The 110087-nt window shown below is 53.4% G+C and overlaps 1 protein-coding gene across 4 annotated transcripts; it reads left to right on the plus strand.

Annotated features, from left to right (window-relative positions):
- Positions 1 to 5800: 5800 nt before the first annotated feature.
- Positions 5801 to 104882, plus strand: ARHGAP26 (Rho GTPase activating protein 26). Of its 4 annotated transcripts, XM_052689557.1 has the most exons (23): positions 5802 to 6069; positions 21024 to 21119; positions 22024 to 22085; positions 22391 to 22462; positions 23760 to 23861; positions 26135 to 26245; positions 27247 to 27351; positions 27608 to 27737; positions 28057 to 28157; positions 29634 to 29728; positions 36681 to 36759; positions 52648 to 52684; positions 58272 to 58337; positions 59024 to 59098; positions 63569 to 63656; positions 64798 to 64856; positions 65759 to 65864; positions 77064 to 77223; positions 80608 to 80746; positions 83275 to 83428; positions 100173 to 100283; positions 101859 to 101950; positions 103739 to 104882. In XM_052689557.1, the coding sequence occupies exons 1-23, from the start codon at positions 5916 to 5918 to the stop codon at positions 103825 to 103827; spliced, it is 2283 nt and encodes a 760-aa protein (XP_052545517.1). In that variant the 5' UTR covers positions 5802 to 5915; the 3' UTR covers positions 103828 to 104882. The 4 variants fall into 4 exon arrangements, with proteins under 4 accessions (XP_052545518.1, XP_052545520.1, XP_052545517.1 ...); XM_052689558.1 differs by lacking the exon at positions 100173 to 100283 and having other exon boundaries at positions 5801 to 6069; XM_052689560.1 differs by lacking the exons at positions 100173 to 100283; positions 101859 to 101950; positions 103739 to 104882 and adding an exon at positions 83966 to 85505 and having other exon boundaries at positions 5801 to 6069.
- The last annotated feature ends 5205 nt before the right edge of the window (positions 104883 to 110087 follow it).

Consider the following 110087-nt stretch of genomic DNA (forward strand, 5'->3'; position numbering starts at 1 on the left):
GCACACAGAAGCACATAGGGACGTATGGGGGTTTTGTTGATTTTCCCCTTTCTCGTGACCAATCTGACGCAATTTGGTGCTCACTGCAGTCACCCCAGCCCACCGCTCACCAGGTGCACGTGGAGCTGTCCTGGGCTGCCGGCAGAGTGCTCTCACAAGGCCCAGATGCAGCCCCCCCTCCATCAGGACATGACATCCCTTATGCTGAAGCTTTGCTGCCTTCTGGAGGAGCACAGGGCTGGCATACTGCCCTGCAGAGCAGCTCCTTCTTCAGCTCATTAGCTTCAGAAAACAAAATGCAAACCCATTTCCTGGCTCTCCTTCTGTTTTTTGGTAACCTGCCCCCACTGTAGCTTCTCTTTTCCTCTCAGTTTGGACTCCTCTCAGCTTCTCCCACCACCCCAGGCCCCACAGAGGGCTGTGCAGGGAGGGGTCTGAGCCAGGAACTGCCCCCATTGCCCAGCAGCCCATGGAGTGAACAGCTTTGTCTGGGCTTCTGGGCACAGCCTTTGTGTTCAGTGGGGATTTCCACTGCACTTTGGAGATTCGTTCATTGCTTCTGAAGATATTTTTATCCAGGAAAGGAGATACAGCCTCGCTGTTGTGAAAATTGAAATGATTTCCACTCGGGCCAGCAGTGGTAGAGATGGAGCTGATGGACACAGAGAAGGATGGAGAACTGACACCGGGGCAGCAGAACAGGGTGTGAGGTCCCTAAGTTCCAAGGGAAAGGAAAGCCTTGGTCCTGCTGTCAGGAGCAGAGGCAGAACTGGCTGCACTGAGCTCAGGGCTGAGCAGAGCCGGGAGGAAATTCCTATTTACAAGGAGAGCAGTGCTCCCATCCACCCTGCAGGTCACAGCGGGCGCCCGTGCAGCACACATCTCTGGGAAACCAGCTTTTGGTTCCGGAGCTGCTGGTTCTGATTCCTGGAAACGTGGCTGCAGATCAATTTCGCAGTGCTTTCTGACTTCTTTTTCCAACGGTTCTACAGATTTTGGGAAATTTCCCTCCTCAGAGCTGCCTCGCAGTAACAGAACTCCGCTCCAGCATTTGGGGTTCAGTGGGGTTCTGCAGCCCAGGAGGCACCTGCAGGACCCCCCTGGCTCCCATGCTGGTTGCTCACTGGGTGCCTGCACTGCCACTGCACGTGCTGAGAAAGCGAGCCCGCAGCTCCTCCTGGACTGGGGCTTGAGCCTGCTCCTCTGAACCCAGTTTGCACCCAGCTCTGTTACAGCCAGACCCATTCTCTGCTTCATGCAGCCCTGCAAAGATGAGAGCCAGCACAGGGCAGTGGGGAAAAAGCTGAGTGTGGGATGTGGGAAGGGCTGGAGGGGCTGCGGGCACCAGGTGCTGCCCATCAGGGTCCCACCCTGCAGCAGGGAGCAGCTGCAGAGCTGGGGCCCATGAAGGGAGTTCTGGGACCGCAGCTGAGCTCAGCTCTGCTCTGGGGCTGTGCTGAGCACCCTGTGTGTGCTGGGGCCTTCCTGCTTGCTGTGCAGACCGGGGCTGTAGCTGATGCAGAGGAAGCAAGTGGCAGCCACTTGGCCTGTCCTTCGATGAGATTTCTTCTTTCCTGAAGAAACAAGAGTAAGAATAAGCAGACTGTTTGGCCTCTCCTGACAATGGAACTTTGTCATATCTATAATTAACTCTGTTATTTAAATACTTCTTCTGTGAACATCTTTGAAGATTTCCTCGCCCTTGGTTTGCTCGTTGCTTTGCCATTCCTGCTTCCTGTGCTGCAGTAATTTAGGGGGCCATGACTAATTGCACTTTTCCATTTAATTGAGAACTTATTTCTGATTTGGCCTCTGTGTGTGTAGCTGTAGCTTGTGCAGCCTGGTTGGTGCCTTTCTGCAGCCCCAAACGCACCTGATGGCTCTAAGAGCTCCCTGGAGAACTCAGAGAAGATGTTTGGCCCACATCGTTGCTTTTCCTCAGGAGGCTCTCAGGGGGATGAAGCCCCCCCACCCGCTCTGGGTGGGATGCAGCCTGGAGCAGCAGTGAGGGAGCGCACAGCCCTGCCTTGGCCTGGGAGCTGCTGCATGCACGGATCTCTGTGTGTAAGCTGGGATGTCTCTTTCTGTGCAGTGCTCCCACTGAGCGCCTCTGGGCACTCAGCTCCCTGACCCTGTAGCTCCTTACCCTCATCTCTGTGATTTGGAACAAAGCCATCCCCAGGCGCCTCGAGCACACAGCCCCTGTCCCCGTGACGTGTAGAGCAGTCCCCATCGTGCTGCAGACAGCAGATAATAATGCATGGCTTTGTTTGTCCCTACGTGCCTGCACAGCGGCACTAACGCTGCAGTGTGAATGGTGCTGCACAGAGGGGCTGCAGAGGGGTCACCACGGCCCCAGTCACAGTGCTCTGCTGTTGGGCAGCGACCTCTGAGTGTCACAGATTGAGCACTGATCCTCAGAGTAATGCTTCTGTTAGAGGCCGGATGATAAAGGGACTGAACTTGCCCTGAAATTAGGGAAGTAGAAGGTAATCGACACTGTGCTGATGTTTGCTCCAGTTCTCTGCCATGGGAAGTGCTCCCTGCGTGAGGTTACTGCTGCTGTGTGTGGGGCTGTCCTGGTTAGCAGAGCTGTGGGGTCAGGGGTGCAAAAGGCACTCAGTGCTTACCCAGAGGGCTTTCTTCTGCCTCGATCAAGGAACCAAGGCAAGTAACGTGGGATGGCTGCAGGCACAGGGACAGCAGTGCTGGGAACAGGTTCTGCTCTGTGCTGGGACATCTGCCATGGAGCTGGGCTGGGGCAGGTGGGTGCGGGGGGCCCTCTGCCACCAGCAGGGCTCAGGCTGACTCACAGCACCTCCCACTGGTGCTGCTGCTCAGAATAAACCAGTGGCCAGACCTATGTCCGTGGGAGCCAGGAAGACTTGGTAATACAAGCAGAAATGAACGAAAATTAAAAGGATGTATTTTCTTTGAATTGATTGGAGGTGAGCTGGGCTAAGCTGGGAGCCTGAGTTGTCAGCCACACAGAGATCTGCTGGGTGCTCTGAGGAAGGGGAACTCCTGGTGCTGCTCTGGAGTTGTGCTCACAGCAGGTGTGACTCAAGGATTTGCTCCCTCCAAGGCTGCCAGTACAGAAGGTCCATTCATGCCCTTTGGTTCGCAATAAGGAATTCACACAGATCCTTTGTGATGGTTAATATATTATCTGGACGTTGTGTGTGTGCCATATACAGTGCTTCATCTGTGCCTTGTGCAATAAACAAATCCATAGCAGCAAGAAAGATAAAGCAGTCATGTAATTATGGCTTGTGATACCAAGTCAAGTAATAAATGGACCTTGAGCATTGCTGCTTGAGGGCAAATCTGGGAATCCTCTCCTGCAGCACCTGGGCTCTGATGTTCCAAATACCCACTGCAGCTTTACAGAAACATCTCTGTGTGCCCAGCCCATCCACCCAGTCTGGCTGAGTTTGTGGCCCCAGAACTGGTGCTGGTGTGAGGAGGGCTGGGTGCAGCAGTGGGGCTGACAGTATTGCAGCCTACGTGGAGGTAATGACTGTGGCCCGCAGCCTTGCATCCACACTGCTTGTTATTTGATATCAGAGCAAGCCTAACTCAGTAGAAAACACTCATTTTTATTATTTTTAATGCTGGATTAGCTTTCTGCTGACGTCGCTCCCTGGGTCAATTTGCTGCAGGACTGGAGAGCCAGGGAATGTGGCAGCGTGTGGCAGAGCACAGCGCTGTGGGACTGATGTGCACCAACAGCAAGAGGGTGCTGCAGGTGACGGATGGCCGGGAGCAGCCAGGGATGTCTGTGGGTCTCAGAGGCAGCATGGCCAGTCCTATTCAGTGCCCAACCGACTGACCTGCTTCAATGGAAGATGGCCAAGCTGCTTAGAAAAAATAAAAGTTGAAGCAAGCAAATATCAGGAGGGACGTGAGCCTTTACCCGCAGGCAGGAGGATGTGGAAGTTTTATTGTTTTTCCTTTGGTGGTGTTCTTTTACACTTTGGATGCACAATCCCAGCAAAACTTGGCTGGGATACATCCATGGCTGCTTCCCACTGCCTGCTGCCCTGCTCTGCTCCTGCGTGCAGAGCTCAAATACACTGATGAATGCAGTGTAAGCAGGAAAAAGGGGAGCACAGCACGACTGGATGCATTCATTGCTGCCCGCGTGGGGCCTTGTTTGAGTCCTGTGGTGTGTGTGATATTTCATGTGACAGAGCTTTGCAACGCTTCAACTCTGTCCTGTCCACAAAATGACAGTCTGAGCATCATTGCTTTCTATAGATCTGGAATGGTGGCAAAAGAAATTTAGCTTCCAGCCCCAGATATTCTGATCCTCTAAGGCGGTGTCCTACAAACTCAGGTACGGGCTCTTCTGTATTAGCTGCAAGTGCTGGAACACTTTCTTCATAGGAATGATAGGGATGTGGAAGGATAAAACCAAAATATGCGCTGCTGAGGTTTGTACAGTGTAGAAAAAAAAGGAGCATAATCCAAATAACAACATCGAGTGCTTTTACAGGGCTCTGTGCATATGGCATAAATGACAGCTAATTAAACTTTATATCCTGCCTGCAAGATAAGCATTAATTACTATTACATCCCTTCTGTAATTAGGGGACCGCATGCAAAAAGCTGCGCCTGCAAACTGCGCTGGGAGGCGGTGACTCAGCCCCGCTCAGGCTGCGCTGCGACGGCTGAGAAGGTCGCGCATCCGACCTGCCGGAGCGGGCGCTGAGGTGGGCGGCTGTGCCACGGCCCAGCGAACACGGCTGGATTCACTTCCAGCACCGCCCGCCCCGCGGCTTTGTGCAGAAGCGCCCGCTTTCCCGTCTGCAAAAAGCACGACGCTGGCTCCGGCTCGGCGGTGCGTTTCACGGCTGATTGGACAGGAATGCCGCCCGGCCGCCGCGCTCCGTCCGGGCTGGGTCTGCCTGCAGAGCGGGGTTCTGCCCGCTGTGCTGAGCGCTGGGAGCGGGGCGCGGCGACCAAGAGATCTCTGCCCCGAAAGCGGCTCCCGCTGGCTGCACGCGGGTGGGCTGGGCCAGCCGTCCCGGAGCGCGCCTGCCCACCCTGCCGCGGGGCTGGGGACGCGCTGCAGGCGTTCGCTCGGCTGTTTGCCACCAGAACGCGCGTTCTCACACCCACGGGGCCCGCACAGCGTGCGTCCCTGTATCACTACTGAGGGTCTGCTCCTGCCCGACTTTTGGCTGCCAACGCAAAACCTGAGAGCAGCGGGAGCCGCCCCGTGCCCGAGGTTCATCCCAGGAGCTCGCGGTGGGGGACTGTCCACGCGCCCGCCGCGTTCATCCAGCAGGCCGGTCGTCGCACGACGCGCTGTAAGGACGGGGTAGCGGGGCCTGGCGGCGCGTCCCGCCGGGCAGTACCAGCGCCGCGCCTCAGGTGCCGCCTCGCGGGCTCATTAACGGGCGCAATTAACGCGGGCAGCAGCACAGCCCACAGCGCAAACGGAACGAGACACGTGGACCGCGCGGCGCGCGCAGCTCCGCGAGACCACCCGTACCGCGCTCACACCGCCCCCCATTGGCTGTGCGGACGGAGGGGGTGGGGCCACGGCCGCGAGGGGCGCGGCGAGACGCGGGCGGCGTGGCGCCGCGCTGCGGGGTCGCTCATTGGCTGCGAGCGCGGCGGGGGCGGGGCCAGGCGGGGGCGCGGCGCGGCGGCGCGGGCCGGCAGCGAGCGGGGGAGGCGGCGCCGCGCCCGGCGCGAGCCCTGCCCGGGCGGCGGCCCCAGAGCGGCGGCAGCGGCGCCCCCGGCGCTCCCGCACGGCTCGGCCCGGCCCGGCCCGCTCTGGGGCGCGCCCCGCGGCGGCGGCGGCGGCTCCCTGAGAGGCGGGAGAGCGCTTCTCGTCCAAAAAAAAGGAAACAATATATATTTTAATTTTTTTGTTAATTCTTCGCGGTGCGGCGGCGGGCGGCATGGGGCTGCCGGCGCTGGAATTCAGCGAGTGCTGCCTGGACAGCCCGCAGTTCCGGGAGCGGCTCCGCTCGCACGAGGCCGAGCTGGAGAAGACCAACAAGTTCATCAAGGAGCTCATCAAGGACGGGAAGTCGCTCATCGTCGCCCTCAAGAGTAAGTGCGGGGCGGGGGGCGGCCGGGCCGGGCCTTTCCCGCCTCCCCCGCGCCGCCCAGGTTCCCGCAGCCCACCTGGCCCGGCCCCGCGCTCACCGCTGCGGCACGGGGCGGCCCCGGCACCCGCAGCGTTCCCAGTGACGCCGCGATGCCCGCGCTAGGATGCAGGGGGCTCTGCGGGTGCCCCGGGGGGATCCCGCGTAGGGTCGCTGGGGTCACCGGGGCGTCCCCCGGCAGCGGGTCGGGTGGGACGGGACCAGGCGCCCGCTGGGGCACGCGTTGTTCTGCGGGGCTGGGGCGCGGTGGTGGCCGTGCCTGCAGCGTTCGTGTCGTTCCTGAACAAATTGGGGTACTCTTGGCTGGAAACGCGTTTAAGGGATAAATGCGTGGGTCCCCATCAGGCTGTCTGATGTGCTGCAGGTGTGGATCTGGGGATCTGCCACAAGCTGCGGTGCGGAGCAGGTGGGCCAGGTGGGCTGTGTTGTTTCGTGGTTGTCTGAGGTGGGAGGGGATCCCGCTGTGCACGGGGTGCGCTGGGTAGGGCTGTGTGGCACGCGGCTGCAGCGGCGCTGCCCACCTGGCTGCCAAGTGCTGCTCCCGCCTCCGTCACCGCGTCCGTCCATCTGTCCCTGCCGTGTGTGGGTTACAGGCTGTGCACCCGGGGCCCCCAGCTCAGGGCGGCGGCGCGGAACCGAAATTGCTTGAAGTCTTGGCGACGTACACTCGTGTTTTCCTTCCTCTTGCGTTTTCTGCCGAACATTTCACATCCTCTTTGTTTTGAGATGGGCGCTGGGTGCGAGGGGTGCGGCGCTGCGGGGTGCAGCCGTGCTCCAGCTGTTGGTTCAGCATCGGCCCCGCTGCTGTGTGCTGGTGTCAGACCTTTCCCGTGGGTTTTGTGGAGCTGCTCTCTCTGGTTGCTGTGCGTGTGCCCTGCGTGAGGGTAAAGGCGGTGCTGATGTGTAGGTTTTGTGGCTTCACTACAATAAACGACAATCCAGAAGGCTGAAATAAGGTTGGCTTGTAGGACTGCTCTTTCAAAATGCCCTGTGATGTCCGAGCAGCTCTGGGTGTGTGAGGCTGTGAGTGCAGATAAATACCGCTCTTCTCAGTGCAGATCTGCCCCGCTCCCATTGTCTCCCTTCTGTGTGCCCCAGCATGGAGGTGACCTGGTTTTCAGTGCAGTGCGTCCCTCGTCCTCCCTCGTGCACCAGCCATCAATTATTCAGAAAGTTTTGCAAACGCAGAGACCTGAAGTGGGACGTGAATAATGCACTCAGAGCATCGTGCGCTGAACTTGTTCTGCTGTTCTCCATCACGGGCGCTGTGGTGCCCACGCTGCTGACACTTTGTGCCCCCTGCGGTGTCCCCTGCAGGGGCCGTGTCCCACGGTGACGAGGGCTGTCACCTCCCTGCACTCTGGGGCAGTGGGTGAGGGTGGCAGCCCTGTGCCTGGCCGCCTCATTCTGGATGCTCCTCTTTCTCCCAGGCAGTAATTTGAAGGCACCCGACTGGTCCTGCTGTGCCGCCTGCACGTCCCTGTGTGCCTTGGGATTTCTGGTGGCCTTGCAGATCCGGATGCTTGGTGGTGGGATGGAGGTTGGAGGTGTCAGCTCTGTCCTCGCCTAGTGATGGCTGTGACAGGGGGAGCAGGGCTGCCACTGCTGCAGGGCTCTGTGCACCCAGGCTCCAGCCAGAGCTGCGTGTGGCTCCGTGGTGCCCTGTCTTGTGCTGCTCCCTGCTTCTGCTCAGCAGCATTTAGCAAATGGGAGCTTGGTGCAAAGCGCCCCATGCTCTTCCCTGAGTGTGTGCACCAGGGGCCCTGCTGTGCACAGGGACTTTTCCACAGCTGCCACACAGCTTAACAAAACAAGGTAGTTGTGATTTCCCCTCTCATCTTCATCATCATGGGAGAGCTTTGCCCATCTGTTGTGTGCAGTGTGTGCAGAGGTGTGTGGCTGTGGTTTGTCTCTCAGCAGCCTCCATCGGGTGCTCAGTGTGTGTTCTGCTGCATGGCTGCTGTGCTGTGCCCAGGGTTGTGCCTATGGCTGCAGCTCCGCCTGGAAGCAAAAGTGAAACTTTCTGCCATTGTTCAACCCAAACAATTAATTTCATTTGGTACAAGCAGGGCTTATTCTGGGAATAAGGAAATGTGTCAGACTCCATGAACCCAGTTCCAAATTGTGCTGCTGGAGGTGTATGCCTGGTTGAAGACTTTGCACCCTGGGTGTTGCCTGAGCAAAAGGCCTTGTGCTGAACGTGGGGGGAAGAAACCCAAACGGCTGCTCTGATGGCTTTCATCCCTTTTGCCCTACTCCTCTGTGGAGGAAGCTGTACCAACCCAAGCCCTGCATACGGGCTGGAGGGAGGAGAGGCTGAGATGCAGGGCTTCAACCCTGACCTTTCCAGCATGGTGGCAGCCGTAATGACTGGAGATGCATTCATTACCAGGAGACAGCTTCACCTCTTGCAGACTCAATTTTGAAGGAAAAAGAGCACCGTGCTTTCTGGATACTGAAAATGAACCCTGTGGGCTTGGTGCTGGGGTTGGGTTGGGTCAGCTCTGGCTGTGCCCTGATGGGGGGTCCTGGCTCTGTCCTGCCCAGTGTTCGTGGTGGGACTGGGGCTTAGCATGAGAGCTCCATGCTGCATGGCTGCTTTTATCCTCCGTGCCCGTCTGATGCTCCAGCTCCATTATTCACTCAATTCCTATTTTAGCGCTGTAATTGCAGCAGGTGGTGGTATCTCGTGCTTCTGAAATCTGACTGCCTTCTCTGGATCTTTCTCTGGCAGTGCCATAGATTCCTGCTCTGCTGGGGTTTCTGCTGCCTGCAGCCCGTGTGATGTCCCATGTGTTTGCCCTAAGTGATGCTGTTCAGAGCAGCAGGGCATCCTTAGCAGGCACCCAGGGTTATGTTCTCTGTATTAATAAGACATCCACACATTGAGAGTGCATCTGTTCCAGCTCCCCAACCTTCAGCAGCCCCGTGGTGAGCCCTGTCCCATCTCACTGCATGGAATTCCAATGTCAGAGCACCCAGCTGTGTCCGTGGGGGTATCCTGCACTGATCTGAGCTGTGAAACGTGGGACTTTGTTCGTTCTTTTTTCCAGATGAATTGCTTCTGATTTTTCTGCTTCATTCCTGTAGCAAAGGTGCAGCTTTGCAGCCGGCCCCAGCCTCAGGGCTCAGCCATGTCAGGGTGGATTTTCCACCTCCCTGTCCTCTCTGAGGGCTGTGAGGAGCACTTGGTGTGGCAGCAGCCTGTGGTTGGCAGCTCGGGGCCGGAGCTCCTTTGCCTCTTTTGCATGACCTGCGTGGCTCGTGTAGCCACATACTTAGCAGCTTGTCTTGAATTTTATTCAAATGAGATGTAGGACAGCTAATAATACTTTGCTTCACTTTCAGTACAACTTGAAGGCTCCTCCTCTGCCTCCCTGCTGGAGGTGAGCAGTAGGATCGTGCCCTGCTCTGGAGGTGCTTGCTGCTGCTGAGGTCTCTGCTGTGAGTTTTGGAGGAATTGCTGTGCAGCTGCTGTCAGCTCTGCAGGGCTGGGCACCAACCCGTGTGTCACAGCCTCTTTCTAAAAAGCATTTGGGCAGCAGAAAGTCTGCAGCTGCTGTCTGATGCTGAGAAGGAGCGGTTGGATACAGCCTTCCTGCTGCCAGGTGCTGCATTCACTCATTCACACGTTGTGGTTCAGGGGCAGTGTCCTCTGCTTGGGCACCATTGGCCCCTCCTGGCACAGGGCTTGTTGGTCTGCCCTGTAGGCACCCCACGTCTTCCCTGTGCCCCATCCTGCCGTAGGTACCAGAGGTGCTGCTGCTGCACTGGGGCTTTGCACCAGAGGAAGAGGCTGCTGAGCATTAGGGTCTGGACAGGCAGCAGAGTTTGAATTTGTGAATTCATTACTTAAATTGCTCTGGGATGCAGCTCCCTGACAGAGCTTTTGCTCGTGTAGAGCTCTGAACCTGGATTCGTGCGTTGCGATGCACGGTGTGGTGATGTGAGGGGTTGAGCTGCTGTCCTTGCTCAGGAAAGTGCTTGTTGTATTTTGGGGGGGAAATGCAAGCTGCATGTGGCTGGATCCAAGAGGAGGGAGGGTATGGGGTGTGATGTCGTGTCCTTCCTGTAGCACCAGGTCCTGCTCGTGCTCCTGGCATGGTGTGCAGCCGTGCCCAGTGGCAGTTCTGCAGGGCTGTGGGTGCCCTGCTGCAGCTGATCTCCGCTCCTGCAGCGCAGGGCACTGCATTCCCTGTGTGCTGGGGGCAGTGGGCTGGGCTGGGGGTGTCAGCCCGTACCAACGCTGAATTGCGTGCAAGGAAATGCTGTTTCCATGGCGGTGCTGGGGCTTTGGCACGCAGCCCTGTGCTCTCCTGCCCCACGGCTCCTCCCTGTGCCACATCGCCCGGTGTGGTGAGATAAGGCCGGCACAGTGCCAGTGCCTGCTGCCTGCCTGGAGCAGTCCATCACCTGGTGTCATCAGGTCTTGTCTCCTGGCTGGGGGCGTCCTGCCAGGCTGCAGCACATGGGTGAGCAGAGCTGTGCTTTTTGGGGTCCTCCCTGTGAAGGTGGAGAGGTGACCGTGTGCTCCTCTGCTCCTTCATGGGCAGCCCAAAATCCTGGTGTGCCCCTCAGACCCAAGCTGGGCTCAGTGCAGAGCTGCTGCCTTGCCAGCCCCGTGCTTGGTTCACACCATGCCCCATTGCTGCCTATCCTGAGCCAACAGGAACGCTCAGAGCAGCCCGCCTGTTCAAGGTACAGCAGAGGTGATGTGCCAGGTCCTGAGCTGTGCTTCTGGTTCTGAGCCCTTTGGGCAGCCCTCCTGCTTCCCTTTGGCATTGCCAGCAGCTCGCCCCGCAGGAGGCTGTGCTGTGCCAGGTATTCATCGCTGCTTATGTTTCTACTTTTTTTTTTTCCTTGATGTGTTGGTTTGAAGCACAACCAAACGAGCTGGTTTCATGTGCAGCGTGATGAATAGATTTAGCGTGACCCATTGTGGGTGGGGAGTGGAGAGAAAGCGGGGGGAGTTTGTTCTGAGCTCCGCACAGTTTGTTCGCCTCACTGCTGCTCTGCGTGAATCATCATCTCCCCTTTCCTCCGAGCATGTGAGGAGCTGTCAGCGCAGCCACTGTGCCTGTTTTTCCCCGTTTTCCTGGCACATTCCCTCCATGCTGTGAAGGCATTTCCACCTGTTTGCGTTAATTGCTCTGTGCCGGAGCTCCGTGGCTCTCTGTGGTGCCTGCAGCAGGCACGTGCTCCTCGGGTCTGTGCAGCCCAAATGGTCCCAGGGTGTGTGGAGGAGCAGAGCTCTGCGTTTCCCTGCAGGCTGGGTGATGCCCATGCCCACGTGGCTGCAGGTCACAGTGCCACATGCGTGGGCTCTGCAGGGCAGGGAATCCAATGCTGGGATGCTCGGTGAGGCGCTGACTGCGGTGCAGTGCAGGGAGGGGATGCTGTCTGTGTTAATGCCAAGCTTGCTCCTCACCGGGGTTTATGCGAAGCACACGAGCCCCCGAACCATATGGTTCCTGCAGCACACGTGCTGCGGCCGGCGGTGCTCAGGAAGGGGCCGCAGATGCCGCTTCCTCTGTGCTCGCAGCATTTGGGCACACGGCGTTTGTCGCAGGCTGGCAGGCGGCAGCGCTCCGTCAGCTCACGTGCACACCCTTTGCTGTGGTCTCTTTGCTGATTTTAATCTCCTTGCTGTTTCTTTTTCCCGGTTGTTGGAAAGGAGGCGTTTTCTTGAGGCGGTGGTGGCCCCAGCCGTGGTTTGGTGGCCGTGCTGTTCCTGTCTGCTGGGGACCTGCCAGCGGTGGGGACACGATGAGCTGCCCTGATGGCTCCGTGTTTGTCCTAAAGACAAAAATGCTGCCTTTGTTCCGGGCTGCAGCAGTGAGGAATCTCTTCTGAAAAGATACACACTGTTTATCTACAGGCAGGCAATAAATAGCTCATAAAACTGCTGGAAAATACAAACTTTTTTCCAGGGGTGGGAGCTCTGGTGCTGCAGGCACGGCTCCCCGTGGTCACTGCAGGGGAGCCGCGGGCTCTGCTGTCATCAGTGGGCACAGTGACGCAGCTTATGGTGTGGGGCTGCCGTGCTGCGCGTGGCCTTGTTCCCTGCTGGTGGCTGTGGGACCTCGTGGGGAAGCGTAAGGGAGTCCGTGCAAAGTGTGCCACTGTGGAGTGACCTGGGTGTGCCTGTTCAGGAGTACTTGAAAAAATAATGGTTTCCCTTTGCTGCTTTGCTGTAGTTGAACCGCCGGTCCGTGCAGAATGGTGCCCTGGTTGGATGCTGGTTGCTTAGCGATGTTTTACAGAAAATAACACATTGCAAAACAGAGCTGCTCCCTGGGATTGCCCTGCTCTTCCTCTGCAGCCGGCAGCAGCGTCGGCCCGTGTGCCCGGCGGGGCTGGGCAGAGCGTGGCTCTTTCTGTTTCTTGCAGAATCTGGGGGCTGGAGGGCCCTGCCCTGGTGCTGGTGGCCGCGTGTCACTGGGTTCCCCGTCACCTCTGCACCGTGATGGCATCAGGGTGCTGTGGGACCCGGGCTTATGCCGTGTCCTGGAGCTCTATCCTGGGCTGCCCATCATGCCTGTGCCTCTGCTGGTACTTTGTGTATTTTTTTAGGTTTTTTTTTCTTCTGTAGAAGCAGGAACAATTGACTCATTCGTCAGGGACGTTTCCGTGAGCGCACGGTGGGATTTTTTCCTGCTCTTTGGTGAAGAAGCACCGGAGGCGAAAGGATTTCCGTGAGCTTCCTGGGAGGAAGGGGAGGCTGCTGTGGGGCTGCTGACCCCGCGCTGTGCTGGGATGCAGCCCTTGCCTCAGCAGTGGCTGCCTGGCTTTCGCCCCTCTCTGAGCTGGGATTTGGAGCAGCTCTGCTGTTCCAACCCCCTGCCCAAAGGCACCCCGATGCTTTGGCACCTGCCTCCTGAGGAGTCAAGCAGGCTCCCTGCCAGGCCGGCTATTAACAAATTAGATTTAATAACAAACTAATCCAAATACGTGGCTAGTGCCTCTGGTAATCTGCTCCCACACATGGTGTCTGGTCGGGGGCTGTGACAGGGATGGTCCCCGAGTGCTGAGGTGCTGCCAGCACTGTGCTCAGGCTGCCCCGCTGCCCGTCTGTGCTCCTAATGGTTATTAACATGGTCAGGAGCAAATTTCTTTTGGATTAGTGTCCTGTAAATTGATTAACTGTCTCAGGCAGAGCATTTTATTTTAATGAAATGTGATTCCAGGCTCCAGCCAATGAATTATTACATCGGTGAGGGTCAAGTAACCTGCACTGGGTTCTATGAGTTATTCTTCCAGGTTTTACGAAGAGAGAAACAGAGGGGGTTCAGGGGAGGAATGAACAGCAGCTCGGCTGCTGCGGTGCTCATGGCACAGCATGGGGATATGATGGGGAGGGCTTGGAGCATGGTGTCGTGCAGGCAGGGGATGCAACTCTTGGAATCCTCACTGCCCGGCACGAGCCTGGAATGTCTGTCATAGCTTCAGGCTTGCAAATAGCAAACAGGAATGACATGATAGCTGTTTCCCTATTTGTCCGCGCCGCTCTCCGTGCAGCAGCGCTGCTCTCGGATGCCTTTTCCCAGCCCTGTTGGTGCTCTGGACCTGTTAGCAACATGCCCTGGCATTTCTGGCAGCGTTCAGGGCAGTGGTTTTCCATTTCATTGCCACTTCCCTGAATTCTCCAGGCACTTGAGCTGTCACCAGGTTTGCTGTCTTGCCGTATTCCTCCTGTTCAGGGAGTGTATCCAACATTTCCAGTTACTTTTGTTCCAATCCCTCACCTGCTCCCACCTGTCTCCATGCCCATGCTCAGGGCCTGGGCTCAGCCCAGCAGCACGCCAGCTGCCAGACGCCAGCAGTTACTTACTGGTGAGATTACAGGTTAGGAAGGGGCTGGGGGAGGGGCTGCCATAAAACAACACCAGGATGTGAACAAAAATAAACACGGGGAGAAGTGCCAGACGTGGAAGCTGGACAGGGAAGTGGAGAGATTTGGTTGTTTTTTTTTTCCCCCACTGTGTTCACCAGGCGGGCAGAAGGAGCTGGGGGTACCCTGCAGACCCCCATGTTTCAGATGGCATTGGGATCCCTGTCTGGGTGTGCATGGTGGGAGCAGCAGGATGCTGCCACGAAGCACTGCCCTGGGGGGCCACCCACAGCATGGGCAGCTTGGACACTGCAGGGCAGGCCTAGAAATGCTGCTTTGCTTCCTGTCCTGGGGCTGTTTGGCCCAACGGTGTCCACTGCAGTGTTGGCCTCACGCCCCTTCTCTTTCTGGGTGCTGCAGCATGCTGGGCCCTTCTGTGGGAAGCAGGATGTGCTTGTGCAGCCCTTGGTGCTTCACCCCATGAATAAGCCGTTCAGCACAGGGGCAGTGCTGAGCCGTGCCATTGCCCGCCCTCAGCTGTCGGTTTGGTGCCGTTTGCTTTTGGAAGCTCTGCTGGCTGCTTGTTGAGGATTTCTAATGGAGGGTTAAATGGAGGATTAATCCCCTGCATGCCTGCAGTCCGTGCCCTGATGCGCCGGTGTCCCCGTGGGGCTGGTGTGCAGCCCACAGCTCCTCGGCTGTGTGCGGCGGGATCTGTTCATGGAGGTGCTGCTGTGGGTTTGCTGTGATAGGAATTGCACGGGTAAATGGTGAGAAAAGCTGAGCAGGAAGGATGTGAGCTACATGAGAGCCGTGCCTGGAAGCTGGCGAGCTTGGCAGTGCGGGGATCAGCGAGTGGCTGGGGCCGGTTGGAATTCAGGAACAAGGCAAACACACGGGGCAGAAGGAAGAGGGCTCTGATTAATGATCGGCTTCCTCAGATCGGACGGAAATGGAAGAGCAGCAGGTCCAACGTGAATGAAAGGAAGCGGTGCCTCACGTTGTGTGTGAGCCGAGCTGCAGGGTGCTCCTGAGGCCGAGCTCTGCACGGCGCCCAGTGCAGGCTCAGTGCCAGCTTTGGGCTTCATCTGTGGCTGCACGGAGCGGTGCAGCGCTGCCCTGCGCGGCGGTCATGCTGTGCTGTCCCTGCGTGCCGTGTGATTTGCAGTTCTCCCTGCTGTTAATGTAGGTCAGTGAGGGTGGATGTAGGTGACATCTCCCGGGGCTGCTAAACCCAGCTGTAGCCCCTGCTGTCCCACTGTGGGGGCTGGGGCCCGATATTTGCTGGGTTTGTGTGCACAAAGTAGGGCACGTAGTTGGTAACTCAGTGGCTCTGATGTCCCGTGTGGCTGTTCTCTCCCTGGATCTGTTCTAAATGAGTTTTGTACAGCTGCATTCCGGTGCCCGGCCTCACCTTGTCCTCCACAGTCAGGGGCTGTCAGTGCTGTGGCTGTGCTCACCTGCTGTCCCCAGCACCCCAAAGGCAGGCTCCTCCATCTTCCTGGAAACCAGCAGCATTCCCAGGAGACCTGCTGTCCTCCTGCCTTCATTTCTCTTGGATCTTCAGTGCCTTTCATGGGGCGTCTTGGAGAGCACGGCACAAACATCCTGGGCTGGCAGTGCTCCCAAAACCAGCGGTGACATCGGCGATGTGGGGTGAGGGATGGCACGGGCAGGGTGCTGTGCTGCTGGGCACTGGGAGCAGTTGTAGCTGTGCAGCCGGGCAGGCCTGCCAAAGACTGACTTTGTTTTTTGTGAAGCGCAGAACTTTTATCTCTTAAAATACCATGAAAATAATTCATGTCTTCAGTGTGTTACTCAAATCTGATCTGCTATTTGAGCCCAGTCAATAGTCCCATTCATCCCACAATGGATTCTCTGTCCCCCTGGCAAACATTTTGCCGTATGAATCCACTCTGAGTGTGTGAAGCGAGGCATACGATGATGCATGGGCTGCAGAGCAGCACAGTGTGCTCGGCTGCTCGGAGCAGAGGACCCAGCAGAGGCAATGGGTGTGAATTAAAGCCTGGTCTCTGTGCTGTCTGTGCGTGCAGCCATTGTCGTTCCAGTTTATCCCATTGCCTGGCGTCAGGTCTTCCTTAGGAGGATGTGCTGTCTATTTTTAAAGGAAGCAGAGTACAGAAAGCCGTCGCTGAGAGGATGCTCGCTGAGCTTTGAACGCAGTGCAGCCTCTCCTGGCCGGGCTTAAGGGGTTTGGCTGCATTGCTGAGGGTGGGCAGCACGGCTGTACCTGCAGGGCTCTGTGCACCGTCCCTTCCCTAGCACACTGACCCCTCTTCTCTCTGTGGTTTTTATTTTGAGTTGAGCGGTGAACCAAAGGCAGGACCTGCCAGCAGCTGTAGCCCCACACTAAATCACTGATTAACCGCAGCCGCCCGGCGGATGGGTTGTTTATTAAATGAGTCATGGCTAATTGTGATGACAGCTGTGTGGGGTCCCGGCCTGGCGTGGGCTCTGGGGCTGTGAGCTCTCATGGGATCAGGGCTGTGGCTGTCCTGCCCTGAGCACAGAGCTGTGAGCCCCAGCCCTGCCAGGAGGGGCTCCTGCGTTGGGGTTCTGGCCCTGCATGGATGCAGCGTGGATCAGGACCAGCTCTGAAGTGAGCTTATTTGCAGTGGGTGTGTTTGGGTCTCTGTGCCAGGACGACTGCTGCTGAGATGTTCCAAGAAGTCCCTCGTGGGCTCTCCTGATGCTGCTCTGCTCATGCAGTCCTGGGCCAGGCCCTGGGTGGAGGGAAGGGCTGCGGGTGCTGGGAGCTGCAGGGCAGCCTCATGCTGCTCCAATGGCCCCCAGAGCCCCACGGGGCAGCACTGCTGGTGGGGTTGGCTGGAACGGCTCCCCGGCCTCTTCCTCCTGCAGAGCTGCAGGGCAGCACTGAAGCACCTGAGCCTGTGGCTGTTGGAAGGGCTGTCTGTGCAGGACTTGTGCCCCAGTGATTGTTCATGGTAACTGGCTGATAGTTTGGGAAGCAGATGCTTTTTTTTTTTTTTTTTTTTGAGAAGCTGGAAGAAACATGTCAGCGAGGGAGCAGCTGATGGTTTCCAGCCTTTGTAGTTGTCAGTGAGCGCTGTGAGACCAGCCATCGACAGGCTGAGTGTGGGTGTTGCTTATTAGGAAAAATTTCAGGTTGGATATTAGGAACAAATTATTATCCAGAGGGCAGTCAGCACTGGCACAGCTACCAGGAAGTGGGAGGCACTGCCCCAAAGTGCTCCAGAGCTGTGGGGATGTGGCACTGGGGACACGGTCTGTGGGCATGGCGCTGGGGTTGGACTTAGGGATCCGAGAGGTCTTTTCCAACCTCCGTGGTTCTGTGGTTGGTGTAGCCAGATGAGGGATACTTGTGTGGGGGTGAGCAGTGTTCCTTGTGGAGATGTAGCAGGGTGAGGGCAGTTGGTGTGGAATTAGCCCCTGCACTGCCAGGAGCCTCCTGTGCTGAGGCTGCTTGGCCCCATCCAGCTGAGCTGCCTGCTCCCTGTGGCGGGGAAGGAAGGGGCAGGCGGTGCGGTTCCTGTTGTTAAGTGAGCATTAAATATAGATTATTAAGCAATTTTCTTCAGAGGAAGTGTAGCAACGCCGCTGCAAGCATGCACAGTGTTTGGGCAGGGTGAGCACTGAGCCTGCTGTGCTGCGTGCAGCCGGCCCCAAACAGACCCGTGCTTCTGCTCTGTGCAGCAATGCGGTGTTTCCTGGTAGGAACCTGGTGCTGCCCTGCAGGAGCTCTGCCTGCTGCCTCCGTGTGCCACAGGGTCAGGATGGGACTTTCCTTGTGCTGGGGGTGGAGTTGTGAAATCAGTTTCTACGTTCTATAAATTCCCTTCTGCAGTATTTCCACATGTCTTGGGGAGGGGCTTTGTGTTTGGGAAACAGGCACTCCAGTCCCCAGGTGGTAACAGAAGCCGCTTTGCAGAAGGATGATGTGGACGATTCTTCAGGATGGTGGGGGTGAGGAGGTGGCACCGGGGAGCAGAGATGAGTGGGGGGCAGCGCGGGGGACGCCCAGGCTGGAGGGCTGCTGCCTGCTGTGCTTTTGGCCTCTGCGAGCTTTGGAAGGAGCTCTGCAGGCAGAGATGAGCTGAGCTGTTCACGGCCTGCCCTTGGCAGCTGTGCCTCTGAGGATGCTGGCAGCCTTGCTGGCGGGACCTGGGCAAGCAGGGCTTGGTGCCGCTCACAGGGCTGCGGGGAATGATGGACGTGGCTGGGGATCCCCGCTGAGGTCCTGGCTGGGGCCACGTGCTGCAGCCCTCCCAGCCTGCCCACGGCCCTGTCTTCTGCACTGCATCAGCAGGGTCACCACCATCTCCTTCCTTGCCGCCCGTCCCCAGCTGCCTGCAGCTTTCTCCCATTCTGGCACCCTGTGAGAGCTGTAACCCTCCTCCAGGAAGGGCAGAGTTCTCAGGGAGTGGAGCGCTACTGTAGCTGTTCCCGTAAATGTTTTAGCTGGTAACCCTATATTGCAGTAACAAGCCAATACATCACTTTTTAAAGGGCATTTTATTTGGATTGCTTGTTGCCATAGTTACGCAGCTGGACCTCCAGCACACAGTGCCTGTGCCTGCTTCCTGTCAAGTTGGCTTTGCTAAGGAATTGCCGTGCTGCCATCAGCACAGCCTGTCCTGAACACCCGGGATGGAGATGGAGAAGGGAGAGGAACCCGCAGCAGATGAGGGAGAATGTGGGGCAGGAGCTGCCCTTCCCCAGAGCACGGAGAGGACAGACAGATGGAGAACTTTGGTGACTTGGGCCTGCTGTCATTTTAGCACGGTGCGTAGCTGACTGCAGTGACCCATATTGGCAGCCCAGGTGTGTGCCTGGCTGAGGCAGGACAGAGGGGTTGGGATGAACTCCAGGAGACTCAGCAACGTGCCGTGCATTTGCTGTTCACAACTCCTCTTCTTCTCAGGTGAATGTTGCACTTGCTTTCTGATTGCTTGTGTTGTGCCATAAAGAAGCCTTAAAGGAGAGGGGAGTCCTGCTGCAGCGCTGGATTTTATTGCTTTGGTCTGCCTGCTGGCATACAAAAAGCACTGTGTGGAACCATGGCAGATTTTTGATGTGAGGAGGTGCTGGGTGCCTGCCTCGCTCCTGGGGTCTTTGAAGAAGCTGTGTTTTGGCAGCTGAGGTTTACTTAGAAGTGCTGATGTGAGGAGCAGAGAGTACAGCTGAGCTCTGTGCCCCACACTGCAGGGGGTGTTTGTGGGTGCAAGAAAGGTTCAAGTGCTGAGCAGCAATGGGGTCGTGTGCCAGCATCTTTTGTGGGGAGCCTGCTGGCAGAATTTGGGTTTGGTGAAGCTGTGGCTGGGCTGCCAGGGGCATCCCTGCGGGTGCTGGGCCTCCCTGCTGCTCTCTGAGCTGGTGGGGAATGGCCATGGCAGGACCAGCCCCTGGAGGTGCCCGCACCCCTGGCCAGCTGCACTGCTCGCTCTGTGGGGTTTTTCTGCCTTTGTGGTGGTGGTTTTACCTCATTTTTTGGTCAGCTGACAAAGCCAGACAGAGAAGTTGGAGGCAGAACGTGTGCAGGCTAGGTTTGACTCATGTGCGTGGGGAGCTGCGGGATTTTGCTCACGCATGAGGGAGGGCAGAAGTTTCTCTCCAGTTTTTGCAGGATTTGGTTTGCTCTCATGCCTGGGGAGAAAACAGGCCTGAGTCAACCCTTCCCTCCCAGCACGCTGCTGCCGTGCTCGTGCTCCTTACACAGGAGGAGTTCTCCCCAAATTACGATGGGCAGTGGGATGTGAGATGTGCCAGTGGGATCTGGGTCCCTGGGTGCTGCCCAGCTCCATTTCTGACCAAGCTCAATGCTGTTTTTAGCAGCTGCTGTTGTGTCACTCAGTGGGCGGCTGGGAGTGACTTTCCTTTATCACTGCAGCACTGGGGGTTATCTCCTCTCTTGGCCTCTCCCATGCCTATTTATAAGTGCTGTAGACCAGTGCAAAAACATCTTGGGTTTGGGTTGCCCCTGCCTGGCCTGCGGTGGGGAGACAGCGGCCTTGGTCGGGGTGTCTGCAGCCCAAGTGTGGCCAGGGTCAGCATGGAGCCAGCAGAGAGGAAATGGCTCCTTGAGTCATTAGCGTCATCTCCTCGTTAACATCCCCCTCCTTACCATACCAGAGGAGCAGGAGGCTGTTCTGCGCCAGGCTGAAGCCTCTGAGCTTCCGTGGGGCAAAGCTGGGTGCTGTGCTGGGGGTGCTGCTGCACATCCTGGGCTGTGCAGGTGCTGCCCTCTGACACTGTGGTGTCAGCATCAATCTGGAGGGCTGGGGGCAAACCTAGCACCCCCGGTCACTCCTGCAGCACCCCCAAGCACTGCACACTGCTGTCCATTCCTCATTCCTCTGTGGTCCTGCTGCATTAGGAGCACGTTGTGCTGGGTGCAGCATTGCTCCTGGGCTGAGTTGCAGGCAGGATTAGCCCTGGGGATAGAAGCAGGTGCTGGGAGAGCAGCTTTAGTGCTTGAAGAAAGCTTTCAGCTCCTTCCTTCCACCACAAAAGCAGAATGCTTGAATTCTTCCACAGCTCTCGCTTGGTGTTCAGTGCCTGGGAGGAGCAGTCTGTGTGAACACACGTTTTCGTTCTCTGCACGGAAAGCGAAAAGCTCCCTGGATGTTGAGAACACTGAATGAAACGCATGGGGAATTTGGGGAATTTAGCATGGTTGGGGTCCCTGTGCTGCTTCAGAACAAGTTCCTGTCAGGCCTGAAGCTTTGTGGTTCCTGGGGATGTGTGTGCAGGGTCATGGGGCCAGTTCGAAAAGCCAAGCCTGGATCCGCTCAGGTCATCTCGAGTAATAACTTAATAGGATTCGGCTCTTGGAGAGAGTCTGTGACTTGTAAAGCAGTCGTTCTCTGCAGCAGTGCCTGTAAACAGAGCTGTGCTGCAGCAGGGCTCGCTCTCTGGGGCACTGTGGAGCTGTGGGCCCTCACCTCTGGTGCCTGCCCTGCATGGAGGGCCCTTGGTGTAACATTCCCAGGGGGGCTGGTGGGACCCTGTGCTGGGTTGTGCTGCTCCCCGCCCCCATGCTGACGTCTGCATTTCTCCTCTCACAGATCTGTCGTCGGCCAAGCGCAAGTTTGCAGATTCCCTCAATGAATTCAAGTTCCGCTGCATCGGCGATGCTGAAACAGACGATGAGATCTGCATAGGTGAGAGCTGACGGTGGGTTGGCGGGGGCTCTGATGATGCTGCCAACCCCAAGCAGAGCAGTGCATGCGTAGGGACGAACACGGACATGGGGGGACCCAGAGGTTCACCATTCCCTGCTCTCTGGAAGCAGTGCATTTCTCCTTGTTCATCAACTTCAGAGCCTTCGCTAGGAGAGAAGTTGTAGCTTCTCGCCTGAAGTCTGCCTCTACCAGAGAAAGAAAGGAGGAAGATTCCTTCCTAGATATGGAAGGCCATATCTAGAAACCATCTAGATTATTATATGCCCTTTGACATGTGAGGGCAAGGATCTGGAGATGTAGTCATGGCTAGAGGTACCGCCAGTGGCTGTGGTCTGCAGGAGGGGAGCACAGCTTGGCCACATGCCTGCAGGACGTCCAGGCAGCCACTGCAGGGCTGTGGGTGAGCGCTCAGAGGGCGATGCTGTGAGGGTCTGGCAGGACTGCGCCCAGCATCTCCCAGTGCTAGGGGACAGCTTCACCTGCTTTATTCAGTGTTACCCTGTTTCTGCCTGGGCTGGACTTTCAGAGTTCATTGTACATGTATGTAGTCTGGAGCCAACAGAGCACATGAGATTTAGTCCTGATTTTCTTGCTGATTTGTGCTGGTCTCTTGGCCAAAATAGCTTTCTTATGCAAGTGAGGCTCTGTCTCAAGTGCACGCACCGTGCCTGCTGTGTTTGAGTGTTATTTCCCTGGACATTTGGGACAGGCCCCTTGCTCCTTGATGCCCATAGCAGCCAGCCTGCCATAGGAGCTGCTGGGCAGCAGGAGCCAGCCTGAGCAGCAATGAGTGCTAGAAATGTGATGCCATGGCTACTTGCACGTCCAGAATTAAAAAAGAAAATGCTGTTAAATTCTGAAACTGTCCACGTGTCCCTTACAGCCAAGTCTCTGCAGGAGTTTGCCACAGTGCTGCGGAACCTGGAGGATGAGCGGATGCGGATGGTATGGACTTGGGAGTGGGGAGACTGGGGATGGAGAGCGGGTCTGATAGCAGCACTTCAGCTGCCTTCAGGCCGCTGATCTGATGTGCAGCTGGAGGAAGGTGAAGTGTGTGTGTTCCAGTGGGTGGTGATGGCAGTTTGTAGGGGGGGATCCTTGGTACAGCAGCCCCAGTGCTGGTGTGTCTGCAGGGACTGAGCGGAGAGAGGTGGTCAGCAGCACAGCTCTCAGCTCTGAGTGGGACACAAAGTGCCCACGTGCACAGTGCTGCCCAGCTGGGGACCACAGGGTGACTCTGTGTCCAACAGATTGAGAACGCCAGCGAGGTGCTGATCACACCGCTGGAGAAGTTCCGCAAGGAGCAGATTGGTGCTGCTAAGGTAGGTGGCTTTGGCCTCGCATCGCTGTTGGGTCTGTGAGCCTCTGCGTGGCTCGAGGCAGTGCTCAGAGCTGCCTGGTGCTGTCTGGGATCTGATGTGCCGCAGGGATGGGCTCTGCTGGCCCTGGATGTGGGAGGGAGACAAGGACGATCCGGCTTACGTGAAGTGCCTTGGTGTTTCCTGGTTCACCCTCAAGCATGTAATGCGCCAACACGAGCTGTTGACCAACAGTTAGATTTTTTCTTCCTCCAAACCAGAATTAACATTTTGCAAGGTGAATCCTCAGTCTCTGAACTCTCAGTCAGCTGAAACCTTTCAGTTCTGCGCTCACCCGGCCCCAGTGCATTGGAGATCTGGGCATCGTCTGGCAGGGCGAACCCAGGAACACACCCATGTGTCCCAGGCTGCTGTGGGACAGCCTGTCCCTGCCTGCCTTTCTTTCCTGCCTTTGTTCTGGAATTCGAAGCACTGCCCGTGGCTCTGCTGTTGTTATAACAGCCTGCTGCTGACAGCAGGGGGCACGTGCCAGCCAGCGGGGCTGTTTGCATTGCAGTGGTGTGTCCTGTCCCAAGGTTGCTCTGGTTTGACTTGTGCAGCCAGAAAAGAAAAACCTCCAGGGGAATCCTACAGAAGAAGCACTGGCTATTGATGTGCTGGGTTCTGTCGGTACGCGGGGCCTTGCTGCCTTTGAGGCACTGGTTGGATGTCCCCTGGCCGGGCAACCTGGGAGTGCAGCTCTGCACGATGCTGCTTTTAGTCCAGGAGTCAGCCCAGCTGTTCCCTCTGTGCCCTGGTGCTGGTGTGTTTGGGGCTGCAGTGTTCTGCATGGCTGTCTGTGAGCGCTGACAGCTCTGCATGTTGCAGAGGGCTGCTGTCCTGCCCCACACAGGGCTGTGGGCTGGGTGCTGCTGCCCATCCCTCTGCAGCACCTCGTGGCTGCCAGTCCAGCATCCATCAGTGCCTTGGAGCTGTGCACAGCTGGGTAATGAGAAGCAGATGAGGGAGCTGCTCCCTGCTGCTGCCTCCCTTCCCTGTCCAACTTGGGCTCTTCAAAGCGTGTCTGTTCTGGGTGTGGCTTTAGGGCTGCTATCAGTTTTTGGAACAAACTTTAAACAAAGCCAGCTGCGTGGCCTTGCACGGGCATCTCTGAGCAGAGGGTTAAGGGCAGGAAGCTGAATGCTGGGCTGGGGGCTGTGCTCCCGTGTGGGTCCCATGGGCAGTGTCCTCAGCATGCTGCTGGGTCTCCTCGGCTGTTGTGGTGCTGCTGGATCCAGGCTCACACTGTTCTGTTCTGCAGGATGCCAAGAAGAAATATGACAAGGAGACTGAGAAGTACTGTGGTGTCCTAGAGAAGCACTTAAACTTGTCTTCCAAGAAGAAGGAATCCCAGCTCCAGGAGGTGAGAGCAACCTCGAATTTTCAGTGTCTAGCAGTAACTGCATTGAAGTTTTTGAGTATTTTCTGCATCTTCTAGTGTTGGTTTTCTTGGCTATAAGCTACTTTTTTTCCTGTGCTGACTGTGAGTGGCAGGTTTTTCCCTCTTCCTTTAATCAAAGGGGACAGAGCTGTTTTGGTGAGTAAGTCAGAGCGATCCCAAAATGGATAGCAATCAAAAAGGATAGAGAGCTTGTAATTAAAGAGTGTAGCAGTAGGGGAACTGGTTCTGCTGCAGGCTTCCCATGTGCCATAACAAATCATGTACGTTTTTATTCTCCTTCTCTAGAAGTGGCTGCACTGGCTTTGAGCTTCGTGGGAAGAGTGATCAGGCTTAGTGCTTCTAAACTGCTTTAGGAGCCTGTTACTTGGGACGTAGTTTGCTGCTGTGCCAAATGCTCTTACTGGATGAGAACCCTGCTTTTGCAATCACTGCTCCCATGTCTGGAATTCCTGAGCTGCCCAGGGCTGGGGCAGGCGCTGCGCTGCAGGGCAGAGTGCTGGCATGTCACCGGGGGCTCGGTGGGCACAGTGATGATCTCTGCACTGCGGCAGCTCAGCTGTTTGTGGCCCAACTGGATGTGGACCCCATCTGTCTCAAGAGAGCAGAGTGGCACGGCTGTGGCACGGAGTCATCTTCCACTAAACCAGGGCTGGAGAGGGGTCTGCATCTGGGCTGACGTGCCTGGCTGTCCTGGCAGGGATGTTCTGGGTCTGTGAGCACTTTGCTTTGTGGCAGCATCCCTACATCCCAGCAGGTGCAGAGCTCCGCTCTTGTGGCTCTTCAGTAACCTTTTAAACCCATATTCTGGTGCATGTTTAAAATTCTATGGCGAGATACTGGAGTGGAAGGATTTCTTTGTGGAGAAGGAGCTACTTGTGGCTGCAGCAGCGTTTTACGGAGCTGTGATGTCATGTCCTGCCCAGGGTATGGGAGCAATACAGGAGCCAGGGCAGCTAAGTGTGGGGTGTTGGTGTGCTGTACCACGCGGATGCTGTGTGTGGTGCTGTGCCATGCAGAATGCTGGCTGCGTGTGCTGTGCTGGTGTATTTAGCAGCACTGGATGCTGGTGCCATCTGCTGGCATCTTCCACCTCGCACTTCGACTTTTGCTACAAAAGCTGGAACCAGCTGCTGCTGCTCCTGGGTTCAGGAGTTGGGATCTTTCTTGCCTGAGACATTACAAAAAGCAGTTATGGCAGATGTCCTCAGGAAGGATGCTGATGAAATGGTAATGATTTAGGAAAACCAACGCCAGCTGATTATTAGCAGCCTGAACCCGTCTTAGACACCCTGAGAGCCGGAGAGGAGAGTTTGTGTCAGGGCAGTTTGGTGTTTTATGTTTCCTAATCTCTTCCTGCTGTCCACATCTGGAAGGTGGTGGTGGCCGCATGCGTGACTGCTGCAGCAAAGCAAGAGGAGAAGGAAACCATGGGAATTCTCTGCTGCTCTGGCTGCTGACCAATTAAATAACACCCTGAGTCTAATCTGTTGTTTAACTCCTGGCAAAGTTCTTTTGTTGCATCACATTTAGTGCTCAGTTTGCTGAAAACTCAGCCTCTTCACCACAGACACCCAGCACAAGTGCTGCAGGCAGGTCTTGGGGAAAATGTTCCACTCTATGGCCGTGTCCTATGGAAAATCAGGAGTGAGCTGGGGAAGGAGAGGGGGATGCCTGTGTTCCTTACCCTGCTATCAGTGCAGCGGCTCTGCTCCAGCACACAGTGAGGCCCTTCTGTTGGGGAATATCCCAAATTCTGCTCCCTTCTGCTTTCTCTCCCAAGCAGAGGGCATGTGCCGTCCTCTGGCCCGGCACAGGAGCAGCCCTCACTGGTGGCATGGTGGGATGTTGTGTCACTGCCTGGAGCCCACGGTGCTGCTGGCAGCCTCTCGATGCACTGCTTTCCAGAAAGTGCAGAATTGCCTTTCGTTGTCAAGTATGCAGCAACTTCTCCTTTCTCCCACTTTTAATTCGTGCTCTTCTACCCAGCTGTCAGGGAGGTGTGAACGTGAGTCATCGAAAACGCTTTTTTTCAGCTAAAGAAGGAGCCTGTTCATGTGAATCAGGTTTCTATTTAATCGCTGTGCCATCTGGCCAGCCCCAGACTGATGTCTGAAGCTGAGTTAGCATCCCACGTGGACGCACCCCCATCAGCCCCTGCTGTCCTGTGCCATGGGGCTGGCTGCTCCCAGCCACGCTGACCTCCTGTTTCCTCTTTCATCTCCTGGTGCCTGCAGGCAGACAGCCAGGTGGACCTGGTTCGGCAGCATTTCTACGAGGTCTCCCTGGAGTATGTCTTCAAGGTGCAAGAGGTCCAGGAGAGGAAGATGTTTGAGTTTGTGGAGCCTGTAAGTGAACCCAACCCTTTTCATCCCACAAAACTGCTTGAGGGATGTGTTACTGTGTGAGGGCTGACAGGGAGCCAGGCTGGGGCATGGGGTGTCCCTGCATCCCTGTTACTGTAGAGCAGGTTTGGGGGCAGGGGCAGGACGTGCTTAGGAAAAGCCCTTGGTGTGGGGCTCAGCCCCAGACACACAAAGCGTTTCTTTGTATGTATTGTGGGCATTTCTATTGTGATGGACTGGGCCGTGGGGCCTGCTGACAGCTGCAAAGGGAATGGGCTCAAGTGGGAGCAAAAAAATAGAAGCTGGAGAGACTGTAACTTTCAGGGGAAAAGAGTGCAGGAATGACAGAACAAGAAAAGAATTAAGCTTTGTAGGACCTGCCTTTTGCTCACTGCTAAGTCCTCTACTGCTCCTCCAGGAATCATAGAACGTCTTGGGTTGCAAGGGACCCCAAGGATTGTCGAGTTCCAACCCTCCTGCCACAGGCAGGGCTGCCAGCCACTAGATAAGCACTGGATCAGGCTGCCCAGGCCCCATCTGACCTGGCTTTTCTCACCTTCGGGGTTGGGGCATCCACAGCCTCTCTGGACCGCCTGTGCCAGCACCTCACCACTCCCTCTGTAAAGAACTTCCCCCTGACATCTAATCTAAACATCCCTTCCTTTAGTTTAAAGCCATTCTCCCTTAACTTATTATTATCTACCCGTGAAAAATACATGGTAAGAGTCAAAACCACCTCTGCTGTTTGCAAGCAATCATTCCTTCTGAATGAAGAATAGCTCCAAGTCCAGAGAAGCATGACCAGGCTGTGACTGCCTGGCTTGGTGCCACATCTCAGCTCCCAGTGCAGCATCAGAGTGATGTGGTGCAGAGGGGCACAGTGGACAGAGGGGGGTGGAATTTGGGTATCAGTTGGGTCATTGGGGTTGATTGAAGCAGGAGGACAAAGTGGGCTGGAAGAGAGGGCTGCACTGACAGTCTTGATTCGTTTTGTCCCAACGCAGCTGCTGGCCTTTCTGCAAGGGCTTTTCACCTTCTACCACCACGGCTATGAGCTTGCAAAGGACTTCAGTGACTTCAAGACAGAGCTGACCATCAGCATCCAGAATGTAAGTGTTTGTGTTGCTGTGCCTGTCTGGCAAAGAAAACTCGCACACGCTTTGGTAGGTTTAAATTGAGATGGTTTCTCTCTTTTTGTGTGTGTGTGTGTGTGTGTGCCCTCAAGCGAAGGGCTTGACAGTGTAATGGAAGCAAATTCTTTGTTATAAATAACGCTGTGCCACGCACACAGTCTGAGTGGCAGTTCTGCACAGTGTCTCAGCCTTCGCATGGGTGCTGCAGGGTTGTTCCTGTTTTGATTTGCAGACGAGGAATCGCTTTGAAGGAACGAGGTCAGAGGTTGAATCGCTGATGAAGAAGATGAAGGAGAATCCTCACGAGCACAAAAACATCAGTCCTTATACCATGGAGGGGTATCTCTACGTCCAGGAGAAACGTAGGTGCTGAGGGCAATGTGGGGTGTGGGCGTTGGGGGACACTGCTGGGACACAGAGGCAAATTTGTCAGAATGCAGAATGTGGGAGGGCACTGGCCCTGCGGTGGGCTGTTGTGGCATCAGTCAGTGCTTGGGGAGTCTGCTTCCTCTTTTGCCTGAATGAGAAGAGCTAGCAGTGCTTGTGCCACCTGTAAAGTACAACAAGAATCGTGGATAGAGAAACGTGTCGTGTTAAACGATGGTTAAACTTACAGCTTAATAATGGGTGTGCATTGAAGCTCTACTGGTTCTGGGGGTAAAAACTGCGTTTGCTTTGCAGGTCACTTTGGGACCTCCTGGGTGAAGCATTACTGCACGTACCAGCGGGAATCCAAGCGGATAACCATGGTGCCATTTGACCAGAAATCTGGAGGAAAAGGGGTGAGTGTCTGTGCAGGGCCCTGGGCAGAGCTACAGGCTGCTCGGGCTGAGCCAACCTCAGCAGTGGAACGCTGACACCAGCAGGTGGCTCACCTTCACTTCAGCTGAGTGAGTGCCACGCGATGAATGAGCTCTGCACCTTGCTCAAAAAAACCATCTCCAGCAGATGTCTGGGAGCTGTCAGCTGCCCTGGCAGCACTGCTGGTTTCCCGATTGTTTGGAGCCCCTCAGACACAGCTCTGTTTCATGCTCCACTCTCTGTTCTGGTGTCTGCATGCAGCTATCTGTAAGGACAAGTTTACAGCAGCTGCCTGCAGTTACAGACCGGCCTTTCTCCTCTTGTCTTAGATCTGTCCTTTATTTATTTCTATTTGTGAAAGGAGAAAGCTTTACAAACTGAAGCCTGTGCAGCTGCACGCTGGTCCTGCTCAGGTTGTTCTGACCACATGGGATGTGCAGCGTGCTGAGCATCTTGTCTGTGTGCTGGGTGCCCTGCAGTCTGTTAGTGCCAACCGGTGCACCGTTGGTGCAGCGTAAAGAGATGGGGTCACCCAAGGCTCTGCCTGCTCTTGGCCTCTCGAGCACTCCTGGGGCTGCAGCTGGCATCAGATGGTGGTTCCAGGGCAGGGCAGTTCCTGAATACAGAGTGCTGAGCCAGGCTGATGAGCTGCAGGGTGCAGGCGGCCCCCCAGGAGCAGCCCTGCAGAAACCGTTCAGATCTGTCTTCCTGGGTCCCTGCTGTGGCCCTAAATAGGTTTCCTGGAAAATGATGATGTCAGGGAACAGGGTGGTCAGCCAAGGTGTCAGCTGGAACAGCACAGAGTGCACAGAAAAGTGGCTGTCTCCAGGAACTCGCTCAGAATTTGCCTTGTATTGAGTCATCAAGGGATTTTAAAAATTGCAGGAGAATTTTGTGTGCTGGCAGAGTCTGGGCAGGGGTTTCCTCCAGCAGAGGACGGCAGTGTGTGCAGATCCTGCCTGACCACTGCTCGGCGTGGGGAAATCCAGTACTTGGATGCAGATGCCTGGATGGGAGAATGCTTTTGTCATTGCTTTGTCAAATAATAAACATAATCATATCTTAAGGCATACTTGCTCCTGTTAAGAGTTTCTGTGTGAAGAATGCTGCCAAATATGCAGCCAGTGCCAGAGTGAAAACTGACAGCCAAGGTTATGATGCATTGTTCAGCAATGGAAAATAAAACTTTGCCCAATAATTGTGGTGCAGCACTCCCTGCCTGCCTGAAACATGGGTTGTACGATACTCAGTGCATAAATGTAGTCTGCATTCAGAAAGGATGGTTTCTTGGTTTTGGCCTAAGCATTTTGGATATATGTTAACGCATTTCTAGCAGGTGGTGAGTGGCTGATGTTGCTAAACAGCCCCTCTGGTTTGAACGCGCTGGTTGGAGCCTGGGGGCAGGCATGTATGGAGGGGTTGTTCTCCTCCTTATCTGTGATTTTGTCTCTTCTCAGGGAGAGGATGAAGCCGTTATCCTGAAATCTTGCACACGACGGAAAACCGACTCCATTGAGAAGAGGTTCTGCTTTGATGTGGAAGCCGTGGATCGGTGAGTGCAGGGCAGGAGGCTTTCCTGGCTGCTGCCCGGGTGGATTTGGGGTTTGCCTTCTGCTCCAGTCATGCCATCTGTGGCTGGGAAGCATTAGTCCATGGGAACACGCTTCCCCTGCTGTTCCTGGCCAGGTGATTGCAGGATGTTGAGTCAGTGCTTCGTTTTACAAGGTACCGAGTTTACTTTAGGCTCTCAGAACTGAATGGTGTTGTAGCATTTTTGCAGACTCTGGGCATGTGAGCTAAATGGTCACGAGTGTGGCAAAGTCGCTGCGTGTGTTTTGGGAGGAATGGGATGCCTCTTTCCTGCGTGGGTTCTGTGCTGAAAGAACTTCAGCTCTTGTGATGCTCTGCTGTAGACGTCGATGATGGAAATCCAGCTTGCGTCTTTGGGCACTCTAAATTCACATCTTTTTTCCTGAAGTTATAAAATGCTTCCTGGCCTGATTTTCCTTTGAGCAACTGAACCAGACATACATCTGCATTCAGTCTGTAGCACTAGGAATGAGAGCCTTGTCACTGCGTTGAACTAGTATCACACGTGTGCTGAATACACACAGGAGAGCCAGGCTGAGCTGCTGTTCTGAGCAGCCTTTGTTGGTCACTGCCTCGTGTTTTCCTCTCTGCAGGAAGTTACGTGCTTTACAAAAAGCCCTTTGCTGGCTGTAGTGTAAATACAAGGAGGTCCATAAGAACTCAAGTTCAGCAGAACTCAAGGTGCTGGTGGTGCTGGCTGCGTTTCCCGGGCATCTGTCAATTCGTCCATGCCTGCCCAGCCCTTCTTGGTGGGGATGCTGAGAGCAGATGGGATTGGGATGGTCTTGTAGCTGCTGCTCGCTCTCTGTGGCTCTGCTTTCCTCCAGAAAGCTGCAGGATTTCTGCTGACGTTGGCATTTTTCCCCTCTGCTCTAAGGGGAAGTGTTGGTTTTTTTTTTTTAAATGTGAAAATCAAAATAAACCCGGGAGGAGGAGAAGCCAGCCGCCACAATAGCTTTCTTCTGTCGTGCTTTCAGAGCCAGCCGAACCTCCCCTTGATGTCTGCAGCCTGCTGGGCACAGGATCAAGAGCTGCTCCAGAAATATGCTGCTAAATGTAAATAATGGCAGGGGAGTGGCAACGCGGGGAAACCTGAGAAATTGCTCCTTTCACGTCCGCGTTCCCCATTCCCTGCCTGAAAGGGCTGTGAGAGCAGGAAGCGCGAACCGACGGGCTGCTTTTCCCCAGCACACAGGCAGCTCTGCGTATTTTTGGTACCAGAATTTGTCCTGAGAGCTCCTGAGTAACAGCACCTTCTGAAACGGGTGAGCTGAGGGGAAGAGGAGGCAGAACTCTCTGCAGTGTCCACCCCATCTCTGACCCACTCTGGAGCCGTGCCTGCGGGCCTGAAGTGTGGCTGTGGGCTTTGCTGGAGATCCCCCACTCCTGGCTGGTGCTCCCCGTTGGCCTCCCATGGGAAGCAGCACGTCGAGGAATGGCTTTCATGCCAGCCCAGGGCTGTGGGGGCTCGGCAGCATGTGGGTGCTGCCCCACAGCTGAGCTGTGTGGTGTGGGTGCTGGTAGGGACGGATGGGTGCTAGGCATGTGGTCTGTGCTGGTTTGGGTCGCCAGGAGGGGGATTGGATAAGGCTGCACCCCGCTCCTCGCACAGACCCGGCGATGGCATGGCTCTCACTGAGGGTGCTGCAGCACATCCGTGCCCGTTTTGCAGCATGGTTTGTGCTGTGGGCTCTTTGTCGCGGTCTGGTTGTGTTTTAGTTTTGGCCTGTGGACCTTTTGTTTTGTGGTTGGTTTTTTTTAATTGTCTCTGCTAATAAAGAAGTTGGAAACTTGACGTCTTGTTCTTCAGCCCCACGCAGGAAGTCTGGATGTCATTAAGGCAAACAGATCCCCGGGATGCTCCTCTGTGTCACATATGTGCTGTGTTTTGACTGTGAGCAGTTTTCCCTCTTTCTTTTCTGTATGCAACTTCAAACTTGCACACCATGGGGACCACGTGAGTCCGTGCCCTGCCCAGACTCTCCATGGGGCTTGTTTAATTGATGCTAAGCCGGCTGGGCACAGAGCAGCTTATCCCTGCTTCATTGTGTCTGGATGAGCCGTGGCTCTCTGCTGCCGCGGGGCAGTGCTGTGGGTCAGGGTGACTCTGCTGCGTGCTGCTGGGGGCTGTGCTGCACCTGTCTGTGGGGCCGAGGCCAGCGTGCCAAACCCAGCACGCAGCCATGCACGCCTGTAAGGCCGGAGCGCGTTGCGCGTTTCACTTAAGTATTTTTATCTCCCGTTGCCATGAATTTTGGGTGGCTTTTCAAACTGTTGATCCCAGTTTGGGAAGGTGCTTTAGGGCTCTGGGGTGAAAGCAGGCTGTGGCTCAGCAGAGCCCTGCAGCCTGGAGGTGGCAGCCTTGGCTTTGCTTCCTTTGGTTGCACTCAGAGGCACAGACCTGGGCTCTTGGTGTGCTGGGGGGGGCATGCGGCGGGGCTGGGGGCTTGGGCTGCTTTGAATAATGTCCAGAGAAGCTGTTTGAATTGAAAGCTGATTGGAGAGGATGTGATTTTCTCCTCCAAGGATGATTTGGCGCCCCTGAACTGAACGCCTTGAGCCTGGTCTGTTATTACAGCATTGCTTCCTCTTCCTATTGTCTGACAGGAAATCCAAAATTCCCAATATTGAAGGCAGAATCACAGAACTGTAGGGGTTGGAAGGGACCTCCAGAGATCATCGAGTCCAACCCCCTGCCAAAGCAGGTTCCCTACATCAAGTCACAACGTGTGATAGAGGCATTTTCTGGGAAGACTAAGAGCTCCCCAGCCCTGCCTTTGCCAATAGTTCTGGGGCGGTTAGGAGTGTTGTAGCTTGTAGCTGAGAAGACACTAAATATTATATATATATATTTACTATATATTTATATACTTTGTTATACCAAAACAGACCTCAGAATGGGGTTCCAGCATCTGGCTGAAATATTCCCTCATGTGATGGACAGTGTGGTTTGCTGGTAATGCCCTTTTTTCAAACTAAACTAATTTGGAGTCTCTGTGCATTAAGTCAGTTTTATAAACAAGGTAAGCAGGGATGACAGCCAATGTCTTACCAAATGAGCCTCAGGAAGGGGAGGATCTCGTTTGGCTGATGACAGAGGCTTTGAAATTTAGGACAGTCCAGGTGGTTTCTCTGGGCCAGAAGCTAAGTGCCCCTAATGGTGATTGGCACTTATGGGAATCGGAGGTATTGGGTGTGTGGGGTTTGGGTCCCTTGGTGAGTGATGGGAGCAGGAACTCTGCTGGTCCCGCTGTGCCCCGGAGCAGCTGGCATTGCTGCACGCCCTTCGCTCACCGGCTGCTTTTGGTGCCATGCAGCCATGTGTGTTCCATGCCTGGTGTCACATTTCCAGTGGCCTTTCAAAGTGGTTCACAGGGAGCTGCTGGAGCTGCTCAGCCCGGTCTGTGCTGCGACTGATGGCAGAGCGCATCTGCAGCGTCGGAGGGGAAGCTTGCCTTGTAATGAGCAGTGGGACCTGAGCTGGGAGTCCCCTAATTCCCTGCCCTCCTCATCCCCTTCCACACCTCCTGTGCTTCTCTGCTCGTAGCGGGGCTGGAAGCTTCCTGGCCCTCCAGTCCTGTTATTAATCCATCTTTAGGCTTTCTCATTCGGCAGTTTAGATTGTCTCGATGTGATAAGCAGTTGCAGGAGTTGAAAGTTCTTATCTATTTCTATTGCTTTCATTATTTGTTTGTTTTTCTGGAAGGAGCAGCAGCTAGGGGACTTTCTCATTTTCTCTGCACGCTTAGTCATAGCTCCTTAAACCCAGGCTGTTTTTCACAAAAGCAGAGATATTGAGAAAATTCAAATTTCCTGTGTGGTCTCACATGGAAAAAATAGGTTTTAGATTGTAGCATATCAAAAATTTACTTTCTTGCAAAGTGTTTATCATGTTCCACTCTGGTCTCACGCTCCTGCATCTTTTCAGTCCAGAAACTTTCCTTCCAATCACAACATTTCCCCATTACGTCGCAGAAGAAGGCAAAAGGCTCTTGGTGCTGGGAGGTAAATGCCTGCTGCAGCCCCCAGCACTGGGTTGGAGGTTTGTTATCTTTGAGCCACAGAAGTCAGTGTTGATGTTTTCACTCTTGCTTCTGGCGTGAGCAATGGCACTGGGGCACAGGGGAGTCCTCTGCTGCGTGCAGCACATCAGGGACACAGATGTTTGTGTGTTAGGTGAGGGAACAGAGATGGGCATGTCGTGTTTATCTTCTGGGAGAGGAAGCCAGAGGAGGCCCTTCCCTGTCTCAGGCTCTACGCTGGGTAGCTGAGATACCCACAATCTGGCACACACACTTCTGGCAGTGGTTGATCTTTGAGGAAAGCCCTGACCGTGGGGCTGGCTGTAGGTGTGGGGCTGGCTGTAGGTGTGGGGCTGGCTGTAGGTGTGGGGCTGGCTGTAGGTGTGGGGCTGGCTGTAGGTGTGGGGCTGGCTGTAGGTGTGGGGCTGGCTGTAGGTGTGGGGCTGGCTGTAGGTGTGGGGCTGGCTGTAGATGTGGGGCTGGCTGTAGGTGTGGGGCTGAGGACAGCCTTGTGCTGCTGGGATGGGTGGGATGCTGGCCTGGCCATCCCAACCTGAGTGCGTGGCACCCCGTGGGCATGGTCCCAATGAATAATGGATGAGCCATAATGTGTGGGGTGCATTTGGAATGCGTCACAGCCAGGAAGATGGTTGTGCTCGGGAAAGTGGTGCAATGGATGCTCTGGCAAATGAGCACTGTGGGAGGAAATGCAGAGCTGTTTGCAATGTAAATGGATTTTTAATTCGGGTTTGCAGCCCCTCCCTGCACGCTGGTAAGTTTGGCTTTGAAGTGAAGCCCAAAGAGTTGTTATCGCTCAAAGGCAGAACAAACATTTTCGCATTATCACTTCTGTCCTGTGCGTGGGGGAACCTGGCACTGGAGATGCCTGCACTGTCTTTCTGGGACCTTGTCAGTTCTCTTAGGGGCCAGCATCAATTTTACTCGAGTGAACAGTTTCAATGTGTTTGTGTTGATGTTTCACAGGAGACAGAAATCTCTATTTCCTTTGCCCTCCCTGGCTTGCTGGAGCTCCCCCGCCAGTCGGCCTGAGCTTGAGCTGAGCTGCCCACCGCCTGCCTGTGCCGAGGAGGAGGCAGCTGCCCCCAGCCCGTCTCCAGCCCCTTGGCCCCTCAGCCCTTCTCCTGCTGCCCCTGTCTCCCCCAGACCACGTTGTCTGCACAGCACTGAGCTTTGTTCCCTGTGCTGACAGCATTCGGTGCTGGCTGTTGAGCGTTTTCTCTCTCAAATGGGGTGATGGTTAAGTGGTTTCCTCTTCCCTTCAAAATGAGTAAACTTCCAAACCACTAAGCTGGTGAGTATGGAATGACTCACCAATAGGATTAGCGGAGATCAAATACATTATGTCTGATTTACTTGGACCTGGATTTGTTGCAAGCCTGAGCATGCTGCTGCTGCGAACCTGCGCTGGGCTGCCTTGCGCGTGCTGCGAGTGAGCCCTGGGGTTGGCTGGCGAGGGGTTATTTCTTTGTTCCTTGCCCTTAAGTACCACAGAGCGATGGGAACGGGCCAAAACCACCACACTGAGCATCCCTGTTCGCGCTGTCATCTCTGACAGAGGATCAGCTCCTACCAAGAACTGAACAGCTTTTGTGCAGTGATCCTCTCCCGCTGGATCGCTTTTGGAAAGTGCAAGTCAGAAGTGAGCCCTGTTCCCAGGCCGTGTGGAGTTCTGCATTTAGTGGTCCCAAAGCATGCAACTGCCATGGCTTTCTGCCTCACCCCTGCGTGTTTCCTGCTGCAGTGCTGGGGCAGCTGTGTTTTGCTGGGTTGGGAGCTGCAGCATTACGTTCTCTCTGCTGCAATACCTTCTGAGAATGAACCCTAAAATCCCCCAGGCATTGCTGCAGACAGCTCTGACAGCCACTCCTGCTCATGCTGGATACATGCCTGTGTCTTCCCTGTTGCCAGGGCTTCTGCCCGCTCTCCTCCTGCAGAAATAGCAGCTGCACTGTGCTAATGCATCTGAAAATAGCCTGGAATGGAACAGACCGGGCCAACCGAACAGAACAGAAAAACTCATTGGATTTGCCACCTCAGCTGTGTCACTGAGCCCCTGCGGATCCCGGGGTGCTGAGGGGCAACCTGTGTTCCATGGTGTGCTGCTGGAGCTGGAGGGTGCTCTGCTGTGCTCAGTCAGTCACGACTTTGGTGACAGAACAAGATAATTGAGCGTTAGCTCCTGGTGTGGGAAGGGCAGAGCAAGGTCGCTTGGAAGTGGTGGAGGTGGTGCTGGCCCTGAGGCGAACGCCTGGCTGGTTTTGTTCCCTGACCCCCCCTGCTTTGCGTGCCAGCACTTGGGCCTGTTCTTTTCCCTTCTCATTAAAATAAATAAGCAGCCACAGAGTTGGTTTTAGCGTGTAGCTCGGGGGCTGCTGTGTGGGTAAGGGCAGGGGTCAGGGGCACGGCACGGTCACATTGATGTGTGTGATTTGTTTTTGGGGACAAAAGTGTTGAAATTCCTGATGCAGCAGAAGGTCCCCCTGTGAGCTGGTGCTTGGGGCGGTAGGACATGAAGTGCGGGGACACAGGGGCGTCCTGCTTGCTCAGGTGCCTTCCGTGTCCATTTCGTGGATGTGCTTTTAGCCCAAAGGCAGGTGAGCTGTCTGGGGTGCAGCGTCACGGGGTGCATGTCATACTGTAAAACCACTGCAGATGTGTGTTGATTATTGGAGATGCCTTCTGCTCCTTTTTGGTCCCGGCTGGGACCTGCAGGGACTTCCCAGAGCGGTTAGGCTGGCATCAGCCGCACCGTGCTGGGGCTTGGCGAGGAAGAAGGTCGTCATCTTTCTTTCTCTGTTTTACACAAGAACTTAATCTGTGTCTTGTTTTCTGACCTGCAGCTTATTTATGGTATTCCCTTTCTCCCTGCAGGCCCGGCGTGATCACCATGCAGGCGCTTTCGGAGGAGGACCGAAGGCTTTGGATGGAGGCAATGGACGGCCGGGAGCCGGTGAGCAGAAACATTGGTGCAGAAGTATTGGAGGAGAGCATGGAGAGCTGTCTGTAGCCTGGGGCAGCTCGCTGGCCACAAAACAGGCAGCCACGCAGCGCCTGCCAGCCAGTGCAGGAGCTGCATCGTGGGCAGAGCCCCTGCCGAGAGAATAGCTTAATCCTTTGGTTAAATATTTGAGGTTATACTGTATCTCCTGTGCTCCAATTGCTCGAAGGTGTGGTGGAAGGGAGGTGGGTAGGCTTGGCCAGCACAAACACGCTGCTGTGCTGTGCTGAAAGGAAAACACGGCAAAAAGAGCAGTAGAAAAAAGTACGCTGTAGATTTCTAGGGCTTTCCGAGTCCTGCGACTCGTCTGGCAACCGTTTCTGGGTCTTACAGAGAACTGCAGATCTTGTGTGAGTGGAGGAGTGGAGCCCATTCCCAGTACTCAGTGGTATTCTTCTCGATGCTGTGCTTGCTTCTGCTGTGCCAAAGCTGCACAAGCTGCCTTACTGCTGGGAGGGAATACGGAAGCTTTTCGGAAAACTGAATTTTTTTATTCTGAGCACATATGCAGACCGTAGTGCTGAGTTTTCTGAGCTTTGCCCTGCTCTGACTGGGCTGCTGCGGATGAGTGCTGCATGGGCTCTGTGTGTCGGTGGGATGGAGTGGTCCCATCCAGCAGTGGCAGTGCCACCATTGTAGAGGAGCCCACGGGTGCCAGGTGCAGCACAGTGTGGGCCTCTGCCTCGGCGTTGTTGGGAGCATGTAGGATGTGAAAATAAACTTTGCAGGCAGCTGGAGCCACGGCAGGACCGTCCGCGTGTGTTTGTGGAGTAAATGTCTGCTACTGGGCTGGAGCTGGGATCTGGCAGCCAGAGTTGGATCCACGTGGGGATCAGGGTGGCCCGGTCCAGCACAGCCCTGTGGCCTCAGGCTGGTGCTGGTTTGAGCAGAGCCCTCCCCCTGCAATCCGCAGAAAGGTCCTTGTTTGTCAGAAAGCATTCTTTAAGGCCACGTGGATACGCACGGGGCTGAGCGGTGAGCGCTGGAAGGCACGTGCTGGGTGTAGTCGAGCAGCTTGCTTTTGAAAGACTTGCAGTGATTCATACACCTGGATGGCTGTGTGTGTCTGAGGCACTGTGCTGTATCTCAGATGAAGCATTTCATTCGGGATTTCAGCTGGGATTCAGCCTGGGAATCAGGGATTCACTTGGCAATTCAGGTGTGATGGGACTTTGGGAGATTTCTGGTCCAGACTTCTGCTCCAAGCAGGTTATTGAAGCCAGGCGAGGAGGCAGACTTACTGCCCTATGGGGCACCAGCTCTGCTGCTTGGCCACCTTCAGTAGGAGAGTTTCTCCTATACCCATTCTGAGCATCTCCAGTTCCAGCGTGCACCTCTTGTCTGCCATCCTGCCATGCTCAGCTCTGAGCCTGGCTCTGCCTTGTGATGCCTTGTTGGTGTGAGGGTTGCTCCCAGGTCCCTGCTATGCTGAACAAGCCCCTCTCCGAGCCAAGTGAAGCCCACATCCCAACAGGGCATGTGCTGTGCTGTGTAGCTTGGACCTACCACTGATGGTGATCACACCTTTCTGCCACTCCCTTGAGTCATGTTATGCTTCTGGGATAGAAATGCACATTCACACCTGCAAACACACCATTTCCAAGAAGAGGAATTGTGAGAGATGCAAGCACAGAGGGCGGAAAAGAGACTGAGTATGCTTTGCCTGCTCAGGACAACCCCTGCTGACATTTTCTATCACCAGCCCTGTTTGGCCTGCTCCTTTGGCTCTTGAGCTGAGAGGCTCTGTCCTGGGGCAGCTGTGGTTGGAGGGTCCTCCTGTGTGAGGTTCACCAACCTCGCCAGCTCCAGCATGCAGGCTGTCTTGTTCCTTCTGAAATGAACTTCTGTCTTGGGGCTGTGTGACACCCAGATGCAGGATAGCATTTTCTGTTTCTTCGCTAATGAAAAGTGTTCTTGCTCATGATTTGAATCAAGGCTTGCTCTCCTTCAGCCACCTCCTTCCCTCTGCCTCACCTCCAGTGAGATGTAAGTGATGGGACGTGAAACCCAGGCACCTGCAACTGGAGCTGCAGGAATACAATCATCCAGTTGCATTTTTGACTTGCTGATGTTATCAGGATTTGGCGCAATAGTCAGCTGGTGTTGTAGGATAGGGTTGCAGAGGTATAGCCAAAGATTTTGAGTGTTTGTGAAGCCCTACACATGTGAAAGGGTCTGTGAAGTAACAGATGCAGGACTGCCTGGATTGGCCTGTTCCAGGGTCTGATCACATCAACTCATTCAAAAAACCCACAGGTCTTCATGCTGCCGCCTGTGGATTTCTGTTCTCCTCCGTCGTGCCCATCAGCTTTGGGTGGCTGGCTCATCCAGCACGTCAAGGATTGTTGCTACTCATTGATGCAATACCTGCTGGCACTGAAGTGCTATGGGTGCTCAAACCTGGCCTTCCAGGTGCGCTGTGGGAGCCATGGGAATGGAGCCTGGGTGGCAGTGGGTCCAAGAAGCATTTTTCTGTGTGTGCTGACAGGCAGGGTAGCTCCTTGTCCTCGGTTATCCTCCTCGATCTGTCAAGTGGATTTCTGGTCTGTTTTGTTTGAATTCTGAATTCTTGCCTTGCAGTGTAAGGGTGTGGGGTGTTACCTACACTGCAGAGATTTCCTTGAGGGAGAGACAAGGATTTGATGTTTGGAATCTTAGAAGCATCCATTCTCTGCTTTGACTGCAATTTTATAACAAAAAAAATACCCTTGTGGAAAGAATGTCTCATTTCCCTTTGGTTTGAATATTGAGTGTGGGAAAGATGGACGTGGTGGGGATGGTAATTCCGTGTGCAAATTCAGGCTAAGGAGAGATTAAAGTGCAGCGGAGTTTGTTTCTTAGTTATAATTAAAAAACTAAAACCAAATGTTGGATTGCATCGCAGGAATATCTAAACATAGAATGTGGGCTGCATTAGCTGAGACGTTTGTCGCAACTTGAAAAGATTTATTGTATCTCTCACAGTCAAAGCCGTCTCCAGATAGCAATTATCAGTCTGTTAACTCTTAGCGCTTGCTATTAATTTGGGCAAAACCCCTGTGCTGATTTTGGGTTTTCTTCTGTGTTGCGGAGGCTGGAAGTAGGGCAAAATGCTAACTGTTACAGAGCAATTGCATTCGTCTTTGTTAAGATACTCAGGGTGAGTTTCCTGTGTTTTTTTCCCTCTGGTGATGCAGTTTGTAGTGAGTATGGCGGAGGCTGGAGCGATTCTGAAAGCTGACTGGGGGCTGAGTCAGAAATAAAGCTGTGCTGGCTCATAGTGGTGGCTGTGGTAGGCTGTAGGATTAAGAGAGACGCAAATTAGGCTGTTTGCTTTCTGTCAAAGAACTGAACAAGATAAGCATTTTAGTAAGGTTATGGCTTCGCTTGCCAAGTGCAGCAGCGTGCCAGCCAAAAGAGATGACGATGTCAGCGGTTCCTGCTGTTACCTTGCAAGCAGGTCGGTAATCTTAGAAATCATTCTCACGTCAGTGCTGATGGAATTGGGATAGTGGGTTTGGAAGCTTTTGGGTCGCAAAAACATTTCTTCGGGCAAACAAACTTAGCAGAAGATTAAAGGTATAAAGCGTGTTGAATGGTGTCCCAACTGAGCTGTGCAAATACCTTGTCCGTAGCCTTAATTTGTGATGGAGAAGTTAGTGTTAAATGGCAAATGCAACGTCCCGTGATCCTGTCAGAAGGAATAAGAGCTGAGCGGCGCTGTTCTGGCACTTGCATCGTGCTGCCCTTTGCTCAATTTGTTTTGTTTTGCTTTTCTTTTTTGTTCTTTGAGGCAGTGCAAGTCTATAAAAATACAGCAGGCATTTCGTATAGGAGTTGGCTTTGTTTGCACTGTAAAGCTGAGGGCATCACTGGGGACGAACAGTCGGTTCCCACTTGGGCCTGCTGCTGTCATGAGGAGGTGAGGAGTGCAATGGAGGCACACCAGCGCTTTTTCCTTTTCTTCTCTGTTCCCCTTTCCTTCTCTTTGGTTCTTTGTAGGTTTACAAAGATGGGAACAAAGGACAAATCCCTGGCGGGCTTTGGGAGGCTGAAAGCTGGTTGCTGAGGTTGGTGGGTTTTGTTCCGGATGACCCAGCAGCTGGATCCATTGCCCTGGAAGGGCCCTGCTCCTCTTGGCCCCGCTCCATCCCCCAGAAATAAATACGGTTTCTGCTCCCATTCTGGAATGCTATTGCAGAGCATCACCTCTGTGAGGACCTGAAACCTCCTCTTGGCTCCCCACATACCCAGGTTCAGCAGCACCTGCAGCTCCGTGTGAGGACACTGGGCTGCAGGGCCATCAAGCTGTGTGAAGCTGTCAGGTTTTGGGGGACAGTCAGGTGACAGCTGCGGCGTTGAGTTTTCTGCCTGCTGCTGGGACACCACGCTCGTGTTCCCAAGCAGGAGCTGCGCCCGGCTGGAGCTGCAGCGCTGTTTGTCAGCACTGGGAACCTGTGATGTTCAGAAGTGGTTACTTCTGGGTTAATGAAAGACTAGGTGGCAAAAGCCACAAAATGCTCTTAATAGAGACACTTAAAGGCCTTCCCTGGGTAATGAAGGTCATCGCTGTAGGTCATCATTTGGAGTTTGTGCCATGCCAGCAGCTTGTTAGCCCCATGAAATAAGATGCTTGTGAAGCCTGCATGTCTGAGCTGAGTGCCCACACAAGCACACGGAGCCTCGTCTCCTGGCGCCGGACGCTGCCAGGCATCGCAGGGTGCTGCGGGCTCGTGCTCCGCGCAGGGCAAGCAGACACGGCTGTGGTCACGAAGAACCCATTTCCCTTCCTGCAGCAGCCTACAGGCGCTCCACCTCCTGGTGGCGACGCTGGCGCACAAGGCTGGTGGCTGCGCACCTCGCCCCGCGCTCGGGCTCAGGCTCACCAGGCTCTCCCCACTCCTTGTGTCCCTCAGGGCCGTGGTTGTGGGGACTGCACAAAATGGAGCAGGGTGGCTGTTGGGACGCCGTGCGGCTGCGCTCCACTAGATGGCAAGCTGAGACCAGCCCGCTCGTTGCACTTGTGCCCTGGTGCTCTGAGGGCGGTGCTGCCCTGCGCCTGCTGCCCTGGCCTTACAGCAGGGCACTGCGGGCTGGGGGCAGTGATCACTTCCTAGTTTTTCCTCCAATGCTTGGTGCAAGCTAAAGCTAAAACCGCTTCCTTCCTTTGTTGTCCTTCCTCTGTTGCTGTCCCTGAAACAAGCAGTAATTTTGGGAGCAGGCAGTGTTTAAGTGCAGTAAGCCAAGTGTGGGTGGGTGAAGACCTCCAGAGGCTGCAGAACTTCTTGTTGCTTGCTCCCCAGGCAATGGGGTCCTTCCCCTCTGGCCCTACATGGCCCTACAGAGCCCTCCAGCACCTGCAGGCCTGGCGTTGCCACGGTGACCATGGCCACCATCTCAGTCTGTAGGGATGTGGTCCTGTGCTGTGTGCAGGCTGAGGCCATGCTGGGACCCTGCTCAGGTCAGCCCGGGGGGCAGTGTTTGGTTTGGTTGAGTGGAAGCAACTGCAGTGAAGTGACCGGTACTGGGTAGTGAGGCAGCTGTGTTCCACCCTGCTGGGGTTGTCCATGGCTCGTGGTGTCTGCAGAGGCTGAAGGAGGTAGGCTGTGGGCTCCAGAAGCTCCTACCCCACTGCAGCCCCTTGGCCGTGCTCCCCACCTTGCAGCAGCTCGGTGCACAGGGGCTCATTTGCCAGTGCTGCTCTGGAGACATAATCTAGTGTTTTCATAGCAAAACCCAGTGCCCAGCCTCCTGTTCCTGCCCAGCACACAGCACCTCTCCTCCCGCCTCCACCTCACGTATTGCTTCTGGAAATTCTTTCTGGAATTGTTTTTCATTTTCTTTGTCTAATTATACGAAATGGTAAGAGATTAATTTCCCAGTGGAAATGATGTCTTTTGAACTCGATCCAGCGCTTTCAGTCTTGGCATTCCTGTCGTTTTGGTTCATTCCAAAAATAAATTAACTTGAAGGACTTCTGTTGCAGCCTGGGGGACGGTGTGGTGGGGAGGGCACGGGTTGCCACCTCCCTCGTGTTCCATTATAACCAACCGGAAGCTGCAAATCTGCTTTATCACTTTAATTCATTTCATCTCCAGCCCCTCGGAGGTCGCTTGCCTCTTCTGTATTGGTTTTTGTGCTGGGCTCATTAGCTCTGTGTCTGAGCGTTTCCACAAAGCTTGTAAAACCTCCTGCTCCCTGCGCCGAGGATGCGGTGTTTGCAGCGGCTGCAGCTGGCGGGCAGGGCTTGGGCTGATAAACATCAGCAGTGCTTTCATCCGAGTGCGATGGCCTTACGTTGCCCCAAACAGTCACTGAGGGAAGTGCATTTTTGGAGGTGGTACGAAAATCTTCATGCTGAGCATCTCTGAGTGCAGGGGGTGGTCCTGAGCTGTTTGCTGCCTGCACACGGGCGAGGCGTCGGGAGCCATCACTGCGTGTGCCCTCCTGTGCTCCCAAGCATTTGTTCTGTGTTGGTCTGTTCGGCTTTTTCTGTGCCACTCTGACACAAATGTGTGACTGTGGGCCTTCCAGAGAAATATTGTGTATGTTTTATCATGAGTTTTTTTCATGGCCTTCATCCTGTCTGGGTTTGTTTGCTTATGGCAAATTCTTTCTTTCTGTTCCACTTTCCATGACCTGGTTCGTTGCAGTCGCTCCATCTCTCCGTTCTGCGCTGAGCAGAACATCCTTCCCCTCTCTGCCCCCTCTCCATCTCTAAGTTTCTATTGTTTGCTTTTTCTCTTTGCCTCTAATCAGCTCCTGACCCAGACAACCTAGTGAACTTTCCCTGAACCAAGGCTGCTGTCTCACCCATGTGCTCTCCCTGCCTGGGAGCTCCTGCAGTGCCTCTGACAGCAGCAACTCAGCTGGGTGAGGTGGGCAGAGCCTGGCCCAGCACAGCGTCTGCCTGGTTTCTCTGCCTCCCACCATTTGAGATTTTTGGCAAGAAAGCTTACTTGTTTTTCATCCTTTGTCCTTTTTGGGGACACGATGGTAGAAGAGAATCAGCCTGAACTTTCAAGCTCAGTGATTATGTCAGGTTCCACGTTAGTTTTTGTATCACTTGTGCTTTTATCACAGCCCCCTTGTCTTCCCTTTTCTTTTTTGTAACTGTTTTAAACCTATGAGTGATAACTTTAGATTGGGATTATAAGCTTTTGTTTTGTCTCTAAAGCATTTGAGCCGGTGAGGTTGTAAGGCTTGACTTCCTGCTTTCAGGTGCAGCTCCAGCCAGTGCTGCTTTGCTGTTTGATATCTTACTGGATCAGGATCGCTGCTGCCTTGAGAAGTCACGATTCTGTTCCTCCTTTAAAAAGCTGATTGGATCATAAATAGAGAAGAAAAAAAAAACCCCGAGAAAAACATTCTGGATCATCTTGAAAAGAGATAAGAGCCCTCAGGACTGCTTGATAAACCAAAAGCACTATTCCACCCATCCACGTTCGGAAAGTTTGTGACTTCTTCCTGCACTGCTGCTGGGAAATCCAGGAGCTCTGCAGTGGCTTCGGTTTCTGTTTTTCATGTCCTGTGGGTGAATGGCTCATTGTTTCTTTAACGCATTCTTTGTGGTAGCCAGCTTTGGCATGACAGTTTTCTTTGTGGTCTGTGCTGCGCTCCGTTGGCCACAAATGTTGGATTTTGCTCAGAGTGGCAGAGCTGTCCTGACATGAGTGGGTTCCAGCGCCCCTCAGGAGCTGGGAAAGATGCTGGCTGTACCAGGGGAGCGTTGGCCACTGCTGCTGTGCTGCTGCCTTGTCTTGCTGCTGACAGCAGTGAGGGCTGGGATCAGAGCATCTCGTGGCCGCAGGGCGCCGTGCAGCATCCACCTCTTGTGTTGCACCCACACACTGCTGCAGCACAGCGCCGTTTTCTTTCATTTTGATTCAGGCCAGGAGGTGAGCGTGGTGCTGAGAGGTGCTTGGAGTTTGCTGAGTCCCTGGGGAAGGAGGGCTGATGGAACCTGGACTGCTGCTTGCTGGCGACACGTGCAGCGTGTGTGTGAGCAGCACAGATCCACGGACCTGCAGCGACTTGTTCTGAGTCTGCGTCGGGCGGGGGAAGCAGCTGAAGAAATGGTTGCAGGGTGGCTGCATTGAGTGATTTTGTTCCTGCTTTGATTTGAACCCAGCTGCCCACCCTTAGGCTGTGTCTGTCTGCTTGCTGGCAGCCTCTGCGGAGAGGCACGAAGCGCCATGAATGGAACAGCAAAGAGAGCGCGAGCTGCTTGTCTTTCTCATGTCACCTCTGTTGTGGAATATTTGAGCAGAAGGTTCAAGAGGCATCTAGAAAGTGAGGGAGTAACTTCATATCAGTAGAATTCTCCGCTGGTTTTAATGGTTATTAAGAGTATTTTTGCTAGCCTAAATGAAAAAGTAAAGTAGTCGGTTTGTTGTGCAATCAGTTGTAAAACTTACCACTTTCTTTATTGCCTGTCTTTATTGGTCCTTGCACTTTTTAATAGTGATCTACTGTCACGCCACAGTCCCACCACAGTCTCTGATCTAGGCTTCCTCCTACTCCTGTTTGCTGTCTCAAAGCCTGCCCTTCAAAACTTAAACAGTTTGATGATCCTATTTCTGCTTTGCTGGCCTCTGTCCCGTGCTGCTTTGGGTTTGCTGTCCTGGGCAGGCCTGCAGGGAAAGCAGCAGCTGTATGGGACGCAGGGTGCAGAGCCTTTTGGCTGCCATGTGCTGCAGGTGCAGCTTGTGAGTGCTGTGTGTGCACGGCGCTGTGTAAATGTTGGGGTGAGCGGTTTCCTCACAGAGCTTATCTGTGGAATTTCAGGTCAAAACCAGAAAGGCCTGAACGTCGTGCTGTACTTTTGGAGAGGGGCATGCAGGCAATGTGAAATCTCCATCGGGCTGCCTGCCAGTTCCAGGGGCACAGTGAGCCCAGTGCTGCACACCAGGACCCCAGCGTGAAGCCACTGCACTCCCAGCTCCCTCCGTCTCCTCCCATTCCTGCTGGCTTTCTGCAGAGCAGGGGTGCAGCCAGTGCACACCTGGCCTGACGGGCAGCCCGCAGCACGAGCAGCTGTGCAGCCTGGGGCTAGAAGTGCTCACCACAAAGGTGTTGCAGCCTTGGCACCAACCCCCACCCAGCATTGTTTGGAACAACTGGGCAGTGAAGAACCTCTTTTCACCCAGCAGGAATGCAAGGCATGGCTGTGTTACAGTTATTTTAAAAGCAAAGGTGACACTGTTATTTAAAGGCAGGTTGGTTTTGTGTTCACGCTCCTTGCTGGTGGTGGATGTTGGGTGGAGGAAGGGTGTGTGTGAGATAGGCAGCTACGAGGCTGGCTGGGCTCCAGCAGGGCTGCTGGAGGTGTGCGTACTGTTGCTCAAGGATCCTAGAAAAGTTATGGGCAGCTGTTAAACTGGGAGAAGTTTTCACTTTTAGTCAGACTCCTGAGCGGCCCGAATAGATCTGCTCCACTGCACTCACTTAGAAATGCTGCTCTGTGAGCCTATAAGCGCCTCAGTTATTCCAAAAATGTATTTTTCTAAACCAGTTGACCTTTAGTTACATTGTTCTGGAGACTGCTGTGTATCTAACATGCTTTGTGCCCCGTTGCTTCCACCTACCCTCTTTCTGTTTGTTAATTTCCATGCTGTCTGCAGCTCGGTTTCCATTTGCCATTTAGATGGGGTGAGCTGACAGTGTGACCCCAGGAGGTTCTTCCTATGGCTGCCCAGGTGATTTTTTTCCTTAGGTGACAAAGGCAGTGGTTATATAAGTGAGCTGAGCTAAGCAGTGCAGCTGGCTGGCGGGCAGCCCACCCCGCTTCAGCCTCGGAGGCTCTTGGGAATGCCTGCACTTGCAATAAAACGTGGGCTTGTTTTTAATTAGAACCATCATTTAGTTCAGCACGGAGACACAGAAGAGCAGGACCCATTTAGAGGATTCAGACCCCGAGATGCCTCTCTTTAATAGACCTTTTCTTGCTTTTAATCAAACACAGGCGTCCGTGCGAGTTCTGGGCTGAAATCTGTGCTGGAAGAAGGGAGATGGAGCGAGGCGGGGCAGTAGCTGTGCCTGCAGCACGTCAGTGCAGTGCTGAACAGTGGGCTGGGAGGGAAGGAAGGAAGGAAGGAGCTGCCAGGGACCCTGGGCCACCCTCTTCCAAGCGAACAGCCCTCATCTGAATGACATAAAGCAGCACTTCACAGCAGGTTTCTGCTGCCCTGCCAAGTCTTTCGCTTTGGAGGCGAGGCTTTTTCCTCCCTTCCCCCTGCAGGGAGGCCTGCAGTGATGTGGGCTGGGAGAGATCTTACTCCTATCTGTGCTGTTCTGGCTCACAGAGCAAGGAAGGTTATTTCTAGCCACAACACAGTGTAGTCTAGCTCTGAAAATCCTGCTTGTAGTACGAAAACCTGGCTCTCGGACAAAAATAGAACAGGGTTGATAAGGCAGAGCCAGAAACAAGGGCTGATTTCATCAAGGTTGCCAGGTGTCCTGCTTTTAACAAGGAAATATGCTGCTTTGTACATGAGCCTTCTTGCTCTGTGCTTTGCTGGCATCCTCCTGCTGGGCTGCGTCCCAACCGAGCAGCTCCTCTGCAGCAGAGCCAAGGCTGCTCGGGCGTCAGGTGCTGAGGATCCTGCCTGGCATGGCACGGGCATGTGCTGATCCTTCTTTTTTTCCTCTGTTTTCCTCCCATTTCCCCCCTTCCCTGCAGCAGTAGAGGTCAGGGTGACAAGGTGCCTTCCCCTCCCCAGGCATGCCCAAACTGTCTCACGAGGGAGCCCAGGTGCCCGGACCCAGCTCTGGGCAGTGCTGTGCTCTCTGAAGGGGACGCAGCGATGGCGCTGAGCGGCACGGGGCTGACGTGGTGCTGCACCTTCAGCCCTGTCTTTTGGGATGACAGCGGGGCTCAGAGCCGCGCTCCCTGAGCCCAGGGGCTGCAGCTGGCTCTGGGGGGGTCCCAGGTTGGCAGCGGGGGAGGCAGGGCCCTGTGCACCTCTGCCTGTTCAGCCTATTCTTCTGGTGCAGGACCAGTCATTTGTCTGGCCCCACTGTGAACCTGGTGGCTGCATCACTGGGTGATGATACCACTGCTAGCTGGCTTGATACGTTAATTTTCAGCTGTATCAGTCTCCCTGTGCAACTGCACAGAAGACAAGACAGAAGCACAATAGTTGCCATGTGTAAATAAGTCAGCATTGGCATGCCTTGCCAGAAGAGGTGGATAACTCACAGATCTGTCTTGCTCAGAAGTCCATGGAAGTGCTTTCATCCAACAGCAGTTCGAGGATGTGAGTAGCTAACTCCTGCTGTTTGCAATCAGGAAAAATGTTCCATCCAATTATACTAAAATTATGCTTGAAGATACAATTTTATCACTTTCTTTTTCTCTTGAGTTGCTGTGAAATAATGGAGTATTTGGCAATAAAAACAGCAAAAACAAAGTAATGCCTTCGACACTGAATATGTGCTAAATAATTCACGGAGGCTTTACTCTCTTGAAATCATTCTGAGTTACCCAACATCTTGAAAACCTGTTTGTCATTTACAGTGTGTTTGCTGTGGTTCATCAGAGGGCTTTTCTGCATGCTGCTGCAGCTGTGAGTGAATGCAGGAGTTTGCCTTCTCTGGTCTTCTCCCAAGCACTGTTGTTCTGGGGCCTGTTTTTGTCCGGGGATTTTCATAAGCCTTTTCCACTGTGTTCAGTGCTGCTCAGGCTTTTTACACTTTGTGGGGATTGGGAAGAAGTGTCTGTGGTTGATCCTGATGCATTTCAATTTCTGTTGTGCTCTGAAGAGGTTGAGAATGTTGGGATCTGGACTGTGGTAAAACGATTGAGGCTTTGTTGGAGTTCAAGTGAAGGCAGTAAGAGAGAAGGCTCTTCCAGGCAGTTCTGTACCCTCTGTCTCCTGCAGGACCACGGGGCAGGTGGGCGAAGGGCTGGGCAGGAGTCCCAGCACCCAGTCCTTGCAGTGCCTCACAGTGCCTGGCCTTGGCCCAGGTCTTTGAATGAACCTGAGGGGTGGGCTCTGGCTGGTATGCTGTTTATGACCCTACTTTCCCCTTTAATTTATTAAGAAGTTCCAAAAATGTGTGTGTTTTGCCTTTCTGTATCTTCACAACCTGCCCTTAGGTGGCTGGCAAGCCAGTTGGACAACCAATGTGGGAATGTGATGATTTCTATTTATAAAGTTTTGGCTTCTTCGTCTTCTGAGCTGAAAGTTGAAAAACTCGTTCGTGGCTGTTTTGAGCATTTCTGACTATGAATCACAAGGAAATTGCATAATGCTGCAGCGCTTCCTTCTATTGCTCCTGGCTTTACAAGCGCCGCTCCTCCGGGGAGGCTGGGGAAGAACCTGCTGGTCTGAATGCGCTGGAGGAGCAGCTCCAGCACGAGGACTGCGTGGATCCTGCCATCGTTCCGACCACCTTCCTGCCAGGTGGTTGGAGTGATGGGATCGTGCTTCCCTGGAGATGGAGATCCCTCCATCTGTGGGGGCAGAGCAGGGCTGCTGGCGTTGCTGTGAGTGGAGGCTTTCTGTCAACCTCCGCCTCAGAGGGGCGGGCGGTTTGTTGCTCTGGTTTTTGGCCATCTGGGCAAAATCTGGTACTGATACTCAAAGGTGACAGATGTCAGGAGCTGTGCAGAACGTTGTGCAGTCTCCAAGGGTTAAGGCTTTGTTTGGGCCACTTTGATTTTTAAGTAAAAACATTTTCTGTTTATGGAATGCAGTTGTTTTCTGCAAGGCTGTGTGCAAACATGCCATTGCCATGTGAGAGCACAGTTAATTTATGGTGGAGCTTGGTGGACTTCGTAGCCAAACCAGTGTGAAACCTGAAATGAGGAAATAAACATAAAATTACTCAACACCTCCTTTTCTTAGTTCCCCTTCCAAACCCCAACTAGCTTCTTTTTTCCTTTTCTTTACCCACAATCCAGCTTCACCCCAAGCAGCCCACAGGCAGGCAGTTGATCGAGCACAGAGCCAACAGCTCACATGTGTGCCATTGACGTAGGAGCAGGTTGTAAGAACTGGTGAACTCGATTCTTGTTGATTTCCTTGTGTGCAAGCAGAGGCTGGTATCAGGCTGCACCTGGTGGCTGCAGGAGAATTTTTGGGGTATGAATGCTGGATCTTAGAGGATTTTTGATAAAGAAAATCTACAATTTAGCCTTTTTTTTTAAATTAGCTACAGCTGCAAAGTAGGTGGGGTGTGGTGGAATTGTAGGGGATGGTGCAGGTGGAACATGCACAGCTTGTAACTTGGTTTGTGCCAGCAATCGATGCGGACTTGGGAATGGCGAGTAGCAAGAACCTCTTTAGAATTTGGCACCGTTTCGCTGGGAAGCTGAGATGTGTGAGGCAGGATCTTAGGATCTTGTGCTGTAGGCCCTGTGTATTACCAAGGCTGTTCTGGAAGCGTGGAGTGTTGATGCCTATGGAATCAATTGGGGCTGAGTGAACTTTGCCGTGCCAAGGCCCTGAGCTGGTACCTGCTGGCCACCCCTTGGAAACTCTCGTCCCAAAAATCTCTTTCTTCAGAAGGCTTTCGGTGGTACAGCAAAAGGGTTTCTTTTACAAAGTAGTGTTTGTTTTGGAGAAGGGGAGGGTATTGCAGAATCGGGGCTTAGTTAAAACCTTGATGTTGTAGAATGGTGCTGATGCATTACCACTGACGTGGATAAAAGGTTTGTCCTGAGCAAGATAGGTGCAAGAGGACAGCATCTCCTTGTTTTATGGTTGCATGGTTGACTCTGGATGAAATTTCCCTTATGGCATGTGCATACTTTGCAAGTAATGGCACAAGTGTGTTATGTTTCCTTGTCCGTCCTTTCCCTTTTTGTAAAGAACAGTCTGATGATTAATAACCTCTTTGTGGTTTTGCTTAACCAAACTGGAAGAACAAATATGCAGGCAGACACATTTCCCCCTGGAGCTGTGGTGCTGTGTGCCATCACTTGGAGCTGCAGGAGCAGCCCCAGAGAGCTGGGCAGTGCAGGCAGAGCGCGGGACAGCAGGCGCTGAAGCTGGTGGGATCCCAAGGACAGGAGCTGGTGTTCACTGTGCAGGAGGTGGCTGGGCTTGGACCACAGCCCTGGGCACAGCAGGGTGCTGGTGTCCAGCTCGTCTGGGATGGATATGGCAACCTGCTGATGGAGCATAACGCCTGACTTGCCCTTCTGTTCTATGCAGTGCTCAGCTGTAAGCCTGGGCTCCTGTGGGTGAGCTGCAGCAGGGGGCTTGTAGTGTGAGTGGTGACCTGAGGAGGGGTCTCATGCCCTGCAAGCCCCCGCTGGGTGGGACTGCTCTGTGCTCCCTTCAGCAAGTCTCGTGGTGAGACTGAGGCTGGAGAGGAATGCATCTTACTGGAGAGCTGACCTCGTGGCCACGGCTACAAGGCGGCCTCACGGGTGGAAAGCCTGCTGTGTGCTTCCTTCCCTCTTTTCACTTATTTTATTTTCTTGATACAAATGCTGTTCCTGGAGGAAAACTCGCTTGCTGACTCTGGCTGTTTTTGCTGCTGAATCATCCCCCAGCTTCCAGATGTGGGATGATGGCCTTTCTTCTGCAAACAAAAACCCCACTTCGCCTTGTACTGCACAGACCCATCCCTGGGGGGCAGCTGGGGAAGGTGCTCCTTGGGAATGCTGCAGGAATGTTGCAGGTTTTGGAGCCTGGGAAACACCTGGGCTGCAGCACCCAGGAGCTGCTTGTGGATCTCTGCGTCCTTGGGGTTAATGTCACTAATTGGGAGCCCTGACTGGGGCACGTCGTGAGCTGCATGATGGTGGCTCAGGGCCTCACTGCCACCCTGCTCTCCCGGATGCTCTGCTCATTGCTGTGCTATGCGTTGCTATCAACAGTGCTGTTGGAAACTTTCCTTCCCCACCTGCTATTTCTGGATGCAGCATGTGGTTAAATCAGAGCACCAGGCCCTTGGAAGAGGGCTCCCAGCTTTGTTCCCTGCGAGAGGAAGGGTGTGCACGCCGATGGCTTTGTTTAGCAGCCTACACAGGCATTTCTTCCTGTTACAGTGGATGCTGCCACGCTCAGCTCCACCTTGTGATGCTGACGGAGTGCTGTGTGTGTGTTTTAGTTTGGGCTCTGGGTTGGTGAAGGACTTTTGTTGTTTTTTTCTTTAACCATCTTCATCTGTTGAGGTTGAGAAGCACAACCTGTTTGAAGGCTGACCTCCTCAGCCACAGTTTCCATTATGCTGGGCTTTTAAACTGTGCTTAAACTGTGATTAACGCCCTCCGTTGACATTTTCCCCTGTTTGCTTCTGTCCAGTAAAGCACTGCTTTTATCTGAAGTAGCCTGGCTGTAATGTGCTCAGGACAGGTGGATGAGGGGCAGCTTTCACACATAGGGTGCCATCACAGTGCTGGCTGAGGGCGGCTCATCCTGCTGCAGTTCAGCTGCTCTGTGAATTCATGATGTTTTCTTTCCTCTTTGCCTGACTCATCTACTCACTTGTAGGTACACGTGAGTGAGGATGGCTCCCAGATTCTGTGATTCTGATTCCCTGCTCCTTGCCCAGCATGCACCCCCCAGGTGCTACTGCAGTGCCCATAAGACATAAGGGGAATCATTGGCTTTACTCTAAGGTTATGTTCTTTATAACAGAAGACTTCAGAAGAGCAGAATGCCCACCTCTGTTGTGTTTCAAAGCCCATGAAGTTTTCATTCCCACCCAGCCGGTGCCATTTGTCCACAGTTCTTTTTGGAAAGCATTCTGGTTGTTGGTACAGCTCTGGCTGCTGCAGTGTGCTGTCCTGAGGGGTACAGCTCTGTGCTGGCCTGGGGGTCTGGCTGGGGGGGGATGCTGAGGCCAGGCTGCTTCCCAGCTGCAGCCAGCATCTTCATGAGACTTTCTTCTTGTGTTTTCCAGGTCTACAACTCGAACAAGGACAATCAAAGCGAAGGCAGTAAGTATATATATATGTATGTGTGTATTTCTTTAAGCAAACCCTTGAGAAATGAACGGGCTCCTCCATCTGCTGCAGCAGGGGTGCTGGTGGCATCCTGCAGTCAGTAGCAGCTTGCTTGGCAGAACCAGAGCCTGGAGGATGAGCTTGCTTTTTCCAAGGGGAAAGTGGAACACAAATGTAAAGACTGTGGAGTTCTTACCTGATTGAAATTGTCAACAGCACCCCTTCAAAAACAAACAAAAAATTCAACAAAAAACTAGGCTATTTTTAACTGTGCTTCATGCAATCAAAGACGTGAGTCAAGACAGCACTTGTTTCTCCTCCTAGACAAGTAGTTGTACCTGGTCCTGGCTCTCAGGTCCTTTGTTTCAAAGCTTTTCATTGAGCCACTTCCCAGTAGATCTGAATTGCCATAATTGCAACATTCAGAACTGATCCCTTCTCTCCTTCCCCCAAAGTCATTGGTCGTGCAAGAGCCTGACCCACACCGATAGTAAATTGTTTGTTTTTGCGCTGCCTCAGTCAGGGCATTTTTCTCACCATAATAGGTATAATTTGCAATTAATTTTCCTCACGCCCATTTTCAGCCCTTGCATGGAACACTCACTTCCTCACTTCTGCTCTCTGTCCGTGTTGGTCTTCCATGTTGTCGTTTTGGTTTTGTGCAGCCCAGGTGATGCTCGGGGGGTTGATCGCTGGGCTTCACAGCCACGGGCACTGAGTGCCCTCACTGAATGTGGAGTCTGTGTAGTGCACTTCAATGTGTTCTGTTTTGCAGAGAATCAAAATATGGTTCCTAGGGACAGAGAACAGGACTTGCTCAATTCTGTCCTAATCTGGCCATTAACTGTCACTGCTCTGTTCCCTACACACAACCCCTGGCTGTGCCAGGACAGTATGTGCCGATTTGGCTCGAGGAGCTGTGTTAAAAAACCATTTTCTGAACTTTATGGAGGGGTGATGCAAAAGCAGGGAAACGTTTGGGATGGGGGCGGGGAGGGAGGAGGAGCAGTGAAGCAATCCCTGCTTCTGAAAGAAGTGCTTGTCAGGCTGTGGCCTTCCCATCTTACGTGCTGTCAGCCGGCAGTCCTTGTGGGGCTGGTAGTTGCGCTGCAGTCATCCTGCAGAGCAGCGCTTTGGCGATGGGAAGAGCACGAGTCAGATGTGCTCATGTCTTTCCCAAGGTCATTCGTGTTGTCTAATCCAGGATTGCAGCTGCCAGGCTTGCGGCAGGCGCCATGTAGAGGCTCCTGAATGCTCACCTAGGGTTTCTTTGGGAAAGGGCTGCCTGAGGTTCTCCTGCCCAGGGTGGCACCTGGGGTATGCTGGGGGCTTTGAGCGTTTCACCGGCTCATCTGGCTGCAGGCGGCCTCCCTGGGCCAGCTCCCAGCCCCCAGCAGCTCTGGGAAGTTGTGTGTACGGCTCTGGTGGTAATGCAGCCCACGCTGCTGTCGTGCTGTGCTCTGAGGCTGTTCAGCATTTGGCAAAGGCTTGGGAGGCTCAGACAAAGACCGAATGCCAAGTTTCTCCCTGCTCGCCTTCACCAAACAAATACTGGGGTTTAATCAGCCCAGGGGGCTGTGGCAGAGCTGCTCATCTTTCAGTATCTTGACTGTGGTGACTGTCCATCTGAAAAATGAGAACATCTCCATGTCTCTGCTCTGCGGACCCAACCACAGTGCAGCTTTGAGGTGAGTTGGGACCCCAGGGTTAGGGCTGCTCCTGCCCAGCCCGGTGGCAATAATTTCACACGTGCCTATGACCAAACTGCTGCTGCTGTGCTCTGACACCTGGCTGTGCTTTAGCACATTAGAACCATGTCTGCAGCAAGCTGCTGGCCTCACCGGCCCCACTTCAAATTGATTTGGAGGCTGGCTCTGTGCCACGGAGCCCTTGTTACAGGAACTTCCTATAAGGACTTGAAATGACTGTAATGATTGAATGGAGTCCGGATGCAGTGCCTGACCCTGAAAACCTATATAACTCTGCTTCCTGCCTTACTTATGCTGGTCTGAAAGAGAATGAGACTGGAGTTCTATAGTGAGGTCTGCTTTTTGGTCACTATCTAATTTTACAGAGCTTTTGGATTTTACATCCTGCTGTGTGGCCAGATGGCCATCAGCCTGCGGGGTGATTTATCTTAATCTTCTTTGGGAGCTGGGAGGAAGCAAAGCAGAGTGCTGGGGGCTGAGTGGGTATCAGTGCACTGCTAGAGCTGGGTGAATTGAGATGTGCTGCTTCTCAAATGAAGGGGACTTGCTCTGCTCTGTGGAAATAATCATAGAATCTTTTGAGTTGGAAGGGACCTTTAAAGGTCATCTAGTCCAACTCCCCTGCAATGAACAGAGACATTATAGCTCAGTCAGGTGCTCAGAGCCTGGCCCATCCTGGCTTTGTATGTCTCCAAGGGACATCCACCATCTCTCTGGAACAACCTGTGCCAGTGCATCACTGCCCTTATTGTAAAAAATATTTTCCTTATGTCCAATCTCAGTCTCTCCTCTTTTGGTTTGAAATCATTTCCCCTTCTCCTATCCCAGCAGACCCTGCTGGAGAGTCTGTCCTCTCCTCTCTGCTTTCACCTCCTTTTTTCACATCCACTTGATTCTCCACCTGTTCAAGATGGAACCATGGCCTTTCCTGGCGGTCCTTGTTCCCCACAGCTTGGCATCTCTGCTGCTTTGAGACAGCTAAGACTGAAAACTCATTTCTCTCTGGTCTCCACTTGGTTTCTTTCTCCCTTTTAAAGCCACAGTGGTGTTTGAAAAAAGTTCATAACGATTGTCATTGTGATGGCACTGTGTTACACGACACAGAATTGCGTGGTGGGGAATGCAGGGGAGCTCGCTTTGGCCTTGCATTGCCTTGGCTGATGCGTACACGTCTGGAGCCAGCAGAGTTACATGTGGCTCAGCAGAGCCAGCTGTGTCTTCGTGCCCCTTCACTGATGCTCTGAGATACCATATCAGTATAAAGTAGAAGAATTAGTGGATTAAATAGAAATAATCTGGTAGGCAAAAATAGGACAGGATGAGACCGGCTCAGTAGGGCTGGGAATACGATGTTACACGAAGGGCAGATAAATATTTGTGTGTGCAACATTGGTAGTACAAATGATATGCATCACCTTTGCATCTCAGCAGTGCTTTGAAATGTTGCTCTGGAACGAAGAGCCTGTGATGTGTATCTTGGGCTGGAGGCTGTGTTTTACGTCTGTCCCCTGGGGAGCCTCCATGGACAGGGAATAACGGGAGGAAGGGTGTAGCTTTGCTTTGTGGGCAGAGTACAGCGCTACCTGCTAATAGAAGGCTGCGGGTCTGCTGCCAGTTGTGATGGAGAGGCAGTTTTAAATAGATAGGATGGGGATTAGGGATGCCTGTTGTGAGGAGTGCAGATAGGCTGTGCTTTTCTCTGGTGGGTCTGAGGGTTTGCTCTTCACTGCTGCCTTCCCTCTCTGTGCAGCCCCCAAAGGCAGACTGGTCTGCAGCTCCTTCCTTTCTCAGCGCTCCCAGCCTGCAGACATCAAACAGCCCAAACCCAAAGCTGCCGACCATTCTGCTGCTGGAGTGAGTGGAGCCAGCAAAAGGGCCAGGGCTGCAATGGATACAAATCTGACTTTCATCTGTGCTGCTGCAGTTCGGAATCATTGGGTAAATGAATGAGATAAAGGGAGGCTGCTTCTGTGAGAGGAAAATCAAGCTTTTATGATGCTCATTAAAAGTTAAATTTAAAGATGAATAAAGGCACTTTGGATATTTAATCAGATATTATTTCTGGATATAACTACTGCAAATAAATCCCCGACCTTTCCTGATCCAGAGCTCAACAACGAGTTGGAGAGCTTATTCATCTACTTGGGAGGATTATGCTCAGTCATTTCCACCCTGAAAAACTGCTCCTGTTTCTCCCCTCTGCTATGGCCGAGCAGCACAGCGAGGTGTGGGCTCAGCCCTTGCTGGGCCCTGTGGTGGGGCATGCAGGGAATGGGACTGGTGCTTGTGCTCAACCTCAGGCATCCCAGGGGCTCAGGGACACTGCTGCACCGTGGGAATGGTTGGCACTTAGAGCGTGCGAGTCCAAAATGGTGAGCTGTGTTGGCTGGACAGCATTGTACAGGGATGCCAAAAGATCAGGACTGAGTGCTAGGAAGCCCTGCTGAGGTGGGCCCGTCTGTACAGAAGGGCTTCCACACTGTGGTTTCCTGCTCCTCAGGCACCCCATGCAGTGTTCTGTGGTGATCAGGTGCTGCAGGCGGCGTCCCTCTGGTGGGTGCTGCCTTTGTTGGGTCTGTGCCTGCAGGGCGGCTGGGAGCTGTGCTGAGCCCCTGGGTGCTGAGCAGAGCAACCTGGGGCTTTGGGATGTTTGTACATCCTGCAGCACAGGAATCCTCCAGCCTATGTGCTTACGTTGGCTCAGCACTCCATCGTGCTTGCCCAGAAAAATATAATAGACCTGTTTTACTGTTTCAGGTTTTTGTACCATTCATCATGTAACAAACCGGCAGGGAACTCAAAAGGAGTGATTAGCAAGGGCTGGCCCCATGCAAGGCATAGGCAGCCAGTGGACTGGAAGCCTGTCGTGAACCAAGTGCAAATCTGTGTTTAAATAAACGATTTGAGCAGGGAGAAGGAAAGGAATAAAATCACGTGTGCCTTGCTGTGAGGACACTGCCAGCCCTGGGCTCTGCTCTGCTCCTCTTGGCCTCTAGGCAAGGCACGGTGTTGTCTCTTCCAGCACGACAGTTCCTCGTGCCTGTGCAGAAGTAAAATCCTCTGCTTTTAAGATAATGCTGTGGCTTTCCTCATTCCAGCGCCCTCCCTCTCAGGATGAGAGGTTAGCAGCATTGTGCAGTCCTTGCATAAGATGGCCCTGGGATAATTCCATATATTCGGGAGAGCTGTGCAACTCCTTGCTGGAGAACATATTAGTATATTAGTAGGAGACAACCCAGCTAGTCATATCTATGTCAGAAATAAGGTAAACGCGGTGCGGATGCTGGATGTCTTCGTCTGGGTCGCTCCCGGGTGTCGGTGCAGCCCTCTGCAGCCGAGGGTTGGTAACCCTTGTATTGGTAACCCAGTCAGGGGCTGGGTTAGCTGGGTGGACGTGGAAAGGATTTATAGGAATTACCAGCACTTAGATGAAGCGGGCTGTTCTGTGCAGTTTTTTTGCAGGATTTATTGTGTCAAAAATATATGATTCGCCTTTTTTATTCACAAGCAACCTAGTGTCAGCTTTGCAGACGAAGGTCTCGCTGGGATATCTCCCCTTGGTTCATGTTTTGACCAGCTGTAGCCATAAATCTCTGGCACAGCCATAGCTGCTGGGGGGCAGAGATGCGGGAGGTGAGGCTCAGAGCAGTGCTGAGGCTGCAGCGATGACCGAGGGTTGTGTGCTCACCACACCACACCTGGTACAACGCTGCGCTCGTCTCTCTCCTCTGCAAGCACCTCATTTATCTTATTTTCCTTCCCCCCAGTCTGAGCAGGAAGACAGCATTGCTGTGAATGCTGTGGATGGCTGCAGGATGAGAAGCCATCCCTCTGCAGGGTGTTTGTCACTTCTCTCCTCTCTTCCCTTTCAGCTGCCCAGTTGGATAATATCGGCTTCAGCATAATCAAGAAATGCATACACGCTGTTGAAACGAGAGGTAGGGCGCTTCACCAGATGGTCTGGTTTGGGGGACGGCGTTGCATCTGCTCACAGCGCAGCGATTGCTTACCTGCTCTTCTCATGAAGGCGGATGATTTGTTAACCCTGTGAATCCCACGTCAGATAACCGCCGTGATGTGCTCACACACACCGTGCTGAGATGTGCTGCCGGGTGGCCTGGGTTGGCAGTGGGGTCGGGGATGGGGCTGAGCCAGGAGGTGCAGCACAGAGCTACAGGCTGCGCCACGGCACGCCCCCCTGCAGTGATAACAAAGCATTTCCTCTCGTATGGCTGACAAACAGACGTGCATTTCAGCCCTTCTCCATGCAGAACGTGGAAAAGGCTCAGACCTAAGCATGAAGAACTTGGCCCAGTGAAATTTTTCTCAAATTGCCTTTCTGGTGTACGTTGTGTGCAGATCCTTCATGGTGTGGCCATACTCCCTCACTGCTAGTGCTGTGCGGCACGGTGGCCTTGGATTTTTGATTCTTGAGCTAATTGGGGTCATTACTTTTAATCAACACGTGAAAGCCCTGAAATCAAAACCAATTTTTACCCTCTCCTATAATTCTGTATGCAGTCGGTGGGAGTATTTAATTATTGCTGTTGGAGGGCCCAGAGAAATGAAATAAATGTTAGTAGCTCTTTTGACATTCTCCTAATAAACTCTTTATTTTTTCCAGGGATCAATGAGCAAGGACTCTACAGAATTGTTGGAGTAAACTCTAGAGTTCAAAAGCTGTTGAGTATATTAATGGGTGAGTAGCTTATATTTTGTTATGGGCAAGTGGGCTGTGCTGCTTCCAAGTCTTCTAAACCAAGAACGGAGGCTCCTGTCTGGGTACCTAATCGTGGTGACTGTGCCCTTAGGACCACATGCTGTTAGAGGCCCGGAGGTCCCAGGGCACTACTGGCAGGTTATGGAGGTAGGACTTGTGGAGAGCATTGCTCTGACAAGTTTTCTGTTGTGGTCACTGATGTCCTACTCACATGCGCTACAAATTTTGGCATCCTTCCCAAATGCAAACTAAAATCTTAGAAGAAAGGGCTGAAAGCTTTGGTTTTTAATCTCATAGCTCCCGCAGTGTTCCCAGAATACTTTTTAATTATTTTCTTGCATGCTGCATGCTGCCTGTGGCTCTGACTTTCTCCTTGGACCTTCCTGTGCCTGTTTTAACATAGTTTTGCTCAGAGCTTTCAAGCATGCGTTTTCTCATGCCTGAGACGTTGGGTCCCACAGCTGTGGGTGCTCGGGAGCAGAGGAGCTGTCAGGTCACACCGTGGCAGAGCCTGGTGCTGACGGCATGGCCTTGGTGTGCAGCCACGGAGCTGCTGCCCAGCAGCCCTCAGAACCCCTATGCATTTCTCCTTGCAAAAAGTTTGAGGCCGTTGCGTTCCATTCTGAATGTCTTCCCTCCTTTCATCCCCATTCCTTCTTTTCCCACCACTGAAGTGCTCTGTGAGCAAAGCCCCTGGTGGCTGTTGCCGATGTCAGCACTAACCTCCTCAAAACTGGTAATCCAGAGAGACTATTAGCAACCAGAAGGGTAAGGCTCTGAATCACAGCCCTCGGCTCTCTCCTGACGCAAGGGGACACGTCTGCATCACTTATGCTCTGGCATTTGGAAAGTTCGCCGCAGTCACAAGAGCGAGTGACTGCCTGTTTTTCTTTTATTAGTAGAAGTTTGGCATAGGCTCTGGAGCATGTGAGTACGTCCTGCTGGCCACGCAGATAAGCCAGCTCTGTCTCATGGTGCACACATTTGGCACCATTGCGTTAGAGCATCAGCTGAAGAGCATTGCTGCCCACTGATAAAAATAGGCCAGGGCCTGGGTGCCGTGCAGCATGGCAGCCTCTGCCGTGCCAGGTCCTGTGCCTGTGGCTTCTGAAGCAGTGTGCATCATCTCGAGAGCTGCAAGGTGACTGAACCTGCTCTGTTCTCCCATGGCCGAGCTCCATTGCATCGGCCTCACGGTTGCATCAGTTCTGATTAGAGGCTCTGAGGCTGTGACAGATGGCAAAACTTGCTTGTTTAAAGAGCTCTTCGGAGCTGGGAGGGATTCGAAGTTTTGGACCCCATCCAGCATCCATTATCTTCTCAGTGACCGAAGCCACTGAGCTGTTGACCTCGTGTCTCATAACGTGGTGATGTGCAGTCAGTGTTTTCTCTTTGTTGTGGTGTGTCTTCATTAGCTGTCGGCACTGGGAGGCCGAGGGGAGGTGGCTGTGTGCTCAGTGAGCGCCTGCTGGCTGTTGGCAGCTTCCTCCCCTGAGGGCCCCCCATCACCAGGGCTCTCTGCAGACCCATCTCCCCACCTTTCTCTCAATCACCAATGGCTAAACCGTCCTTATGTGGAGCTGGCCTTTGAACTGTCTGCAAGGAAAGTGTTGAATTGTCAAAGCCTCTTTTGTTCCGTGTTGTCCCTCCTGTTTGGTGTCCTGAAGGTAGCAGCACCGCTAGGCTCAAAAGTTTGTGTTTGCATGCAACCCTCGTGAAAAGCAAAGCCAGATTTTGCTTGCGACTCCAGATTCCCCTTATATTTAGAAATGAATGTGGGCAGCTTCAGTGATTCACACGCAGTTTAAATGGCAAAAAGATTGAATTTCAGCGTGCGGCGGCTGATGTAAGTGACACTGCTGGGAGGGCCCTGGCTGCTTTGCAGAGGCCGTGGCCGTGCTGTGCTGCAGTGCTCTGGGGTCAGGGGTGACACAGCCGGGCTTGGGCAGAGCCCCTGGCCTCGTAGGAGCTCGGAGTGGAGCGGGCAGCGTGTGTGGAGGCTTGTAGGGGCAGCTCAGCTCTGGGAGGCTCAGCTGCCTTTCTTCAGCCTTCCCCATATTGCCGAAATGGGGACAAAAGCCAGCCAACAGAGCTCGGTCACTTGGAGCCCTGGTGGAAGAGCATACTGCTGAGGGCGCTGATGCTGTAGCAGCTCTGAGCTGAGGGGGTGGGCTGGGCTTGTCTCTGCTGCACAGGCTGGGGGGCGAGGCGTCCTCCAGGTTGTAGGTGCTGTCACCTAATGTCTTACGGCTGTTCTGGAAGTCTCTCCAGCCACCCAAGGGTGGGTGGGAATTGTGGCTGGGTGATGAGCTTGTGCTCCAGGCAGTTCCTCTCATCGTGCAGGAATTGGTGTGGAATTGAAACCATCTGTCTTATGGCAGCAGCTTTCTCCGTCCCCAGGAAATAGATGGAGAAGTTCCGTGAGAATGCACTTTGGGCAGGGGCAGCAGGAGGCTGCTGGGGCTGCTCTGCTGGGCTGGGACTGTCTGCCCAGCGTGGGCTCCTGCTGCCAGCCCATGTCCTGCCCCCAGCACCTGTGTGGTCACCTGCAGCGCAAAGACACTACTGGAAAACAAAAGACAAAAACAGACAACGCGTTCTATTTTCTGTATGATTTAGATCTGGAGATGTGCCGCTTCCTTTTCTTTCTTCACGTACCCACACGCGTGGCTTTAAGTAATGAATTCCTTTGCAGCCCGTAGAGAGCAGGACAAGATCCTGTGTGGCATTTGTAACCGTGCAGAACGAGCTCCCACCACAAGTGGGAAGTGATGCTGGAGTGTCGTGGCGTGAGCAAAATGCTTCCTTCTGCGTCTGCTAAGAGACAGCAGAGCAGTAATGACAGCAGTGGGGAATTCAGAGTTAACACTGCACTGAGCTTGCTGGATGCTTTTATGGGCGCTATTTCACATTTACTCTGGTTCGTATGGAAGTTTGCCCTTGTGAGCAAACTGCATCCATCATTTAGGTGGCAGACAGATGCTGCCTCTGTAATGCACTGCCATAGCTGTGTGCAGGCCGGTGAGCGTGAAGGTCAGGGAGAGCTGCTTATCAGCACAGAGTCTTTGCATGTGAGCAGCCATCCAACATCACCTGCTGTTCCATGAACCATATTTAACAGCTCCTGGATGACCTTTCGAAAAGACGTCTGGTTGGGAGCTGTTGGCTCAGCTCCACCAAAGGCCTTGCCATTAAAAAGATGGTTTTTAGGTTTGTTTTTAGGTTTTTGTTTGCCTTTTTCTTGTGGGGGCTTATCTTTAACCTGTTAGAATTGCCTCCTTAGGAAGGTCATGCAGTGGGAAGTTGCCTTGGCATCGAGAGGGAAGGATGGCGTTCAGTTGTGATTAATGCGAGGCACGTGATGTGGGTGTGAATGTACCTATCTCCAATGGTTACTGCTTCAGGAGTTCCTCTTTCTGTAAATTAAACTGAGGGAAACTCTGTAACTCCTATTCAGTGCGTTATTTTCATTCATTTTAAAATTCCACTATATTTACCCATTCCTTTAAAATTCAAAAGCACGTCACGCATGTCTGTGAGGTGAAGGTACTGCAGAGCTGCCTATGGCACCTCGTGGTGTCGGCAGCTGCACCCAGCAGCAGTGCCTGGCCGTGGGGCTCAGCCTGCAGGCAGGATGTGGTCCTGTGTTGCCGGAGGGTCCTACTGCTGTTTCTCCTGAGGTCTGGAGGGGTTTCCCGTGGTTTCACTGAGGTCAGAGCGTGGCTGTGTCCTGCTGCTGCCTCCTGCCCAGCGGTGCCCGGTGCATCCCTCACTGCCGCTGTGCAGGGTTGTGCTCTTTGCTGTCTGTACTCTGAGCCTTTAAGTGCTGGTGTGAGATGCCCGTGGCCAGGCAGGTTCGTGCCGATGTGCTGGTGGTTTCTAAGCTGCCTGTTTCTAATTGTTAGCAAAGAGTCGGGAGCGGTGTCACCCACTTTGTTTATGGTGTGTGGTCGCCGAGCGTGGCCAGTGCAGGACCTGCTGTGCGACTGGTGCTGCGCATGGCTGCAGTGCTGGGGCAGGGAGCCTCAGCCCTGTCGGAGCTGTGATTTTTCTGCTGAGTCCTGCAGGGATCTGTGGTTGTCTTCTCCTGGGTCGTGTCTGTGCACTGCCATCACCGCTGTCATCGACTGCCGCGCTCCCCCGCACCCTGTTTAGTGCTATGCTTTGAATCCAGCTGCCAGGATCGTTGCTCGTGACTGATGTTTTTCTTTTCTACCCTGTTTTTTTGTCCCGTGCAAGTGAGCATGTCCTGTGTCTGGTGATGAAGTCGGCTTCCCTGAGAAGCGCCTGCTGGGGAACAGCTTGTGGTCTCTGGGGTTTGGAAGAGCAATGAGAATGGGACGTGATGAGCGTCCGTGCAGCTGGCTGTGCGCTGTCGGTGCTGAGTGGTACGAGCTGGGATTGTCTGCACTTGGGTTCACTTGTGTACTTTTTTTCTTTTTTCCTTAGATCCAAAAACTGCCACTGAAACCGAAACTGAGATCTGCGCAGAATGGGAGATAAAGACCATCACCAGTGCCCTGAAAACGTACCTGAGGTAAGGGAAGCGAGGCTGGTCTGTCATGCAGCTTCAGGACCAGTTCCATGGTGATCAGAGGCATTACTGCCTATTATTTAACAAAAGTATTTATAAACAAAGAAACTGCCCTTAGAGAATTCATTCTTTTTCCTTGACCCTCTGGCATGCTTGAGTAGGATGGGGGGAATATTCTCAGCTTTCTGACAAGAGCATGTATTGCATGAATGTAACAACAGGGCTCCTTCTCGCATGCCCTGCTCTGGTGTAGGCTTTTCTCTGAGCCTTTCACTGTGGGCTTCAGCCTGAGGAGTGCGTGGAGAAGGTGAGCACAGTGCTCCTGTCAGGGCCGTGGCAGTTGTTGCAGTCCCTTCTCAGAACTGGGTGCTAAGCTTTATGTAAGTAATAATTTCCATATGAAAGCTGATGCTGTTATCATGTGCGTTATCTTCCAGAAATGTTAGTTTCTTGGCAGCAGTCAGTATCTCATTCTCAACGACGTGCTTCTACCTGTTGTGACTGCAGGTTTTTGCTTTGTGTTGTCCTTCTGTGTGTTGGGTTGTTGTTTTTTTTTTTTTTGAGAGACAGAGAGCAAGAGAGAAGCTAAATCCAATTAGAGCGATGAGTGTCATTAGCTGGGTGGATCTCAGCCTAGAAAATCACAAAACACTGCATAATTTTGTATGATTGGCAACCTTTGTTCCAGAGCTTGAACTGTTTGCAAGGCAACAAGGAATGTCAGCAGCACCAAGATGTCCCACTGAAGGGATGTGGAAGTGGGAGGGAGAATGGGAAGTGTAATGGGAACAGTGACTGTTAAAGTTTTATGACTGGGCTCGTTTCTCTTTTTAATTTATTTTTAAACTTACTCAGAAATCACGGACTCACTGAGGTACAAAAGCTTTGTTTTACTGTGGTACTGAAGGAACGTCAAAATTAAAAATGAATTTAGTGTGGTACAAAAAAAGAGAGGAGGAATAAACTGAAGGTGCTTCAATAAGTCTTGCGCCTTCTGATGAGAGGAATCAATTGGAGTTGTTACCGCTTCGTTCTGCTCTCAAAAAACAGAGCTGAATTTATGGAGATTGCAGAGCTTTATTTCTGCAGTTCTGTGGATGGTGTTACTCACTTGTGCTGTGTGTGATACCTTTTTATCTTCCAGAATGCTTCCAGGGCCGCTCATGATGTACCAGTTTCAAAGGAGCTTCATCAAAGCAGCAAGTGAGTTTGTTGATGTTTACAGCATGGGGCCAGAAAAGGAACAGGACTTGCAAGCAGCTGAGCATAACCTCTACCCTGCTGCTCTCCCACTGATCTTAAATCTTGGAGACCAGAGCAAGAATTGAGATACAAGGGGCAGGGTGCCGTGTGGGACTTTCTGGATAAACAAAAAGCACGTGGTCATGTTTAGAGGAGGGCTGTCTGACGGCAGCAGCTGGTGCAGGTATTTCTTCTTCTGACCATCAACCTCCAAAACGAGCGAGGCTGTTGTTTGAACGACACCTACACCGTTCTGATTTTATCAGTTGCGGTTCCAGCATCTGAGCTCCTTTCCTTTGTCTGCCCTGGGAGCATGCTTTGTGTGGGAGCAGGTGGCTGTCAGAGCTGTGTGCTGCGGGGAGGGCTCACGTCGGTGGTCACATCGGCAGCGGCCTCCTGGGAAGGGATGGAGGCAGGGGCTGCTCGCATGGCTCCTGCTCGGGCTCTGGGGCAGCCCCAAGACTGCAGGCTGCCACTTGCCAGGCGTTGTGCTGAGCGCACGCTGTGCCCAAAAGCACGTTGGATGGGATCGTGCTGCTGCTTCCCATTGTTGAAGTCAGAGGAACACTCCGGTTACTGCCAGCCCGTTCCCTGATCACAGCTGACTTTTCATGTGGCTGGCATCTGCTCTCGGCCCGTTGTCCCAGCCCATTGGTTTCTTACTTTTTCAAACAACTGAATGGAGCTGGTAAAGAGGAGAACTGCTGTGAGGATACCTGCAGTGTGCCTGGTGTAGGTTAGAGGTAGGGGTTGGGAGCCTTGGGTCCCTGGGATGTCTGTGTGGGTTACTGTTTGGGCTCGCGTGCCCTTTTCTATAATAAACCCCTGATGCAGAGATGAATCATCTTTTATTTCCAACACAGAACTGGAGAATCAGGAATCCAGGGTGTCAGAGATCCACAGCCTTGTTCATCGGCTCCCGGAGAAAAACAGGCAGATGCTGCACTTGCTCATGAACCACTTGGCAAAGTACGTATATGACTGATATGTTTTTCTCTCCATTTTCCACTTCCTTTGAAAGTTAACAGTGATAAAAAAAAGTTTCCTTGTGTTTGTGGTGTTGAGTCATATTTGGTTGATGACCAAGTGGAAACCTGTGTGTGAGTGAGATGGGAGAGCAGGGCAGCCCAGTGCCGTCCTGCAGCGGTGTGGCAGCGCTGTGTTGGCTGCAGGTAGAGCCAGGTTAAGATCTTTGCGGGGGTTCAGACCGAGCCTGGGATTAAAGGACTGACAGATATTTCTTTGCAGCAATAGGAGACTATTCTGGCGAGTATTTCCTGCCTTAAAGCTACTTAATTCATTAATACTTCTAGGTTACCTTGAAACTTTTCAAGGGCAAAGGAACTGGATGATTTTTTTGCCTTCAGTGATAGAGCTGACCTGTAATTTCCCATCTTCCTGCTCCTGCTGTTTGCCATGGAAACCTTTGATTAGTGCTTAGGAAGTGAAAGCATCACAAGGTGTTTGTGCCAACCTGAAGGCTGCTGGGTCGCTGGGTGAGCAGAGGGACTGGGCAGGACCACAGACCTGAGCCTTTCAGAAGAAAATCTGGGAAAACCCAAAGTTATCTATTTCGGAGAAAAAATAATAAACGGTACTTGAAATGTGCTTAAAAACGACTCCAGATGCTTTCTGATGACATGTGTTTGTATCTGTTCCATGGACTCTCCCCAGTAAGGCTGTTAAAAACTAAAGGGCTTGTTTAGATCTCAGTTTCAAAACCTTCTGCATTTATGGGCTGCAACCAAGGGAAAGGCAGTTCCAGGTACTCCCATCCGCCAAGTATGTGCAAGGAGTCGCATAGCTGCTGGAGTGCTTTTCATTTAAAGGGAAACCCTGTGGTATTTGAGTGTGAGATGCGGAGCTGGGGAGGCAGGTAATACAATGGGCTTCAAGCTGTTTTAATGAGGAAGGAACTAAAACTAAACACAGACAATGAGTGGTAGTGGTGCTTGCTATATTAGGAGGAGAAACAGCTTACAGTGTTCAGTGGGAAAAAAATGGTCTTGGAGAAAGGCAGGAAGCTGTGGGGATCAGAGCCTGTTCTGTTCCAGCAGCGCTGAGGCTGACCACCCTCAGCAAGCTCAGGGCGCTCCTGGTGTGTGTGTGATGGAGGAAGGGCCGTTGTGTGAGGTGGCATGGGATGTCCCTGGGGGCAGAGCAGCCAGACTCCACAGCCAGGTGCTGCTCCAGAGGGACAGGGCTGTGGACAGGGAGGATGACACCGGCCCCAGTCCTGCTCCTCTCTTCCTGCCCCACGGCGTCGCACTGGGTTTGGGATCCCTGCAGGTGAGCTGGCAGAGCGCACAGCCAGGCGAGGGGCTTGCAGGCGGTGTGAGGTGTGGGTGAAGTTTTGCATCTGCAGCAAATGATTGCAGGGAGGCAGAGAGCAGAAGGAGGGGTGTCCTGCAGGGGGGGTTGGGTGCTCTGGGTGGGCTGATGCGAGGGGCAGCCAGCAGTGCTGTCAGAGCAGGCCAGGCAGGGCCCTGCTGCAGCTCTCGGAGGAGATTGCCTCATCTTCTTCCTCTTTTTTTTAAGTAACATAGGAATAATCAAGATTTGCATTTCTATCAGATGAGCTAACAAATATTTCTCACAGTATTGATGTGGAGATCTCGTACACTAAAAAAAGAACCCACTGTGGGTCACACAGAGGTGTTCTGTGCCGTATTTTGTTTGCATGTTTTGCTGTTGCTTGCTGAAAAGGGAAACCAGGCTGCTTGTTTGGCACGCTTGCAGTGGTAAGAGAGCCCTGCTCACACAGCCCATGCAAATATCAATTATTATACAACTGAAACCTGAGCCAGGATAAGCACTGCTGAAGTGGTGGAGTTGGGCCCTTCTCGCTTCCACACCTCTTTGTGCTGCCTATGAGCAGGGGCTGCATCCCCTGAAACACGACTTGAGCTGGGACTGTCAGTGCTCCTTCGTCTGTGCCCGGAGCTGCCCGTGTCCTCCTCTGCTCTGCAGACACCATTTCCAGGGAAATTTGCCATTATTATGTTAATCTCTGACCTGTGAATTGATGAAACCTTTAATTTTCTTTTCTGGGACATGCTCACATTGCTGGGACCTTTGTGATAAACCCAGCTGAATTATTGTTCCTGAAAGGTCAAGACCAGTTTGATCTGGTGTTTTCTCAGGAGGATCTGTGCTGAAAAGCCCGACCTTGTGCCCAGGAGACTTCTAAGGATGCTCCAGGAATGTCACTTCCGAATGCTGCTTTACTGACAGCATGCAGCAGCTCTGGCGAAGCCTGTCATTCCCTGGCCTGTTAGCTGAGTTAGCACAACACAGGCTGCTGTGAGCTCAGGGGCGGCCATGCTGGAAGCTGGAGCTGATTGAGAAAATTTCTGGTTGTGTTAGCAGAGTTACAGTGCCATCCCCATCGTTCTGCTCTCCTTTAGTGTGCTTTGTAGGTGCAAAGCAGGAGGTTTTAGAGCCTATTTTTGTGCATTTTTTTCACAGCTGGGCTGGTGCTCGCTGCAGTAGGCAGGGCTGTGTGACAACCCTATGCTATGCCCACCTTGGGCTGCTGCCCACTGCATGGCATGGCTGCTGGTGCCCGGCCTGTGGGGCAAAGCTGCCTCTGCTCGGGGCATGCACACCTCTCCTTGCAAAAGGTCAAAGCAGTTATCGGGGTTGCAGCAGAAATGCGTGTACGTGTGTTTAGCAAAATTAATTATCTTTAATCATTCACAGCTGTGGCCTGGCCAGCAGTGACTCGTTCCCTCTGTTTTTGCTGTGGCGGTGTTTTCTAGTTCACGTGTTTCACCGCCGCGGCACTGATTGCCATCTCCCGCCCAAAGCATTTCCCACGTATCAGCAGCGATGGTTCCCATGGCAGATCCAGCAGTAGCAGCAGGATGGGGCTCTGCCCGACCGCGTGCTGTTGGCAAAGGAGGGGGAGAAGGAATCTGCTGGGCTCTTGTGCCCAGAAGCGCAGCCTGGTGCTTGGCGTGGCGGCTCAGAGCTGAGCTGGCCATGCTGGCTCCCCGTGGCGCTCAGTGCCTGGCAGCACTGGGATGCACAGCGCAGCACCGGGGCGGCCGCTTCCTGCGCTTTTCCTCCGGTTGTTTTCCCCGTCTTCCCCCGAAGGTGCAGCAGCGATGCGGCTGACGCCTCTTGGCACGGCAGGTCTGATTTCATCCCCGTGGCAGCTGTTTATGTTGCTGTCTGGTAACTATTCATTTGCTTGATTTATGTATTACTTCCAGTAAGTCATTCTTGTCCAGGACGTTCTGGAAATTTCCACTAGCCTCTGAGGCCTTTAAGATACGCTTCTCTTGTATGTTCTTGGCCTGATTTGGCTGCCAAAAGAAAACAGCGAGCGAGATCTCTTGACCTTGCATGGAAAGTGTAAGCAGCGTTCCTCCCTCGCCGCTCTCCCTCTTCCTCGCTATGGGAATGGCGCCCGCGCTCCGCCAGCCCCGCCACGACTCGGCTTCTGCATGGGGAGCTGAGTGCATGTGGGGCACTGCGGTGATGCACGGCATCTGGGTGCTCACTGGAGTGGCAGAGGGCAGCGTTTGATGGAAGGAAGGTGGAAGGTCTGTGTCTGGCCTGTGCAATAGAGATGGACCCCGCACGCTTTCTCGCTACTGCCCTGTTTCTGTTTTTCTGCCATTTTCGTGCTGGGCTGAGCTGGGTGTGGGTGCACGCACTGCCTGTGTGTGCCCTACAATAGAATCACAGCTTGGAAAACAGCTCTCAGATCCCCAGCCCGGCCCGCCGTGCCCACTGACCGTGTCCCCAAGTGCCACATCTCCATGGTGCTTGGACACCTCCAGGGGTGGTGACTCGACCACCCCCTGGGCAGCTGTGCCAGTGCTGTTGGAGTGAAACAGTGCACAGAGGAAGGAAGGAAGTGAATTTAGACTGATCACGATTATTAAAAAGGTAATAATAAAAATGTAGCAGCAAAAAAAAAATGGTTGGCAAGAGTGCCAGGAGCTGATGAAAGTGGTACAGGAGCCAAAGCAGCGGGCACAGGCTGAAACGTGGGAAATTCCATCTGAATGTCAGAAAAAAGCCTTTTCATTCGGAAGGGGGCAATTGCTGGGTGCCAGGGGGCTGCGGAGCCTCTGTGCTGGGGGATGTGGGATGTGGTCTCAGGTGTCCCTGCTGGGCTGGGGCTGGAGCCGGTGCGGTCCTGAGTGTGGAGCTGTGCTCCTCTGCTTCCTTTGTGCTGTGGGGTGACGGGTTGTGTTCCTCTTCCCTGGCTTTAAAAACACAGCTTTGAGCTGTGTTAACTATTTCAAATTGTCTTCTGGAGCCGAGCCTGCAAAGATCAATTAGAATCCCTTTTGCTGTAGTGCTTTGACATTATTAGCAAGTATAGCCAGTTGTCCGTGTTTTGTTGCTGAGTCGGAGGGGGGGGGGGAATCCCAACCCAGCCCAGCAGCCTGCCTGCAAAGGGCAGGATTGGGGCTGGCAGGCTGCAGGAACCGCTGTGTGCAGCGCCGTGCCCCCAGCAGCGCAGGGCTGTGCAGAGCTGGGGTTTGTAGTGCTGGAGACGGGCGGTGGTGGGGAGATGGCTCAGCAGATTAGTCTGAAATCGTAGAGCGACCGTGCTGCATGGCTAATCTAATTACAGCAGCTAACTGGAACCACCTGTAGCTGCGTGGAAAGACAAAGGCTGCGGAGGGCCCTGCTCCCCTCGCAGCGCCTCTGGCGGGGCTCTGCTGGCGCTGGGCTCCGCCAGGCTCACACGCATCTGAAGCATTAATGAAATCTGCATGTTTTTACCGTAATGGCTTCGTTTCCCCTGTTCTCTTCATTTTTGCGTTAGGCTCCTGGAGATACGATTAGCTTTAATGTAGTTTGTTAGAGATGTAGTTTTCTAAATAGGACAGATCTGGGGGGTGGAAACTCCGGGATTGCGGGGTGCTGGCCGAGGTGCAGTGCGGGCACTGAAGGCAGCAGACGTGCCGTGGAAATGCGGCAAGTGTGAGCTGCAGATCTCGAATGGAATGTGTCTGTGGAGCCAAAGGCTGAGGTCTGCCTTCCTTTGCTGCTCGACTCCCACTAAGGTCAGCCCTGGAGCGAGCTGAACCTGCGCAGCATGAGGCCGTGGGGCTGGGGGAGCAGGGCTCGCCCTGCACGGCACTCACCCGCATGGGGACAGGTTTGTCCTGTGCAAAGCTGGCAACAGGGAAAGGGTGCATTGCTCTCAGAAACAAGCAGATGCAGGCTGTGCAGCACAGCGGGGCTTTGCAGGCACAGAGGAGTGTCCCTCAGTGCTTTCCCTGCCTCCTGCGGAAACCATTTGTGTGCTTGGGTCATGCAGAGGAAGAGGAAGCACTTAAGCAAGGTCAGCGGATGTGTGAGACTCTCCAGCAATTGCAGGCGTTGTCTCCTAAGATCTTGCATCTGTCTTCAAATGGCCAGAGCCCGTTTTTCTGCTGTTGCTATAAATGGCCGTAATGTGATGGCCAGGCCCTGCCGACACTGGGCTGGGATGCTGTGCCGGGTGGGCACCGAGCTGCCTTGTGCTGGGAATGCATCCCCTGCCTGCTGGGGTGTTCTACCCAATGCTCAGGGTGAGGGAGATCCTCCCCACTGCCAGAGCCTTCCTGCACTTGGAGGAGTGGCTGTGGTGCCTGGTGTGAGCTGCTTCTCCCGCTCTGTTGGCCCCTCAGTGGTTTCATTGTTAATGGGAAATTCTGCAGAATGAAAAAAATTAATAATCCCGTAGGTGTTCTCTGTGTTTCTTGTACTCGGCTTCCCGTAACATGTAAGTGAGCAAAGGGTTTTGTTCTACTTCTGCAGATGAACTCTTCACCTCCTAAAACTAGATTGCCAAGAGATTAGCAGTTTGCTTTTGCTAGTGGCTTTCTTTCCATCTTGCTTCGCCCAGCAGGCCCGGTGCATTCTGAAGGACCTCTGCTCTAAGCTCTGAGGAGCACACATTGGAGGCTGCAGCATCTCTGAGCAGGTTGGCTCTGGTGTCCCCAGAGGGAGTCCTCTCTCTGGATCTGATTCTGATCTAATTCTGATTCTGATCTCTGATCTGATTCTGGGTGGGTTACATTGGACCAGGGCTTGTGCTGGTGGGGCTGGCAGCACGTGGCTGCGGGTGTTGATACCTTGACACCAGGCGCTGTGACCTCCAGGAGGGATTCTGTGGGGTAGGCATTGGGGGTGGCATGTAGTTACCTGGATTCTTTGTAATTGGTTATCGCAGTGAAACTGAAACCGTGTATAGAAACAGGTTGAATCAAGACTGAGCAGGGTTGTTTTTGTTTTTTTTTTAAGCCTATCCATTCTCTCTTGGTGCTTTATTGCAGTGGGCTGTGCTGATTTTCTTGTTGCAGTGTGAAAGTGCTGGTGATTTCTGCTCTTGTCCAAATACCAGCCCGTGCACCATAAGTGGCAGTGCCAGGGCATGGGGGCACGGGGACACCGGCACTGCTGCACAGGCACAGCTAAAGCTGCACTGCAGGGCTGTCCCTAATGGGAGAAGTGACTATTGTTATTGTAATTAGAGGAAAGATGTAATTAAGCGTAATGGGCTGAAGCTCTAAATGAGCTCTGTGCTCACACACAGAATTAGGGAAGGAGCAGAAGGTTGGGGTCGAGGCGTGCACTATGGGAGCTGCACTCGGTGCCGTCCCTCCTCCCACGAGCGTGTGCTGCAGCAGCAGTGTGGGCTGCAGCGGCAGTGTGGGCTGCAGTGTCCTCCATTGTCACCCCCTTGTGCCCTTGCTCCTGCAGTGCATTCCCCCTGAAATCTGGCATCCAGCTCAGCTTGCCTAAAGCCAGAGGTGCTGCCTATAGAAGGTTTGCTTTGCAAAGCCTGTGCTGCAGCACCACGCGTGCTTTACTTGCAAGTCGCAGCGTGCACAGTATTCACTCTGATGAGCTTTACCGAGACCAAAGTTAGCGTTTGGCCTGTGCATCTGTTCAACGTGATACCAGCACTTTTATTGCCCTGGGAGCGAACCCAAGCCTCCAGCTGTGGCCAGATTCACCCGCGAGAAGAAGGGAGCCTTGTTGCAGCAGGACGGCTCCCAGCGAGCAGCGCAGAGCGGGGAAACCTGAGAGCCGTGAGGCTGCTGGCTGGGCAGCGCTGTGCTTCTCGGTGTTGCAGCCGAGCACTTTGTCAACTGTTTTTAGAATGTTTCTCCTTGTCTGTGCTGGGAGACTTTGTGCTTCCCTGGCGATCCATTCTCCTTCCGGACCTGCTGGTTGCATCCCATCCCAGCAGCTCATAGAGCCTTTTTGGCCCTGGGAGGCCATATCCAGGCCTTAATCAGCACAACGGGGTAAGCGAGGGCCGTGCAGTGTGCAGGTGTGTGTCCTTTCTGTGTCTGTGCTCTCTGGTTCGGAAGCTGGAGCTGCCCCAGCTATACTGCAGCCCGTCCATGCCCTGCTCCAGCCCTGCACACGTGCTGTGCAAGAGCTGCTGCTGAGTGCAAAAAAAATCTCCTTAGAGTAACTTAGAGATGCATCTGTGATCATTGCCCTTGGTGCTGTCTTCAAGCTTGAGCTGTTTCTTTCCTGACTTACGTTTGCTTTTGACAAAACTCCACATTAGGGCCTCCAGATTTTGGATCACACTGGTGTTCCCACTGATGACCTCACTGACGATCCCCCTTCCAGCTCCAGGCGCCTCGTGCTGTGGTACGACGCTCCAGCAGGCTGCCCCAAAGCTGCCGCTGCGTTCCTGCAGGCAGAGCTCCTGGGCTGCATGCTGGGCACCCCTCTGCAGCTCTGCACAGCAGTCCCCAGTCCTGGGTGCCCTCTGTGCCCTTCTCCCAGCAGCACCGCCTCTCTGTGCCCCCTCCCCTGCCCCATCCCGCTGCCCCCCTGCAGTGCTGGGCTGAACACTCGTCCCACTCCCACCTACACGCTCATCAGCCGCAGCCCAATTAAGCTCCATAATGTGCAGGGATGACTTGAATGCACCCAGGAACATTTCCCAGAACTCATTAGGTTTTATCCCATAAATACCTTCAATTGTGTGCTCAGGCAGCTGCCCGCTCTCTGCCGGGGGTGTGTGTGACCCAGATTGCAGGGATGGGACTGGGGGAGTTGAGGGGGTCCTGGTTGCCCTCGGAAACCCCCCAGATTCCCCCCCCAGTGCTGCTGGGTGCAGCAGTGCCTCTGCCACCCAACTGTCTGTGCTGTCTGTGCTCGTCTGTAATTCATCTCCACGTTCAGTGTGCAGCAAACTGCCGTAGCAGCCTGAGCAGCAGTAAGGCTGCTCACCCCCCATCAGGTTTTCATGTTAACTGGAAGCTTTGCTGGTGGTGATAGACGTGAAATGTGGTTTGACCACTGTGTAGCAGTGTGGTGTAACAGTGTTGTTTTCCATCCTATAGAGCTTGTTAGGCTGGCTACATTGTTTTTTGGGACACTGGGCCACTACTGTGGTGTGGGCTGGCTGCTGTGCAGGGCTCCTGGGGTTTCTCACACCACAGGCTTCTCTGTGAGTCAGTGGGCAGCGAAATGGGTCCCATAATTGGGTTTCTGTACAAGTGAATAGGAGCTGTGGACCAGGCTGGACAAACTGGGTTTGTTAACATCTGTAAAATATAGGAGTGCTGGGGCAGCATTTCCCACAGCTCGCCATGCCTCGCTGCAGCACGTTTGTTACCTGATGCTGATTTCAAGCCTGTGCAAAAAAGAAATATTTACCGTTCCTGTGTGCTTCCCCTGCACTGAAGCCTGACTACCAATTACTCTGTATTAAATTATGTTTGGTCATGCCGGTGATTATACAGTATCCAAGCAACCCAGGCATAATCTAATTTAGCATACAACATGGATTTTCTCTGCTCCCCTTCTCCTTTGTTTTTCTGAGAGTGAATGCGAAGCTGAGTGGCTGCATGGCCTCAGGGCAGCGGTGCTGCAGGGCTGCAGCAGAGGCAGTGCTTACATCAGTGCCTGTGATGCTGCACTGGGTGCTGGCAGGGCAGTGGGTGCTGGGAGGGACAGCCCATAACCAGCCTGGAGCCCAGCTGTGAGCGGCCACTGCTACCCAGGGAGTTGTGCTGGGTTCCCAGCTCCCATCTGTGCTGCAGGAGACTGCAAAGCGTGGGTGGAGAGAGCCCTGAGAAGGGACCCAGCTAAATTACTGCCAGTGCAATTGATTTCAGAGTGCACCGAGGGCCAGGAAGAAACAGCAGGTTAAAAGGAAAATGCAGCAAATACTTGTAAACCTTCTGGAGGGCAGCTCTGGTGTGGAACGAGCGATGTCTGCAGAAAGCATCTGTGAAAAGCACTGGCATTAGGGACACTTTGGTTGAGAACACCCCATCTTTAGAAACCAGGGCATTATTTGCTGGTACAAAGGCAGATGAAGAGGTATAATTTATAGTAAATCATCCTGTGGATAATGGATGTGGAATGCGAAGGATGTGAAAGGTGAATCATGTTTTGTAGCATAGCTTTAGTAACCATTATAAAGGCGGCTGGTGGAAAAGTACCCGCGGTGCAGCATAGCGCTGCTGTGCCACCCTGTTTGTTCCAGCAGGGACCGAGGGCTGTATGGTTACAAAATGTTGGCCCTTTGCAGAGCCGAAGCACCAGGGCACAGCAGAGTGGGGCTGTGTGTGCAGCAGGGCCCTGTCCTCCTTGGGAACCCATTAATGCTGCAGTCTGTAATAATTAACGGGACTGGATACGGCTGCCTGGCGGTAATAAGTCAATGACAGGGCAATTTATTAGAGTGATGTATCGCGTGATAATGGTAATGAGAAATGAAGGGACCTAATTTTGTAAGACTTAGATCAATTTGGTTGTTTTTTTTATAAATGAACATTGTTTTAGTAACCACGGAAGATCATTACAATTATTATTTTATTAGTGCTATTCACAACTATTTCGGTTTCAGTCTTCTGAGACCCAAATGGGAGCATAGGAGCGTGTGTTTGAAATGCAGATTGTGCTGCAAGGTGAAAATTCCAGTGGCATTTGTAAATGTCTATTAGGGAGGTGTGGGAGGAGGAAAGGGATTTGGGTGCGTGGCTGCGGGGCCGCAGTCTGCAGGCAGGGGGGGCTTCTCAGATACCGCGAGGAACATCCAGGGCTTCCTGACACTGGGGAGGTGATGAGTAAAAGGGATTTCTGCACCTTTGGGTTGGAACACAAGCGCTGGCATTCTCAGTGTGCTGGTGTGTGTGCTGCAGGGCTGGAACATGCAGCAGACCAGGCTCCTGTCTGCATTGAGCATGGGGACAAGACTGCGTGGAGCAGGAGCTCCAAACATCCCAAGATCTGCTGCTGCCCCTGCTGTCACCCAGGAAGCCCTGTGTAGGATGAGGAGTGAAGAGTTTTTCTCTGACTCAAATGAGGCTTGGATGGAGAAGGATAGATAGCTTATTTTATTTTGAGTTTACACTGTGCTGAAATGAGCTGCGTCTGCACGCGTGATGAGCGCTGCAATCTTAGTGCCGTGATCAGCAATAAAAGCTCATGGCAATAACTTGCAGCAGGGCCTGAGTTCTGCTGTGCTCTCCATGTGGTCCCATGTGCTCTCCAGGGAGAGAGATGACAGGGAAAAGGCATTGCTCTAAAAACATAGGATACAGTTCTGTGCTGACACTGTCCGAAGTCACTGAGCTTCCTGGTTGAAGAGGGCAGGAAAAAACCACAGATTTGTGGTGATAGGGCTGTGGGCTCCTGCTGCACGTCCTCCTTGTCACCTCCTTGTGACTTGCATTCACTGCATGACGTGTCACCATGTGGCCTGTCTGGGAGCAAGGCTCCAGTGTCCCTGTGTTCCTGGCTGGGAGGTTTCCTCGCCCGGCCCCCTGCAGCCAACGCGATGGGGCTGAGCCGTGAAGGCAAAAAAACGGGTGAGAAAGGATTGGATTTTGGAACATATGAGGTCACTTGTTCAGCTGGAGAGCAGCATGTGTCAGAGGTCCAACAATTTGTTTTTAGAAGGGTTTCAAGCATTAATGATTCAAGATGTTTTCCTGGGAGTGGTTTGCAACATGAGCCTCGGTGGCCGGGAAGCGTTGGGGTTTGATGGGATTAGCCAAATCCTGAGCTGCAATGCCTGCCATAACACAACCGTTGAGGCTGTACTTTTCCACATGGCTGAAGCTCCCCAGAAGTGTCAGGAAAGCAAACAGACTCATAAGCCTGGTGCCAGGCAAGGATGGGGGTCCATCCTGATTGCTCCCATCACCTACTTCTGTTGGTTTTCTTTTGCAGAGTTGCAGATAACCACAAGCAGAACCTGATGACTGTTGCTAATCTGGGTGTGGTGTTTGGGCCGACGCTGCTTCGACCCCAGGAGGAAACAGTCGCTGCCATTATGGACATCAAGTTTCAGAATATTGTGATTGAAATTTTAATAGAAAACCATGAGAAGGTAAAGACTTTACTTGCTTCTATCACTACAGTTTATTTCCTACAGCTGATTTGTCACTTTGCAAGCTGCAGCCCAGTTCCCCAGGGCCCTCCTTGCTGACTGTGGCCAGCAGCCATAAAGGGCCCAACTCTGTTCCTGCTTTTCTGACTACATCCAAGCACTGACGTTCTCCACAGCGCTGATCTGCTGTGACAAGGCACAGTTGTGTCTGTTGCAAGGAGGCTCCCACCTGTTGCTGCCTCTGTTGGTGCAGCACTGCAGTAGCTCTGCTGCAGCTGGAGGACATCCTGCCTAGGGCACTCACTGACCCCTGGGTTTCTGGTCACCTTCAGGGTGATAACAGGAGGAGGCTCTCAAATGAGTGCCCGTGGGAGGCCATGTAATTCAGCAAATGGCAGAGTGCTTGTGCATGCGTGGAGTGGCAGTGAGGCACAGCATCCTGCAGGGCCACTGTCCAGAGGTGGTGTGTTGCTGAACTTCCCATGCAGTGCTGCTGGGTGCCTGTGATATGAAAGCAGCCTGGGCTAAGGAGGATGTGATGCTCGGGGCTGTCTGCTACTCGGGGCTCTTTCCAGAGACTGTTAGCCCATCAGTTGCATGTGTTAAGCTGCAAGGCTGAGTCCCACGTGCATGTGATGCAGGTGTCAGCCCTGGGGCTCATCTGCCTGGTGCTGCCAAAGGGCAGCGAGTGCATGTCCAGCAGGGATGGATTGCGTGTTGTTGGAGAAATTTCCTCCAGAGGCAGATAAACATCGTGGTATTTATTTAGCGTGGAGGAGTTATTTTCTCTTATCTTTGTGGGGTGCAGTTACAGTGATTGCTTAATCGTGTGCTGCTGCAGAGGGGAGTGCGAGCAGCGGCCGTGAGCCTGTGGCTGAGCCCCAGCCCTGTGCTGAGCAGCAGGCATGAGCCTTGTGGGGCTGTGGGTGGCCATCCACCCATCTGTCTGTCCATCCATCAGTCTGTACGTCTGCAGTGTCCCAGCAGTGGCACCAGGAAACCATTCAAGCACTGTGTCACTGCTGTGGGTGCACTTCGCTGTCTCTTTCCTCGCTGAGCCCTATGGCTGCCTTCCCCTCGCAGGTCCTTGCAGCAGCAGGGCCTCAGGCTGGTTCTTGTTCATTTCCAGCCGAGCCTCCTCCATCAGGTGGCACCTGGGGGGATTGATGATGGATTTCTGCGGTGATGGTCTGTGTGGGCTGCAGTGCTGCTCACCAGCAAAATGACACCTGTGCCGCAGGGCTCCCGAGTGCTTCCATGGCTACCCTTCCTTAGGAGTAATTTATGGCACCAGCAGAAGGGAAGGCTGTGACTGGGCTGTGTGCTGCCGTCACGCCGACTGCGGGTGGGCGTAAGTGCTGCGTGCTGTCTGTGCTGCCCGGCTGCTCTCATGCACTGGGTACTGATGGTACAGGATGGAGAGATGCTGTTTGCACTGCCTGCACAAAGGCACGGGTACTGCGTGGCACAGTGATGCTGCATGCAGGATGCTGTTGGGCCCATGTCCCCATTTCTCCTAGATTCTCCAAGGAAGAGGGAGGTGGCAGGAGGCAGCAACTGGGAGGAAAATCTCTTCTACAGTCAGCCCCGGTGCTGGTTCACTCCCTCTTTAGGACTGTTTAGTTTCAGTGTATTCCTTAATTTGAATTGATTGGAACTCATTGAAGTTTCCCTGCAGGAGCTGCTGTAGGTGATTAGCAATATGCGAGCCCTCTGTGCTGCGCTGCTGCTGCTTTATATTGTTTTACGCTGGTGACTCACAGCCACTGTTTATGATTAAGTGCATTCTCAGGGAAAATGTAATTGATTTGAATGGTTCCTGGCAATCAGCGACTGTCTGGTATTACATTATATTTCCCTCAGGTAAGTGGGACGCTTCTCCCATTAAAATTGCTGTTGTCACAGTGAGGCACAGAGCACTGGGCTGTGCGTGTGCCCAGAGCTCCAGTGGGGTGGATGGGAGCCCTGAAGCACTGGAGCTGGGGCAGATGTGCAGTGTATGTTTGTGAGAGCAACGCAGCAGCGTAACCTGCTGCAGGACACGTGTGGGATGCGTGCTTTTAAAGGATAAAATGGTTTTTCTGCTATGGCTCAGGATGTTACCATGACAAGCAAACTGAGAGTGAATCCTCTGCAAGAAACCAAGGATGCAGTGTTGTATTGGAAATTTGCAGCTCCAATGCTTTGGAAAAGGCATTTTGTATGAAGTGTTGGGAAATGATGAGATCAATGCACAGTGCTGCTGGTGCTCCCTTCAGATCAAGGAAGGGGCAGCTGACCTGTGAGTGGCACCTTGCTGCCCACCAGCAGGGCTGGTTTCTGCAGGGTGTTACCCAGACCCCAGCACTGCCTCAGTCAGTACTCAGAGTTAACGCTGAGGTCAAAGCCCTCAGCACCTCATCTTTATTTTCTGCAATTAGCAAAACTTTGTAGCAGCGACTCCCTTGACCTTGGAGCTTCCAGCTGAGGCTGGAGGGCAGCTCCTTGTGGAGCATCTCCTAGGTTTGGCTGCGTTCCACCAGGGGCGCGGGTTGCTCCAGGAGCCTCCAGCTGTACAGCGAGCATGGGGGCTGTATGTGTAATTTATGGAGCCTGGCTGCTCCTCTCCCACTCTGATGATTAAACTGTCTCGCTGTCTCTGTTAATTGGATTCTGGGATAGGAGAGTTAGAACACAGGTTTGCTCAGTGAGTTATTTTTCTTAAACTGAAAAGTGAAACAAACCGAAGAAGCATTGAAATGAAGGAAAGCAGAGCTCCATGTGCTGCTGGGCAGGCTGGCAGGGCTTCTAGGGGTGATGCTGCAAGACCGCTTCTGTCTGTTATATGGCTCTGGGTCCTCTGACTCCTCCCTCTTCAGAGCTTCAAAATAAGCATTGGTGCTTTTGGACAGGCAGCTAGCTCTCGACTTTCCTCTGTTGAGAGTGGTCACATTTAGCCTCGGTGCTGTGTGCCACCCTTAAGGGGTTGGGAGGCAGCTCGGTGTCACTCTGCCTCTGTGTCCTGCTAGTCCAGCTGTGCCCTACCATTGTCCAACTGTGCACTGCCACGTTTGCATACCTGGGTGCCTGCTGGGGTTCTTGCCCAGAGCATTCTCCCACCACCTGCACTAGTGAAGGGCACTGCAGGCCCTTCACTAGAGGCAGCCTACCAGGTTGTTGGGGTTTTTCACATTTTGCACTGTGTGCATTTGGTGAAGAGGAGAGAAAAGGAGTGCAAACAGAATGAGAATGTGGAGTTTAGGAAACGATGTCCCACGTGTTACTTTATTGAATGCGTGACCTCCGTTAATGCTGTTCCTTGGTGTGATGGCGGGATGCTGAGGGCAGAGAGCTGCTCTGCTTGAGCAGCTGATGCTGAAGAGCCCTCTTTGTTGGCTTTCACAGATATTTAACACCGTGCCGGAGACGCCGCCGTCGAACTCGCAGCTGCTGCTGTCCCGCAAGAAGAGCGCAGACTCGAAGCCCCCGTCGTGCAGTGAGCGGCCGCTCACCCTGTTCCACACCGCGCAGCACAACGAGAAGCGTAAGCGCCCCCTCCCCAGCCCTGCCCCGTGTCACTGCGCAGCACCGTTCCCCTGCCGTGGAGCACAGCTGTGCTGGTGCTGATGAAAGATGCGTCCTGTAAGGGGACGGCGCCTCTGGTCACTGCGCTGCTGTGCTGATGGGGAGTGCGCTGCCTGCCTGGCATCCCAGGCTGCAGCAGGCTTGGTGCAGGTTGCACTGATGTGCTATAGGGTTGCTGCCCCATTCCCAAGTCCCCAGCAGCTGAAGGGCACAAGGCAGAGCCCGTGGGGTGTCCAAAGTTGATCCTTATTTCTTGCTGGATGCCCACAGGCACTTTTACAGATATAGCAGCCCCGGCCAGGATGTTCTGTATTTTTCTGTGGAGTAGGTGCTATGATGGTTTAAAAATGTTGATCGTCTTTCCATTTTGGTCTCTGTTTGGTGCTCCGGATATGTTGGTGAAGGAGTCAGCACCTCCTCCCATCTACTCTGCACACGGCTGTCTCGCATGCTACGGAGCAGAAATGCACAGCAGGAGTTTGCTGTTCTGCTCCCTGAGCTGTGAGACTGAGCTGAAAGCCTTAGCAAAGAATCCTTTGCTTAAACCGAACGCGGTATCAGACTTTCAGAAAGGAGGAAATAGAATAAAGGGATGGTTTCCAATTCTGCCATTCATCTCCCATCTTCTGTAGATGAAACACTTCCCGTTTCTTGGCTGATAGGGACTTTAATTCAATGTTGGCTGGTAGCTGTGTCTGAGATTACACAGACAATTGACATTGATTTGTTAGGCTTACAGAGCTTATTTTCGAACTTTAGCCTCAGGCAGAAAATGTTTAGAAACAACTGGATGTGGCATCTGAATAGGCTGCAGGGCACTGCTGGGCCGTGCTGTGCACAGAACGGCTCTGAAAGCTGTGCTGTTGGGAGCAAAGATCAAGGAGTGCTTTGGATCGACCTTTTTGGGGCTTTAGGCCCTTTGGCAGGTTAATTTCTCCCTTATTTCGTCTGCTGGCTGCTCTGTCTTCCAGTCAGTGTTTGGAGAGTTCCCTTGATGGCCTGCTGGAGACCAAGATTCATGGCATGCAGTTTCAGGAACTGGTAATGTGTGTTGATGCAATTATCTCATCCTTGGCATTGGCTGGTCTCTGGATGGCAGCCTGATCTAAATGGCGTTTGAGCCTCTCGCTGCCTGGTAAGCACTCTGACTTTGTCCAGGCAGCACAAGAACTCGATGGCACGATGAGCGATGTGACGAGGAGTGCTGGTTCGCTCCTCCCTTTGCAGCCATGTCCTTTTGGGCACGTCATCATTTTCTTTTGAAACGGTGGCAGAGGGCTCACCCAGCATCCCACCTCCCTGACCCTGAGGCAGCACTGCTCCCAAGCTATTTTCCAGGCATGCAGGGTTTCCTCTCTGCTGTGTGCTCAGGATCAGCTCTCCATGTAGCTCGGGAGTTTCTCTTACACTGCTTTCTCCTTCTGCAAGTATTAATTGTTGTCCTAATGCAGATGTGTAATTGGAAGGGATGTATAGTTGGATGGGCTTGAGAATAGGGGCTTCTTTGTGACCGTGTGCTTTTTAGTAGCAATTTCATCATATCAGCGTGCACAGGAGATACAATTCCTTTGAAAGATTTGTCATTAAAGGAGCACTGCTTGTGTTTTCCAGCAGTTGTCTGTCTTTCAGGAAACATCATCACAGAAGTGGCAGTTCTCTGCAGTAGAGCAGCTTTCTGTGCCATCAGTGATGATAATTGCCTCTCTCAATTACAATTGCTGCTTATACGGAAAAAGCATCTTATGAAAATGAATTAATGTGATTTTAGGTAATTCAGCACAGAGATGAGGAGGAAACCCATGCTGGGGAGGTTGCTTTGGGATGCATAATGTTTTCACACCTCAGTGCTGAAGTTACACAAATAAGGGGGACAACTCTTAGCAGGGCAGGATGGAGGGAAATGAAGAGAGCTGAGTCCAGGCTGTGTGCAGTGAGCTGGGCAGCAGGGCAGGTCTCTCTCCTCACTGGTGTTATCAGCAGTGCTGCATGGTGGTTGTGGACCTGGGCAGGAAAGGCAGCTAGTGGCTGATGTTATGTTCAGACTGAAGCATTTTTTTGTTGGGATGAACTTCAATTGGGTGATCTGTCCTTTTCTCCTTCCATAACTGTTATCCCCTCTGTGGTACCTGATTTCAGCCACAGACAAATGCATTCCTGTGTGTAGTCTCATCCCTTTCTTTCTTGGGTCATGTGGGCCTTTGGAAGTCCTTGGGAACGTAAAACATTAGTATCTTGAGAAAAATCAGTGTTTTGTTGCTAAAAATGTCATTCGTTTAAAATGTTGTTGCATCTTCGGAAAGAGAAAAGAATAACTGTTACTTCTCATACTTCAATGCATAGTGCATAGAAAACATGCCTGGGAACTCAGTGCCTGTCTGTGGAGGTCTGGTAGGATGCTGCTGCATTTACGCTGGGGCAGGAGTGATGGGCAGGAGCCTGGCTGCCTCTGTCCTGCAACTCTTGGGGGTTTTTTTTGGTGTTTTCCAGAGGAAAACAGGAACAGCATCATCAACTCCAGCCTGGAATCCGTCATCTCTTCAAATGTAAACAGCTTCCTCAACTCCAACAGCGCGCCTCAATCCAACCTGAACTCAAGTGATCTCGAACTAGAAGTAATTAAACCCAACAGGCCAAACTCACTGTAAGTACGGTGGTAATTAGTGTTTTATAGGCTCACCGTCCTTAATCTTTAATCAGGGCTGTTTCTCGCTCTGAATCCCAGCAGTTTGTTGAAGAATGCAATTTAATGCTTTAATTTTTAATGGCCGCTCGGGGTGCGTCCTGCACGTCTCGGTCTGAGCAGTGGGATTGGGGGGGGGGTTTGCTCAGCCTGCTCCTGCAGGGTGTGCTCCAAGCAGAGCCCCGCACTGCTGTTTGAACTGCTTGACCCATCTGGAGATAACTCCAGCAAGCACAAAGGACTATTCTTCTGACTTAAATCTATGACTGTTGTCAGTGCCGTTGATCTCCAGCCAAATCTGTGCCATTGCTTCTGCTATTGCTTCCTTCATCTGAAAAGTTCAAGGGAAAAAATAGCGACCTTAGCAACGACTCCCGGGGGATGGCGGAGTTATTTGTGCAGTCCCCTGGATTTGACACAGCCTCGCACGGCGAACGGCTCTGCCATGGGGAATTTCCTTCCTGCCGTGGTCCTGCTGGGCTGCGCATTTTCCCACAGAACTCCTCTCCTGCACACATGAAGATGTGCTCTGAGCCCCGCAGCCGTGGTCCCTCGAGCCCAGGCTGATTCCCCGCGTCCACGCGGGTCTGTATGGGGAGGCCTTCCTGCCCCGTGTCCCCGTGCAGCCTGCAGCGCAGCCCCTTCTCACCAGCCCTGCAAACAGGCCCTCAGGAGCCCGCGGTGAACACTTGTGTTCAGCAGTTTCTCCTGGGTCCCCACAGAAATGGCTCGGTGCCGCTGCTGGTGCTCCTGGCCACGGCTGTCCTGCCTGGCGTGGGGTGCGGCGCTCGGGCAGCAGCGTGTGCTGAAGGTAAGTGCACAACATGTGCAGAGCAGGGCTCTGGCTGTCACCCATCGGCTTCACCTCCTTCCCACCACCTCTGCTGCCCCAAACAGCCAGGCCTCGTGCCAAGGCTGCACGTTCCCCGATCTCAGTGCTGCTGGTGGCCACCGTGGGACGCCGTGATGTGGAGGTTCCTGTCCGCAGGTAGGACAGCTCTGTGCTCAAAGCTGGGTTTTAAAGTTTGCTGAGATGCCTTCGTTTGTCTTTAAATATCTGTTTTTGACTTCATTTGTGGTCCCTTGAAAATGTTATCGCTAGGTTTCTTCCACATTGCTGTGGTAGCTGAACGGACCCAGATTGTTCTGTTCCCTTTGCTTGCAGCTGGCTCCATCTGGCCCACGGTGCTCAGCCCTACTCCAGACTGGGCAGGCTGGGGGCAGCAGCAGGAGGTGTAGGTGGGACGGTTGGGGTCAGAGCAGCCTGAGTGGTGCCAGTGTCCCACAGCGCTGTCCTGTCTGCCCTGCTGTGCGAATAGCACCTGTACAAAGCTGGCCCTGTTCCGTTAAGCAGTTGCAGTGGCTGGGGCTCTGCAGTAGTTCCCAGATGCCCTTGGGCACTGAGGTCAGTTGCTGTTATCTGTTGGAGCTGTGAGTTTCCATCGCTCCGCTGTAGTTACAGGAGCAGCAGTGTGGGTGCGTGGCAGCAGGCAGGCTGTGTTGCTGCCTTGCTCTTGGTGCTTCCTCAGCTCTGTGCCAAACTCTCTGCCAGACCTGTGAGACCCATTGTGGAGCTCCTCTTCAGTTTGTTGTTTTCTTGCATTCTTCACTGTTTTCTTTGAGTTTCTGGCTGTGGGTCAGGGCTGCCCCATCTTGTCTCAAGGCCGGGGCAGCTCACTGCGCTGTGGTGTCAGTGCCTGTAGCACAGCAGCTGCAGAGCCCCAGGTGTGAGGAGGATGGGAAGCCCTGCTTTCCTCTTGTAGAGAAAAAAGGATTTCTTTTTGAACAAAGAATTCCTTAAGAGAACAAGCAAGGAATCCTGGATTTGGTGCTTCCTTCCATAAAGCAGCAACAGCACAGCTTAGTAAATTAAAAACTACCCCAAAACAGAATTGATTTTGTTCTTTTTTTTTTTTTTTTTTGGTGTCTAAAGTTACCACTGAAACAGAGGAGCTGTTGGACACTGCATGCAGCCATTGCTGACCACAGCCTTTTACCTCTTTGCTTTGCTGCTGTCTAACAGGCAGGTTTGGTGCCATTGGTTGCCCTGTCTCAAGCCCCTGGCCGATGTGGGCATGGTGACCCTGGTTTATTCACTTCTCATATGTTTCTGCTTACATGAGTTAGAACTGATAACTGCTGATCTCAATAGACTTGTTGGAGTAAAGTCAGTTGTGTCCAAAGGAGGACAGGAGCTGTGAGGGGTCTGGAGCACACATCCTATGGGAAGCAGCTGAGGGAACGGAGGTTTTCTAACCTGAATAATTCTGTGGTTCAGTGGTGAAGAATTACAAATGCAGGGGGATTTCTCGATTTTGTTTTGCTGCAGTGAGCCCTGGTACATTGCGAGGTGGCCTTAAAACGTGGCATTAAATAACTGAGCGCTGTCTGTGGGGGTGGAGACGTGTGAGCTTTGTGCACCCGGCTCCCCATCCCAGCGGTGCCGTGCTCTCAGGCCTGCTCTGTGCTCCTGCTGCTCACATCTCATGCAGAGCAGCCGCTCTGCCTGTGCCTGCATGTCAGGGGTTTGCCTTCCTCAGTCCTGGTCCTCCATCACCAGCCCGGAGGGAAATAGTTCAGCTGTGGGACGAAGGCTCTTCCTTCCCAGCCACCAATCAGGGTTTTACTATGGGAATGCGCTGATTTATTGGGGCTGGGTTTATTTTTATGGAAGAAGCGCTCGGGGCGGGAGCTGTGCTGTGAGTCAGCAGGGCTGCTCCCCGCCAGGCGCTGTCGCTGGGCACGAGGGAGCGGAGCGGCTGCCTGCTGCCACCCCCTGCATGGGCGCTTCTTTCTTTTGAAACGATCTCTGGTTTTCTTCACTTCTGACGTTGCAGAAAGCTGCTTTAGAAGACGTGGCAGAAAAGCCTGTGTTTCTACCACCGATGGATCCTTCAGCTGCAATGGGGGAAGTTTTCGAAGTAAACTGTGTGATCACGGTGATTTGAGAGTGAGGTTATTAAAATCCCCCAAGCGAGCACCTCGCTCTGGTGGTGCGGAGATGCATTCCTGTGGGGCTGTGGCTCGGTCCCTGCAGATGACCGCAGGAGCTGCTTTTCAGCTGGGCATGCTGGGCTGATAGCCTGCTTGGTACCTGCCTCCTGTTTCTTGTTCTCTCTTTATTTCCTGGCCTTGTCTGTACCCTGTGCTGCCCGCAGACCCCAGCTGCCTGCAGGAAGCTGGCCGTGCTCTGGGTGTGTGCAGCTGAGCAGGGCTGGGTGCTGTAGGCTGGCTCGGTGGCATTTGCTTGCATATGTAGTGAGTTCAGTGCCTGAGTGTGCAGCTGCTGCTGCGTGGCACTGCTGCTGCGTGGCACTGCTGCTGCGTGGCACTGCTGCTGGGTGATGCTGCTCCTGCTGCTGGGTACTGGAGTCTGTAAAATCAAGGGCAGCTGGGGCTCACTGGATACTGTGGATGGAGCAGCAAGGGTTTCAGTTTCTCCTCTCTTGGCAATTTCTTTCTGTGCGTGACTGTTCTGGAGGTGAGGTGGGGCCAGCTGATTTTCTCCATGTAACCAGACAGGCGGGATTTTTTGTACTGCAACTCCACAAAGTCATCAGCCTGAGCTCTTGTGACTGTGAGCATGCAGCAATGCCCAGGGGGCTTCTGCCTTCCCTTTCAGAAGGAGAGCTTTGCACCACAAGCACAGGGTGCCTGCCACTCTCCGAGTGCTGTGTGCCCAGCAAACAGCACCGTGCTGTGGGAGGAGAACGCTTCTCCCTTCCTGGAGTCCTTGGCTGTGTTTTTGCAGTGCTGTTTCCCAATGGTAGCTCTGAGCATTTATTTTATCACCTCCCACCCTTTTTAATGTTTTGCTGCCAGTGAAGAATGTTCCACTGCTTCTGATACAATAAAGTGCAGCCCAACAGTACTTTTGGGATGGTTCTAAGTCACATGGAAATTTCCAAACAGTTACTTCTTAGAGTTTTCTAATGCACTCTTAGGGATAGTTGATTTCTGAAGTTACAAAACCCTCCGTGTGTTATTGAGCAGTGTTCTCAGAGACAAAAGCTCCCATTTCTGGGCCGCCTGTATGGCAGCGTGCCTGGGGACCCGGCCAGCACTCGTGGGACCTGGCAGCTATGGGAGGGTCGTGCAGAACTGCTCTGCCCTCAGCCCTGAGCATCAGAGAGGGGCTCTGGGGACACCCGCAGAGTGTGGGTTGAAGGCAGCAGTGGACTTTGCTTTGCTTTGTTGGACTGTGTTGTGCTGTGCTGTGCTTGTTGTGCTGCGCCATGCCATGCCATCCCTGCCATGCTGTGCTGTGCTGTGCTTTGCCCTCACTGGAGCACTGCAGGCAGCACATGGCTCCACAGCTCTCTGAGTGGTGACAGGGCAATTCAATCCCAGGGATAATTTTAGAGCAGGTTGTGAGGCTGTCCTTTCGTGAGGACACTGCAGCTCCCGCCATTGCAGGCGGGCGCCGGGCAGGGAGCAGGGGCAGGCTGTCCTCACACGCCTCGTCCACGCTGGGCATCCGTCCTGGCACAGCGCTGGGGTGAGCCTGGCTGCAGAGCCAAGCACGAGGCTTCCAAGGCACAGCCGGGCACTTGGAATCATGAAAGCCCCACAGGAGCCCCTTGGTTTGGGATGGAGGCCAGGAGCTGCCCAGCTCACCCCAAACTCCGGGAGCCGGGGTATGGTGGGAAGTGGGGGCTGCGGCTGCCGGGGGGTGGAGGGGAGGGGGGCAGAGCCGGGGTGCCTTTCGGGGGCCCAGGGAAAACCACAGAGCCTGAAGAGCAGGAACCAACATGGTTGTGAAGCATGGAGGTGGGGCAGGAGGATTTACCTGAGCAGAGCAGGCACAAAAATGCACATTTTTCTGTGAGGTGCGACCGGAGCGTCAGTGGTGTGGGTGGCTGTCTCCAAAAATACCAGACACACAGCTTTGGGTTAGCTTTGTTTTTCACAAATCCCAAGAAGGTACCTGCCAGCAGGACGTGGGAAGGCATCCCCAGGCTGGGAGCTTAGCCACGCACAGATGGAAGTGATGGGGTTAAAGCTGTGTTACGGCCCTGGTGCCTTTAGGGCTTTGTGGCTTCTGTCAGAGCATGGAGCGCATGGAGTTGGGTAGTGGGCTGGCATGAAATGCTGCCTGCCCTCCTGGGATGGCTGGCCCCTGAGATCGCTGTCCCATTGGGGTTGCTGTCCCACTGGGGTGGCTGAGTGATCCGCTGCCTTCTTTGCCCTGGGGACTCCAGCTTTAGGGAATCATGGCTTTGGGAAACTTGGGTTTAGTCGTCATGTTTCTGTTTGCATTTTACTTTATTTACTTATTGACCAAGTATGGCTATTTCTTTTCCTCCATGGATATGGAAAGAAATGAGGAGCAGACCTAAGGTCTAGTGGTCATGAAAAAAATAGCCCAATTAGTGTGAGGAAGAAAGGTTATTCCCATGTGCTTTTGATTTACAGGACCAGAATGAATTTTCACTGGACATCTCAGTGTTCTCCATCCCATGCTGGCACTGCCTCATCTCCATGCTCTGCTCCGGGGTCCTTGGGGATCCCAAATCTGCAGCAAATAATCAGAGTAGCATCACTGAATGGCAAATGGTGATATTTGTTGGAATAAATAGTCTCTTAAAAACGCAAACAGCTTCGGCAATTATCAGTTGTAACACATATAAGCAGAAACACATGAGCAGCGAGTAGACCTTTAAAAGCTGCTGGTTCCTTGCAGAATTGAAGTCACTTTTTCCACTCTGAAAAATAACTCTATAAACATGACACAGCCTTATTCAGCAGCTCTGTTGCCCGTTCTCGCTCAGAAGGCAGCAAAAATGGAGTGGTTCGGTGTTTTGTTGATTCTGTTTTAACTTTTGTGGAGTCGTCAGTAGTAGGAGAAAAGTGAACCTTTCCTGCGCCGTGCTTCGTTAGTCAAAGCAGCGTAAGGACAAACCCTGAATTCAGGAGTGGTGCAACTGCGTGGCTGGCAGTGATATCAGCCAGGTGTGAAGGTCAGCAGCGCTGAAGGAGAGAAGCTGAGTTTCTGGGTGCTGTGTGAAGTTGGCAGTGGGAAGAAACTTCTTTTATTTGTGAAAGGACCCCCCAGAAGGCACAAAGAGAACATGGCGGGGGGGCACTTGCAGGCCGTGAATGCCCAGGAACTCTTTGCAGCTTTTATTTCATTCACTGCAGCAAGCTGTGAGCCAGGACCCTGTTGTTTTCTATGCAGCACTTGGCGAAGCTGCAGCTGAGAGGTTGTGAGCATAGGAGCTTCTGGAGTGCGGCTGCCAGCAGTGCTGCCCAAGCAGCCCTCTGTAGAGCAGTGCCCTGTAGGGCATAATGCATGTCTAGTTGGGTGTGAAGGAACCCGAGGTGCAGCAGCCAGCAGTGCTGCCCTCAGTGTGCAGCTGGGGTCCCCATCCCTGCAAGTAAATCTTGTCTTTATACCCCGGATCTGGCTGCAAAGTCTTGAATGGCAGCTGATCCCATGCGTTGGGTTTCCAGCTAGGAAAGTGTTCCTGCAGCTCCTGATCCCGAGGGGCTGTCATGGGGGTCATTGGGATGCAGTGTCTGAGAGGTGCTTATCAGTCACTGCCACGTTTTTCATGCCTTCAAGAAGTGAATGGTGATGGTTGGTAAGCAAGAGGTGCTCTCAGCAGGCAGCGTCTGGCTGGCTTAGCAAGGGGCCGTGCCATCTGTGTCAGCTGGTGCTTCTGCTCAGGGCACTGAGGAGCAGGATGGTGCTGAGGGCCGTGCCCAGCAGGGTGGGCGCAGGCATCGGGAGCCCCTGCTGTCCTTCTGTCCTTGCCCGCTCCTGGCAGAACCTCTTGCAGCATTCTGCTGAAGATGCAGACATCCCCACAGCCTGCACAGTTGCTGTAATTGTGAGCCCGCCTGAGCAGAGACCCAGTGCTCTGCAGACCCCAGTGCAGGTGAGGCACAGCACAGCTGTGGGTCGGTGCTCAGGAGGGGGGATCGTTTATTGCTCAAAGCAGAAACTGCACATCTTCTGGTTTTCACACTTGAAAACAGGCCCTGAAATTCCCAGTCTGTCGCTTGGCTTATTCCAGATGACATCATATTCCAAGTATCTTATGACTTATTTACTTTTTTGGGTGTCTGTGTTTGTTTTAGCGAAGCAGCTTTAACTTGGGAGTCCCACGTTCTGCCTGCAGTCAGACAGCTCCGTAGGCTTTGGGGACCTGGGGCTCTGGCAGGCATCCTTACAGCTGTTCCTTCAAAGGCACGAGCAGCACGCTCAGGAGACTGCAGAGATGTGCTGCAGGCATAGCTGCTGAGGGTGGTGCGTTTTGAATCTGCGTTCACACACACGTAGACAGCCGTCTGTATTTATTGGTATGTATAGTTTTCATAGGGTTTTTGTTGTGTGTTGCACTTAAATAATCCTGGATTTATTTTAGAAGCATTTATATGCTTTCAGAAAGTGTGTTAAGACACATGAAAAAGGAGCCTGTAGGCCACAAGAGCAGCGATCTTGTTTGGGAAGAGCAGAGGGAAATGACAAACTTCCATTGAGGTGCATTTGAGTTGCTGGCTCTGTGCTCTGGGGGGCAGCCCAGGGTGGGGGTTGCTCTGCTCTTCTGCCCTGTGTGTTTTCCATTTGCCCAGGAGTTTGGCATAACCACTTCTCAGACCTTCAGCTCTTTGACTTTTCTGTTGGCTCCTGGTCTAGAAACTTTCCACAGGCTGAACTTGAAAATTAGGCCAAATATTCTCATAAAGTCTCCAGTTTTGTAGCTAGCCCCATGTGAACCAGCAGCCATTCATCAACGTATTTTCTATGTGCTCATCCATTAAAAGAGAGACAATTCAGCAGTGTCCCTTTTACTAATGCGTGCAGAAACCTCTCCTCAGCAGGAATAGAGTGTGTGGCTGCTTTCAGCCTGCAGCTGAGCCATAACCTCAGCGTCCTCCTGGGATGGTAGTGCCCCGCAGGCGGTCACAGCAGGACAGTGGGACAGCAGGACAGTGGGACAGCGGGACAGTGGGACTGTGGGACAGTGGGACAGTGTGTGCAGGCTCCAGCCCTCTCCAGCTCCCTGCAGCTCCCCGCAGTGCTGCTTCCCAGGAGACTTCTTAGAAGATTCTGCTTTTGAACTGTGCTGCTCTGTTTATGTGATTTGCTCTGGGAACATCTGAGGGTGCTTCTCACAAACTGAATGAGATTAGAATGGTGCGGCCCCCTCCAAGAGATCTAAAAAAGCACCTCAGACTTCAGCATCACAAGCTGCTTAAAAGACAGCTTTCCTGAAAGCCCGGAGAAGAAAATGCATTCACTGCACTTTCATTGCTTTCTTAATTCATATAATTAGTGTGGAGATAGCTGCATGGCTGTATTTTCTTCAAAGAAACTGCCTCAGACAAATATTGGCTAATGGAAATTTCACTTTCAGATAAAGCGGTATTTGAAAATGCATGGAGGCCGTTGTGGGGAAATGGATGCAGGAATCAAAGATGCTACAGCAAGGCATTCCCCGGGCGGCTGGAGGAGCAGCACAGGAATGGTGCAGCACTGAGCACCTCCAGCAGCACTGCTCTCCTCCCCAGCCCTGCTCTGCTGCCTGTGAGCTCTGGGCTGAGTCTCCTGAAAGTGCTCCCAGCCAACTCTTTTATTGAGACTGCTGAAAGCAAACCGATAGTAAATTAGCTCTCTGCCACCTATAAATGTCACTAGAAACAAAATATTTTACAGACCCAGCTGAATGCATTCTTAGGTTCCTCTTTCTATGGGCAGATTTAATTCAGAGCCAAGGATGCAGCCCAGACTTTGCTTGGCAGAACCTTTTATGAGCGTGGGATGCTCCTGCAGGGCACTGGGTGCTGTGGGTGCTGGGTGCTGTCTGCAGGAGTGCTGCCAGGCTCTGGTTTCCCTGCAGAAAGCAGCAATTTTCTTGGAGGGGCTGAGGGAGCGTGGGGCCACCGCTCATAAAGACCTTTCTCCTCTGAAAGAAGATCCAGGTGCCTAATTAACTTCATAAATGAGCTGGAGCTGTGAGGCCACCACTTTGCCATGAAGTGAAGGTAACCTGATCACTGCAGCCCTTTCTGCCTGGGTAAGGGATCCTGCCCGCGATTAATTCGCTCTCACCTGCTTTCCGTCCAGCTGCATTCTGGCTGTGCACAAAGCCGGTGTGCAGACACTGTTGACAGGGCTGTGCTAAGCTGGGAAATTATCAGCAGCATAAGAACCGTGGCCAATTACTGGGCTGTGCACTGCATCGCTGCCTGCCTGGCCTGCCCTGGGTCACAGAGCTGTGGGTGCTGCCCTTCATGGCTGAGGGCTGGGGGGCACAGGGGGGAACCCCCAGGGGGGAGTGGTACCACTGCAGCTTTGCTGCTGTCTGTGCTGCACTTGGAAAAACACTGAAGGAGGTGGCAGTGGAGAGGAAGGTGCCCTGGGAGATCAGCCTGTTGTGGTCCCACTGAGGGTGGCTCAGGGACCTCTGAGTTTCCTAAGGACTCCATTCTTGTGGGAACAACCCACAGTGAGACCTCAGAGAGCGCAGGGGACATTACAGGTGGAAGTGCAGACATAGCCAGCCAAGAAGTGAATGCCCCAACACTGGGGATGAGTGCATTCCTCATCCCTGGGGGTGCCCTGGGCCAGGCTGGAGGGGGCCTGGGGCAGCCTGAGCTGGGGGCACCCAGCCTGCAGCAGGGGTGTGCTGGGTGGTCTCTTAAGGTCTCTTGCAGCCTGAGCCCTTCTATGATTCTGTGAATTGTTCACATTAACATTGCCTGTGTTTGTTTAATGGGAATGTAGAAGAGGCTGCATCTGTGCCTGGGCAGCAGTGAGGAAGCCAGGCTGTCGGTGGGCAGGCAGCAGCGTGCGTAGCACCCAGCTGTGCTGCAGCTGGAGAGCAGAGCTGACTGGTTAGAGCTGTACAGGCAAAAGCGTTAATGCAAAGCTTGGTTTTTTTGAGCAAAAAAGGGAAGAACAGATAAAACCCTCTTTTTTTTAATATAAAAATGATCACGTTGGATCATTTCACAGGTGTAGTTTTGGGGTGCAGTGTTCTGATCCGCCCTGTATAACGTGTGTGCATAATACTTGCAAAACATGAGGCACTGAGGAACAGAAGTCAGGCAGATCCAGAAAATGAGGAATAGTGTTGTGCTCATCCATTGCACTCCATCACTTCCACAGGCCAAAATAATCCCTGCTGCTTTTCCCAGCCTGCCTGCCTTAGTGTGCAGGTGTTGGTGCTCTGTGCTGCATGAGCAGAGTGTGCATGGCAATGAAACCCAGCGTTCCAGCTGGTGAACGCTGAAACAAATGTGGTTTGTTTTGTGATAGGATTTGAATCTACAAGTGGCCTTCTATCAGATTATGCAAGGATGATGACTAGCAGGCAGTGTTGTTTTTTTTTTAATGTGGAAAATAGCTTTTCTGAATATTTCTAGAAATTATTGAAAAAGTGGAAGGGGCCGTGCTGCCTTTCTGCCTCCAGGGTGCTGGCAGTGGCAGCTCACGGCGTTGGTGCTGCAGTGGTGCTGTGCTGCCTGCGGGATGGCACTGCTTCCTTGGGGCTCCTCCTGGGCCCTGAGGGGCTGCAGTTCCTGCCCAGCACCTCTACTGCTCAGCACAGCGCAGAGCTTGAGGCCCCCTGGACACAGGCTGTGTGTGACCCAAGAACTGCATCTTGTAGCTCCAGTGTCCATTCTGCAGGAGTCCCTTGTGGTTGCTGGGGGGCAGACGGGAGGGTTTTTCTTTCTGGGGAGCGTAGGGTGGTGGTGGTGGATTCAATGCCAGAGAAAAAGGAGAGATTTCTGGAGGGCTGTCAAGTTCTCCTTAATTGTGAATCCCATTTGTTGGTGACTAATGCAGCCAGGCTGGCGGAATTGCTTCATGAATTAGAAGCAGTGGCGCGGTGGAAAAGATGTGACTGCGATGCTGGCTCCTGATTTACCAACACTCCCTCCCAGGCTGCTGCTCGACTGCCTACTGGCACATTACAACTCTTCTATTAATAATTTAGAGCTTGAATAAGGGTGGAATGCACTCGATTCAACATCGGGTCTGCCGAGTTGGTTGTCAGCCTGCTGAGAGCCATGTGAGCGGGGAGGATGCGTATCTCAGCATGGGGCGGCTGTTAGTGGAGCAGAACGTGCTGTGTGCACACACATACAGGTGCACAGCCTGGGGGCGAGCAGTGGGGCTGGGCAGGCTGGTCCCGGGGGCCCTGCTGCCCCTGCTCCCTGCAGCAGGTCTGTAACTTCCTGGCGGTGTGCTGAGATGGGTTGTGGAGGAGCTGTGCTATCGGGGTGTTCTGTGCCGGGAGGCTCTGTGCCTCTCATCCCAGGTGAGGACGGCTCCTTCCCGTGGGATTCCTCTCCTCACGCTGCCAGCACTCCCATCTCTGGCTCTTTGCTTTAATCACTCAGTGTTTCTTCATCATTAACACCAGTTTCTAAGCTTTGTGCCAGAAGGCTGCACCAAACCATCATTGCCTCGCTTCGAAGCATCCAGCATAACCGGGCTGTAGTTGGAAATGGCAACGTGCATGAAGTGAGACGACAGAAACCACCAGCTCTCCTCCCTGAGGCAGGACTCTCCCCACACTCTCCTCTTACTCAACTGGAAAAGCTTCTGACTAGTTTGTGAAATGACTGAAGCGCATCTAGAGTTCTCTGTATGGGAAATAAGCCAAGCAGCAAAGTGAGAGGACAAAGCCATGTGCTGGGTATCTGGATGGCTGCAAAGAGGGTCGCCTCCATGTTGCTGCCCTGGAGCTCACATCAGCTGTGCTCACCTGGGAAGAGGAGCTGATAGCTGGAGGTGTGTGAAGAAGCTGAGCATTTTGGACCTGCTTGGTTAAGCAATGCTGCTTATTTCCCTGAGCATGACATTATTTTCCACCTGAGTGATTTATGCAGCAAGATAACTCCTGAGAGAATAATACAGGAGAGATTTTGCATAATTTTTCTTGTATTTAAAGTACCAAATGGAGGAAGAATGCTGCCAAGCTGGAAGCCTGTGGGATCTTGGTAATGTATAGGATCGTGCTTGGTGCCATCACTAACACCAGAGCAGCTGGAGCCCAGGGACTGCTTGCTCGTGCCCATCCACCCTGCACTCCGGGCGTTGCTGAGTTGTGCAGCATTGCATGAACTTCATCAGCTTCTCTGCCCAAGGCTGGCTCCCATTTCGTGTAGCAGAGCCATATCCATCAGCAGGCTACAACCCTGGCCTGCTGTTAGCAAGTTTAAGAGCCCTGGCGTTGAGCAGTGCTATATATTTCTGTCTGTTTGGCTTTGAGAAGAGCCTTATGTTCAGCAGCTTTGTTTTAGAGAAGTAAAAGGGAAGGGAAAGGGGTGGGTGGTTCTTGGTTTGTTTTAGAGCAGTCAGTATTGATAATGCCAGGATGGAAACAGGGTGTTTATTGAGGTGATTTCATCAAAGGGCTTCAGCTCATCAGTAGATGGTGCCCATTCATGGATGCTGGATGTTCTGTGCCAGAAATAGCCCCGAGTTCCACAAAAATAAACAAATTGTAAGTGTTTTTAAGTGGAACTGGTGTCCTCTCAGCCAAAAGAACAAAGTGACAAAGGCTGTGTGGAGCCCTGCTGTGCTGAACTGCTCAGCCCCACACACTGCAAGGGCCTCAGCTGTGCCAGGAGATGCCAGGGGTGGCCTGGGCAGGCAGACAGCAGAGAAAAAGTGTTGTGAGAGGGGAGGAGTGAGGAGGGCTTTTAGATCCAGCTGCAGGAAGGTAAAGCAGTGCCTGGAAGGACGGGAATGGCAGCAGGGCTGCTTGGAGCACAGCTCCCAGGATGCAGGGTTGGATGGTTGTGTCCCCCATCCCATCCTGTGTGCTGCCCAGGGCCATGGGCAATCTGGGAGGAAAGGCGAAGCCCTGCTGTGTTCTGGGCTGCTGACTGACGGAGTTCCCTCTGCTGCTGCTCTTTGGGAAAAGCTGCTTGGAAGAAGCTGAGTTTTACCCCATCTTTGTTTCCTGCTGCTGGTATTTTTGGTTCTTAGCTTTTTTTTTTTTTTTTTTTTTTTCTGTTTTGTTTCCCACTCTGCACCCAACAGGAAGAGCCCCTTGCAAAGCCCTCAAGAGTAAGAAGAAGGGAAAAAACAGATGACATTTGCTTTCTGCAGACAACAGGCAGCAGCCAGCAATTCCAAAAAGCCCGTCACCACCGCTGCTATTCCCATGAGAAAGAGAAAGGAAATGGGATCTTACAAAAAAAAAACAAAAAACCAAAACACAAAAAAAAGACATGTTCCAAAATACAGAGGCCTCATTGCTCTCATCAGTGCGCTCACTTCTCCGGTGGGATCAGACGTAGCCCATGCTGTGGCGTGGTTCAGTGGGGTGACATTGAGCAGGAGCTGTGGAACTGAACGCTGGGGTTTCCCTGGAAGGAGCTGAGCCTTCAGAGATCGTCTGCTCAGCAGGGCAGCCCCAGAGGGCCCTGCAAAACCTTCTGTTCTTCTGGAGGGAACCACTCACAGCACCACGTTCATCTCTTCTGGGAGTAACCTGATTGAAGCAGGATGGTCTTCATCCTCACAGACCTGCGTGCTGTTACTAATGATGTATCTCTCTTGCTTGGTGGGCATGGAGAGTGTTTTCTTTGCCATGAGGAATCCAAAGATACCAAAACCCCAGTCCAAATTTTGGATAGCTTCGTAGCTGGTGGCTGGCTGGAGAGCCAGGCTCTTGCTGTAAGACTTTTCTGTGGCAGCATCACAGAGGCAGTTTTCCTGTGCCCCACAGTCAGTGCAGCAGGCTGAGCTGTTGGGTGGCAGTGATGAAGCTGACCTACAGGTTGCAAGCACTGCACTCTTTTACAGTGATCCCATCTCAAGAAGGGGACTTTCTTGTCCCATTGCCTCGTAGCTGGGTGTCCTGGCAGGGTCACTGCTGGCTGTGCTGTGGGGCAGGCACTCTGCCCTGGGTTTGCTGTCATGGCACAGCTTGGCTGTGTTTTGGCCACTGAGTCGCCTGCAGGTGTTCAGTGGGGCGGAATCTCACTGCAGCAGGGGTTGGAGGTGAAGGGAAAGCCCCGTGTGGAGCTGATAGCTGGCACCTCTGGGAAGAGCTCAGTGGGATTACCAGGACGGAGGAGCCTGCACAAATGGGAGCCGTGGGGAGATGAGGCGCAGCTGCAGCCCCAGGCAAAACCCACCCTGGCAGCTGCCAGCTGTGCTCCAGATGTGTTGTAACTCAGCCATGTGCAGCCAGCAGGCACTGCATGCAGGTATGATGTGCAGCAGGCTTTGGTTTCCAAACTGCAGCTCCTTGTGCAGCACCAACAGTGCACGAGGGGTTCTAGGTGCCAACACCCACAGGAGCACATTCTCCATGTCTTCAAATGAATTTAACGTGCTCTCTCCATTAGAGGGCAGAAGCATGCTTGTGCACAGATAAAACAAAACAAATGTACGTGCCCTATGTGCTATCTAAGTTGTTGTGCTAAGGGAAGGTAGAACACCGTCACACTCTTCCAGCCAACCTCACCTGGTGGGAGGAAAAGGCAGCAGGGAGAAGTGGGGCCTTAAGGGTTAACCTCTGCGACTGGGGATCGCTGGGTGCTCCATGTAGCACCTCCTCCTGTTTGAAGCTGGAAATAGATTTGTGCTATGGTAAGTACAAATGTCTCTCAGGTTTGTTAAGGACCAGCCAACGCAGGTAAATACTCCTCTTGCAATTTTAGTAGAAAAGTGCAGAAGGATTTGCTTCTGAATATTGGTAACTAGGAGGTGAACATCTGGAGGATTTCTCTTAATAGTCTGCAGTTTTACAGCGCTTGGTGAAGGTTGTGCTGCACTGCTGTATTTCAGCCCTATGCTCATGTAAAGCTCTGCAGAAATAAAGGCATTGCCCATAACCATGTGGGGAAATCATGGTGTCTGGTGGACTCAGCAACACAGCTTCTGTGGGGAGGAGAGGTGCCAGGAGCTCGGCCTTAAGCAGATATGAACTTCAGGTTAATTCAGGCTAAAAATTTAACCTTCTTTTGTGTCCTCTGGACGCCAGCTGTAGTGGGAATATTTATGGCATGGGCATTTTCTTCCTCGAAATTGGCCCAAATCCACGGTGTTATCCTCTCTGTTGTGAGTGCTGGGGCACGGTGGGGGTGGCTGCAGCCTCTGGTGGGGTCTGACCTCGGGGGGCACCCGGGGTTGTGGTGCTGGTGGGGTGGCACAAAGTGTGGGCTGAGCCGTGCCGGGTGTGCTGCTTCAGTCCTGAGCTGAACTGAAGGGAAGAGAATTGCAATCACATGCAAAATTCATAGGATTGTAGAATATCCGGAGCTGGAAGGGACCCACGAGGATCATCCATTCAAGATGAGTCACAAATATTTCCCAGAGACCCTCCTGGGTTTTGGGGATGGTGGGTTGTTTTTCTTAAATCTTAGAGGCTGAGGCTGGAAATACAGCACAGAGCATTTGTTCTACGCCCTTCTGTGTTAAGGTAATGAAACGTGCAGTGCCGGCCTCCAGAAACAGCAGCCGGGGGCTGGAGCACTGATGCTGCTGTGATCTGTGATCTCTCAGTGGCACATCTCTCAGTTATAGGTGAACCCATCGCTCATTTTTACAGAGTTCATCTGCTGGTAGAGGCTGGGGAACACCTGAGGGCGTGGGCTACTTGGTACATCTCTGTGGCACAGAGGGGCCATCCTCGCAGAGAGAGGAAGCAGAAATCACAGTGCTTTTACAGAACCTTGGGGGTTTTTTATGGGGACTTTTCAGTGCCGAGAGGATTTTCTGGTGTTTCACCAGGGACAGAGCATACAGGCTGAATTAGAGAATACAGATGAGTTGATAATCCTGGAGATGGCAGAAGACGAAACAGATGCAAAATGGTGTTTGGCTGCACTAATGGCTTTTCAGAGAGCTGGAGAACGACCTCAGTGTGACAGTTTTGCAGGAAACACTTCTCACTTCTGAATGCGTTTCCTAGTTCAGTGACTCAGTTTGACTTGAGATGACAGCAGTCACTTACAGGAAAAGCGAGGAAATGAGCTGATAGTCAAGAGCAGTGTGGGTGAGGGGAAGAGTGTTTCTCACTGTAAAATATGAAAAAAATCAATTAAACCGTTACAGCACTGTGATTTAATGAGCGCTGCAGGCGTGCTGGAGCGTGGGCAGGGCACGAGCCCTGCTGCTGCTTCACTCCTGTTCCTGGTGGCAGAAAAGAGGTTCCCTGCACCTCAGCATTGCTCATCTCAGTTCTGGTGCTGGTGAGGGCACCCGTGGGGCTGAGACCCACACAGCCTGGGGTGGGTTGGGGTTGTGCAGCCTTTGGTGCAGCGTCAGCCCCTGGGCTTCCACAGCCAGGACCCACTGGGATGTGCAGACAGGCAACGACACTCAGGCGCTGCACAGCATGGCCCAGGGAACAGCCTCGTGGCAGCAGGAGGAGATGCTCCTAGAAACCATCCCTGTGCAGCCATGCAGCCGGCTCTGTGGGTGAGCCACGGCACGGCAGGTAAGGTGCTGGAGCAGCAGCGTGCAGCCTGACAGCTCTGCCCATGGGTGCCGGGAGCAGGGCGATGGAGCAGGGGTTAACTGGAAAATCCAGCTCTTGTTGTCTGGAAGAATGCAGATCTGGCCTTGAAATGTTTCCCAAGGTCTTGGCACTTCATTTCGTGGCTGTGTCTCATGCTCAGTCTATTCCCAAGGCACCAGCTATCGTCGGATGTCGTCTGCCTGTCTCTCGGTTGCTGTTTGTTTCTGTGGTTGCACGTTGATAAGGTATCTGGTTATGTCTTGCAGCCCTCAGAATCCAAGCCCAACGTCACCCCTCTCACCGTCCTGGCCCATGTTCTCTGCGCCATCAAGTCCTATGCCCACCTCCTCTACGTCCAGCGACTCATCCCCCATCAGGTCTGTTGCACAATTTGCTTGGCTTTCTGTTGCTCTCCCTATTTTCTGTTTAATTTACTTGGTTTGCCCCACTTCACTTCCCTTCCCCCTTTGCATCCTGCTCAAAACCCCCAGTGCAGCTATCTGCATTCAGCAAGAGAGGAGCTTTCAGGCGTCTCCTGTCCCAGCAGAGCCATGGGCACCCCCTGTGCACCTCTGGGCCCCCATGTGCAGCCCTGGGGCTCAGGCCGGGGCAGGCAGGTCCCACTGGTGCTGAGTTCTTTGTGTTTTCAGCCATTTCCTTTCCCTGGAGCTTGCTGCACTCGCCTCTACAACAGGTAAGCAACGTAGTGCTACCCCAGCTGCTACCAGGAGTAATACTGCATTTTCTGGCCGTTTTCCATTTCTGAGCTGCACTGTAGGGAGGGTGAAGGGCATGGTGCAGCACAGATGTTGGCCTGCCATTAGCCCATGTCTCAGGTGTGTGGGCATCACTGGAGCAAGTTGGTCAGGCCCAGCACGGTGTGGTGGGGACATGTCAGACCTGTCTACTCATTGCAGGCACAGCCTGAGCGTTCCCCCTCCTACAGCAGTGCATGCTGCCTGTTGGTAGCGTTATTTGTGTCCCAGTACACATGTGCAAAGGCTGACAGCGGTGTAATAACATCTGAGCAGCCCTCCTCAGGGCTCATTGTCCTCGAATCTGCACAGGGCACTTGGGTGAAGCTCCTGTGAGTGCTTGGCTGGCGTTGTGCCATGCTTGGAGGCAGTAATCACACAGTGACTGTCAGCAGCCTCCAGGTATCTGCACCGCATGGGGGCTGCACTGGGGATACAAATCCGAGGGGAGTTTTGGGAAGAGAAGTGTGAATAACTCAAGGTTGTAAGCCAGAAATGTCCTCTGCCTGACTGTGTGAGATGAGAGGCCTCCAGGTGGTCAGGGACCCTCTGCTGAGCGGGGGGCTCAGCATCATCAAAAGTTCTTTGCTTGTAAAGCAGTTTGCTGCTGCTTGTCATACAGCTGGAATTCAGATAGGAAAAATCTCAGCCCCGTGGCTGTGCTGACAGCAAAACCAAAACCGTTCACAGCTTTCCTGGTTTGTGGTTTCTATGAGTGTGCAACCGCTTTTGCCATGAGGTGAGCACATGTATTCAGAATCACTTCAGGTCTTTGGGAAAAGCCCCTCAAGCCCCCAGAGAGAATGCTGATGCCCTGGGGTGGTGCTGGCCGTCCTGGGGCACTCACAGCACTGTGCCATGGCTGCGGGGTTGTGCTGTGTCTGCTGCCACTGGGGGCACTGGGACGGGGGGTGGGCAGCTCCAGGTAGTGCAGTGTGCTACTGGGCTCCTCCATCTGCTCCCTGAAATTCACCTCTGTTTCCATCCCTTTCAGCTCCAACTCACTGCTGGGCACAGTGTGGGCACACTGACTCTTCCCAGTAAAACCTAATGGTTGCTAAATCTTTTTTGTCCTCAGGTACAGCCTTTAAAGAAGTGCAGCAAATCCCTCGTGGCTTTACTGAGCTGTTTTTCAGGTTTGAAGACACCCTTCCCCAGGTGCTAATTTTTATGCCAATCAACGCTTTCTCCTTGCAGCTCACCTCTGCGGAAAGCCCGAGCTTTGTACGCCTGCAAAGCAGAACACGACTCGGAGCTCTCCTTCACAGCAGGCACTGTGTTTGACAATGGTGAGTGAATGCTGGCACGGCTGGGCTGGGTCCTGGGGGCTGGAGCTCGCTGCCCATTCCACAGCGTGACCCCTTTGAGCAGGTTGGCACGGCCCGGCTTGGCAGCCAGGGGCTCCTGTTCCCTGACAGCATCTCTCGTTTCATGTACATGGGAGAAACTGCAGGGCCGGTGTCAGTGGGAACATGAACACAGCTGCAGTGAACGCCAGTTGGCCATTGTTTGTTTTAGCACTGTATTTTGCAAATTACTGGTTTTCCTCCTGTGACCCGGGGAAGAGCTGGATTCTGAATTCATGGGTTTCCTTTCAGTCCTACGCCTAATGACTATCCCATTTCCATCACTAGAAATCCCATGAAAGAAAAAAGCAGCAGTGCTTGAACCTGCCATTCAATCCAGATGTATCCTGCCGTATGCTTTATATCCGTGCTGAGAAGAGCCCATCATCCAGTCCTGTTGTGGCATGGAAAGGACTTTTCCAAGGCCATGACTGAGCTCACCCTCAGGGAGACGTGAGGTGGGGGCAGGTGGAAAGGATCCTGCTGCTCTCGCCAGCAGATCAGTGGGCACGAGCAGAGCTGGGGCTGTCACTGCAGTATGCAGGCTTTGTGGCCCCGCTGCATCCCTCCCACGGACCCATCACTGAGATCCAAGACAAAAGGCAGTGGGCGGTTGGCGGACATCACCACTCAGCAAAGTTCTTTGATTGCTCTGGGGATGGGAGAGGTGAGCTTCCAAGTACTGGCACAGCAATTCCCCCTGCAGCTGCCGTACTGTTTGGTGCAGGAGATGGAGAAGTGATGAGGGCCTTTTCCCTCTGCACACCAAGTGCTGGAAGAGGTGGCCCATGATCAGTTGCGCTTTTTGGAGACCGTGTTAATGAACATAGACTCTGTTTCCTGCATCAGGGGAAGGAGGCTGTGCCCAATGGAATTAGGCAGTTCTGTTTTAGATATAATCCCAGTGTAAAGAAAAAACTTTTTACTGTTCTCCAAGTGGCTGTTGGCTTTTATGTGCTAAGCACTGTCATCTGAGAAGCTGCTCCCACGCGCACAGCCCTGTTCTGCTGTATGAGAACATAGCAGAGAGGGGAAGAAAATTAATACAGGTGAATTAAAGAAATGCTTTTCCTAAGCAGCACCACAGATATCCTACAGATAAATGCAGTCTCCCCTCTGAGGGCCCGTGGGAATCTGAGCAGCTAGCAGGGGAGCAAGTTGGATTTGAATGCATTGTGTTTGCCAGACAAAAATCAGTGGATTATTCAAAGGAAAAAGTCTACAGCGTGTCCCAGCCACTGAGCAGCCGGGCTGCATGCTGGCTGGGGGAAGTGGGTTGGAAAGAGCACCCTAGAAATGTCTTATGGTGAAGGGGTTCTGTAAACCCAATGTCAGCAAATGAAGGGTAGAGGTGTTTATTTGTAATCACCCTCAACAGCATCTCCAGCAGTGACGGGCTCTGCTGAACTGATGCAGACTGGGCCTTTCCAAAGCACGGAGATGTTTGGACTTACAGCAGTTCCATCTTTCCTGGTCTGTGTCAGTTGTGATCTATCAATAGAAAATTGCTGTTCTGCACTGAGTGAGGCTGTAGCAGGACAGGGGTGGAGGAACCTGAGTGCTCTGTGGAGCAGTGAGCTGGATGCGGACATGGAATCACCTCTGCAGTTTTGGGGTGTCTCAGGCCATGGGAATGGGCCATGCTCAGCTGAGCTTCTGCAGGGTTTGGCCCAGGGCTGGAGGACGCGGTGAGCCCCACGGTAACGCGCTTCTCTTGCTTCTCTCCTCAAGTGCACCCATCACAGGAGCCCGGCTGGCTGGAAGGGACGCTCAACGGGAAGACTGGGCTCATCCCTGAGAACTACGTGGAGTTCCTATAGCTGGGCACGTGAGCCGGGACTGCTGAGCATCACCTGGTACCCATGCACCGCTTGGCCCTGCGTGCGCTGGGGGCGAAGGGCTCCCCATGGCCAACAGTGTGGGTGCTGCTCCGTGCGCAGCGCTGCGTCCCCAGCCCGGAGCCCCCACCGCCACGAGGACGGCAGCGAAGCAGCGGCCTGCAGCTCTGGGGGAACGTCTGCAGACTGCTCTGAACCAGCACCGCTGTCCCCATTGCTGCAGCGCTTGTGAGCTGCAAGGAGCATCATCGGCCGCAGGCCCGGAGCCGACCTACGCTCTGCCCAGCGCAGGAGAAGCCTCAGCAGCCAGAAGCCCTCAGCCGGCCCGCAGCCCCCCGCTCTGCAGCAGTGCGGCGGCACCGAGCCCCCCTGCACCCTGCCTGGCTGGCGAGGGCGGGCGGCCATCCCGGACCAACCCCTTTGACTGTTTTCTTTTGTTTTTAGGTCTAAGTTTACACAAGGTAAACATCTGCAATGCTGCAGCCGGCGTTTCCTTCCTGCAGGGCGAGACGCAGCTCCGACAAATCGCGCTCCCTTTGGCTGCTCCGTGTCTCCGCTCCCCGCTGCAGGGCACAGCCCCCTCCTGTGCTGCTCCCACCGCTGCTGTCCCTCATCTGCTGTGCCAACCTGCACGGCGCTGCCTGTGTGAGGTAAAGGACGTGTGCCCGTGGGATGCTCCTGGCTGGGGGAACTGGCCTGCAGCCTCCGGACAGCAAACTGCAGCTCTGTGCCCACCTCGGGAAGGACGCGGGTCCCTGGCGCACCTCTCACCCTTGGGTCCATTTCCAGGAGGAGGGTGGGAGGGGGGCCCTGCAGAGCTGGACCTGCGGGGAGCTGGAGATGGTTCTACTTTGTGATAGAGAATGGTGAAGGAAAAGCCAGCCCGTGGGCAGAGACCTGCGAGCGTGGTGGGATGTGGGGTCTTTTTGTCCTTTTGTAATAATTTTAAAGCCTCTGAGTGACTGGATTGCTGTATGTACGTGTCACTTTTTATTTTTGAAAGAATTAATGTATAAATAGAGAATCTTAAAATATAATGAGGGGAAGATCTATATTATTTGATATTTTTAGAAGAGCTGTAAGGAGAGGAGTGAAGGACATTTGAAACCGGTGATGGAAAAAGACGTTGCAAACACACCGACATCCACAGACAGCCCTGGGCCTTGGCCTCTCTGTTTGCTTCCCTGTGTCACTGAGAAATAGGGGAAGCTGAAATTTCAGACCTCTTTAAAGTTCATTCACAGTAATTAAACTTCCTGGACTTTTCAGAAAAAAAAGAAAGACAAGGAAAAGTCAGGCTATTTTTTTAAGTACTTTCCAGGGCTGTGGTGGTGCTGCCTTCCCTGCCAGACCCGAGGGCAGTGGCTCTGCTTCTCTTGACACTGCTTCTCCCTTCCCCATTCTCATTCCATCCTTTCCCCCTTCCCATCCCTGCCCATCCAAGCAGTGGCAGCGGTGCCCCCCGACCCCAAGTGTGGGGAAGGACAAAGCGAGCACATCTGGGCCCCAGATGGGCTTAAATGGTGTGAGGCTGTGAAACAGAGTAAGGGAACAGTTAGGACGAAGGAAAAAGCCAGGCTGGTTGAAGCCTCTGGGAAGGAGCAAAGCTGCTGATCTAAAAAACACACCCAACAACTGCAGCTCTTAATTTTTAGATGTGCGCATCACTGAGAAAGCCTCTTTTGCTAATTCATGTGATTTTCTGAGGTGTCGGGTGGCCTGCAGGAGCGGCACGCACTGAGGATGCTCCAGGCACTGCCAGGGGCTGCTGCAGTGGGGATGGGGTTGTCACTGGTCCTGTGGGGTTCTGCAGTAGCGATGCAGCTCCTCCTCTGCTCTGGGAGCAGCCGGCTCTGCCCGCGCCGTGCTGCAGCCCTGTGCTCCTTGGGGGTGGGCTGGCTGGTGTGGGTATTTCGAGCCGCTGTTACTCAGGGAGAGCAACAATTTCAGGCCCTGGCCATGAATTTTTCAGATTCCCATCTGTCTCAGCAGTCAGACAAAACATCCTCCTGGTAATTGTCTTGTCTCGAGATGACTTCTGCTGAGCTCGGGGGCCTGAATTGCAGCCCAGACCATTACAGCTAATTACAGCTGCGCGCGGCGGCAGCTCCCGGTGCTCTGCTCGCTGCTGTGGCACACATGGGGAGCTGGGGGCTGCGTCCTCAGTGCCAGCTGCAGGCAGCTCCGCTGGTCCCACGGTGTGCTGGGAGGCTGTGTGGTGCTGCAAGGCTGCGTGCTGCTGTCTGCAGGGCTGCGTGGGGCTGCGTGGAGCAGCTGTGCTGAGCAGCCGTGGCCGTGCTGCAGGACATCGTAGCACCGCAGGGCTGTAACTCACACTGCTGTGTGTCTGCCTGCCATGAAGGGTGAGAGAAACGCCTCTGCTGTGGGAAAGGGCTGAGCTCTAATGCTGACGGAGAAGTTCTGTTATATTTATTTCAGGGGCTGCCTGCCACTTTGTTCAGTAAACTGTAGCACTGGAATTTTCCTTAGAAGAATGATGGCTCTGATTTTAGTTTCACTTCTGCCGACAGCCTGGAAGAGGCTGTAAGTGAGGGTGGGATGGAGATGCTCGTTAGGGGCTCCTGCTGCAGCCAGCTGATGGCTCTGCTGACACAGAGGAGTTCCTCTGATGTATCTGGGAGCTTTCACAGCATAAACCCAAGCAGCTCAAGGAGCATCTGTGCAAGTCCCGGCCCTCCCTGGGCTTTCCCTTTGTCTCACTGGGGTGGTGGTCACCTCTCAGCATGAGTGTTGTCACTGCCCTTTGTTCTGCTCCACCCGTGGCACAGCACGGCTCCTGGCAGCAGTGGGCCAGAATGGGAACCCTGTGGGGCTGCAGTGGGTTCGGTGCCTCTGGGCAGTTCTGGCCCTACAGTGCAGGTTTCCCCACCACCTTCATGGGCTGTAGGCTCAGCCTAAGGCCCCACAGCTCACAGCAGAAGGGGCAGAGCACTGGGAGCCCAGCAGGAAGGCACAGCACTGCAGAAAGAGGCTGCAGGAGCTGCAGGAGCTGAGAGCTCACGGACACGGGGCAGGAACATGCAGTGCTTCGTGCAATCTGTTTCACTGTTGGATGACCAAAGGCAGAGCGTGCTCCATGCAAAGCCCATTGGGAGCAGCACATTAGACAGCCCCTGTACAGAGCTGGAAAACCAGCACTGTCCTTTGCCACAGGACAGTGCAGGGGGTCTCTGTGTCCCACATCCCAGACGTGCCAGCCATGGCCTTCTGCCTCTGAGCTCCAAACTGCCTGGCTCTGGGAGCTCACCCCAGCCCAGCTCCTTGTCTGGGCTGCTCCAAAGGAATGATTGAAATAGCACAAATCTTGTGATTCTGATGCTCTGCGGAGCAGCTCACGGTAAATGACAGCAGGCCTGGAATAGCACTCAGTAATAAAATCCACAGACCAGAAATATCCCCTGACGGGGCTGCCTGGAATGGGTTGTGCATGCGGTGTGTCTGCGAATGTGTCCGGGCTGCAGGACACAGAAACACACAGAGAGCAGAGCTGGGCTCCTGCTCAGGACTGGGAACCCGATTTCCCTGGCTGCACGAGAGCTGCTTTCCACTGTGGGATGGCGTCGGATGGCAGTGCTGCATTTCCAGACCATGCTGCCCCCCCCCCCCCCCCACCCCCCCCCCCCCCCCCACCCCCATCACAGGGCAGCCCAGAGGCACCTCCTGCATGGGACGGGATTTGCTTTTCCTACCATTCATTCTTCTTTCCCAGCAGCACTTCATCCTTGTGCTCGCATCGGAGCAGCAGACGGCAGCAGAGCAAGGAAAGCAACGGCAGCCCTCAGAACAGCTCTGTGTGCCCACTGGGATGGTAATGGTTCCCCAGTTCCCCTCTCTCAGGGCGCTTCCACAGCTGCGACATCAGTGCTGGAGGAGGGGGCAGGGGGGTCTGATGGCAGAGCTGAGCACACCTGGTGTTGTAACCCCTGAGCTGGGTTGGTTTAAGGCAAATTAACAGAGGAGCGTCACCTGTGCTGAAGGGACAGCTTCTGCTTAGAAAATGAACGGTATTTTAATTATTCTAATGAACCAGAAACCTCAAAGCAATTATACTTGGTACATTTGGGCTAATTTGATTTTTTAAGTTAGAAATATTTAGGTTTTGTTTGGGTTTTTTTTCCCCTAAAAAACAGGTGTTTCAGCTCTGTTGTGTGTGTGGAGCTGGGACCCCCAGACATGCCACAGAGCAGTGGTAATACAGCACAGCTGCTGGCAGCTCACCAGGCAGCACCTGCTATCTCCCATTATGAACGCTCCCTCTGCTAATGAAGGCAGTTCTGCTCCTAAACCTCAGACAAAGATGCCCAGAAAATAGCACCTGGGCTCTAAAACTCGGTGACGCACTCAGGAAGGGGGAAGAGCTGTGGGTACCAGGGAGGGCCCAGCCCTTCACAGTGCTCTGAGCACTCGTGGAGGGCCCTGAAGTCTGCCCACAGAGCGCACTTTCCCCCTGCCACGGCTGCACAAAAAGCGAGCGGTGGCCACGGGATGGGAAAAGCAGTGTTTGTAGAGCAGCATGAATTAGGCCATGGAAAGGATAAGCGGCAAAACCATTGTACTTCTGGCAAGGGACACATATTGGTCAAACTACTGGCATATTGTTTTGGCAGATAGTGCTCCTTAATGGCTTATTGGACCAATGTGATCCTTGCAGAGCTCCCGGTCCCCTCGGCACACCCTGCTCCTCCCGGTTCACCTCCGCTGTGTGTTGGAGGGGTGGGCTGTGCAGGTGTGCGGCCACAGGAGCGCTGCGTGGGGCTTAGGAGCACACATGTGCTCCTCTGCTAATGTGTGAGATACAAACACGTCCCTGAGCAGCAGCACATCCAGCGGCGGCATGGATAAGTGCAAATACACCTCGTGCCGCTCCAGAGCTCAGCCCCGTGGTGCCCCAGGGATCGGGGTCTGTCTCTGGGCCGTGGCAGCTCAGCCTCCCCTCCTCCGCCTCGCCGGGCACAACGGGCACTTCTGCGGAGCCAAGCCCCTCCCGCAGGAAGCATCGCCCCATCCCGTCACATTAGCGATGCAATTAGCGGCCGCGTTAAATGCCGCGTCAGCAGTTTCTCCTCGCCCTATTCATGCGGTTTAATCTTGAACCAACAGAGCCTATAATTAGAAGGGTTCCACTTACTTGTTATTTTTTAAACTTAAAGCTCCCTGCGGTGACCTCAGGGAATATCCTTAATTACAATGTGGATCTGTGCCACAGCCGGCGGCGCAGCGGAAGGAGAATGGACCTCCGCAGGTCCTGCTGACTGCAGGTTCCTTCCTGTAGCCGGAGCTCTGAGCATCTCCATGCCTTGTGCTGGGGTTCCCACTCGGCTGTGCTCTGGACATCCCCATCACTCCTGGGTTCGCTCTGAGATGTGTTCTGGAGGAGCCGCTGCCCAGTGGTGGCGACGCCCCGGGGGCTGAGGGCTGGGACACCCAAATGTCAGCGCTATAAAAACAGCATTTAATGGCATCTTGTCCAAACCGCTCTCAAATTCTGTCGTTTTATGGGGATAGCGTGTACAAAACAAAGCAAGGCCATCACAGATCTCAGGCTCACGCTGGGTTCCATCTGGGTTTCCTGGAAGATGGAGATGGATGCCCAATGAGTGTGGCACCGCGCCCGGCCCCACGCTGCTGGGAGCCATCCTGACACCTCTGGGTGAGGAGCTGAGCAGCGCAGTGCGACACAGGGGGCACTCGGGGACCTCCGGTGGCACTCAGGGACCTCCGGTGACCGCCATGCTCTGCCAAGCAGTGCAGTGCAGGCCGTGCTGCAGTGCTGTGGGCAGGAGGCAGTTATTTCACCTAGGGTCCGACGTGTCCCTTAAAGGGTCTTTTCACCACCGTCACACAAATTAATGCCGTTGCCGTCAATCCCGCTCTCGTGTTGCCTCCAACCCCGGCCTACAGACGTGAAGCATGGGAAGAACCAAAGCCAAATTTATGTAACTCTTTGTTCTGATGGCAAACAATCCCCATCGACTGTGCCCTGCTGGGAAGCTGGCATTTTATGCTGCAATTAAAGCCGATTTTATTACACGGCTGTCCTTACACTGCTATTCAATGGGGCAAAGGAGGGGCCGTGCTGAGAGCAGCACACCCGCAGCTCCGCCGAGCGACGGCGGGACGGAGTGCTGCACTGACAGCTGCAGCAGCGGTGACACAGCCCCATCCCACAGCCCCGGGGGCACAGAGCGCTTCGACTGGGGCTCCCAACCCGAAAATGGGAG

This window comes from Tympanuchus pallidicinctus, unplaced genomic scaffold (assembly GCF_026119805.1).
Source record: "Tympanuchus pallidicinctus isolate F22 unplaced genomic scaffold, pur_lepc_1.0 scaffold25, whole genome shotgun sequence".
In the NCBI taxonomy this organism is placed as follows: domain Eukaryota; kingdom Metazoa; phylum Chordata; class Aves; order Galliformes; family Phasianidae; genus Tympanuchus; species Tympanuchus pallidicinctus.

Excerpts from the sequence above, each read along its gene's own strand:
- ARHGAP26 (XM_052689557.1), top strand. The coding sequence starts at position 5,916 with ATGGGGCTGCCGGCGCTGGAATTCAGCGAGTGCTGCCTGGACAGCCCG. Across the intron at positions 26,246-27,246 it reads TGTTTGAGTTTGTGGAGCCT|CTGCTGGCCTTTCTGCAAGG; the intron begins GTAAGTGAACCC and ends GTCCCAACGCAG. Across the intron at positions 27,738-28,056 it reads TCTCTACGTCCAGGAGAAAC|GTCACTTTGGGACCTCCTGG; the intron begins GTAGGTGCTGAG and ends TTTGCTTTGCAG.